The 144,179-nt window shown below is 36.8% G+C and overlaps 3 protein-coding genes across 6 annotated transcripts in view; 2 read left to right on the forward strand and 1 right to left on the reverse strand.

Moving 5' to 3' along the window:
- Window positions 1-50,647: 50,647 nt before the first annotated feature.
- MYOZ2 (myozenin 2) lies at window positions 50,648-90,461 on the forward strand. The gene is made up of 6 exons (XM_032401103.1): window positions 50,648-51,358; window positions 51,918-52,006; window positions 68,697-68,866; window positions 74,336-74,465; window positions 79,685-79,868; window positions 89,758-90,461. The coding sequence occupies exons 2-6, from the start codon at window positions 51,931-51,933 to the stop codon at window positions 89,990-89,992; spliced, it is 795 nt and encodes a 264-aa protein (XP_032256994.1). The 5' UTR covers window positions 50,648-51,358; window positions 51,918-51,930; the 3' UTR covers window positions 89,993-90,461.
- A 14,408-nt stretch (window positions 90,462-104,869) lies between these two features.
- Window positions 104,870-144,179, forward strand: part of USP53 (ubiquitin specific peptidase 53) — a 66,848-nt gene continuing 27,538 nt past the window's right edge. Inside the window, exons 1-8 of one of the 4 annotated variants that reach the window (XM_032401099.1) lie at window positions 105,312-105,790; window positions 107,886-107,959; window positions 120,281-120,947; window positions 132,676-132,768; window positions 137,015-137,149; window positions 140,434-140,547; window positions 140,706-140,788; window positions 143,455-143,560. In XM_032401099.1, coding sequence (XP_032256990.1) covers window positions 120,804-120,947; window positions 132,676-132,768; window positions 137,015-137,149; window positions 140,434-140,547; window positions 140,706-140,788; window positions 143,455-143,560 — 675 coding nt within the window. In that variant the 5' untranslated portion in view covers window positions 105,312-105,790; window positions 107,886-107,959; window positions 120,281-120,803. Of the gene's footprint in view, window positions 105,274-105,311; window positions 105,791-107,885; window positions 107,960-120,280; window positions 120,948-132,675; window positions 132,769-137,014; window positions 137,150-140,433; window positions 140,548-140,705; window positions 140,789-143,454; window positions 143,561-144,179 lie in introns of those variants that run through there. The other 3 variants (XM_032401100.1, XM_032401101.1, XM_032401098.1) reach the window with 3 other exon arrangements.
- Window positions 137,660-139,179, reverse strand: LOC116630259 (divergent paired-related homeobox-like). The gene has a single exon (XM_032401104.1). It carries the CDS (start codon window positions 138,598-138,600, stop codon window positions 138,043-138,045), a length of 558 nt encoding a protein of 185 aa, XP_032256995.1. The 5' UTR covers window positions 138,601-139,179; the 3' UTR covers window positions 137,660-138,042.

Genomic DNA, 144,179 nt, shown 5'->3' on the forward strand with positions numbered 1-144,179 from the left:
GAGAGAAATCTCCCTTTAGGGGAGATCACCCATTTTCCCTTAGTTATTATTATTTAAAGTTAACAATAACAACATTGGGGCTTTCATGAAGACATCAGAATTAAAGTCAGCAGGTAATGCTTGTTCTGATTTTTAATTTCTCTGACAAGGGAAAACATTAAATTTTATCAGCGTGAGCAGCCAGTAGGTTTAATTAACATTAAATGACATTTCTGTTCCTGCCTTGGACTTTTTTTCTTGGCACCATGAGTATATCTAGAATTGGATTTAAAGTGGCAGCAAACTCAAATCCTCTCCCCAAGTGGAGAGCTAATGTAAATAGGCTCAACACAGTCTATGGCTATAGACTCTTTGCAGTTTAAGAATAAAGTCCTAGAATGGAGACTGGTATGTCCCAATCGGTAGACCCTTAGTAATTCTTCTAGAATGTATTACTTTTGACGGGCATATAAAGCCCTTCTATTGGCAGCTCCAGAAACTACTGTTAAGGGGAGATGGATTCATTCATTTATCAAACAATCAGCAATCCTTTTTCCTTTATCACTGTGCCATACCCAATGTTTGATGTGGGATATATTAGTGAATAAAACGTGGCCTCTGTTGCCAAGGAGCTGATAGTTCTAAGAGGGTGGATAGTATAAGGAGACAAGAACAATGATAAGATTATACAGAGTATTATGAGAAGAGCAAAAATAATTCAACCTTAAGTGTGGGCGGGTCCTCACAGAAGGCTTTCTGGAAGAATTTATGGCAGAGTTGAATCTTAAGACTGAGTAGGAGTAACTGGTAGAGGTGAGTACAACCAAGAGCGAGGCCATTCCAGACACCGGGGTGTACTCCAGGCAGTTCTGTGTTATCCCTGGATAATAAGGTGAGAATCAGAAAGCAGTGGGTTTTATCCTACCAGGAAGGTTAAACTTTTTTTTTGGTAAAAGGCCACTTAGTAAATACTTTGGGCTTACAGAACCATATGACTTCAACTCAACTCTGCAAAAGCAGCTGTGGCTAATATGAAATGAATGAGGGTGGCTTAATAAAACGTTATTTATGGACATTGTCATTGGACGTTCCTATAATTTTCACAAGTCATGAAATAGTCTTCAAAATTTTTTTTCAAGTAGTTAAAAATGGAAAAACTATTTGTAATTCACTGTACAAAAATTGGTGTCAAGCCAAATTTACCCCTTGGCTGTAGTTTGCTGATTCCTGCCGTAGGGCAACAATGGGGCACTATTAAAGGATTTTAAACAAGGAATTGGCATGATCCAGCCTTCTTGGTAGGAAGTTTATTCTGGCAGCACTGGGGAAGATAGAGTTGAGAGGGCAGGACAAGGGGAAGGGAGGACACAGAGCTGTCTAATCTTCCCGTGTGAAAAGGCAGGCATGGTTCGCCTGCTAGAACACTCTGTAATAAATCATCAACCTTAAACTACTCCAAAGTGTCCCTTCCCTTCCTTATTACTACTTGCCCCTGTCTTTGTCACTGTGCCTCCTCCTCGCATCCCCATCCCAAGCACACACTGTGGCTGCCAGCTGGCCTCCTCCTTCAAATTCTCCCAACAGAACAGACAAGAGGGAACTGTGTCGAAAAAGTCACTCCCAGAGGCACCTGGGTGGCTCCGTCATTAAGCGTCTGCCTTAGGCTCAGGTCATGATCCCAGGGTTCTGGGATCAAGCTCCACATCGGGCTCCCTGCTCGGCGGGAAGCCTGCTTCTCCCTCTCCCACTCCCCCTGCTTGTATTCCTTCTCTCACTTTATCTCTTTCTGTCAAATAAATAAATAAAATCTTAACCAAAAAAAAAAAAAAGACAGAAAAGAAAAAGTCCCTCCCAGCAACTCACTTCCCTAATTTCTGGGAAGACGGTGAGGGCTGCGTGAGTGCTGGGATGAGCCAACCTCCCCGCAAGCCGCCAGTAGGTGTTACAGATGTGCTCACAGTCTTTGCAAAAGTTATTTTCTTGTTGACAAGAATAGCAGTCTTTTTTTTTTTTAACTTGCATTTGACAGATAAAGTGATGCCATCTCAGAAAACTGAAGTGATTAGCTTCTGTTCCTGTACCATAATTGAAGACTTTATCCTTTGCTAAATAATCTGAATTTCAAAGCATTTAAAATTAGACATGTCACAAAAAGACCTTGAAACAAAAAATTATTTTCAAGAGATTAAAAACTAAAATAGGAATATCTTAGGAAAGTTTTCAAAATTCACTGTTCTGTGAAAGGGGGGGATATGCCAAACAACCTCCAAAGGTCGAAAGAGCCATAGGATTGAAGAAAAAGGCTGGCAAATCCAGCTTGACAAGAAATGGTATATGAAGGCGATTTATGGACAGAAGTGTGTCTTCAGTGGCTGCAAGACCAGTAGATCTCCACAATCCCGGATCTCAACAAATCCACCTCCCATAAGACCCACTTTTATAGCCCTGGAGGCTGGGGAGTATGTGCTGGTAGACCACCTGGGAGGAGAGGTTTGAGAAGAGTTGTGTGTCACAGTCACATCTCCAGAGCACACTGAGCAGGTTATACCCCAAGGATGTACTTAAAGCTATGGTTAAACAAAAAGCACATGTGTGTGTTGGTGGGGGAGGAGGACTGTGCTCAAGGCTTCAGGTCATCAGGTAGTCATCATGGCAGATTTGTCCAACATGGCATCAGTCTGCTTCATACACTCACAGACTATTAAAATGGGAAGGGGACCTAGTGACCGTGTAATGAAATACAAGAGGGATTTATTTATTTATTTATTTTTAAAGATTTTATTTATTTATTTGAGACAGAGAGAATGAGAGAGAGAGAGAGAGCACATGAGAGGGGGAAGGGTCAGAGGGAGAAGCAGGCTCCCTGCCGAGCAGGGAGCCCGATGCAGGACTCGATCCAGGGACTCCAGGATCATGACCTGAGCTGAAGGCAGTCGCTTAACCAACTGAGCCACTCAGGCGCCCTACAAGAGGGATTTAAAAAAGCCAAAATGAGTACCAGGTTCTCTTTTCATTCAATGTTGTGTTCTTTCTTCAAAGAACTGTTTACAGAACTTTTTTTAACCCAACATCTGCTAGATTTAAGATGACAATATTATCCTACCTTTGGTACAATGCCATTTTCAAACATTACTGTTGTTGTATTATTAATTTCATTTTAAGCTCTTAAGGCACTTGATGTTTATAGACCTGAGCCAATGTCATGTTGTTCCAGACATGGCCCATGTCAACATCCCCCCCTCCCTTCCTGTCTTACAGACAGAGGTGATGTCACTGGCAATTGATGGGATAGTTTTATGTGGCACTATGTCATTATCTCCGTCCTGAAATCCTTCCAAAATGTAGAAACATAAAGTGAAGAAGAACATAGTAATGGAAGATGTATAATAATGTGTACTTCTAAAAGAGTAAAGCAGAAAAAGCCAAGTGGACTACAATAGTAACTCATTCTAACTAAAGCAGCTATGTAATCTGGAAATTGCCAGGCTATTATACCCACACAAATAGTTCAAGCTCAAGAATGATGTGAAAATCTTTTGACAGGATGATATGTGAAAAAATTATGACAAACAGAAATTTGTAAGAATTTAATGATTGTTGATTTTCAAAAACAGAAAAAATCTTAGTGTCATAAAAACCAACAATTCTAAAAAATAAAAACAAAAAAATAAAAAACCAGACCATTCTGCCACATAATCTTGTGACCTACTGTGACTTCATCATATATGTCTCTCTATATGAAGCTTCCTAAATCCATCAAGGTGGAGATTTGCACAGGAGACTTAATTGTTGCCAATCTACTTTCATAGAATTATCACAAATCTTATTTACACAATCAAGGAAAAACTTAAGTAGAGATTTATTTGAAATAATTTACCTGAATTGTTATTCTCATTTACTGCATTTATCCAATCACTCATCAGGAATGTATTATGAGCTTTTTAGGTGGTAAGCTTTCTACTAGTAGTAAGAACAGTGATGACGGTGATGAAGGTGGTGATGGTGGTGATGGTGGTGATGGTGGTGATGGTGGTGACAGCCACTCTTTATAGGCACTCACAACGTATCAAACCCATACTAAATACTTCATCTCTATTGTCTCATTTAATCTTCTCACCTTTTTGCAGTTGGTACTGTTATTATCCCCCATTTAACAGATGAAGAAACAGACATAGAAAGCATAACTGACAGTCACACCACTAGAAAGTAGTAGATCTGGGATGTGAATTTACTTGTTCTACAGTCCACTCTATATATACTTGTCTATATACACATGATAAAAAAGATGTAGATGGCATGGTATCTCCATGTTTGGGAAACTAGACAGATACATTTATAACAAAAGAAACATTCTAAGGCATATATGGGATCATCCTGCTGAAAGGGATCATAGAGATTATCTAGTCAAAACTCTCATTTTATAGAAAGGAAATTGAGACCTCGCTAGGACAACCTGGCCAAGGTCACCCAATGGAGTACAGAAGTACTTTGCTTCTGCCGCTCTCCAGGTCCAGGTCCTCATCACCTGTCACCTGAACCATTAAAATAGCGTCAGACCATGTTTCTCTGCCTCCAGTTCCATCTTTTTTCTATCCCAATTATATTTCTAAAACTCATGTCTGTTAATGTTGAATTAATTAAACACTTCAAAATGCTTTTCTCTTCTTTCTTCCTAAAGGCCCAGCTCTGCCTTATCAAGCACAGATCTACCCTTCCAGCTCCACCTCCCACCACCGCTCCAGCTGCTTAACAATTCATTCCCACAGTCCTGCTGGTCATGTGCCTTTCCTTATGTGTCTAGGCATGCTCTTCTCTTTGTCTAAAATACCCTTTTTCCTAGCCTATGAACCTGTTCATCTATCAAGAAGCAGCTCAGATATCACTCATTTAAGCATTTCATTCTCCAAATTACTAGTCACTCCCTCCTCTGCACATCCATAATCCTTCACGTATACTCAATATTAGGGACAATGATTTGCTCACCTTTTAACCTAACACCTAGTGCATTTAAAAATGGAGTAACATGGATTGAAGGTCAAGGATAAAAGCAGGAAGGCCAGTGAGCAAGCTCTTACAGAAGTCCAGGCAAACAGTGGTTAAAGTGGAGTCACTAGAGATGGAAAAAAAACACAGACAGATTCTAATTTGATTTGGGAGATAGGCTCAGCAGGTCTTGGAAACATCCTGAATGTGGGCAGTAAAAGAAAAGGAGCTGTTACAGTTTATTTTTAGATTTTATGGTTTGAACCATTGCATGGAGGGCATTATGTTTTACTGAGATGAAGAAGACTAAAGTGATAAATTTAGGCCGGAAAATTAAAAGTTCCATATTTGGACATATTGAATTGATATTAAGTCTGGACATTTTAAGCTTTCCTGTGGAAAACTGTTCTTAAAGTGAAAGAGCCACCAGATAACAATAATAATAGCTAAGAGTCATTGGGATTGCTCAACATGTCCCAGACTTGGTTTACATATTAAGTTATATAGTCTCCACAGTCACCTATAAGGAAGTTACTACTGTGACTTCCATTTTATAGATGACAAAAGTAAATGAGACAAAAGAATAGTCAAGTTACCTCCCCAAGATCTCACATTTGTAAATGGAAGATTCAGGATTTAAAACCAGGCAGTCTGACTTCAGAGCTTGGCCTTCTATTCTCTGCATCAAAAAACGAATGACCCGGTGCCAGGAAATCCTACTTATTTCTGAATGAGACCAACAGGAAGCAAACACAACTCTCCACATATTACATGAGAACTTTTATTAAACACTGATTTTAAGAAATGACAGCTCTGTTGTTGAAGCAAAATAACTTTTCTTATCATGGATGCCCTTATAGAAATGACATTACGTAGTAGGACCAAGTAGCGATCAGCAATGACTTCTCCCAAGGGAATTAACTGGATCCCCATCTAGCTCTCTTGCCTGGAGGCAATCACCTGCAGACACCCACTTACATCCACAGTTATCACTTGAGAAACTATTTACTGATCATCTGTAATGAGTTGGGTACTGGAGTAAGCATGGGACTACAACTCTCTGACTTCATAGAACTTCTGACCAGAGAGGGAGACAAAAATTAGTCAGTCAGTCCACCAATTAAAATAAACTGTGATATGGGCAGGAGCACCCAATCCTCTGGAGGAAATTATATTTGAGCGTAGACTTAAAAAGGGAGGTAAGATTAAACCAGGAAGCAGCTCAAAATTCCTTAGCCAGAGAAGAGAAGAAGCTGGTAGGGCACTTTGGAAATGGCGCAGGAGCATTTGTGCCATTGGACACAGGTAGCAGGTTTCCAAAACTTCCCACACAGCAAATAGGGAAATGGCCTTTGCCTGTTGTGAACGTCAGTGCTCCATCCCAGGCTGCCTGCTCTTCTCTCTCCCTGAAGGTCCGCTCCTGGCAATCCAATGGACAACCACCTAAATCATTACCACTTACACACGGGTGACAGATAATCCATATCCAAACCTGACTTGAATGATCTCTTTGGCTCCATCCCTGAGTCTATTTACTCATTAGTTAGATTTCACCGCTTGAGTGATTCGAGAACACCACTGATTCAACACTTGCAGAAGAGACTTCACTCCCTTCCTCCTCAGAGTCTGCTTCCTCTTCTCGCTTCCTGGTGCCACCACCCACCCATCCGACTGCTTAAGGCGGGACTGGCGTCACGCATTGCTCTCATTGTTTTCCCCACCTGAACCCTTATTCGACACATCGATCATCAAACTCTGTGAACCCCTCTTCATAGCGTTTCTCATTATCTGCCTGGCCCTACCTGCAGCCCGTCACAGCATCTGCTCAGGCCCTCCTGACCTTATACTTAGATGATTGCAGTAAGGTCCTACGGTCTTGCTGCCAACATCCTCCAACTGTTCTTCATTCAAGTGCCAAAATAATAGTACAAAAATGCACATTGTGTTACTGCTTTTAAAGCCATCATGGCCCCTCTGGTTCTCAGGCTAAAGTCCAAACTCCTGTGTATCCCTCTAATGTCCCTCTAGTATTTCCTATTTTCCTGCCTTTCAACCTTTCCTCTTCTTGCACTTCATACTCCCCCTCCCCCGCCCCAAACTACCAAAGGATCTACAGTTCCTTCTCCTTATGTGCTTTCAAACCTCCCTGCTTCTGCTCACACTGCTCTCTGCTTGAAATGCCTTTCAACACCATCCCCACACCTTTTCTCATCTTTCTAGTCTCAGTTCACAGACTGACCTATCTCTGAAGCTTTTTGTGATCACTGTGCCTCTGCCCCAAACAGAACTGACCTTTTCCTTCTTTCTGTTCCCACTGCTTCCAGGGCAGACCGTTTCCAGCGCTCTTTTGTTATGGTGACACCATCAGTCGGGCACAATGCCTGCCTGATTGTTTCCTCAACACAAACTTACTATCCACCATGAGTAATGCCGTGGCCAAATGTTGGAGAAGCGGAAAAGGCAAATAAAACAATCTTTGCCTTCATAATTTATTTATGATCATAAAATAAGACTTTTCAGTCCCAAAGCTCTCCCAAGATTTACCCTGCAGCTAATATAGTTTCAGCTAGTTTAATGTAGTTTAAGGGACCTGATTTATAGAGGCCTCTTTTAAAGTCCTGGGCTAATTTTATTTTTCTAATTTTAGGTCATTTTTTCTTAAAGGAAGTCCCCAGATTGTATGCAATTCAGGCCCCACACAATCTGCAGCCATCCCTGGTTCCAGGACTTGGACCATTATCTGTGGTCAGGAATTTTTGTAAACAAAGCTTAGAGAAAAGTCAATAGTGATTTGGGGAGGGCTGGAGTGTGGTGGCACAGGTCTCCTTCTGGGCTCGCCCCGACTGACTGTTGAGTGGGAGTGACTCAGACTCTCCCCTCAGAATCCCTTGGAGTGAAGCAGGATGGTGACCGGCCTCTGACTGAGTCTCCTACAGTGTCCCTCCTCTCCTACCACCCACAACCCGTAAAAGAGGAGTGAATTAGAAAACCAGGAAAGAAAACAAAGATAACAGGGCACCTGGGTGGCTCAGTCGGTTAAGCGGCTGAGGGCATGATCCCGGGGTCCTGGGATCGAGCCCCGCACCGGGATCCCTGCTCTGCGGGGAATCTGCTTCTCCCTCTCCCTCTGCCCCTCTCTCCCGCTCATGCTCTCTATCTCTCTTAACAGTAAATAAATAAAATCTTAAAAAAAAAAGAAAAGAAAAGATAAACACCTCAAGAACAACAGAAAACCACGGTTCTGAGCTACTAACAGAAAATGCATCCCTCTGGCTTACTCAATGTTATCATCGGGTTTACAGGGGTCCTGTGACGTGACTACAGTTTCAGAGTAAAACATGTTTGTTGTGGTTGGGAAGCGAGGGGAAGAGGGAAGTAGGAAGCAAGAGAAAAAGAGAGGAAGGACATGTGACAAAGGTGAAGAACATGACTAATGAGCCCCATTCTTCCTTGTGTCACTCGTGGCTTCCCTGAGCATGAAGAAAGGAATAATGGGCTGGGACCCGTCATACACATTCCTTCTCTCTACCCCACCCCTCGTTTAGCATTTCCTGCAGAAGCAAGTCAGGCCCTGGCACAATAGCTCCATGTGGCAATAGGCAGAAAGAGTAAGACGTGGACTGGTAGTTGGGGGTGGGGGATCTGAGTCCAGTTCCTGGTCTGGCTTGAGCAGGATTCCAATTTCAAGAAGACTATGGGGCCACCACTGCTCTCATTCTGTAACTCATATAACACTTTAATGTTTTTAAATGACACATAATTTACCCTTATGCTGAAATTACGGTAACTATTTTTCTAGATTTTGTGATCTTTACATTTTGGACATGCTGAGTACAGCCAGACTTTCTCCTTCGCTGATATGTGTTAGTTTTGTCTATTCTAACACCATCCTGGCCCGTACTGACGGTGTGACCTTGGGAGGGTCCCTCACCACTCTGGGTCTGGTTACTCTATCTATAAAGTTGGTATGTCATGTTCCTTTAATTCCTGAGTCTCTTAGAGCTCTCTTTAATCTTTCAAAACAAAACAATTTAAAATACTTCTGCTCTGGCTGTGTGTCCCAATGACTTGGACAGAGTAGAGAATTCCAGTCTGGATGAGAGAGGACATCCTGTGTATGCAGTGATACATCTGATTTTACTCATTCTACAAATATTTACTGGATACCTACCATTTAACAGCTGTTGAGTGTACAGTGATGAGCAAAGCAGATATACTCCTTGCCTTGTCCAGTTCACTTCCATGGTGGTGGAGCCTGGGATCAGCCCAGGTGTCTGGTTTCCAGAACCCCCCCTCTCAATCACAATCTAGTATGGTGGTGAAGAGCATGACTCCGCACGACCTGGGTTCAAATCCCAGTTCTGTCACTTCCTTGCTTGGGGACCTTGAGCAAGTTTCTTAAGCTCTCTGTCCTGCTATTTCCTATCTTTAAAACCAAGTCCACATGCCCACGGTGTATGTCCCGCCAAGCCTGGGTTATCGGTGTGACTGCTGTGATGGACCTTGTGCAGCTGCTCCGGAGCAGAGACAGTGGGCTCAGAGAGACTGCTGATGCTTGCTCCACAGCTCATGCCTAGACTTTGGCCCAAGAGGGAAGGAAGATTCTCTCCCCAGTTTGTGTCTTACACTGGCATCTGGATTAAGCCATACTACCCTAATGTCATTCTGAGTTTTTAGAGAAAACAGCCTTTTTAGTTTTTACTCCAGGCCCATTCTCTCTTCCTCACCCTCTCCTCTCTAGCTGAAAAAGTATCCTTGGGGGCTTAAATTAGGAGACCATGTGTAAATGTAACCCAGATTTCATCTGTTCCTGTGTCTTTCTCTTTGAGTTCCCCAACCTCCTCCACCACCAAAAAAATTAATGAATCCACCTCACAAAAAAACTTTGCTGAGAACTGAGGACTGTATACAAGATTTTATGGGGAAAAAAAGGAAGAGGAAAGTAATAGCACATACTCTACAGCTGACCGCTTGGAAACTCCTCATAGACATTTTTCCATCTCTCTTCTCCCGGTTCCCCTTTCTGGCCCGGTGACTAGCAAAGGTGCCCCTCCCCACAGGGCCCAGCCTCGCTGTGCCTCTCTTGCATTACCAGGACCCTTCCTCCTTAGAAGACAGTGGGCATTATAAACACCAACAAAAATTCCTATTACACAAATAACAGCTGTGACTTCATATTCAAAACACCCACTGGCCCATCACTACCAAAACTTTATCTTCGGGTGACATTTGTCTACCATCTGCTTCTACGTGGCAAAAGGGAGGAAGGACCAGTCCTTCAGAATCAATCCTGCACCAAAAGGCTTCTCAGCTTCTCACGAAATAGCTTCCAGACAAGCCAGCTCTCCTTCCACCAGATATGACTAGTGGGGACTAAGCTTTAACCCTCAGTGAGATCAAAATCCTGGATAACAGGTTATATTTTCTTCCCATCTTATCCCTCCAAAGCAACCTTACTGTTTACAACTCAAGGTTGTGCCAAGGCATTTAATTTTCACCATTGTCCTTCAGGTTTCAAACTTTTGTGATCATTCTTTCCTACCTCCTACCCTCAACAAAACTACCTGCTTCCTACATGTTTTTTTTACCACCCCAACTTGACTTTACCTATCACTCAACATATTTCACTTAAATTTCCTATTTTGCATGTCCTCTAGTAGAATATAAAGTTCTGTGAGAACAGGGATCCACGCTTTTGCATCCCCAGCACCCCACACAGTTCTTGACCCAGTTAGGAGCTCCATATATATTTGTTGAATTAAGGAATGAATGAACAACACAGGCTTTAGTATTGACTATCCTCCTTATAAAGTAATACATGTCATGGCCTTCGTGACCAATCTCAAATGTCAGCAAACTGGAATGCCAAATCTGTTAGTGCTAAGGATCCACTCACTGTGCTTTTATAGAGCTCATCCAGGTCGTGGTTAACTTCAGAATTCTCTTCTTCCCAGTGACTCTGCCAGGGACCCATACAAGATGCCACTATGAATCTATTTCCTCTTTCACTTACTCTCTTCTTTCTCTTGTCCCTTATAACCATAAAGCAAAACCCCCCTACATATAAGCTCTGGAGGCAAATGGACATGGATGTGAAACTCACTTCCACTACCTACTAGCTTTATGATCTTGAAAAATTAATGTCTTTCAGTTTCATTTTTCTTACTATAAGATGAGGATATCTATATCCACATCATCAGACTGTCAGAGAATTAAGTGGTAGAACTAAGCCCTCTTGGTTCATAGGAGAGCTTTGGTAAATATGAAACCTATTAAACTTCCCTACTCACCCCTTTCCCATAACTCACATTATTACTCTACCCTGGAAGTTCAAAAGCCTCAAACTGCTCACCACTTGATTTTTCTGTACCTTTTGCAATTTGCTATTTCTGATTCTCTGCTGCCCCATCCCTCACCCCAACATCCCCCATCCCCAGAGCTGCTATTAAGACTTTTTTTTTTTTTTTTAATCTTAGCATTTCACTGTGATACATTTAGGTATAGATATCATTTTATAGTTCCTGTTTGGGCTTCTTCAGTTTTCCTGATATCTCTTATCAGGTCTCAGTCATTATCTTTTCAGAAAATACTGCTGTCCCATTCTCTGTCTTCTCCTTCTGGAATGCTGACTAGATTTACTTTGGATTCAGCCTCCATTTCTCTCATCCTCACCTGTTTACCTTCCTTCTCATTTACTCACTGAACTGGCAATATCTTCAGGTCTAGAGTAGTAATTCTCTCATGAACTGTGTCCAACCCACTATCGAACCCATACATTTAGTTCTTCATTTCACTCATATGCTTTGTTTCTGTAGGCTCTGGTTGATTTGATTCTGTTTTAATTGTGCTTGCTCTTTACTTATAATTTAAAAACTCTTTTATTTCTTAAAATCTATAACTTATACTTCTTTTAGCACACGTATCTATTAACTGCAAAATGTTTTCAGACTTCTCTGTCTCTTGTCTGTCAGCTCTCACTCTTGGTATTTTGCTTCCTTGTGTGTTTTGTTTTGTTTTTTTAACGAGGTGCTCCTATCCCTTGGGCCTTTATCGGTGGGGACTCTTTAAGGTCTGAAAGAGACTCCTACTTGTTTCTACCATGTGCCTTAGCACTACCAGTCTTGGATCACTTGACACTAACTTGGCTTAAGATGTTTCAGACTAGGCGCCTGGGTGGCTCAGTCGTTAAGCGTCTGCCTTCAGTTCAGGTCATGATCCCAGAGTCCTGGATTGAGTCCCGCATCGGGCTCCCTGCTCGGCAGGAGCCTGTTTCTTCCTCTCCCACTCCCCTGCTTGTGTTCCTTCTCTCACTGTTTGTCTCTGTCAAATAAATAAATAAAATCTTAAAAAAAAAAAAAAAAAAGATGTTTCAGGCCACCACTGGTAGTGGGAGTTCTGTCTTCAAACACATATGAGGGTTAGTTTATGGTTAGAAATTCTCTGGAGATTTTTTAAAATTCTGCTTATCATCAAGGCTTAATACAGGCAGTTTTTCTCGAAATACCTAGGGAGGGGCAGTGTGTGTGGTACATGCAAGTTTATATCTGGTTCACCCTTTTAATTAGAGTACAGTCCTTTGGTATCCCAGTTTTATGGAGGAGGTGTGTCTCTTACTAAGCTTCCCATATTAGGCAGGCCCTGGGCTTCTTTTCCCATCCCCATAAAACTGCAAAGAACCAAAAATTAACCCTGAGGTCCATCTAGGTCAGGAAAAACCCTCAAATGATGTCCTTTGCTCACCTCTCTGGATTCATTCCCACCTTCATATAATTCACAGCCTGAGTATTCCAGCTTGTGAATACAATCAAGACTTTTTTTTTCAACCAACGTTGTGACTTATTTTTAGCAACAGACTCGGTCTGGGCACCCAGAACACCAGGTTGCCCTTCACAGTTTGTACAGTCTAATATTGAGTCAAGTTACCTGATCATCCTGCTTGGTGATCAGCCTAATACAGCATCACAGTGTTTCAATCATTATGCCGAGATTTATATTTCAATGAGTCAGGTGCATTGTCTTTTTCTACTCTTTTTGCCTTAAGCGATAAAACCTGGTTGTAGAAGAAACAGAGATGAAGAAGATACAGTTAGCAAAGAATCTGGATTTTGGACCCCTTAAAGGAGTCTAAGCCAGGACTTGGACTGTGTTCATTGCCTTGCTCTGTTTAAGATTCCGTGGAGTTGGCCTTCACATTAGGAAAGTTGATTGTTTACAAATGTTTGAACATTTTCTCACTGACTCCATGGTTGGGTGTGCCTTTGGAATAACAAAAGACGAATAAGTTAAATAAATTAAATTTTATCCTCATTTTGAAGGATATATTGAAAATAAGTAATCAAAAATGGAAGTAGGAATATATACCTGGATTCCAGCTTGTGAATTTTTTTCTCCACAGCACAAAGCCTTTCCAGAGGCCCTAAAATAGAGTGTGAGACTACAAATCTGGAAGGGAAGAGAGGATCACCTAATTCAACCCTCTCCCATTACTGATGAGGAAACCAAATCCCAGAGAAGTTATGTGACCTGTTTAACATCACACAATAGAAGCTATTCCAGGGTTGGGTCTCCTGATTCCTAGGAACTGATTCAACTCTACCGTGCTGTCATATACCATGTAGTTTCTGTTTCACCAGAAAATGAGAAACATGCACAATAAACTTGGTGGAATTTATAAATTTAGTTTATTTTGAGTACCTAATAACAGAGATTTATGAAAAACAATCTATTGGAACTCAAATACAAAATGAAAAACAACAGCTTAAAAAACCTTTCCATTGCATGGGATAGGCTAATCTTTTTATTTTCCAGTATCTTAGTTATCCTTACCAGTTCAGTATTTAGAAAACTAGAATACATCAAAGTTACTTAGAGTTGCCATTATTATTAAAGATAAAACTTTTATTATTTACATATGTTACATTTTGAAATAAACTTAGAAATTTGTTTAGATATTTAGAAATAAATATCTTTCGTCAGCTTTCTCTGCCATTATCACAATTTATAAGACACATATAAATTATAACCAAGAAACCAGAGCTACAGGTGAGATTCAATGTGAACTGGAGACCTGCCAGGAGTAAACCTCAGAACTCAATTAAATAAATGAGGTCAGAGGTTGACACAGAGAGAAGAATTAAGTATTGTCATCGCTACTCATGATAAGACAGCAGCAAATCACCTTGACTGAGGCACCACGAAAGTCTTCTTGGGTATTAGAACCAAATCACAGAAATGATCATGTCAGGACAGCTCTGATGCATCAGATTTTATGCATCCACTCATAACACATGAATAATTGCATATTGAGAGTCGCGTTTTTACCTTTATAAGATGCTTTGCAATTGTGAATTTCTCTCTAAGGGAACAATAATAACTTACACTTGAGATTATTTTTGGACACATTAGCGTTTTAACTTCCTATTTCAAAAACACAATCCAAGATTCTAATAGATAACCCATGCTCTTTGCTGCCAGTACATTCCTGTCTCCACAGGTTCATAGACTTTTTAGTCACCTAGGAGTAGTCAGATCCAGCAGAGATTTTTGTTTGTTTTCTTTTGTTTTAAGAATAGACATAGAAAGTTCATTTATTTAGTACTGGTTTTATTCCACATCTGCAAGAAATCAAAGTTAGTATGGAAAGTATCTCCGGCATGGATAAGTTGTGAAATCAAAAGAACTGCATGTGTCAGGAGTGTTTACTTTTTGGATAAAGTCTCATGAGCAAAAACCGAAGATAGGGTAAGCATAATATGCACTAATAATAACAAGTAGAGTGCTCAATCAACAAAATATGAAAGGGGATTACTCTACAGAAATTAAACTCCATAGAATATGGAGTAAATAAAATGGTAAAGAATGCCAACATTATTAGCAAAAAATGCCAACATTATTAACAAACATTACCAAGGGTATCAAGCAATATGGTAGGTAACTGTGAAGAATAACTAATAAAAGAAATATCATTTTTTTGCTGACAGAATTTCTGCTCCAAAACAAACACAATGATACAGATGTTGGCAAAGAAACAGTGGACACATTTTTACTCCTATTGCCAAAGAAAAAATTCCTTTAAGCTAACCTTTATTTCCAAAATTTGTTGAGCTATTTTTAGGACTTTTCCTCCAAATGGAAATTTGATGAATATGAAGAAAAAGATTAATGGAAGAAACAAATCAGAGGACAGAGTTTATGGAAAATGGAGGAAGGATAATAAAAACAGAAGACCGAATCAGAGAGAGTGAAGTTAAGATGGCGCCATAGAGGATCCGTCCATTCACTCTCTCTTCCACAAATATTTATTGAGCCTCTGTTAAGTGCCAGCTATTCTTCTAGGCACTGGGGTTAAGGCAGGGAACAAAACAAAATACTTTCCTTTGTGGGGGTTTATATTCCCATGCAAAGGTTGGCCAACATCTTCTGTAAAGTTCCAGATAATAAATATTTTAGGCTTTGTGGGCCTCACAGTCTCTGTCACAGCTACTCAACTCTGCCATCGAATGTGGGAAAGCTGTCACTGAAAGACATACAAGTGGCCATGGTTGTGTTCCAGTAAAATTTTTTTTTAAGATTTTATTTATTTGACAGAGAGAGAGAGAGAGACCACGAGAGAGGGAACACAAGCAGGGGGAGTGGGAGAGGGACAGGATGGGATCCAGTGCATGGGTGGAGGGCTTGATTCTAAATAGGAGTATGGACAAAGAATCTCTTATAATAGGAAAGAAGACAAAATATGACATTGCCGAAGCAAGAAGTTGGCATATATGGTTGGGGGGATATTGGTGTTTTCTCTGATCACGGATGGAAAGTGGTGAGTGGGGCCACACTTACCACACTTACCCTCCTCTTATTTCTGTTCTCTACTTGCTGAAGACAGTAAATTCAGTAAGTATTGTGGGCAAATAAGAAATCTACAAAAGGACATTTTATAGCATTTTTAAAGGAGCAGAAGTTAGGGAGGAGGGTAAGTACATTCTAAGGATGACTAGTGGATGGTGCAACAGCTCCGAGAAATACCATATAACCTGGATGCAGGAGTCAGAGGGAACATGTATTCTGGTGTGCAGTGAGGGTTACTACCTAAAGAAGGTAGGAAGCGATCAGACAAATTTTATTTTATTTTAAAGATTTATTCATTTATTTGAGAGAGAGAGAGAGTATGAGAGGGGGGAGGGTCAGAGGGAGAAGCAGACTCCTTGCTGAGCCAGGAGCCCAATGCAGGAATCGATCCTGGGACTCCAAGATCATGACCTGAGCCGAAGGCAGTCGTTTAACCAACTGAGCCATCCAGGTGCCCACAATCAGAAACATTCTTAAAAGTTTAAATTTTATTTCATCAGCAATATTCTCATTCCATGGAGACCCTGCAGGGTTCTGTGAAAGGGGAAGTAAAATGTAATACTTAAGGAAAGCGAAACTGTCTATCGATGTCTGTTGTACCAAGAGAAACCAACCTAGAGGCCTGCCCTTCCAGCTCGGTTGGTGTCATCTCTGGCTTGCCCCACGAAAGATATCAAAGTATAAGTCAACGAAGCCAATTGTATGTAATCAAAGCTCATGAGAAAAATTGTGATAAAGACAACTGCTCTGCAGGAAATGACATGATAATATAGAATTGGGAACAGACAGAGAAAAATAAACTGGATGATTAAGAATGATATGGACTCTGAGAAACAAACTGAGGGTTCTAGAGGGGAGGGTGTGGGAGGATGGGTTAGCCTGGTGATGGGTATTAAAGAGGGCATGTACTGAATGGAGCACTGGGTGTTATACACAAACAATGAATCGTGGAACACTACATCGAAAACTAATGATGTAATGTATGGTGATTAACATAACATAATAAAATAAAATTAAAAAAAAGAATGATCAGTACATATGCAGAACTCATTTCTAAGCTCTAAAGCACTATGAATAAACTCTCATTTCATGATAAATGAATTATAGAAATCACTCATGCCCAGAAAAGTGATACCTGTGTGAGTCAGAGCTAACAGTGCCCTTCCTGAAACATTACATCATACCAGATAGATACCCAGTGGGAGCAAACTATGGTTCAAAATAAGAGGGCAACAGGTCGTGCTGTCTCATTCCTTCTGCCTACTTACAGCTTGACTCAAGACTGCCTGAAGTTCAAAACCTTTGTTCTCCAGGAACAATCAACTCTTCAGGCAAAGTCTGTCCAAAGAAATTAGCAACTGACAAGGAACCTTCACTTTTAGATTTGACATCTCATAATAAAACCCTGAGGTTTATATGCCAACCATAGGAAATAAAGCCTAATTCAAGTTGATGTCATTTCAGAGAGCAGCAGTGGTGGTCAGACCCAAGAACAAGCCCATTTGCCCTGCGTGAAAAGCCCGTGGGTTTGAAGGGAGATCGCCCATTGGTGAAAAGGCAGATTGGGTTGCCAGCGTCTGGCACTTAAAACCAGGAAGTTTCTGATTCTTTTTGGCTGACTGTTGTAATCTTGAGTAAGTCACTTAAGTTCCAAACACTCAACTTCCTTCCATCTAGAAACAATGATCTAATACTAAGAAATCCTAAAACTATGAGACAAGACAATTTCTTATTTATAATTACCAGCAGCTAACAGTAGTAGGTGACTAAGGAAGAAAAAAAAAAAAGAAAATATCCATAAAGCAAAAGTAATTCATTCATTTTCAGAGTATTTCTACCACCACGTTACAAATATGGCCTCTAGAAATGTTCTTTTTGAGCTATTCCAACACAGGCACTGGAATAGTTAATTCGAGAGGTAAGGTTCAATGATGTCCACACAAACAGGTTTGCAAACTGTGGCTCTTTGTCTGGGTGGGAATAAGGGTGCAGGTGCCTGTTTTTGAATCATTACAGTATATTCATAAATTTATGTCCTAATCTGTTAGCTTAATTAAAGAACTGTCACCAAATATAACAAAAGTTTGGAGCTCTAGTTCAGGAAGAATGCCTTACTAAGATGCAGATTAGTGATGAGGAAGAATTAGGCCTCCAGGCAGGTCTCTTTTCCATAATATTTCAGAATGTAAATTTTTAAATTTGTTTTATTGTTATTTTTAATAAGCCCCCCAAAAAGGAAAGAGTATAACGTAGGGGTTAAGTATGTAGCCCTGGTTGTTTATTAGCTGCAGGTGAGGGGAAGCTACTTAATTGTGTAGTCCCAGACTTCACATTTGCAAAATGGGGATAGTTATGCCTAATCTGTGCATACTGCCGTGAAGTTTAAACAAGGAAAATGCATATATAAAAATTACATATACACATATATGTATAATATAAATATATGTAGCAATTAATGCAGTATCTGAGGCATAATTAAACTTGCTTTTTATAAGTGAAGAAAGTGGACCCATGTAATGTAGTAGTTGAGAGTAATTTTATTGTTGACTTTTCAGCTACCCAGAGCCTTAACAAATTCTTTAGGAAGAAGTGATTTCTTAAATTCTTCAAAAGCATCCACCAAATTTAGAGTAGGTATCACACCTAGTGTTTTTCTTCTCTTTGGGGAAAAACATAAATTCTATGCCAAATTCTATAGCTTATGTATGTATTATTTCAAATCCCCAAAATATTAAAATTTCCAGTTATTCTGGAGAGATTATTTGTGTATCAGACATCAAAATGTTGATCATTGTCTGGCAAATCATATCTTGGAATGTAGGAGTGTAGCAAAGTAGAACTGCTATAGAAAAATGGGAATTAAAAAAATAGAGAGACTAATCCTTACCTTCTTTAACCTCAGAGTCTAAACAATCAAGCCTTGTAATTACATGGCACGTTATACTTTGTACAGTAAAAATAAGACCAAAGGCACTTGTAACAAACACAGTTTTCTGCGAGCCAATGGCTCGCCTCCCTGCTCATCTCATTCCCTAAGCCAGGACTTGAGAAATCAGGTGACTTGGCAATGAAAAAGAAATTACATAGATATTCATGGAAAGCCCATAAACCAGGATGATGAGTAACTTGAAAACTCAAGCAAGGGTCTGCTTCCCTTTTATTGTTTTTGCCTCTGGCTTCTATTGCCTTTTATTGCCTCTACTGATGGCAGTAGAAGCTGTGAGCGTGGTAAGGAGAAAAGAGACAGCTAAAACTGACTTGGCACTGAATCCTGTCACACAGCATTGCAGGTCAGTGAGAACACAAGCAGAATTTGACTTGACCTTCTAAAACTCTTCACTGTAATCTTGGTCACTCTCTTAATTGAATTATGGATCTCAGGTTGGTTTTGTCTTTCATATTCTTCTTCGAATATTTTTATTGAATCAGTATTTGTTATTGTTACTGTTGTCGTTGCTATTATGCCAATTAGATCAATGAAAATGGCCCTATTCAAATGGCCAAGAACAAATAAGCAGAGCTGTTTTCTTGTCATAAATGATATATCCTATGAATATATTAATTTATGACTATAGAGAGCATGATGTAGTCCTTTTAAATGAATTTCTTCACCTCTAAGTTGAATTGAATTTAAAAAGACTTACCAATCACGGAGAGTTATTATGAAAAATATAAGAACTATGAGGCTTGAAAAAAATCATTAATTGAGTGTCCTACTTCTATGCCAAAAAAACCTTATAATTTGTTAAAGATAAAGTCTATATTAATTATATAATGCATGCATTATATGTATATAAAAGCACATGCTTTTTTAGTGTAAATCTATATTTATGTTATTTGAGAATACGAATCTGGGTCAAGGATTCCATGACATCCAAATAGCCAAGATTTTCCACTTTTTTGGCTTTTATTATTGAAAGAGGGAAAATGGGATCAGAGACCTAACAGCAAAGAGTTCCAGGCAGTTCTAAATGTGCAAAATCTGAACAACTTACCTCAGCCCAGGACTTTAGCTTCTCCTGAGTCCACCTGGCTGTTTAGCTTTTCTTACCAGAAATACCACTCTGGAGTGTTCAGGAAGCATAAATCATAAGAGCCAAGAGAGAAAACCAGAAACTTGCACCTGGCACAACTTCTCTAGTCTTGTCAGTATAAATGAATGTTAATTCCAGAAGGATCTGAGGCCCCAGAACAGAGGCATGATAGATATTGTAGTTTGGTAGAAATAGTGTGGAGACGGGAGAAAGAAAATCTTTTGAATTCTGGTTCTGCCTCTTCATAGTTGTGTGAGTCAGGACCATTGTGGGAAGCTGCAAAAACCCCACTAGAATTAGCTTAGTCAAAGGAAAAGGAGGTATTTATTGGGTCAGGAAACCAGACAGGCAGCAGGTTAAAAAACACAGTTGTCATGAGGGAAAACTGAATCAGGGTCATGAGTGCTGCCAGGTCAGCTTTCTTCTCTTGGACCAGCACTCTCCATGTGCCTACCACGACAACTTTCAGTGGCTTCTTCTGGCTCCCATAAGAACAGCTTCCTAGCCAGAAAAGAAGAATCTCTCTCCACATCTCCTCCCTCATTTTCCTCCATCCCTCTCTTCGTCTAGGTTAAAAAAATGTGAGGAAAGATTCTAATTGTCTAGGCTCCCTTCATGTATTCATGAGATGGGTCAGGAGGGTTATTATTACCAGTTTAGGTCAAATGACCACTCCAAGGTCAGTTAGTGTTGCTCAGCAGACTGAGGTCACAAGATGAGGCAGCTCCCAGGCAGAACACACATTGGAGGTAAGGGTAGAGAAGCACTTTTCCACAAGAAGGAGGCTAGCACAGATACCATCCCTGTGAGTGAGGCAGCCCATGTGACCTGACTCTACCCCAGTAACTCCTGGGTCTTAGGCCAAGCTCTTTAACCTCCTTACTCTCCCAAAGTATAAAATGGGTAAAATTATAATACTTAACTCACAGAATCATTGTGAGGAATAATTAAACTAATTTATGATAAAAAAATATCTTAAAAAACATAAAATAACTTACAAATAAATACATTTTCAGTTTTTTCCTCAGAACTAGTAGATTTCTGGAATCTGGTACAAACGAACAAAGGACTATCTTTCCCTCAGCCCCATTTTATGCATCAGATTCCTCGGAAAATATTCTAATAACTATCAGGTGATTTGTAGCATGAACACCACATCTAATATAAAAAAGACACATTAGCAAGAATTCGGTCCAATAATTTAAAACATAAGCCCGAGGGAGCAAAAATTTATTTTATTTCATCGGAAAAATACAGTTGGTTTGCTCTATAACCTAACACCTAATTATGGATTAATACAAAGAAATGTGTTTCCCTGTAAATGTAGCCAAAAATGTATCTTGAATAAGAAAATAAATTTTCTTAGTACTCTTTGCTCCAAGCATTCTGATTCCTTTTTTTGGTACTGATTAATATCACATGAGAGACAATACAAATTTCATGCTGCCTAAAAGGAAACTGAGGTAGGAATATTTAACAGCTCCCCTGCAATAGTTAGTAACATTACTCAAGTAATGACACCAAACGTAAAATCCTTGTCTTCCACCCCAAATTCAGGACTTTCACCATCTCTTCAATTCACTGTCCTTGATTTAGTGCAATTTGACTTTGGAATGTATATATACGGTACTTGGTAAATTATGTAAGGTGGGGAGGTGGCTCACAACGTGCATGAAGCTTCCCTGGACTAGAAGGTTTTGTTGGATTTTCCTGGCAACAACTTTTCTCTGGTGGGGAAGGTAAAGGAATTTAGGGAAAGAGGTGAATTTCTCCGTGTCAGTCCTGCCTACCTGAGCCCATGTGGACACATCCTTACAAAAAATAAAATGATTTTGCCCCATCTTTGACATGCTATAATCTCACTCCCTCTGGGAATATGTCTCTGACCTCTCAAGGCTAGATCAGATGGCCGTCCTTTGGGTCCTAGAGAACACTGTGCTTGTTTCTTGTATCTAGTATATCTCTTTCGGTCTCAAAACGCCAAAAAATATGAATCAAACCAGCTTATACAAGAAAAGACCATTTTCTTCAGCAATGTATATATCTTCAGTGGCTAGTAAAGAATGTGGCATTTATTCATTCAAATATTTATTAAGCATCCACAATATGCTAGGCTTTATTCTAGGAAGTGTGGAGCTAATGCTTGAAACATTAATGAGTCCCATCTGCAGTTGGGACTAAGGATCAATTCTGCACCATAAACCTGGGCCCTTCCGTGCCCATCAAGATACAATTGTTTCCCTTAACTATCACAGTTTTTGTCCAGCCATTTTAACTGGGCTTCTCCTTAGTTTTCTACTGGTTTCCCAAGTTCCTTGCCATGGCCAGAACTCTGCCCTGCACTCTAGTCCACTCAGGAGAAATGAGCCCCTGTTTATTTCCAGCACGAACTTTATGAGCTCTCTGAATCATGATGCACCTGTCCCTTTAGCTTCAAAAACAGCCACTGCCCATTCTTTACAGTGGCTATTTCAACTTCTATTATTCTTTTTTTTTTTTTTTTTTTTAAGATTTTATTTATTTGACAGAGAGAGATACAGCGAGAGAGGGAACACAAGCAGGGGGAGTGGGAGAGGGAGAAGCAGGCTTCCCGCTGAGCGGGGAGCCCGATGTGGGGCTCGATCCCAGGACCCTGGGATCATGACCTGAGCTGAAGGCAGATGCTTAACAACTGAGCCACCCAGGCGCCCCTCAACTTCTATTATTCTTAAACCTCCTAGGTTACCACTGCTACCTCTCTTTCTCCCAACAGATGATCTCACCTCTTATCTCAGAGTAAATAGGAGACATTTGATACAAACATCTGGAAATTTATATCTGCACATCTTCAAAATTATCTGCACCTTCGCCCATTGTTTCCTTCTTTCCTGCTTTCAATAGGGAAAAACCTCCCCTCTCCTGGAAAAAAACCAAACTCCTCAAGTTAGGGTCTGGTTCTCATTCTTGCCTTGTGTCTCTTTGACTTTGAAGCACAACTTTCTTTTGAATGTGTAAGTTCCCTTATAAATCAGACCTAATAACTTTTCCATACAGAGCCTAAAAATCCTCTAAAGTAGCTGAAAAGGTAGCAAAGCAATGTTCTCAATAGGAGTTTTAATAAACTAGATGTTTTTACCCTCAGCACTCTTGACATTTTGGATGGGATAACTGGGTGGGGGTGTCCTCTGGATTAGAGGATGATCAGCCACAGCTCTGGCCTCTATTCACTAAATGCCAGTAGCACCTCAAGTCCTGACAGTTAAATGTCTCCAGACATTGTCAAATGCCCCCTGGGGGACAAAATTACCCATTTGAAAACTAGTATTATATACAATCAGAAAACTAAATGTAGGATTTGAAAGCAAGATCAAGAGTTTTCTGTTTCTGGATTCAGATTCAATCTGAGTCATGTTTCAGTTTGAACACCATTAATGACAAAATTTTCAGGGTTAAAATATATCGCAGAGCTGACCCTTGAGCAACACAGGTTTGGACTGTGCAAGTCCACTTACATGCAGATTTTTTACAGTACAGTGGTATAAATGTATTTTCTTTTCCTTATGATTTTCTTAATAACACTTTCTTTTCTGTAGCTTACTTTATTTTAAGAATACAGCATATAATGCATATAACATACAAAATATGTATTGACTGTGTTATTGGTAAGGCTTCTGATCAACAGTAGGCTATTAACAGTTAAGCTCTGGGGTAGTCAAAAATTATACAGAGATTTTCAACAGCATGGGGGTTGGTGCCCCTAACTCCCATGTTATTCAAAGGTCAACTGTATAGTGATATTGTGGTAAAGAATTAAATAATTCAAAATTCAGCTAGGGTTCCAAGATAAAGTTATGAATGACAATGAAATAACAAGAATAGAATGATCTAAAAAATAATAAAATAAAGTAGAAAGATCTTCATTTTGAAAGATGTATAATAATGAAGAATTTGATCTTCTCTGTTTGTTCTTTCTGTAGGAAGCTTTGTTGAATGAAAAGGAAAGCTGCAAAAACCTTTGAAGTGGCTCAGTATTCACAAAATCCTCCTTGAGAATGCCTGTAAATGCCTCCAAAGAAGCCTTTCTGAATTGCATAGTTATAATAAAAACTATTATTTCCTCTTCTGATTTGTAGAAAATAAGGCATAGATTAAGAAGATAAGAATTCTTCCAAACAGTATAATGAAATAGTATACAATTATTGTAATTTAAAATGTTTCATTACTTAGTTGCCCTATTTAATTCACGTACATATACTGGTACTTGCTGTGCACACGAATCAATAGGTTAAATATATTCATAGTCACTTCTATTAAAAATTAGGTCAAGGGTCATTAAAAATACATAGGAAATAATGCCCTATACTAATTTTATTTCCATAAGAAGATTCAATTTGCCATTTGTCATTTTAATTCACTCTCTGTTTCCAGAAAGAAAAACTTGACAGGAACAGAATATGTTGTGGTTAAGTGTAAGGGCTAGAGGCAAACTGTGGGGGTTTGGATGCTAGGCTCCCTCACATGCTAATGTGTGATATTGAGATAATCACTTACCTTCTCTGTGCCTGCACTATAGAATTCGATGGAATAATGCATGTGGAAAGTACAGTGCCTAGTATGTCCATAGCTATCATCATCACCATCAGTAACCATCCCCATTCCCTAGCCACATCATAAAGGCTAATCAACATGCCAGTCAAGAAACAGGGCTTGCAGGACCTTACAAGAACAGGACCAGGACAAACCTTGCACCAAAAGTGATAATCAACTAATGATGACTTTTCTTCCTAATGTACATCTGGACTCACTGGTATCTGATTCTGGTATGATTCTAAAAATCTCTCAGGAGCTTGCTGCTGGTTGACTATTATCCTGATCATCAAGAAAGGAATGATCTAGGATTTAGCACATTCTTCAAATAACAAAATCTAATTTTGTCTCTTAAAAAGGTAAGATATAAGAATATATCTTATGCATTGCAAAAAAATAGAAGCAGAGAAAATGTATGGAAATAGTGATCTCATTTATTCATTGTACAATTATTAAATGTCTACTATGTACCAGGAGTAATTTTGCTGGGTGTTAGAGAACAACACAAAGATGAATATAATGTGATGGCTATTATCAAGCAGTAGAGACAAGTATAAAACATACATATTAGGGGCGCCTGGGTGGCTCAGTTGGTTAAGCGACTGCCTTCAGCTCAGGTTGTGATCCTGGAGTCCCGGGATCGAGTCCCGCATCGGGCTCCCTGCTCAGCGGGGAGCCTGCTTCTCCCTCTGACCCTCCCCCCTCTCGTGCTCTCTCTCTCTATCTCATTCTCTCTCTCAAATAAATAAATAAAATCTTTTAAAAAATATAAAACATACATATTAGATAGCAGATTCCATATCACAGGTATGAGTTAAATGCTGTAAGAACATAGAGGAGAAAGAAAAAATCAAATAAAATATAGGAAAACAGAGAATTTCCTTGGCTTTTAGGAAGACATATATAAGACTGTCTGTAGGAGGGCAGGGGCAAGGAAGGGTGGGTTTTCCATTACCCTAAGCTATACTATCTCACCTTCCCCATCTGTAACACCACAGCTTTGGTATGGGAGATATGGTAAATAGAAAAATAGCCATCAGAATAAGAAAGATTGCATGCTGAGAAGTATATGTGAAAAAAAGGATTGTCCCATTCATGATACAAAGTGAGGGAATTTATGGAGTGATTATATCCAGGGACACTACAGCACCAACTTAAAAATCCGCTGTCATGGGGCACCTGAGTGGCTCAGTGGGTTAAGTGTCCAACTCTTGACTTCGACTCAGGTCATGATCTCAGGGTCGTGAGATGGAACCCTCAGCACGAGTCTGCTTGTCCCTCTCCCACCCCTGTCACGTACCAGGCCCGCCTGTGTGCACACGCACTCGCTCTCGTATAAATAAATTAATTAATAAATTAATTAATTAAAAAAAAAAGCCACTGTTACCTTTTATTTCCATGTGCTGCAATGCCTATCGTTGTCTACATGACTGAATGTGGTTCCAAACTCAGGGCCCAAGGCTTTATTTCCTGTAAAGCCATTCTGGTTCTCAGTAAACTAGGAATAACTTTGGCATCATTAAAGCAAAAAATAAGTAGACCAACTTCATGTGACTTCAGTAACCAGCCTTTCCTTCATCATCTGATCTGCTTCACTGTAGACAAAATTTAACTCAAGGATGAAGAGCTGCAAATGTTTCCACCACATGGCTGCTAGCCAGAAGTCATGTTCTTAAATCCTCTGAGAGCATAGTGATTAGACTTTTTCTGCAGGAAGAGTAAACCAGCAAGAAAGAAGCTGTCCTAATTTTTTAGCTCTTGCTACCACCTCCCTCTCTACCCTCGTCCACTCCCTTAATTTATTTGTCTTTCTATATATCTCATTTATGAATTTTCTCCTATAGTTATTTCTCAGATTTGTAACAAGCTCAGGGCATTTCTATTGTTCTTGCTCTCAGAGTAAGTTCCAGAAAATCACTATGCCTGGAAGGAAACATGGTTTACTGAACTGAAGTAGGAACTTGGAAAGGATGGCTCTAGAATGTTCTAAACACTATGATTTTATTAATGCACAATGTGTAGCTGAGCAAAGTGATTAACTTCCAAAGGGTATTGTGAATTTTAAAAACAAACAAAAAATCAGAAGGGATGAAGTGTACTAATCTATGATACAATCACAATGAATTATTTCAAAACTATTTTCCATGAATAATAACATCGAGAGATTGGTTTTTAGAATGGCCTTAAATAAGATCAAGTAAAATTTTGAATCTTCTCATATTTCAATACTATTCTCAGTGAATAATAACATCGAGAGGTTGGTTTTTAGAATGGCCTTAAATAAGATCAAATAAAATTTTTGATTCTTCTCAGAAACTTTAAATTTATTTAAGAAAAAATATTTAAAAGAGCAACAGGCAATGAAAATAGTCTAATTTCCAAAATATTCATTTTGAAAAACTGTCATTTCTAAAACTGGATTTGTAAGACTGAATCTTGTAGCTCTGAGAGATAGATAGATAGATGATAGATAGATAGATAGATAGATAGATAGATAGATAGATAGATAGATAAATGAATAAAATGATTTAGCTGCTCTTCACTTGAAATTTAGATTTGGTATTAAATACTGTACCAATAGTAAATGTTTACCTTACTTTGCACTTTTCTGTGATTCAGCAAAACACCCATTTCAAAAAATGTCACATTTTACCCCATGCTTCCTCTACCCTGCAAAGGTGTCATGGGATTACTGTTTATGAAAGCAGGAAGATGGCTTGAAGGGGAGAACACTAGAGAAATCTAAATTCTTGTCCCAACTTTACTATTTGCCATGCAACCTTGGGTTAAGTCATTTAATCTTGTTGAACCTCATTTTCTCATTTGAAAATGGGGACAAAAGTATTGTTCTCTGCTTTACCCATATGATTGTTGTGAATATCAAATGACATGTAAAATACTTTTAAAAATTGTAATGATTTTGTACACCCTTTAGTAAAGATATGTAATGAGGCACCTATGATATTTTTATATATATTTTCAAACTCTTTAAAAATATACTTATAACTCAAGAAAATACATCTATAACCCTTATCATGATTTTTCATCAATTCTTTTAAAGTAACTAATATACACTAGAGCATCAGGATTAAGCTCATAAAGTTTTGAGTCAAACTGTCACTTACTAGGACAAATTGCTTAATCTATTTCTCAATTTCTTAATCCATAAAATGGTATATAACAATAGTATCTACCTCACCTTCAGAGCTGTTGTGCACATCATATTCATTCAAATATGCAAAGTACCTAGAACAATGACTCTTATACAATAGACACAAATACTAGTTCTCCTAAGAATAAGAATCTGAAAAGATATGTGAATCAGCTGGCAATTTTATCATTACCAGAGGTAGGTATTTAAATAATCAGACCAGGGACACCTGGGTGGCTCAGTCAGTTAAGGGTCTGCCTTTGGCTCAGGTCATAATCCCAAGGTCCTGGGATTGAGTAGGGAGCCTGCTTCTCCCTCTGCCTGCCATTCGCCCTGCTTGTGCTCTCTGTCTCTGACACATAAAATCTTTTTAAAAGGTAAATAAATAAATAAATACATACATAATCAAACCATATGATTCATTTATTCTTTCAGGAAAAAAAAAAAAACTCTTAAAAATTTATCCACCTGTCTCTCTTAAAATCCACTCATCTCTTCCATCTAAGAAGACAAGATCAAGAAAACCTTGAAAGCCTAACTGCTCATTTCTTTGCATTTTTTCTTAAGAAACAAAAAGATATAACCAATATGACTCATAGCAGTTGAGAGTTTATGGAAACAACGTCATATTCCAGGCTTCCACTTCCCTTTGGTGGCTCACTTCTGGGTCTGCAATACTTCACCATAAGAAAAAGGAAGCGATGATGGACTTAAATGAGAAGGAGATACAAAATAATCTACCATGCCCAGAAGAGAGCAAGAAAGCCTCATGGTCATGATGGACACAACAGAGCCCTGTCTTGAGAAACAACTACAAGTTTGTTCTTTGTCTTATCATCTTCTATTTCTGAACAACTGCAAACTGAATTTCAAAAACTTGACTGGATGGCAGTCTCACAACCATCCCCTCCAACTGCATATAATCAATCATCAAATCTTACTGATTTTTTACCTCTTTATCTCTTTCATGAGGTCTATATTCATATATACATCTGCCTACTAAAATTTTCCAGTTGGATATCCCACATGTACCTTAAACTCAGCCTAATTTCCCACCAATCTCTTAATCATATATTTCCTATTATGGTGAATAACACCATTATCCCCTCATCTGAGGGAAAAAAAAGTGATTTGATAGACCTCGTAAGTTCTTTCTGCTCCTTTGACCATCTACCCGCAAACCACATGTGTCATGCGCATGCGCACATGCACACAACCCCCCCCCCCACACACACACACTGTCCAACAAATCAAATCACTACTGCCTGTTAATTATCACCTAAACTATCACAGGTGTTTCTTTACTGATTTTCCTGGCTGCCTCTAATTTCATCCCAGGGTCCACGTCACCTTAACCTAACTTCTATACTGCTGCCAGAATGGCTTTCATGGGATGAACATTTGCATGTCTTTTTTCTGCTTGCATTTTAATAATGCGGTATAAGATCAATTCTGAACACTTCTGCAAAAAATACAAGACTCTTCAGAATCTGACACCTGCCTCTTCACTCAGATTAATCTTCCAATGCTATTCCCCTTATCTGGAGTATCTCTTCTCTGTAAGAAGATCTCACAGATCTTACAAGCTTCACTTGAAATGCTGCATCCTTCATGAAGATTCTCTGTCTCTTGATGGCACACTTAGATGCTAGTGCTCACATGCTTTCAGTAATTTGTCAACATCTCTCTATCATAACAATTACCTTAGAGCTATTAGTTGTTTGTTCACACATCTATCTTCTCACTACTATTCTGGGAGGCAACCCAATATATACATTTTTAAATTATAACACTTAAACAATGTGAAGCATTCTCATTGTAGACACCTTAGAAAATCCAATAATGTTTAATGAAAATGTAAAATTATTTATATTTCTTCTACAAAGAAAATACCATTATTTTAAAAATAGCTCTTCTATTCATATACATATACACACACATTCACATGCACACACCCACACTACCTATTTTTTATTTGTCTTAGAACATTTATAGTTTGGTTTGTTTGTTTGTTTGTTTTTCTAGCAGCTAGCACAGGCCCTACCACATAAATAGTCAACAAATATTTACTGAATAAATGAATAATCTCAAATCTATGCCCCATTTTTCTGTGTCCTTACCTACTGCCTTATAATCATTTGTCTGAACTACTCTAATAATCTGTAATTGGTCTCATTGCCACCAATTTCTTTTCCTTTGGATGCACCCTCCATATTGCTGCCATGATTATATTATCAAATGAAAATCTTGCTACATTATTGTCATGTTTATGAATCTTTTGGTGACTTTTATTGCCTATGAAATAATATGCAATTCCTTATCATTCAAGACTTTTCACAATTTAGTCCTAATATACTTTCCTGACCCATCTTCTGTCATTTCTATCTCTTATATCAGGGATCAGCCTTATATCTTATCTTATATCTTATCTTATTTCTATCTCATATATTGGGGATCATTCACAGTTCTCAAAGATATGCCATGGGGTCTCACTCTTGACTCATGCCACTCCTTCTGACCAAAATATCCTGCCCCAGTGTTCCTCATAAGGCAAATATTTGATATAGCCTTCAAGAACAAATATATATATATATATATATATATATATATATATATCTTCTACAAAGTCTTTTTAAACATTTCCTCCATTTTTCAGCCGAGTGATTCATTCTTTCAGCTGTTTCCAGAGAAGTCATCCCAAAAGCTAAAACTAATGTTTTGTAAAACTGCCTTCTCTGACCCCCACTAATGGAGGCTCAGATTTCGTAGGAGTGGAGTGGAGAGAGGAATCTGTTGTTTTAAAAACATGCTACATCCCAACATAAACAATGCCAGACTGAATGCAGTTCAGTTCCAGGCCAGACTGAACTCTGGGTTGCTGAGTGCTAAACATTCTTCTTAAAGCATGACTCGGGATCATGTTGGAAACAGCCAGAAGTAGAGCACGTTGGGACCCATGCTTTCAGGTATCAATAAAACCAATCATTGTTTTTCATAGGTTTTATGCGTATGAGTCTTTGGGAAGTGAAATCAGCTTCTGTTATTTCAAGCTGTTCAAAATACCAGGGAAATGGAGGGATTGAAAACAAAAAGTAAAACAAAGGCATCAACTATTTAAATATAGACCAAAAGGAAGAAAGAAAAGGACATGAAGTCATGTAAGCTGTCTCTATAATACTGTACTCATGGGGGAAATAAGTGAAGAGGAGAAGAAGCACAATGAAACTAGTTATAAAAAAATATGATTTGTGTCCAAGGAGCCATCAAGGGTCTTGGCTTGTTCAAATCAAATCAGCAGAACTATTATCCTAGATTGGCATTACTGGCTCTGAACAAGTCACTTAGCCCAAAATTCTTGGGATTTTCCTCATTCAAAAAAATATGCAACTCCTTTTGAAGATTTCAGTTCAAAGCAACTCTATATAAAACCCACCCTCCCTTCTCTTGCGTACAGTATGTTCATTCACTGAACAAGTGCCCAGAGAAGAAAAATGCATTAATAGTTAATCACTTCTAAAGTTAACTTTAGAATCAAGAGTTTTAGAGACAGAAAGACTGTTAGAAGATTTTCTAGACCATATTTTTTAACCTTTTCCTCAACAAAGTGCACAGAGAAAATGCTATTTGTGTGGCACACTGGGATAAAGAGATGAGACTGTCGGAGACTACAGATGACCGGCAATGGGGCTCCTGCTGCCAGTGGGTGGGTGTCAAAGAGCTCAGTATCTCCCAGAACCTCTGTAACCCATACCGCTCGAGAAGAGATCCTAGATAAACCAATGCCTCTTAGAGAGGAGACAACTCAAACCCCAAAAGGTGGATTGACACCAGAGAGGCTAACAAAGTCACTCAGTGGGAGAGCAAGCACTGCGTTTTCACATGCCTCATATGAGCTGTAGTTCCAATCTATATGCCATTCAGAATTCACCAATTCTGATCATTGGTGGAGGAGTCATTTCAAAGGACCCACAATTCACCAAGGCACCCCACATTGGCAATAGATTGCAAAAATTATGATCTCTCCCACAAATATCTGTACTGATTTCAACTGTATTTAAATGCTACTTAAAAAATAACAAAGACATTCATTCAGAATTCTCTTAATTCACTGAAAAAATGCTAGGTAAAATCCTAAAAGCACTTCGTATATAATGTATAAATGTATATATACATACTATACTTCGTATATATATATACTTTGTATACAATAAATGGAGGAGGCTTCCAGGAATTAAGCAGAAGTATGAGTTTAAGGAAGTAAGTGAGAAGCAGTTGTGTGCCCTGGGAGAATCTATATATCCAGGATGCCTAGAACTTTGCATCTTCCCAGAGCAGAAAACTCCATTAGTGACCCTCCAGCATGAAAGCCATGCTTAGGAAAAGCCAGGTATGCAGGAAAAGAGTTCACTGGAAATACTTGAATAAACAACCCTTCACAGAGGCAAGCAGCAAAGAAAATTGTCTAAAAGAGATTTAAATACAGGGCCAAAGCTCTCCTGAGAATTTGTAGCCCCTGGAAGTTTTAGCCATGCATTTAGGATCAAAATTTACACTGTTTACATGATATGGAAAATTGTAAGCTAAAAATTTTCATTTCTGGACCCATTTAAACTAGACCCAGGTCTGTAATGTCCTCATACGGGTGCCAGAAAGAAACACAGATCCTCCCTGGAGGAATGAATTAGAGTCCAAAAGATTGCGTTTTATTGTGAAGAAAAGTTTGCAATAAAAGAAAAATCACAAAACACATGAGAAAAAACTAATCCACCACGAACATTGTTATAGAAACTATAAACAATAGGAACTTGAATACTGGAAATGTACAAATACAGAGAATATATTAGAAAATATATTTATATGTTTAAAGAAGTTTTAAAAGGGGAAGGGGGAAGGTAAAAACCTCACTAATAAGCAAGAGATTAGGTAGATTTGGGAAAAGAGATCTAGAAATAAGAGTATAATAATTAAAAGTAAATATTCAATGCAGGGATTAAAAGCAGCAGATAGATACCATGGTGGATACAATTAATAACATGGAAAATTCTTATGCAAAAAGAGAAATTACACAGAATACAGCAATAGAGATAAAAAGATGGGAAATACTTTTAAAAAGAGTTGGATTTCCCTGATGCCGAGCGATGTTGAGAACTTTTTCATGTGTCTGTTGGCCATTTAGATGTCTTCTTTGGAACCACCTCACAGCAGTCAGAATGACTAACATAAACAAGTCAGGAAACGACAGATGTTGGCGAGGATGCAGAGAAAGGGGAACCCTCCTACACTGTTGGTGGGAATGCAAGCTGGTGCAGCCACTCTGGAAAACAGTATGGAAGGTCCTCAAAAAGTTGAAAATAGAGCTACCGTACGACCCAGCAATTGCACTACTGGGTATTTATCCCAAAGATACAAATGTAGTGATCCGAAGGAGTACATGCACCCCAATGTTTATAGCAGCCATGTCCACAATAGCCAAACTATGGAAAGAGCCAAGATGTCCATCAACAGATGAATGGATAAAGAAGATGTGGTATATATATACAATGGAATATTATGCAGCCATAAAAAACCCCGAAATCTTGCCATTTCCAACACCATAGATGGAACTAGAGGGTATTATGCTAAACGAAATAAGTCAATCAGAGAAAGACATGTATCATATGATCTCACTGATATGAGGAATTCTTAATCTCAGGAAACAAACTGAGGGTTGCTGGAGTGATGGGGGGGTGGGAGGGATGGGGTGGCTGAGTGATAGACAATGGGGAGGGTATGTGCTATGGTGAGCGCTGTGAATTGTGTAAGACTGACGAATCACAAACCTGTACCTCTGAAACAAATAATATATTATATGTTTAAAAAAAAAAAAGATAGTAGGAAGGGAAAAATGAAGGGGGGGAAATCGGAGGGGGAGACGAACGATGAAAGACGATGGACTCTGAGAAACAAACTGAGGATTCTAGAGGGGAGGGGGTGGGGGGATGGGTTAGTCTGGTGATGGGTATTAAAGAGGGCACGTATTGAATGGAGCACTGGGTGTTATATGCAAACAATGAATCATGGAACATTACATCAAAAAAGTGAAAGAAGAAAGAAAGAAAGAAAGAAAGAAAGAAAGAAAGACTGAGAGATGAGAAAGAAAGGATGAAAGAAAAAAAAGAAACTTAAATGTATATTCCTTATATTTCTGTATCATTTGAAGCTTTGACAATGATAATATATTCCATATTGCATAACAAAAAAAAAAAAAAAAGAGTTGAAGACATAAAGAAAACAGAGGAAGTCCAAAATACATCTAGTCAGAGTTTCAGGACAACCAGGCAAATTTAACCAAAAGAAAGTAATATAGCCATAATTAATGTCAGACAAAATTCTTTTTTTAAAAAGATTTTATTTAATAGAGAGAGAGCGAGCACAAACAGGGCGAGTGGCAGAGGGAGAAGCAGGCTCCCCGCTGGGCAGGGAGCTGGATGTGGGGCTCCATCCAAGGACCCTGCAATCATGACCTGAGTTGAAGGCAGACCATTAACCAACTGAGCCACCCAGGTGCCCCCAAAATTATTCTTTCAAGGAAAAAAATACTACTAGTAAAGAAGAAAACTCTATAAAAATAACAAGGTATAATCAAAAGAATATCACATTTATAGGTTTGTATTATTTGATATCGTAGCCTCAAAATAAATACCATATAAACAAAAAGAACTACAAAGAGAAATTGACAAATGCAAATATTTGTGGGAAATATCTAACACATATCTTTTAGTCATTAATACTTAGAGTAGATAAGGAGAGCCTGGGTGGCTCAGTTGTTAAGCGTCTGCCTTCGGCTCAGGTCATGATCCCAGGATCCTGGGATCGAGCCCCGCATCGGGCTCCCTGCTCAGCAGGAAGCCTGCTTCTCCCTCTCCCACTCCCCCTGCTCATGTTCCTGCTCTTGCTATCTCTTTCTGTTAAATAAATTAAAAAATCTTAAAAAAAAATACTTAGAGTAATAAAACCATCAAAGTTGCAACCAATAAAGAAGTTCTGGAGATCTATAAAGCACGGTGTACTGAATATACAAACAATACTGTATTATAATTGCCAAACTTGCTAAGAGACTAGATCTTAATTATTCCTACCACAAAAAAGAAATGATAATTATGTGACATGATAAAGATGTTAACTATCACTACAGTTGGGCAATCATATTATAACATAAATGTTATAAATCAACACATACACCTTAAATCTACACAACGTTGTATGTCAAATGTATTTCAATAAAAACCAAAATGGAGTTAATAAAAGAAAGAAAAACCAATATTGCAAATAATTTGAACAATAAAATTATCAAGTTTGATTTCATTGATATATATAGAAGTCTGCATCCAGCAATTGGAAAGAATTGGTATCATACAGAACACATTTTCTGACCATTAGAAATCGTGGCAAGAATTCTGATTTTCCTATCAGTCCTGGTCATAGAGTTAAACCCCAGTTTTAGAATCCTTTTTTTTTTTTTTTTTTTAAGATTTTATTTATTTATCTGAGAGAGAGAGAGTGAGAGAGAGAGAGAAAGAGACCACAAGAAGGGGGAGGGTCAGAGGGAGAAGCAGACTCTCCATTGAGCAGGGAGCCCGATGTGGGGCTCGATCCTGGGATTCCAGGATCATGACCTGAGCCAAAGGCAAGACGCTCAACCAACTGAGCCACCCAGGCACCCCTAGAATCCCTTTTATATTTAGAAGACTTAGCTCTGTCCTATGGAATGTAGGAAGAAGTGATGCATGTAATTTCAGTTCTGAACACAGAATATCCTGTGCAATCTTGTACACTCTTGCTTCCTTTTCATCTAAAACATAGAGAGCTGCACATTGAGAATGTTGGCAATTTAAAAAAGGGAAGAAGCATACTCTCTGTGTCATACATAGAAATAATCAGGATGGACTTTGAATGAACAAGAAATAAACTTGTACTGCGTTAAGCCCTTTGAAATTTGGAATTGTTTGTTGTAGCTGATAGCTTATCACAGAACACAGAAATTAAAAATAAAATGAGAGCTAAAAATAATTCTCTCTGTTTGCAAAGTTTTAACCACAATTATGGTAACTCAAGAGTTAAAGAGAAGAGTATAATAAACAAATTTTAAATACTGGAATTAAATAATAAATAAACCCAAAGAAAGCTGGAAGAGGAAAATCATATGGAAAAGAATGGAAATAGAAACAAGCATGTAATAGAAGAGAAACAAAATGAAATGTTGGTCTTTGGAGAGACTAATAAAATTAACAAACCCCAGCAAAGTTGATTCAAGCAAAAACGTAAAGTGAAAAATCAACAGTATGAGGAATGAAAAGGGGGCATACTGTAGCTGTAGCAGAAAGTTTAAAAATAAGAGAATACATGAAAAATTAAAAGATAAGAGACACTGTCTTTTGTTCTGGATTAACTTGTCAGGGATATTTTTATAGTGAATAGCCTTGGAAGATACAGTGTCTCCTTCTGGAACAAAAAGCAGTCAACATTTACTGCCAATTAAAAAAGATTCAAGTTCCCTAGGCTTAGGGTTTCTCTCCTAAAATGCAACCCAGTGCATATGCAGGCATCCATCTGAACCCATCCATGCTGCCCAATTGCACTTGGAAACAAGAACTGATGCAAACATGAAGCTCAGGCTGCTTGCTGTGCCTTAACTAAAGTCCTTTATCTCTGACACAGGAGTTCGTATCTTCTGCCAGTATCTATGAAACTGTAGTAAGATAACCTGTTGGCTTGCAAATATTGTAAAATCTCACTGCTCTTTCTTAACATATATTGCATTATTTGTTTCAGAGGTACAGATCTGAGATTCAACAGTCTTGCACAATTCACAGCGCTTACCAGAACACATACCCTCCCCAGTGTCCATCACCCAGTCACCCCATCCCTCCCACCCCACCCCCCACTCCAGCAACCCTCAGTTTGTTTCCTGAGATTAAGAATTCCTCATATCAGTGAGGTCATATGATACATGTCTTTCTCTGTTTGATCTGTACCTCTGAAACAAATAATGCAATATATGTTAAGAAAGAAAAAAAGAAGAAGAAGAATGTAGCAGGAGGGGAAGAATGAAGGGGGGGAAATCGGAGGGGGAGAAGAACCATGAGAGACGATGGACTCTGAAAAACAAACTGAGGGTTCTAGAGGGGAGGGGGTTGGGAGGATGGGTTAGCCTGGTGATGGGTATTGAGGAGGGCACGTTCTGCATGGAGCACTGGGTGTTATGCACAAACAATGAATCATGGAACACTATATCTAAAACTAATGATGTAATGTATGGGGATTAACATAACAATAAAAAAATTAAAAAAAAAAAAGAAAACCTGAAAGAAAAGAAATACACTTGAAGGGAGCCCCAAAATCCAAGTATAATCTTTCCTCAAATTCTTGATTGACCCCAGAACTGTTCATACTCCATAATGCTCAATGGGATTAGCAAATGGAAGGCTGAATAAACAGAACAGAGATTTCAACTGCCACCAACCACTGGAGGAATAAAGTATAGAATTGTAATTTAAAAAAAAAAAAAAAAAAAAAAATCTCACTGCTCTCACAGTTCTTGACCTGAACAAGATAATTTGAAAATGTATGTGGAAGATCCACAATGAGCCAAAATCTTCTTTTTTTTAAAGATTTTATTTATTTGTCAGAGAGAGAGCACACACAAGCAGGGGGAGCGGCAGGCAGAGGGAGAAGCAGGCTCCCCGCGAGGCAGGGAGCCCGATGAGGGAGGGGCTCGATCCCGGGAACTCGGGATCCTGACCTGAGCCGAAGGAGACGCTTAATTGACTGAGCCATCCAGGCGTCCCTGAGCCAAAATCTTCTTAAAGAAGAACAAGAAGAGAGTACTTGCATTGCCAAATATGGATTCATTATAAAGTTATAAAATTTAATAATGTGTAATATTGAAATGGAAAAACATTAATGGGCCAATGGAAAATAATAGCTGTCATAGAAACAGACCTAAACATATATAAAAACTTAATATATGACAAAGTTGAATTTCTAGATTAGCTAAAAAAGATGCACTATTCTACAATTAAAGCTAGGACAAGTGTTATCCATCTGAATAAAAAATAAAATTGGATCACTACCTCGTACCCCACAAAAAATTAATTTCAGATGGAATAAGACCTTAAATGTGAAAAAGCAAAACTTCGTAAATTTTAGAAGAAAATAGAATAGATTTATGACTACAGTTTAGAAAAGACAGAAAAAGCCCCAATCATAAACTAAAAGATTTGATGTCTTCAAATACATAAAAGGTTAAGCTTTGTTTAAAACAAAGCTATAAAAAAAAGATGTCAAAACATAGTCAAAAAAGGAAAACAGAAAGGTACTCACTTTACAAATAGCTAAGGAAGGATTAGTTACCAGACTACTTAACAATTCTTAAAAATCAAGATGAAAAATGCAAACAACTCAATAGAAAAAGAGACAAAGATAAGAACAGACATTTCTCAAAGAGAAATATGAATGAATGTCCAATAAACTTGGGAAGGCCACAACCTTACTTTAGTTATCAGGGAAATACAAATGAAACCACCTTTTGCAGCTATTTGATTGATGACAGGGTTAAAGTCTCACCTGCCAGGTGTTGTGGAGGATGCAAAATGTAGTAGAACTCTTAAAGGCTGCTAGTAGGAGGATAGATTGGTGTAATCATTACAAGCTCCAAATTTAACTCCTAGCTTTATTCTCCAGAAAAGCTCTTGCATAAGTGCCCCCCAAGAGACATGTACTAGTGTTTGTAGCAACACTGCTTCTAATGGAAAAAAAAAAAAAAAAACAAATATCTCTCAATAAGAGACTGAATTAGTAAAAGTGTGGTATATTCATACAATGAATACTAAACAGTAGTGAAAATCATTAACCTGCAGCTATAACATAACATGGATGAATCTTAGAAACTTTTTTCAGTGAAAAGGAAGTTGCTGAAGAATATAGATAATTTGTTAATATTTTACAAAGTTCAAAAATAACCCAAAGCAAACTACAAGTTTAGCAATATATACGTGCTCATTGGAAAAACCATGAAGATGACCTAGGAAATGACTTAAAAGTATTTATTATTATGAGTACTTCTGGGGAGGGACAGGGAAGCAGGGAAAAGATAGAAGGGACGGATATGTGCTTCAATAGCATTGATAGCATTCTATTTCTTAAGTTGAGCAATATATTCACAGGTATTCATTTTAAAATTGTGCTTCATAACTTACATATAATATATTAGTAATAAAATTGGGGAAAATAGACCATTAAAAGAAAAAATGTTTCTAAATACACAGACTCATACATACATAAATACATTAAGTAAATACGTATTTCCTTAAAAAAATCATCTATTTTTTTCCCTGCAATTGTTTAGTAAACAGGTAAAGAACAAATTCTTAAGTGAGATATTTTCCCACTGCGTGTTGCCTAAGAAAAATAAATTTGCCTGAGTCTTTCTTCACACAGAGACAGTTCACCTGCTGCAGTTTACTATGGGATGGGCCATTGAAATATACAGTTGACCCTTGAACAACATGGGGATTAGGGGCACCAACCCCCCCAATACCCCACAGTCAAAAATCTGCATATAATTTTGACTCCCCCAAAGCTTAACTACTAATAGCCTACTGTCGACCGGAAGCCTTACTGATAACATAAACAGTTGATTAACGTGTGCTTTGTATTTTATACATATTATAGAATGTAGTCTTACAATAAAGTAGGCTAGAGAAAAGAAAATGTTTTTAAGAAAAACATAAGGGAGAGAAAATGATGTACTTACAGTACTGCACTGTATTTATCAGAAAAAAATCTGTGTATAATTGGACCCATGCTGTTCAAGGCTCAACTATGTAAGGTAAGACTTAGTGGTGTTATCCACATTAAAAGTAGATCCAATTCATGGCTACTTTGTAAATTTTCTGCACACAGGAAACAGAATCTGTCCCAGAATCAGCTAAATTGGTTATTCAGGTCTCTCTCTCTGCTAACGGCTTTATTCCTAAAGCATCAAGTTTTTACAGCAACAGGTATACATAAGACAACAAGCATCTCACTAAGAGTAAAAGACATGTCTACCTTAAAGATTTTAAATTTAATGGGGTGATATGAATTGTGATGGTCTGGACCTTCATTACTATTAGAGACAGTGTAAAGAGCATCTATTGTGAAGCCAAACAACCTGGGTTTGAGTGTTTGCAACAATGCTTCTGAGCTAGGGCAGGTTACTTAGTCTTCTGCATTTCTGTTCTTTACCTGTAAAAAAGAGGCGATGATAACAGAACTTATCTAGGGGGTTGTGAAGATTAAATGAGTTAATTTATGTAAAACAACTAGAACAGTCTCTGATACACCATGAGGGGTATAGAAATGATAGTTGTTATAAATGGTGATGGTAGTGGTGGTGATGGTGGTGGTGGTAGCAATGCTTCCCTTTAGATATACATCACCTGGGAACTTCTGGTTATTGGCCCAGTACTCTCAGAGCCCTAGCATTCTAGTAAATTCAACTAAGTAAACACAATTTGGAAATTTTAAGAATAAATTGAGGAGATTTTTTTCATAACGTATCCTCACCCACCAATTGATCCTGTGATAATCCACTTGTGGGATACAGAAATCCCCCACTCAGAGATCCCTCAACAGGGAAGGTAGACAATTGTCTTTCTAGTCCTTGTTTGGACCAGTTCATCAATCACTCATCAATTATGAGTCCCTCCATAAAAAGATGGGGGGGGGAGGAATGGGAAAAATATTTAACATTAATGAAATTTTATGATTTTTTTGTGGTGCAAAATGATTTAACATAAAATTTCAGCCAAAAAAAAGGAGAAGGAAAGTAACAAAAGAGGAAAAAAGGGGAAAATATTCAAGACAGTAACTAATGAAAGTATAAATGCAGTGCTTCTTAGATAAAAAGGAACTTCCTATACACTTATAGATTCATAGATTCTGATTGTAAAAGTACCAGATGCAATAGTTCCCTTAACAAACATTCTCTTCTATGCTGATGGCATGGTTTAATAAAAAACTAAGAACAGCCCCTCATCTTCTTTGCTACTTGTAGTCAGAATGAACTGCTACATAGTGATTAGGCAAGACTGAAATTATCATTTTGAAACAAGACATTTTCTACACCAAATAGCAATGTTAAATGAATTAACTCAGCTTCTTAGAGGTATATTTGCAACCAAATCATTTGGGTGCTCTTACAAAGAAAAAATGGCCATAAAACTGAAATATTCTAGAGGAAAGAAAGGACAGTTCCTTTGCTTGACCCATAAATATCTAAAACTTTTCTTTATCCACTTGCTTCCTCCAATTCTTATGAAAGCCATTCCAAAATCTTTCTTTTCATTCCCCTCCATGCACCCTATTGCTAAAATCTCAGCCCATAATTATTGCTTGATCATATTCCATCCATCTTACTATCACCATTTAATTCCTTCACTTCCAATATGGCCTTCTTCTGCAGAAGAAAAAATTTCAAGCACTCCTCTTTCTCTTTAATGTAAATCAAGCAAGTTTCAAATTTGCTGCTCTCTGCTGCCATAGCTCAAAAATTATTTAGGAATTGCCACCCAAAGGGAAAGTTGTGAATATTTACATTAAAACTTTTTCTTTTTATGCAAGTCACATAGTGTACAACTTTCTCCCCAACTGGACTATGAAATCCTCAAAAACAAAAACCACACTTTACTCATTTTTATAAATGCCTGCCATAGGCATGACCTCAAGAAGCCCTCAGTATGACTCTTGAGCCCCAACCACATGTACTTTCTACTGTACCATCTATGGGCGTTTCAGCATTTTTTAGGAGGAGCCTAAGTGAGGGAATTTTGAGGGAAGAGCTTATAGGAGACGAGTTTGAAACCACATTTGCATAGCAAGCAGACTTTTTGCTTAGATTGTATGTTTATTGCATTCATTCATCCCATCCATCCATTTATTAAAGTATATTAAGTGCCAACAATGTGTCAGATACTATTCTTGGTGTTAGAAATACAGCAGAGAACAAAAAACAGATAATAGTTTGTGCCTTCGTGGCATTTACATAAATATGGTAGATAGTGATTAGTATTACGGAGAAAATTAAATCAGGGAGGTGGAGGAATTCTGGAGGGAAGAGGTATTGTATTTTTTAACAGGGTAGACAAGGAATGCTTCACTGAGAAGGTGGTATTGAGTAAAGACCTGAAGTGGTTTGGGACAGAGTCACACGGATATCTGGAAGAACGTGTTCCTGGCAGAAGGAACAGCCTAGAATGTTTGAGCAAAGCAAAGAAATTTGGAGGTCTAGAGCAGCAAGTGCAAGAGAGGGAATAGAAGATGTGGTCAGAGAGTTATCAGATGGTAAGAGTGTGGAGGATAATTTTAGGCTATTCTTAGGGCTGGATTTTACTCTAGGATATGAACCCATCAGAGCTTTTTTGAGCAGAGGAGTTAAATTTGATTTTTAAAAGGTTCTAGCTACCTTTTGAGAAGACGCTTAAGTGAGATGCAGAAATACATGTAGAAATAGAAGACCAACGTACCTCTGACCAATCTCCTGACTTCTTTCTCCCTTACTTTGCCCTAGTCACACTAGCCTCTTCACTTTTCTCAAATATGCCAGACATGTTAACACGTTGGGGTACTTGCTCCTTCTTCCTGGAATGTTCTTCTCCTAATACATCCATGTGGCTTCCTCTTGCCTTTCCTTTGGGTCTTTATTCGAATGTCACCTTTTCAATGAGGCCTTCTTTGGTCATTCTAAAATCACAATCACTCTCCCCAACAATGCTGCCTGCCTTCTCTACTTTATTGTTTTTCTTTATAATTATCATATCTAGCATATGGTATATTTTACCTGTTTATCTTGCACTATGCCTATCTCTCCCACTGGAATGTAAGCTCCATGAAGATAGGAATTTTTAAAGTTTGATTTACTACTTAGTGCCTAGAATAATACCTAATACATGTCACTTGCTCAATCAATATTTTTTGAATGAATAAACTAAGAAGAAACAGGAGGAAAACCAGGAGTATATGGTTTCCTGGAATCAAGAGACCAAGCTTCTCGTATTATAATTGCATTGTATGGTGACAAGTGGTAGTACACTGTGAGCACAGCATAATGTATAGAGCTGTCAAATCACTGTATTGAACACCTGAAACTAATGTAACATTATGTGTCAACTATACTTCAATAAAAAAAAGAAAACCTTTCTAATACTGAAGATGCATTTTTGACTGAAGATATATGTGTATATTCGAGATATATTGAGGTTGTGTTTGCATGGCATGCACACTATTTCGGCTTCAAGGGTTTTGACACAAAATAAGGGAGGTAAATTTCTCCTAAGCAGTATCACTTCTTGACCCACCACTGCATATCATGGAATCAAGAGGTAAGAATGGAGAATGAACGGTTAAGTTAACAGTGGTGAGAGAAACTAAAATCCATTATATTCCTGCCATATGCCATGCATTATACTATGCTATCCAACCAATATTTGCCACATGACTACGATATGCCATTACTCTCATAAGCACTGGGATTACAAAGTGACTTAATCTACTAGGGAATAAAACATTAGAGACTTGTCAGAACAAAGAGATTGAATACATAATAGATGTATTGTACATTTAAACACAATACAACGTAACCCAGAAGAGCAAGTGACCCAAGAGCAAGCACAAACTACTTGGGAATGTCAGAAAAGGTTACAGGAGGTGAAACTATTTGTAGATGGAAGCTATGGAAAAATCAATGGAAACTCACCAAGAGAGTTCATCAGGTAGAGGGGAAAACCTAATGTTAGCAAAACTTCAGGTTCCCAAACAATGAACATGAGTAGAGACCTGAGAGCCTAACAACCTCAAGCCCAAAGATAATTTTAATATAATCTTGTCAATCATATGAAATGAAAAACAGGAGAGAAGAGCAAGAAGGCTCGGACTGCAGTTGCCTTAGAGCCGTTGCTGCATGGTTGGAATAGAGAGCTAAAAATGGAACAAGGCCCACTTGTACGACCTACCAACACTGTGACTATAGTCACCACCCACCCTGGCCAGATTTGTGTCTTGAGAGACAACATACAAGTTATTATCTCCTCTCTTCCTTTGGGTGAGAGAAATGGGGTTGAGGTAGACTTCCATTCCCCAGACTAAAAGTGATTTTAAGTGCTTGATTAGATTGTAAGGGGAAAAGGAAAAGAGAAGATTCTATGATGATTCCTGGCTTGGTCTGCAGTGTAGGTAGTGATGTTTACATTCTCTATATGTGTATATGGGGAATTCAGGATGAGGAACTCATTTGAGAGGAAAGACGATGAGCCCAGTTTGGGATATGTTAATGTTATGCTGTTTGTAGGATGCCAAAATGGGAGTGCTAATTGCAATTTGGAAATACAGGTGAAAAGGCTGGGAGAGAGGTCAGGATCAGCCACTTATGACTGTCTTAAACGTAATTTCACGAACTGATGGGGCACAGCCTTACTAAGACTAATGCAGTTGGGAAGCTAGCATGTCTGGACCTGCTCAGAACCTGGTCCCTTGCAAATTTATCTTGGTGATGGCATGCTGGAGATCCTCCTGATGGCACCACCTGGCCCTGATACCAAATCTCACTGCACATTTCCTTTTAAACATTGCATGTCACATACTTCTTTCCTCCTACCAGGATTTCTCTCCAATGATCAACCATCATAGACCTACATCTACAATGATGTGTACCACTCCAAATCTCAAATTATCAAAATTCTTATTGCTTCACAGATGAGTATTTGTTTCTCTTTTATCTCCAAACATGTTCGAATTTCCTCTTCCAAAACATGCATGCACACACACTCACACACACTTGCAACTTGTTTTCCTTTTAGCTACTGAACTCTTTCTCCCCTTTAGTTCATGGCCAATCCTTTCAAATAAATAGTTTCCATTTGCAGCTTACACTCCCTAACCACTCATTATTGCCTTAAATCCTTTCTATTTGGGTTCTGTGACTACCACATTAAGACGATGTCTCTCTTCTGCCAAAGACTGACTTCTTGCCAAATCCAATGACCTTTTCTCATATGTCACTCTCTGTAGAAATTAACAGTGCCTGGAAATCCTCTTTTCTTTTGAACTTTGCTCTCCTGGTTCTTATCTAATTTCTTTAACTTTTTCTTATTCATTTTTTTACTCTCTTACTCACTCAACAAACATTTACGAGACACTGAATTTTTTACTTTTAAAATGTGTCATAGTTTAATGAAATAAAGTAGTAGGTGGGTTGGATTTAGGCAAACTCATGGGAAACGAGCAAATTAGTGGACATTTGGATGGTGAGCAGATTCAGAATATGGAGAGTTATTCTTTTTTTTTTTTTTTTTAAAGATTTTATTTATTTATTTGAGAGAGAGAGAATGAGAGACAGAGAGCATGAGAGGGAGGAGGGTCAGAGGGAGAAGCAGACTCCCTGCCGAGCAGGGAACCCGATGCGGGACTCGATCCCCGGACTCCAGGATCATGACCTGAGCTGAAGGCAGTTGCTTAACCAACTGAGCCACCCAGGCGCCCGAGAGTTATTCTTATTTATTTATTAATGCCATTAGGTTGTGATAACACTGACAAATCACTTTCACATAGGATATATACTTAACAAGTACACGAACCTTCACTGTTCGTTTCTGGATGCTTTATTTCTTAGCAATCCCTCTTCTGATCTACACATGCTTTATTTCTGTGTATTAATACCACAGCTCAGTCATATCCATCTTTCTTGGTTAAGGAGCCATTCTGTTTTTTCTATCTGTGTGACCTTTAGCATGTGATCTAACCTCTCTGTGTCTCATTGGCAAATGGGAATTAAGCTATTGTTATTTAAGGTGACTTCACATATTTTGCTTGTCATCCTTTCACATGTTTATGCTACAGTTAAACTTTTGATGGTAATAATAATGATGGTTAACTTTTATTACACACTTAATATGAGCCAGGCATTGTGATAAGCACCATGCCACAGAACTGCTCTAAGACATTGATGCTATGGTTGTCCTTATCTTAGAGTCGATGCTGCTGATACTCTAGCATGTGATACATAGCTGTGAAATCCAGAGACTTCGCAAAAAATTGTGGACTATACATTCTTTAAAAAACTTCATGTTTTCTTTAATGAACCTTTATTTAATTAGGTCATGCTATATTTGTATATAATAGCAGGGGTACATTTTCTTGCAGGTGAGAAAACTGTCAAAGAAAATGCTTCCATAGACTGTAGGAAAAATACAGGCTGGCTAGAATCATGAAAGGAAATGTGACAAAGTTCTGGATAAATGCTGGGATTATGCAAGCAAAGGAAAAAAAATGATTTGCGGGTTTGCTTTGGCAACTTGTTTCTTAATATTCCTGTATATGAAACTTTCTTTCTTTCCAAGTTCCCAACCCTATTCTGTGAGCCGTCCTTGACAAGCTGGTCATCGGGTTCTGTTTAACTCTCCTTTTCACCTCAGTTTACCTTAACGCTTAATTTAAGAGCCTAGAAGGAAATGCTTAAGCAAGAGAAATAAATTTGCAGAGGAAGGCAGGTAAAACCCTGGGTTTGCCTATAAATGGATTATTTTGATAGAGTTGGATTTGCTTCTTATTTTTGGCCCTGAAGGTAGTAAGTGTGTTTGTGTGTGTGGTACAGCAGACAGGAAAGGAAGGAGAGGTCTGCACAGCAAATGGCACATGTCTCCATTTGTTTATGTTCAGCACTTGAATAACTTTAGTATTTGCACAGCTGAAGGAAAGGAAAGCACCCTGAGAATAGACACCATGAGGAACTCTAGAAGCTTGCAAACGAGAAACACATGAAATGGAAAAGAGCCACAAATGTTATAAGTAAAAAGGACCCCAGCCAAAATAAACCACATGTTGGGATGCTCTCTTCTAAAGGGAATCGATAAGGAGCACATTGAAATAATTATTCTGACAGTTCTCAATGCTGCTTCTTTATTTTTGTTATGAAGATATCAATACAGAGAAATTCAGAGATTGGGAAGATAGACATTTCTGCACAGTATAGTGAAAATACAAGAGCCTCTGGATCAGACAAAACAAATGGTTAATTCCATCTCTATAATTTTCAAAGATGATGCGTGGGGGTTTTACTTAATCTCTCAGAATGTCAGTTTCCTCCTCTGTAATGCAAGAGTAAGGCTAAAAAAGTATGATGAAGTTAAAAGTTGTGTTTTTTTTTTTTTAAGAAAAAGCTCTTTGTCCACTTTAGACATCATATTTTCTCAGTTTCATCTGGTTTTAATTCTTCCTCTCTCTTCCACTTACTTTTTGATTGGGACCACAAGCACTGCATATATGTGTTTATGTGATGTTGTTTAGTACATATATACACACACACAATTTGGGGGACTTGATTTCTCCTTTCAGATTAAGGTGAAACATTTCACCCTCGCTTTATAGGCAGAGCAGGTTACAAAACTGTAGACCAATGCGTGACCAACTGCACTGCCTAACAAACATTAACTAAATGGCGGTTGTAACAGTTCCTCTTACCCCTGTAGGTGCCCTTAGGCCTTTGCTATAGTGAGACCAGTTGCAAACTCACCTATCTGTCTTGTACTGTCTCACTTTGGCCAGTGGGATGATCAGCACAGCACTGCTTATAACTATTTTGCCCTTGCTATGTCTGGGTAACGAGATTGATTGTAAGCTGGACCTTCCTCGATGTAGAAAAATAGAAACCATGGAAGATACAGCAAGCCAATTAGCCATAAGGAGAATGGATAGGCCTCTCACACAAACCAAAACCCATGCATCCTTAGCCTCATCGGCTATAAGTTTTTACAGCTTTGTTATCCTTTCTCTCCTCCCAGGGTTAGCACCATATATGACACCCTGAAGGCTGGTAAATAACTGATCATCCTATCAGATTTGTCATTTAACATTAGCCTGGCAGCTGCCCTGTTTGGGTTATGTGTGCATCCTTCCAGAACTGAGTCTCAATAATGGTGATATGTTGTCTGCCCATCTAGCAGACAGTCAGTTCCCACATCCTGGCCCCACCCCCACCCCCGGGATCCTGCCCTAATCTTTAACTGCCCACAGTCACCTAATATAGACTGAAAATGGGACAAGGAGAAACACAGAATTTAAAAACAACTGCTCAGTCAGAGGAAGATCAATGTAGACCTTGTTTACCACTTGGCTAAAGGGCTCATTGTTTACCACACTGGCTAAATAAGGTTGCCTTTCATGGTCTTCATGGTGTGGATTTTTGTTAGGTAGTATATTGGCAGTGAAATTCACCTTATTTAGTCTCTTTTTTTCTTGTAGCAAGTGGCAAAGGAGTTGGAAACACACTGTGGCAGCCCCAGCAATGGAAATAGTTTGGTTACAGAGACACTGACAAGTTCAGCCATAAACTTCCTCCACACTAGCCTCCCAAGGCACCGAGTTCTACCATTAGAATCCCATTATTTTGCCTACAAGAAAAGATCTCATCTTTTATTGTTAGCACCATTTAATTTAAAATACTTAGGGCCTTGAGGGAAACCTAAAGTACTACTCTGCTTATATTAGGGTTAGGAAGAAGCATCAAGGACAAGAATAATTAATAGGACAATTAATAGGGCAAGACAAGTGTAGGTACTGAGATCCTTTTTCTGATATAGAGTGTGTGTGTGTGGAGGGGCGGGGGGGAGGCATCCTGGGTCTTGGGGATGGGAGGGGGGCTGCTGAGGACAAAGGAAGATTGCAATTTGACAAATGTAAGGGAAATTTAACATACACCAGATCTCTGTGCAGATGAAATAGAAATATATTAACTGTGACTTGATTTAAAATTTAAATGCATTGGCTTTCAGAATGGATCATCTGAAAATGCTTTATAAAAACCATAGAGTTCTTTTCTAAAATTTAGCCTAGTCATGAAGCACATGGAGAGCATACACTGTCCGAAAGTTACAATACCAATGATTTGCTCTTTCTTCTTTTCAGAACAAATAATAACTCAGAAACCAGAAAGCGATCAAAGATATGTATGAATGAGCTTAAAAGTAAGGCAAACAATTTTAAGTATAACTGAAAAACAAAAACAAGTAAGGTGTTACATTCTTTAAAACTTCTGCAATTATTTAAAATATCTCCTTTCATTTTAGGGACTCCTGGGTGGCTAAGTTGGTTAAGCATCTGACTCTTGGTTTCGGCTCAGATCGTGATCTCATGGTCATGAGATCAAGCTCTGCATTGAACCTTGCATCAGGCTTCACCCTCAGTGTGGAGTCTGCATGGGTTTCTCTCTCTCTCTCCCCATAAATAAAGAAATAATTAATTTTTAAAAATCTCCTTTCAAAAAAAAATAAAAAATAATAAAAAATTAAAAAATCTCCTTTCATTTTAGAAATCAAAGGTAACATAACAATTATTATCTGCTGAGGACACCGGTTCAACCTGTAGAGCTATATAACACAAAATTGGAAACAGATGAAGTTGACTACATCGGAAAACTGGGGTTTTCTGAATATATTTTTATTTTTTACTGAATAATGCAGTCGATTGTTCTAATACTTTCATATTGCAGGAATAATAATAGTAAATGAAAAAATTAATATTCATTAAGCTTTTATTAAGTATCAGAAATTTCTAAAATTGTTATATGTAAAATGTCCATGACATGATGTGGTAGAAACTGTAATCTCCATTTTATAGGTAAGAAAACTAAGAGTTCAGGAGACCTAACTAATAGCTTACTACAGTAAATGCTAGAGCCAGGAATTTAAGGGCAATTAGAGAATCTTAGGAGGGAATTTAAATTCATTTGGCTTTGGCAAAATGGTTTCCCATTGGTACCTGATTAATATCTTCAAAGCAAACAATTGCTTAGAAGCAATTGTAATAGGTTAGCTTAAACCTACTACTACCTTGAACTGTGATCAGGCAGTCCTATGATCAGGCACTAAAAGTATAACCTATTTCAATCTCATTCAAAACAATTTCTCTCATAAGTCGCCACCATCTTCCCATATTCAAGTTACTCTTCATTTATTACAATCCTATTTCCCCCCAAGTGTTTAACATAACAGGAAGAGAATTCCAAAATCATGCCAAACCTTTAACGCATTCCACAATTAATCTCCAACCCACTCATTTATTAATTCGTTCAATGAATATTGAGTGCCCACCACATACTAGTCACAATTCTTGATGCCCAAGCCTTTATGGAGTTCCTTGTATTTTGGTAGGAAAAAGAGACACTAGATAGATAAAATAATGTCGATATGTTCTTGTGTCAAAATCTGGGAGTTGTCACACAGTAACCACTTATCTCCTTTCTCAGTAAGTTATCCTCTGAATTTTAGCTGGGCGCACAGCCACACAGAATAAAATCTGTATTTCCCAGCCTCTCTTGAGCTCTGTATGGCTACTCAACAAAGTTCTGGACAAAGGGATGTAAGCCAAAGAGATCTGAGCAATATCAGGACATGTTCTGAAGAAGAGACAGTGTGCCTTTCTCATTACTTTTTCCTTTTTCTGCTAACTAAAATATGAACATGCTGGCTAGAGCTGGAGCAGCCACTGAGGCCCAAGGGGACTGCATGTTAGGGATAATGGAGCAAAAAATTAGAAGGCAATTGAGGCCCTGATGATTATGTCAATCACACCAATCCTAGATTATTCACCTCTGGACTAAGTATATATGTGGGAAAAACAAACTTCTGTCTTTTTAAAATTTCTGTTTTGGGGGTTTTTCATCCACTTCCATTTGACTTTAATATTAATGAAAAATATAAAGAAAAATGAAGCAAAATTAGGAACCAGAGCGTGGCACCACGTGATATTTTAGACATGGTGACTGGGGAAGTGCTTTATAAGGAATCAGTAATTGAATGGAGTCCTGATTGCATGGGAGAGTGAGCCACATGGGTAGAAGAAGAGCATGTTCCATCAAGTGGGAAATAGTAAAAGCAAAGCCCAGAAATGAGAACATACTTCTTCTGTGCTCAAAGACCAGCAAGGAGGCCAATAAAGCCCACCTTCCAAACCTGTTATCCTCTCATTCTCCCAAACAGGAATCCTTCACTCCAGACCTTGCAAAGATTAGTCAACTTTGTAGGCTCTCTTCTTTATAGGTCTCTTCAAAAAGTATGACCCAGTTATGAGTCTCAGCTTTTACTCAAATAGCTTCATGGTTCAACCTTTAACACCATTGCCAAGTGTTCCGCCACTTTGCCATTCAAATATTACCCATTTTTCTGGACCTAGCATAATTCTCACTCCTGCTTAAGGAATGGTTCTACTGGTTCACCCAACATTGCTTTCTTCATTCTTGAAACTCCATAGATATTATTACCCATACTTTCATTGTAATGGTTAATGATCTATCATTCTGTTCTAATTCACGTACGTGTCTCTTGCCACCTCAAGAAGATGCAGCATAAGATCTACATCTTAACAAGTTTTAAAAATCCCTTTTGGCTACTATCTCCTCAAAGAGAAGGTGCTCCATAAAAACTTTCTGTATGTTCCTTCAACCATCTCACAAACTAGAAACATAATGGAGAGAACCTAATCTTTCTCTGTTCCTCCCTTTCGCCAGGAAGATATGAGTAGCTGAAGTATTTGGTGCTATATATAGTCAGTTGATGTCAGCTGGATGCCAGTCTCTTCAGAAAGGCTCAGTCCCCAGTTTGAGTCAGAGCTAGGGACCATGCCGTCCCAGGCTCAGGGATAAAAACCATCGGGCCCAAGTGCCATCCATATTCCATCTCCACTCTTTCCTCCACAAATTGGGACTCATCCCTGCTGCAAAGCACAGCCTAAGAGCAAGGTGAGTATATTGTTTCCTAAAATGTTTTATTAGTCAGTTGTCCAAGGAGGTTCAGAGTTATGACTCATAAATGGGCCTTCTTTGCTTTAAAGGGCAGCTGTTGATGCTAATATTAAAATGCTACCACCAAAGAGTTCTGGTTTAATCTAGTGTCCTTTCTTCATTCTTACAGTTTGCTGGAACTGATGTACCGTGATGCTGGTACAAATGAAGGCCAGTAAGGAAACGATGACAGATTAAAATAAACTGTGGAAAAGAAAGAGGGAGGGGAGAGGAGGCAGCTCTCTCATTGTTTCTCCTTGCCTGGGGACCATTGTACAAGTGTATAGATAAGACTGGGACTGAAACTCTGAGTATTATCTTCTGTTCACTGTGACATTGCCTGTCAATGAATAACATGCTCTGTCACAAGATAGATAAGGCATATTAAAGTCACTCAGTAGAAACAATAATAAATTCCTAACAAAGAACGAAGATGCTCTCTTTCAAAAGGATGATTATAAAATACTCCAGATGAGTTCTTCACATTGTCTCAATAACGTTCCTTTATTTTCCACAGGGAACAAAAGACCATGCTTTCACATAATACCATGGTGAAGCAGAGAAAACAGCAAGCATCAGCCATCATGAAGGAAATCCATGGAAATGGTATCAATGAAAATCCTTTTTTAGCATTACTCTAGCTCAGCATTAACAAAGATCCTTCCTGATGATATTTAATATTCTATAGTTTACTTCCTTTAAATTCTTGCTATTCTGTCATAACAAACCTGGAGCTCTAGCGGGTGTAGAAAAGCCTATGGTAACTAATCCTTTTGTAGTCATCCTTTCTCATCTGAAAGCTATTTTCAGATGAACAACTGCTCTAAAGGAATGAAGCAATCTGACAGCTGATGTACATTCTGCTTGGCTTGCCTTTCACATTTCACATTATAAGTTAATATCACTCTCAATTCCTTTTTTTGGACAGGTCTCATACTTGTCTTCATGGTCCAACCCACATGGCATATCTTGCTTTCTTTTACCTTATATATCACATAAAACATTAAAAATATATTCTATCATCTTTTTTGTACAAAAACTGTTAAGTTGGAATTCAGATTGTGAATTTCTTTAACCCCGAAACGAGTCTTCATATTTGGTAATTGGTTTACTAAGATATTTTCAATAGAAATCTACTTTTATTTATGATGTCTAGGGAAATATAAAGTTTATGTAGTCTCAAAGCATATGACTCAAAAAATTTAATATAAATTAGACGCAAGATGATATTCCATTCTCCTTTTCCTTAAGTTCTAGCAAATACCTCTAGAAAGCAATGCTTTACAAATTGCATTTGATTGTTATAAAGGAAACTTTATGAGCGAAGGATAGCATCAATTTTAAAAGTGAATGGGTAGAATATCCAGATGCTTTTAAGGGCTGATTTGAGCCATTCCGGATATATCTGTGGAGTTTTCAGAATGCCTCCTTATTTCCCCTCCATTGACAAGGAATGTAACCTTTCACCTGAACACTATTGAGACCTAGAGGCATGAGATCTGGTGGGGGCAGCCGGGAACAGGGGTAAGTATAGTGTTTTCATATTTCACCTTCCATAAAACACATTGCATAGAACCAGTCAAAGATTGTTTCAGATACTCTCCATACAATGTAGTCATATCTAAAGAGTCCTGTTTTTAAGTTTCATTTTCTATTTTCTGCAATATAAAATTAGCATACTGGATTCAACTTAGTTTCCATGTTTTACTATGATGTCAGACTAGCTTGGAATAAAGTGAGAATAATTCTGAATCAGATTCCAGAACTAAACTTGTACGGGTCCAAAGTTCAAAAATTCACACTTCTTTTAAATTTTTATGTTTCTTTATAGTTCCTGGTTCAGGTAGTTTACTTGAAATTGTTTTTATAGTTTTCCTGATCAACAAGGAAAAACTGGATGAACACTTGAGTTTGAGAATAAATTATTTACCTTAAAACTGGACTTGAGATAAGTTATTTTCTAATTGCATTCTAATCATTAATCAATTGATCCATTTAATGTATTGCCAGTTTAAATCATGTGTTGGATTCTACTCTATGTTAGTCCTGACATAGACCTACAAGGGTAAGAATATCTTTTTCTTTTTCTTATAACGTAAATTTTGTGTTTATGAAATTTAAAGAAAAAATACAATTCTATCTCAAGGGGAAAAAAACCCTCCAAACTATTATCTTACCACCAGTAGGTCCTGGCCATGTAAAGTCTGCTGAAGCCTCCCTCCCAAGTCATGGGTAGATTTCCAACCCCCTTAAGGGGAGTCACATGCTCTGCCTGTGTTTGGAGGTCAAGTATCCAGATAATGCAGGATGATCGCAGACTTTCTTAACTCATCTCAGATAAAATAGCTGTAGTACTTTATGAAACAGCTTAAATAATTTCCCTCTCTTATTTCCTCTGACATCTTATATGGAACTTTACTATTTGTGTATGACATGGTGTCTAGAGATCCAGAGCTAGGGAAGTGTCATGGATGCTGAGATGAGACAGACTGCAAAGAAACCTTTTCGGGAATAATCCTCCAAACTTTCAAATACTTCACAGCAGCAAAAATCTGGATAATTTAAGATAGAGCATGCAACTGTTTTGATCTTAATTATAACACTTAGTAAATCAAACTTGGGTTGGATTTTCCCTTATAAAACTGAACAGAGAAGGATGTTTTCAAAGCCCTCCTTCTCTCCTTGTGCATCAGGATTTTTTTTCTTTTGTACGTTGTAACTCCTTTATTTTTTATATCACTTTTCAAAAACATTTAGCCTGGAGAAGAATGAAACGTGACAATGAACTGACTAAATGGGTTGTTTTTTAACATGAACTGCAAGTTCACTCCAGTTCTTGTCGTTTGGGAGAGACACTATAGCTGGTGAACCTTTGAGATCAATCAGTAGGAAAATGTAAGAATCAAAAAAGGAGAGTGGTACATCAGAGCACTCATTCCATCTGAAGGAGAAATAACCTCCAAGAATTAATGAAAAATCCTACCCATCTGGACTAAAATACATAGAACTGGATAGAATGAGTAAAAATGTAGATAACTTCCAGCCTCTACTAACTACACCCAAATTGTTACTCATTACAGATCCATTATGTTTGTCATGTCAGATTATGTCCCAGCAGCAACTATACCACACTCCCAACAAATAATTAATAGAAAGTATCCCCTGACACTAAGGCTCTATACTGTCACATCATTACATCATTATATCATGATCATCATCATCATGATCATCATCAATATTAGAAGGAATAGAGCTGATGGTAGCAATTGTCTTGCGTTACTGCTGTGAAACAAAACTTCTGTGCTTTATACAGAAGTAAGAGAACCATGTTGCTACCATCTAACAAGTGCTATTCTAAGACAGGCAAAAATACAAAAATATTTTGCCATTATCTGTGCATGAATTAGTTGTGGGGGCAAGAACAGTTGGCTTATCAAAGTTTTATGTCCCCCAGCCCTGTGCCATTTACCCCTAATTCGTACATATTCTCCGGTATTAATCCTGTTCCTCTTCTCACTAAATCTTCCAGACTTGAATACTGGAGGAGGAGGGAGAGAGATAGGGAAGCATAAAATGATAGGGAGTGATAAGCTGACAGAAAGAGGAGGGAGAGTAAGAATAGAAGCAGGTGATGCTCTAGAGAGCCACTGGCGTCTGTCCCGACGTGGTGGGGAGAAGGAATTGGGATGAAAATGACCATAAGAAGAACTGGGCGTATGCTGACCCCCGGGTCTTACACACAGATGTAACTGACAGATTAGAAGAACTTCAGAAACAGGGAAGACCACAGTGCCTCGGAAGGCTGCTTCAGTCACCCTACAGTTTTTTCACTGGGGCTCTGTGAGGGCTTTTTTGGGATGTTTTTTGTTTATGTTTTTAATTTTTCCCTGCATGACTGGTGAGCAGCTTTTCCCAGCACACAGAAGAGGACTGAGCAGGCTGTTTTTGTGACTTCAGGAAAAGAGTTTAGCTTTGTGGTTTGAAAACAGGAAGCCCGGGTTCTAAATGGAGTGCTGTTGTTGGTATGGTACCAGGAGCCCTGGGTTCCAGACCAGACCTCAGATGCCTCATCTGAACATGAGGAGGTTGGATTTGCTGATCCATTTAATTCTAAAATTCCATGATTCTAATTTACTGAGTTGTGTGCTGCAGTCAAACATCAGCATATCTGAGTTTCTCCAATAACAAAGACAATGCTAATATCGACATAAATTGCAAGGGCACTTTGAAAAGTATAGAGTATAAAATCTAGAAATTCAGATGGAAGATTACGTGAAGACCCCTTTTGCTTTTCCTGCATCAGTATATCTTAAACTATAATGTTTTAATCAAGCCATCAATGTTAAAATTAGGACACCAAGAAGGCCTTAAATACCACAGATCAAATATGAAAAGTTTTTGGAGAAAAAGAACTTAACCTAATGCTTCAGTGTACAAGTTTATTAGTCTTCCTTGGTTTAAATTTTCACATCAGCACTCCATAACCCCAAGAAAAAAGTGTGCTTTTTTGGGAAATTAGTGAATTCGTAAGATTTTTTGAGCATGCCATAGGTTTCTAAACTTCTATAAAGGTCCTTCAGAAAAGTAGCACCAGAGAGCTAGAATAAATTCTAGTCACGACCCAAGCAGAAATCACAGTATTAAGTCCAACCATACTATTCTATCATCCTAGTTTCTTTGTTGTCTTTTTCACTCTAATATGCTGTACATGTACATTTCATAAACAGTACTAGATGATTGTGAAATTCCAAACTGTGTAATTCAATATATTGGTAATCTCATTTCTTAAATGTTTAAAAAATTACAGTTACTAAATGATAATATTTTATAGTAAGTTTTTGAAAACTTTATAAAATAGCTATCGAACTCAAATCAAAGCAAAGAGATATAAAATAGGAAATTAAAGAATCTCAGATGGATTTCAAAATCAACTTTTTAATGTAAAGAAAATTATTAATGGCCTTATTATCAACTGTAGTCTTTTCAGGCATTATTCAAAATGACAGTCCGGACTATTATCTTTCATGTAATATGTATATGTGTATGTTACATTTTGAAATAAAGCATATTTTATGGACTATTATTCAATCCACTTAGGCCAACTATCTGTATACAAGCAGAAGAGACTTGTGCAAGTACAAAGAAAATTGTTGGCCTCAGGCTTCTAAGTAAATCAATAGGACCACCGTAGAGCAAGTCAGTTTCGTTAACTCCCCTCCATTGGTTTTGCCCATTCTACCAGAATTGCAACTGCCAGGGAATCATGGGAAAAGGGTTTTTTTTAATTAAGACCTTTTGTCTTACTACAATTATGTGTAAATGAGTATCTTTACAAACCATGAATTAGATTCACTGATCTAACTAAATATGTAACTTTTGTTAGGATCAAAATTTCACATTAAATGTGTAGAACTACCTGTGCACACATAAATCATTTGATCAAGTTTCAGAACGTTAATGTATGAAATAAATGTGAAAAAAAGAATGTTTCCTTTTGGAGGAACTTAAGTCCAGTGTTTGTTCATAAGACTATGCATTAATGCAAGGTTTGAAAAAGGAACTGATCACATTTTCAAAGATCACATATTGTCTCAATAAAATGCAATTTTCCATTTGGTTTCTAATACTCATTACAATGGGGCTCTACAGTATGAAAGGTAGAAGGAAAGTATACTCAAAAAAAATATTTGAACTTTTTAATGTAAGATTTTAAACCTTAGTTTAACTACAAAAGTATTGAACGTTTGAGGACACTGCTGAGGAAGAATATTTCTAGTAGATTAAAAATTGTGGGTTTTTTGTGGAAATTAATTTGATTATGGCCAAGACCCTTAGATTATATGTCTGTATCAATTTATAATTAGATATTCAACTGTTCATAAATAATCATTGATTCTTGAAATAGTAGCCAAATACAATATATCAAGAAAATCTTTAAAGAACAAAGGGAAAATTCTGGATCACTATAAATGACATCAATAGGAAAGTATGCCTAGCAATATTATTTTCAATAGATGATCTAATGCCACAAAGACAACCTTCTAATCCATCAAGGCAAGGATATGTATCCTGAATAAGTTATATCATTTATCAGGCATCCAGATTAAAAACACTGTTAAGACCCTGCAGAGGGGTTTGCACTAAAGGGCAGGGAACAGCTGGACTTGGATTCTATGTGCTCAGTTGACAGTGTTCTTCACTCTGTAAGTTTAAGTAATGAAAGTGTTCATACATTAGATTCCCCTCACAGATGGTTTGGAACTACTGCTCCAGTTATAAATTTAACTATTGGAAGGGAAGGGAAGAAAACCCTAGAGAATTTAGATATGTCTTTTGCTGTTTGTTTGTTTATGCAAAATATGTTGACTTAACATATTCCTGTGTCTAGTACCTTGCTAGTAAATACTTAACAACTGGTTCTTTGGGGCGGGGGGAAATGCCTTGGTTTCCAGAGTTTGCCAATTTCTATGGTATAAATACACCCACCACGGCTGATTTCAAGCTACCATCAAGAAGGCACTGAATGGAGATTTAGGAAAATATGTTCAGTAATACGTTATACAGTATTTCCACCATACACATACAAACAGATAGAAATAACATTAGAAGCATAGGTAATAGCAAAATGCAGTAAAAAGACTTAAAAAGTGATACGTTTTGAGTATTTATTGCTTTGTCTTTAAATACTTTTTCTAATTATTAAATTTATATAATTTAAGTTAAATTAGGGCTGTGTTTACTGAAGTTAACTACTGGCTCACAGAATTCTTGAAAATTTATCAGTCAACTCTTGTGAGCCAGTAGAAGTTTGCTCTAGTGCTGACTTATCATCTAGTATTTCTGGCCCCAGAGGTCCTTACTACTTTCAGAGGGCCACTCAAAGCCAGTTAACTCACTGTCTATCACAGAGTAGGAGGGAGAAAATGTAGGCTTAGAGGAAGTGGAATGGAGTGTGACGAATAAGAAAAGAGGTTGAGTGTCCATTATTTTATGCACCTTCTCCTTTTTCCTTTTTGTCTCTTATTTCTCCTCTCTTATGATAAAATTTACTAGTAATAACAGATTGTGCCAGCTGATTAGTAGGTAAGTTCCTCATGGCTCTTACTGAACATCTGTTCCTTGTAGCAGCTTGAGTGATGGGTCTAGTGCTTTGCTAAAAAGGAGTGAATGTATCTTATGAAACCAGATGAGTCCGTGACCAGCGGTCTATCCATTTTTGTTATAGCTCTGCTCTCTGCTCTCTTTCCTCTTTGAGGCCCCTACTTCTGGGCTTTTAGGCTGGTCTTCCTCACTCTTCCTTATGACTCCCATCTTAATATAGTTTTTGGACCTACATCAGTGAGATGAAGATCTGGAGAGAATAACTATATCTGCATGGTTTTAGTTGAAAATAAGAGAAAGTCCGACGCCAACTAGCTTAAACAATAAAGGGAATTTATGGCTCATATATCTGAAAAGTTCAGAGGTGATCTTGTAGGGCTTCATCTAGCCACTCAAGTATGCTGCCAAGGATTCTCTGGTTTCGCTGTCTCTGTTTTGATTTCCTTGGGGTAAGCTTCATCCCAAGCCTGGCTCTATCATTCTACCAAGTACTTGCCAATAGTTCCCTGGGCAATATACTTCCGTGCTTACATGCAGCAGGATAAAGAAAGCATCTTTGGCACAACATGCACAGAGAAAAGTCCTGATATTCACTCTCATTGACCTGGGTCAGGTCTTGTACTTGTTTCTGAATCAATCACCAAGCTGATCAACTCTGGTCAAACACACCCCAGAAGATTATTGTAAATCACAGGGACCAGCAGGATGGAATCTACTTAAGTCATGTGGTTATTTCAGAAACATTGGTGGAATCAGTTAATATCGGAGGGCCTTTAAAAGAAGTAAATGAGATAAAAGCATTTTCTCAAATTTCTCTCTGGAGTCACAGAATTAAACTTATGCTATAGCTTAGAATTTAGAAGATATAGAAATTAATATAATAATATGCTATTCCTTTTTCTAACACCTCTATTTTCATTTAACTGTTTGTAATGACAAAACAGTAACAGAAATGGGGAGGAAGAAAAAAGTTGCATTTCTGTTTTGGTTTCTTTATGGAAAATCTTTGTAGCCTTCATTGTAAGGAGAAAGATTCTATAACTATGAAGATTGTCATCTCCACGTTTTTTAGTGGCTGCCTGCTTTGGGGCATTTTTCATTTCCTGAAAATGTCTCATTAGAAAGGTTTTTCAGGAAAAACCTAAATGTGTTTAAAAACATTATTTGTAATATATTACATTATATAGAATATGTATTTCTAGAAAAGTTTGATGGAAAACAATCTGTAGATTTTGACTTTTTGTGTTACTATTTCATTCTCTCTCTCTCATTGCTAATTGAATTGTTTTGAGAAACATTTAAAGGAGATTCCCCCTTCCCATAACTGCACTAAGTATAAGCAATACTGTTTCTTCTATCCTTTGTATCTAAAGGGAACTTGCTATTTTGATTATAGAATCAAAAAGTTGGGCACCTGGGTGGCCCAGTTGGTTAAGCATCTGCCTTTGGCTCAGGTCATGATCCCAGGACCCTGGGATGGAGCCCCATGTGGGGCTCCCTGCTCGGTGGGGAGTCTGCTTCTCCCTCTCCCTCTGCCCTTCCCCAGCTTGTGCTCTCTCTCTCTCTTTCTCTCCTTCTCTCTCTCAAATAAACAAATAAAATCTTTAAAAAAAGGATCAAAAAGTTGAAAGAGCCCACCCTGTCACTCTCTTTAGAATATGGAGGTATATATTCATAGATATGTTGAAAAATAACCTAGCTTCTCCTTCCATGTTCCAAGCACACAGTAACAAAGATTCCAAACACTCGCAAATAGATGAAAGCAAATATTCCCTGTAGAACTCAATAGGTTTGGCAAGCAAATCCCAGGCAACTGTTATAAAACACCCTCATTTATTTTGCTCTCTTCCTCCTATTCCTTTTTCGTAGGCAATCCCTGCCATCCCTGGGGATTGTAAAGCATAGCTTTTTTTTTTTTTTTTTTTCATACTGGAGAGCAGACAAAGCTACTCCACTTGCATTAGGAGGGGCTATGAATTTTTTTATTTAATTTTTTTTAATAATACACTATTTTTAGAGCAGTTTTAGGTTTACAGAAAAACTAAGCAGAAAGTAGAGTGTTCCCATATAACCCTTCTCTTCCCAATACATAGTTTCCTCTATTACTGACATCTTGCCTTAGTGTGATGTATTGGTTATGGCTGATGAACCAATATTGATACACTATTAAACACTAAAGTCCAGGGACACCTGAGTGGCTCAGTTGGTTAAGCATCCAACTCTTGGTTTCGGCTGGTGTCATGAACTTGGGGTCCTGGGATCAAGTCCTGAGCTGGCTCTGCACTCAGTGTGGAGTCTGCTGGAGATTGTCTCCCTCTCCCTCGCTCTCTCTGTACCTCCCCTGCTCACGCACATGCACTCTCTCTGTCTTTCTCTAAATTAAGTAAATAAAATCTTTAAAAAAAAAAAAAAAAAACAACTAAAGTCCATAGTTTACGTTAGAGGTCACTCTTTGTGTTGTAGTGTTTTATAGGCTTTCACGAATGCATAATGTCATATATCTGCCATTATAGTATCATAGGGAATAGTCTCACTGCCCTAGAAATCCCTTGTACTCTACCTGTTTATCCCTACTACCTCCCCCCAAGCCCTTGGCAACCGCTGATTCTTTTACCGTCTTCCAGAGTTTTGCCTTTTCCAGAATGCCACGTAGTTGGAACCATACAGTGTGTAGCCTTTACAGACTAGTTTCTTTCACTTAGCAATTTACACTTAAGGATTATTCATATCTTTTTATGGCTTTGTAGCTTTTTTTTTTTTTTTGAGATAATTGTAGTTCATATGCAATTGTAAGAAATAATACAGAGCTATCCCATCATGTACCCTTTCCTAATTTCCCCCAAGGTAACATCTTGCAAAGCTATAGTATACTATCACAACCAGAATATTGTTATTAATAGTCAAGAGACTCCTGCCAATTACAACTCTGCTCTTTATTTCTCTCTCTCTATTTTTTCATTTCAAGAATGCTATATAAATGATACACACACACACACACACACACACACACACATAGTGTATAACCTTTGGGGGTTGGCTTTTTTCCACTCAGTGTAATTCTCTGGAGATAGGTCCAGGAGATGTATATTTCAATAGATTTTTCCTTGTTATTGCTGAGTACCATGGTATGGATGGACCACAGTGTTTTTAACCATTTACCCATTGAAGTACATCTGGATTATTTCTGTTTTGTTTTTAATTAAGAATAAAGCTGCTATGAATATTTATACATAGCTTTTTGCATGAACATGAGCTTTCACTTTACTGGAATAAATGCCCAGTATTACTGTTAGTTCTACGGTAGGTTTTTAACAGAAACTACTAAGTTACTTTCTAGAGTGGCCGTACCATTCTACATTTCCAACGGCAATATGTAAGTGATCCAGTTTCTCCACACCCTCCCCAGCATTAGGAGCTATCACTATTTTTCATTTTAGCCATTCTATTTTTTTTTTAAGATTTTATTTATTTATTTATTTGACAGAGAGAGACACAGCCAGAGAAGGAACACAAGCAGGGGGAGAGGGAGAGGGAGAAGCAGGCTTCCAGCGGAGCAGGGAGCCTGACTCGGGGCTTGATCCCAGGACCCTGGGATCATGACCCGAGCCAAAGGCAGACGCTTAACAACTGAGCCACCCAGGCGCCCCATTTTAGCCATTCTAATAGTGACATCGCATTATGGTCTTAATTTGCATTTCCTTAATTTGAATTGACTGATGATGTTGAACATTTTTGTATGCTTATTTGCCATCTGTATTTCTTCTTTGGTGAAATGTCTCTTCATGTCTTTGGCCCATGTTCTAATTGGATTGTTTGCATTTTTACTGGCGAGTTTTGAGAGCTCTTTATATATTCTAGCTTGTTGTCAAATACGGTTTCCCACTCTGTAGCTTGTCTTTTCATCCTTGTAAAAGTCTTTCTCAGAGCAAAAGTTTTTAATTTTGATGAAGTCCTATTTATCAGTTTTTCCTCTAATGAATTGTGGTGTCAAGTTCAATAGTGTTTTGCCCAGCCCTCAATCCCAAAGGTATAATCATGCAGTTTTTCTTCTCTAGCCTATTAATATTGTGGAATATATTGATTTTTGAATATTGAACCAGTCAGTATCCCTGGGATAAACCCCACTTACTCATGGTATAGAATAATTTGTATATATTGTTGAATTCTAATTACTAATATTTTGTTAAGGATTTTTGCTTCTATATGCATGGAGAATATTGGTCTGTAGCTTTCTTTTTTGTGTGTTGTCTTTAGTTTTGGTATCAGGGTAATATTAGCTTAATAAATAAATTGGGAACAGTTCTCTCATCTTCTATTTTCAGGCAGAGATTATGAATTGGGTGTTAATTTTTGAAATGTTTGGTAGAATTCTCCAGTGAAATTATCTAGCTCTAAAGATTTCTTTTTGGGGAGATTTTAAAATTATAAATTTGATTGCTTTATATTTATAGGATTAATCAACTTCTCTACTTCATATTGGTGAGATATGATACTTCGTGCTTTTCAAAAATTGGTGAATTTTTTTTTAAGTTTTCAAATTTATGTGAATTTATGTATACAATTGTTCATAGTATTCTCTTACTATCCATTTGTTATCTACAGTGTGTGTAGTTCCTGTAGTTCCTTCTTTTGTTACTAACATTGGTAATTTGTGTCTTTTATATTTTTGTCTGTGTCAGTCTAGTTAGAGATTTGTCAATTCTATTTATCTTTCAAAACTCAACTCCATGCTTAACTGGTTTTTTATTTCAGCTGTTATCTTTGTTATTTCCTTCCTTCTGCCTGCTTTGGGTTTATTTTGCTCTTCTTTTTCTAGGGTTTTGTTTTTTGTTTTTGTTTTTTCTTTTGAGAAAGAGAGATAACACATGCATACATGTGTGCAAGCCAGCAAGTGGGTGATGAAGGGCAGAGGAAGAGGGAGAGAGAGAATCTTAAGCAGGCTCCATGCTCAAGGCAGAGTCCCCCTCAGGGCTTGATCTAGGGTCATGATCTGTGATGAAACCAAGAGTCTGACACTTAACTGACTGAGCTACCCAGGTGCCCCCTTTTTCTAGGTTTTTAAGGTAGAAGCTTAGATTATTCATTTAAGACTTTTTATTTTTTTAATGTATGCATTTAGTGCTATAAATGTCCCTCTCAGCACTGCATTAACTGTGTCCCATAAATTTTGACATGCTTTATTTTCATTTTCATTCCTAGATCAATGATTTTTTTTATTTCCCTTGAGATTTCCTCTTTGACCTATGGATTATTTAGAAGTATGTTGTTTAGTTTCCAAATATTTAGAGATTTTCCTATTATCTTTCTGTTACTGATTTCTAATGTGATTCCATTGTAAACAGAAATCATATTCTGTACAATTTTAGCTCTTTTAAATTTGTTAAGGTTTATTTTATGGCCCAGGATATGGTCTACCTTGGTATATGTTCCATGAGCACTTGAAAAGAATGTGCATTCTATTGTTGTTCAGTAGAATCTAATTCTATAAATGTCAATTAGATCTTCCTGGTTAATGGTATTATTGAGTCCTTTTATATCTTGCTGATTTTCTGTTTGTTGTTCTATCCTTTGTTTAGAGAGGGATGTTGAGGTCTCCAACTATAACTGTGGATTTGTCTATTTCTCCTTTCTGTTCTTTAATTCTTTTTGTTGTTGCTGTTGTGGTTTGGTGCATACACATTTAGAATTTCTAGGTCTTCTTGGTGGATTGATATTTTAATCATTATATAATGTTTTTTCTGTCTCTGGTAATTGTCTTTGCTCTGAAATCCACTTTATTTGATATTAATATGACCACTCCTGATCTTTGATTAATATTTCCTTGATATATCTTTTTCCATCCTGTTAGTTTCTTTCTTTTTTTTAAGATTTATTTATTTGAGAGAGAGAGAGAGAGAGTGCATGTGTGCAAGTGGGGGGAGGGGCAGAGGGAGAAGGCAAGAGAGAATCTCAAGCAGACTCTCCGCTGAGCACAGAGCCTGACACAGGGCCCAATCTCATGACCCTGAGATCATGACCTGAGCCAAAATCAAGAGTCAGATGCTTAACCGACTGAGCCACCTAGGTGGCCATCCATCCTGTTACTTTCAACTTGCCTCTATTGTTCAACTCACAGCATACAGCTGGATCATGTTTTTTAATCCAATCTGCAATCTTTGTCTTTTAATTGATATATTTAGAGCACTCATATTTAATGTGATTATTGATGTTTTAGGGCTTAACTCTATCATTTTATTTTTTTTGTTTTCTGTTTGTTGCCTCTGTTTTTTATTTCTGTTTTCTTTTTCCTATTTTTCTATGGTTTACTTGAACATTTTTAAGATTTCCATTTCTATTTATCTATAGTGATTTCAAATCCATCTGTAATAGCTTTTTTGGGAGTTGCTCTAAGAATTACATTACATATGTGGGACGCCTGGGTGGCTCAGTCGTTGGGCTCTGCCTTTGGCTCAGGTCATGATCCCAGGGTCCTGGGATCAAGCCCTGCATAGGGCTCCCTGCTCTGCGAGAGGCCTGCCTCTCCCTCTCCCACTCCCCCAGCTTGTGTTCCCGCTCTCGCTGTCTCTCTCTCTCTGTCAAATAAATAAATAAAATCTTAAAAAAAAAAAGAATTACATTACATAGGCATAACTTATCAAAGTCTACGGATGTCATCACTTTATCAATTCAAGTGAAGTATAGAAAACTTATCTACCTTCATGTCCCTTTATCCTCCTCTGTTTGCAATATAATTGTCTTAACTATTTCTTCTACACACATTTATAATTATATCAGAGAGTGTTATAGTTTTTGCTTCTAACATCAAACATAATTTAGAAAACTCAAGAGGAAAAGGGAAGCTTATTGTATTTACCCACACTGTTGCTCACTGTATTCTTTCTTTGCTCCATATTTTATTGTTTCCCTCTTGTTTAAAGGACTTCCCTTAGCTTTTTGCTATGGTCTGATTGTTTGTGTCCCCACCAAATTCATATACTGAAATCCTAATGCCCCTGTGATGGTATTAAGAGATGGAATCTTTGGAGATGATTAGGTCATGACAGTGGAGTCCTCATGAAAGAGATTAATGCCCTTATGAAAGAGGTCCAAGAGAGCTATCTTGTCCCTTCCACCATGTGAGGCCACAGCAAGAAATCTGCAATCTGCAACCCAGAAGGCTTTCACCAGAACCCCAACCATGCTGGCACCTAGATCTCAGACTTCCAGCCTCCATAGCTGTGAGAAATAAATTTCTGTTGTTTAGAAGCCACTGGTCTTTGGTATTTTGTTATAGCTGCCCAAACCATTGTTTTAGGATAGGTCTCTAGGAAACAAATTCTCCTAGTTTCCCTTCATCTGAAGATGTCTCAAATTCTCCTTCATTTCTAAAGGATATTTTCACTGGGTATCAGATTATGGGTTGACAGTTTTTTTCTTTCAGTAACTTTGTGCCACTTTCTCCTGGTTTTCATGGTTTCTGGTGATAAATTCACTGTCATTCTCATTTTTTTTTTCCCTACCTATAGGTAAGTTGTCATTTTTTTCTGGCTGCTTTCAAGGTTTTTCATCTTTAATTTTTAGAAGTTTATAATATATCTTGTGAAGTTCTATAGATTTATCTTGTATAAGACACTCTTAGTTTCTTGACTCTGTAGATTTATCTTTCTTGCCTAATTCGGGGAGTTTTTAAGCATTATTATTATTTTTTAAAGATTTTATTTATTTATTTGAGAGTGAGAGAGAGAGAGAATGAGAGAGGGGAGGGTCAGAAGGAGAAACAGACTCCCCGCCAAGCAGGTAGCCTGATGCAGGGCTCAATCCTGGGACTCCAGGATCATGGCCTGAGCCGAAGGCAGATGCTTAACAACTGCTTCACTGACTGAGCCACCCAGGCGCCCCAACCATTATTTCTTTGAGTACTTTTCCAGCCCCACTTCCTTCTCCTCTCCTGGGACTTAAGTGACACAAATACTCTATCTTTTGTTCTAGTCCCATTAATCCCTAAGGCTTTCTTCATCTTTTTTTCAGTTTATTTTTTCCTCAGTTTTTCTTATTGGGTGATTTCTATTATTCTGTCTCCCAGTTCACAGATTTTTTCCCCATTCTCCCCTCTATTCTGCTGTCTCTATCCATTGAGCAGCCATTTTTATCGTGGCTGCTTTGAAATCTTGGTTGTGTAATTTTAATATCTCAGTCATCTCATGTTGACATCTGTCTTTTTTTTCACTGGGTTTGAGATCTTCCTGTTTCCTGGTATGAAAAGATTTTTTATTTGAGCATGGAAATGTTCCGATTATGTTCCAAGACTCTTGCTCTTATTTAAGCCTTCTTTTTCATCTATATTGGTCTGACACTGCTTCAGCCGGGGGAGAATAGTGCTACCTCATCACTGTCAGGTAGAAGTAGAAATGCAGGCAATTTTTATGATTAGTGGAGCTTCTCTCCATGTAACATCAAAATATGTAGACTAATTGATTTTTTTCCAAAACAAAATAAGGAGAAAATTCAAGTAATTCTGTTATTTCATCCCTAACACTTCCAAAAGCTTAATTATTAGGGTTAATTTGTCACATCATCAAAGAATGTTGCCCTAGTCAATCAGAATAATTAATTATTTATTTTACTAATGGCCCAATTTTTCTTTCTGTGATTTACTAGCAGTTTACAATGGCAAGAGAATTCTGTGGGTTACACAGAAATATATTCCTGACTAATGGAGAAAATAGAAGAGTTTCATCTCTTTTCAACTTTAAAAAAGTCCTTCAGGGGCACCTGGGTGGCTCAGTCATTAAGTGTCTGCCTTCGGCTTGGGTCATGATCCCAGGGTCCTGGGTCGAGCCACACATCAGGCTCCCTGCTCAGCGGGAAGCCTGCTTCTCCCTCTCCCACTCCCCCTGCTTGTGTTCCTGCTCTCACTATCTCTCTCTGTCAAATCAATAAATAAAATCTTAAAAAAAAAAAAGTCCTTCAGTACTAAAAATAGAAAATAACAGTCATTTACTGGACATCTTCTCTATTTAAGGCATGGGGGACACAAAGACTAAAACATAAAAAAAAATACAAACCATCAACTAAGTAAAATGTAATCAAGTAATTGTGGTTCAGTGCTATGGAGATATGAAAAAGGCATGAATAGGGGCACCTGGGTAGCTCAGTTGATTAAGCAACTGCCTTCAGCTCAGGTCATGATCCCAGGGTCCTGGGATCGAGTCCCTCATCAGGCTCCCTGCTTAGCAGGGAGCCTGCTTCTCCCTCTTTCACTCCCCCTGCTTGTGTTCTCTTTCTCTCTCTCGCTCTGTCAAATAAATAAATAAAATCTTAAAAAAAAAAAGAAAGAAAAAGGCATGAATAATTATGAATAGAGATTTAGTGAAGGGATTCACAGAAATAGCATTAAGCTGAATTGGGAAGGATTTGTTCATTCAGTACTTAACCACCTGCCTACTTTATACTAGACTCCTGGTGGTGGCTGCAGAATGAATGGTATTTTGACAGAGATAAGGAAATGGAGTGGCATGGATGGAAGGGTAGGCACTCAAGCAACAGGGATAGCTGGAACACACATAAAAATGTGGGATGCCAAACAGAACTTATTAAAATAACTATAAGCAGTGCTGTTTGAAAACTCATTAAATTTGGAAACACTAAATTATACTAATAGTGTTATTAGCTAACTTTCATTCACTCTTTCTTTTTTTTTTTAAAGATTTTATTTATTTATTTGACAGAGAGAGACACAGCGAGAGAGGGAACACAAGCAGGGGGAGTGGGAGAGGGAGAGGGAGAAGCAGGCTCCCCGCGGAGCAGGGAGCCCAATGCAGGGCTCGATCCCAGAACCCTGGGATCATGACCTGAGCCGAAGGCAGACTCTCAATGACTGAGCCACCCAGGTGCCCCTCATTCACTCTTTCTGTGTGCCAGGTACCATAGCTAAGTGATTTATATGAAGCATTTTATTTAATCCTCATATCAAGCATATTCAGTAGGTATTATCTGAACTTTAGAGATGAGGAGCCTCAGGCTTAGAAAAACAAGTAACATATCTATAATCAAGAGTTAGAAAGTAAGGGCACTAGTATTCAAGCCAAAGTCTGAGTAAGTTGTCTCTGTCTTACCCACTACACTAGCATATAGCAGGCAATAAATTAGGGAATTTAGCAAAGCATTTAAAAATGCTTACCTTGGGGTTTTCATGCACATGAATGTTGTTTTACAGATGTAGATGGCATGCACCTGGGCAAAAAAGTCAGCATCCCCAGAGACATCATGTTGGAAGAATTATCCCATCTCAGTAACCGTGGCGCCAGACTATTTAAGATGCGACAAAGAAGATCTGATAAATACACATTTGAAAATTTCCAGTATGAAACTAAAGCACAAATAAATGTAGGTATGACTTGGTTATGTGGTATCTAAATAAACAGGTAGCATTTCTAAGTGTATATGTATCACTAGATTCCCAAACAAGTATTCTACATATTTATTCAACATATTTTTTTCTGTTGATTCTGTTAGATTTTTTTTAATGATAATAAATAGCTTAGATGAATAAACAAAGGAAGTATTATATATGTTATGAGTATCTTTTTAGTTCTGTAGAGACATTGCAACCCCGTAAATTTGGCACTGAAAAGTTGGTGTGCTCTGCTAAGAGGAGGGAGAGGGAGTGGAGATTGGTGGAACTAAAAGTTTCCATGGTTTTATCTCTACTAGCTAAATGTTTGGGATGGAAACACTTCCAAAGCACACAGCACTCCACAAACTGAGTGTACGCATTTTATTGGCTGAATACATCCTGGCACTGAAACGTGCCTGAGAACTACAGACAGAGTTGAGCTTCTCTCACTCAAAGCATTTATGCCACGTCATGTAGGGAAGTCTGATTCCTATTAACAACAAAACCAAGGTGGACAAAACTCTTTACACAAAAGTTTTCCTCAGCTGAAAGTTAATAAACAAATGAACAAATTAATCACATCATATTTTACATATTGCATTAATACTATGTTCTTTTAAACTGTCGTATAGAGAGATTGTCGAGGAAAAAGTTCATAATAGAAAACAGCTAGCTTTGGGGGATTGGCTTTAAAAATAAAATACCGGGCATGAAGAATCAAAAAGGAACAAAGCACTGGTTCTAAATTTGAAGAGGTGGTGGAGACTACAATAAATTTCAGTTTTATTTACTCAGGGTTTCTTCCTACAGCTATGGGAAGTCTGTAAGTTTACTTGTGAATTTGAACCCAAACATTTGCCAGCTTCCATCACTAATAAGTTGTTTTGAATGGACATCTCACTTCTTTACAACAAACAGACTAGTTTCACTAAGCTCTTTTATCATAATTACTAAAAATAGAACGGACAACCACACCTACAAACACAAAAATGTTAGTCATTCAAAATATCTGTTTCTCTGGTTAACAATAAATATGAGGGGACAACTTAAATGAAATAATTTTTTTCACATTAGTAAGCCTCCTTCAACATCCATAGATAAAGTTTAGTTATAACTATGAATTCAGTTAGACATTGTGAAGGATGATTTTTCGCTTGAAGTCATGGATAGATATAATGTTATGGTACTCTATAATTATGTCTAATATCTAGTTATTTAAAAATGTCTGTAGCTAATACAATGTGAGCCTAAAATAATCCCTATCCCAGCTGATGAAATCTAATTACATAATCATATTCTTTTAATAATAACAACAGCTTTAAGGAGTAGTATAAAATAAGATGGCTTAAGGAAATTCTTTGAGAAGTCATCTACAAGTCTAGACATCTGAATAGATGAATAAATCCAGTTTTCATAACTTATACTTAATATCTCTAAGTCTATGCTTTAACTACAGTTCTGGTGGAAGGGACAATGAGTTTTTAAATGTCCTTATGAACACGACATATTCCCTCATCACCAGTATCTCAGATTATTGTCACTAACCTGTGGCCAAATGTTCTGATTATACATAAAATGTAAGAATATGCCTTGATAGTTTTTCAATATTCCTAGAAAGTTGAACACTAAATAAATAAAATAGTCCAAAACAGGCATATTGAAATAAATAATTAAATGTTGATAAGTAACTTACAGCAATAAACAATAATAATGTATTCAGTGAACTAGTATGTCATTGAGTTACATAACATACTGTGAAGTCTGATGAAATCTATTCTCTCTTTAGAAATGAGGAAAGTAGTGTTCAAGGAAGTATATTAATTTGTCTTAAGTAACACTATAATAAGGAAGATTGAAACCCAGCTCTCAGAATTCTAGAATTCTTGGTACTGACACTTATCATGGTGTAATCAAAGGAAACTGGGCTGGAAACCAGAAGACCAGGGTTCCGTCCCAGCTGTTCCACAAGCCATGCAATTTGGAGTCAATTTAAAAGTTTCTTTGCTTTCCTGGACCTGTTTTCTCATTTAGAAAATAAGAAAATGGACTCAAACGTTCTTTAAAGTGCCTTCTTTAATGACCTGTGTTTAATTCTAAAAATGACCTGTATAATAAATCATGGAGGAAAATAGTGAGCCACATTATATAATGATATATTTGCTTTATCAAGGCACTAGATTGCAACATGGAGCAAGCCTTGTTAATATGATAGGAATTTTTAAAACAATATTAGGTTCAGATCTATTTCCACTCATTTATTTATACTTTTGGCAAATATTTATTGAATGCCTACTGTGTTCTAGATACGATGCTGGGAGCTCAAAGATAAATAAATATAGCTTTTGTGTAGTGAAGTGGAAACAAAATAACATTGAAAGATAGAAAACAACTATTACTTATAGTCTACTTCTTGAATCATCTTTATATGATTTATATCACATTTTCCTAATTTATTGACTACATTTTCTGAAATGAACTTTTATTGCTTCCCTCAAGCTATATTGTCAAAATAATTATTTAACTCTATATACATGTCTTATTTTATTATAATGTTTAGGACATCATTAGATGAAACTATAAACCAATTCCCTGGTAATTTAATGCCATTTGTCCAAATATTAAGTATCATTCTAAAAATTAAAAAATTAAGGGCAGTTTTGGTCTTATTCCACTGCTGAGAAACTGGCAAATTCAAGCCGCACAAACGTTATGACATAAATAATAACAGGAAATGTACTTTCTTAACAAGAAATGAAGATACACAGCTTGCTACACAAGCCAATTTTGAAGCCCTAGTTCATGAATTGACCAAATTCTTTTTTTTAATCTTTTTTTTTTTTTTTTTTAAGTAGGCTCCATGCCCAGTGTGGAGCTTAATGCAGGGCTTGACTCATGATCCTGAGAGCAAGACCTGGGCTGAGATCAAGAGTTGGACACTTAACTGACTGAGCCACACAGGTGTCCCTAACTGATGAAATTCTTACACTAATAGGCAAAAAATCAAATGGATGAAGAAAATGAGCATAAGGAAAAATAAAATAAACGAATGATTCATGATAATTAAAATTATCTTCTATAAATAACTATAAAATGATATTAAGGAAAATAATCCACATTTTATAGTAAAGACTACATATGTATTTAGTAACTATGGACTTTTTGAAATCCTTTGAAATCTTAAATAATAGTGGGGAAAAGGGAAGTATACTATAAAAAGTAATGCAGAAATAAGACTAAACTAAATATACTGAGATTCTCAAAATATATTTATTTTGTGCCAAAAATAACTTCTATGTTTTTGGCACAAATTATAGTACAGGTTTTTAAACAAACCCTTTTATTTCTATTGATATTTCAACAGAAATCATATAATAGACATTATCCATGTGTTTATAACTTCTATGTTTATAACCTATAAGATGCTGCTTTAGTTTTATTTTGTTTAGGGTCAACTTAACTGAAATAAAAAGAAACACATTTTCATTTATCTTTTCAACTTTTCGTGAAGGGAATCACATATGACGGAACTCTGTAATTTAAGGCTTATGTCATAACTAAAGTAAGTTGCTACCCAACTATTATTAGGCTTTGTTTGTACACTTAACAATGACAATAGAGATACTGGGTGTCTCCTGATAATTAGTGACTAGCTAGAAACAGTTGATTGTCCTGTTCACTAATCCCCAGGAAAAAGTCTCCAAAGAAAGTCAGTATTATAATTCTTAAATTACCGTAGATAGAATGATTTGTAAGTTTAGGTGAAATGCATTTCATGGACACATTTCAGGAACTCAGAAAAAGAATTCTAAATGCATGATATTCCTATATTTATCTCAACTGGCTTTTTATTTATAATTAATGTTTTAAGAGGTGGTGTAGGTTCAGAGTGAGAAAAGATATTAATCTAGTCAAAGAAGTCTAATACTTAAGATAATAGTTATATTCCAAACGCTAAATACTAATGTTTCTGAGTACAGCATTACACCAGTCTTTAGAAATTGTTCCTTATTGCCTATGGAATAAAATGTAAACTCTTCTGCCCAGTAATCAAACCGTGCGCTCACCTAACAAACATTACCTCTCATGCCTTTTTGCACCTTTCCACAAGCCAGCTCACCATTGCTAACATGTGTCCTATTCATTTCCACAGCAGCTTTACCCATGGTGCTGCAGAGAATAAAGTGAATTTTGTAAAAAGCACCTGGAGAGTGGCTGTGGGTGGGTAAAGCCTGAAAATGAGGATAAACTTTATTTAAATATTAAATGCAAAATTATTTTTCACCATATCATTGTATAAATAAATGCAGAAGTGAAAAAGCATCTAAAAATATTTTCTGCTTATGTCACACAGAGAAAAGTCAAAATTGGTTTTTATTTGCTGTGCTCTTCACTAAATTTTTCTTTTTAAAGTTAAAAAAGGTTGACTTTATGTACTTCTTAGATAGATTGGTTTCTTTCTAAAACACACATATTTTGGGGCGCCTGGGTGGCTCAGTCGGTTAAGCATCTGCCTTCAGCTCAGGTCATGATCCCAGGGTCCTGGGATTGAGCCCCACATCAGGCTCCCTGCTCAGTGGGGAGTCTGCTTCTCCCTCTCCCTCTGCCTGCTGCTTCCCCTGCTTGTGCTCTCTCTCTCTCTTTCTCTGTGTCAAATAAATAAATAAAATCTTTAAAAAAATAAAATAAAACACACATATTTCTCAGATATAATTAAAACAATTCTTTATTATAGAGATAAGGCCTAGCCATGCTTCTAAGGACATCACCTATTACAATGTCTTTTCTCTCTGTTAAAATGCAAATTTTTAAAAGTGCCATATTAATGTCATAGAATAAATCTTAAATTATAATAGTAAAACAAATTCACCTAAAACTTAAAAGACAAACATCTCTTTTAAGCATTTTATTTCCTAGAAATCCCAAATTCTTCCTTTTACAAATCTATGCAGCTTCAAATATTAATATTTTTTAATATACGGCTGGTATTCAAATTTCAGATTAAATTTTAAAACAAGACAAATTAAAGAATATAATAAATATAAACACTATAAACAAAAACAGTAATATAACAATGACTAAGCCAAATGTTTGGCCAGTATGCTCTATAATATTAGATTAGTAAAGACTTAAAAATTAAATAGATTCACCTTTATAGGGACTTTGTGAATAGTACATTAAATAATTGATACAAAGCCCTAGACACTGCCTGGCACATAGTAAGCTTCAATTAATTATTAACTGGAGTGTTATCATAAAACATATCTTAGGTTAATATCAGTAAAAGTTCTCATTCAATAGCTGAACCAATTGCATATAAATTATTGAGGCCCCAAGAAACAAGGAAGTGGCACTGTACTTAAATTTTAAATATACAAATGGAGTTTTGCACATATGGTATCTCCATTAGTGTGTCTAGAATTTTTGAGTTTTCAGCAGAATTTACTTTTGATCACATACAGCACAACATTGCCATGCAGAATGAGAAACTGGATGGAAGCAACTTGGAAGGTGGCTCACAGCAAGCCCCATTTACCCCTCCCAACACTCCGGATCCACGAAGTCCCCCAAATCCAGAAAACATTGCACCAGGTAACTATTCCCTTAGAAACAAGAAATAAACAATAAGTAAAATAAGTAGAATGGAACTGCTGTGCCCTTAAATATATGACTCAGGTCATTTGGATGCTTTAGTAAATGGTATCTAAATGACATGGCTTTACTCATTATATATCTATTTTGTGGTTAAGTTCAAGATAAATATAAAGATTCAGATCTAAGGAGTCAGGTAAAACATTTACTACGTTCTTTCAGATGGTTCATTGTATTTGTTGGCAATCATCTGTTATATTAAAAATTGAGTCACTTGTAATTACATTGAAATTCTGTTTGTATAGGACTACGATTTATGAAGTGCTATGATACATCTTGTCTTCTTTAATTTCAAAATAACTCTGATACATTTATTATAATCCTCATTTTACAAATTAAGAAACTGAGGTCATAAATGGCTATAAATTCGTATTGATTGATCAAGAATTCAATCCAGATACCAAATTTACAGATGCCTCATGAAAGTGACCTTGTGGAGATTACTATCATTATTCTCTGCTTCCTTAAAGGACTTTAAATGCAATTCTTCAAGATTACATATTTGTTTATTATCTTAAAAGAGAAACAGATCCTTATCTAGTCAGTATATGTTATTCATAAATATTGTTAGATTTTGAAATATTAAATCTGTCACAAGAATTATCTATTTAGACAATACCTTTTCAAAATAACTGACAGCAAGTGTCTTCAAGTATTTCCTCAAGAGTAATGTACAAAGTAGATTTTTTAAAGGTCCAAATACTTTTATCTTGAAATTAGCAATATCTATGTCATATTTTTGCAAAATAAAAAGTAAATTTAGCAAAAGCAATTCTAGAATTCTTCTCAAACAGCAACAGTTTTCGAAAATATGTAAATAAAGCAACTGTATCATATTAAATCTTACTTAAAAATAAATAAACTGTCAGTCATTGAGGGGCTTAGATTTATTAGGACATTCTTATTGAAAATAATGAAAAAAAAGTATTGTTAGACATAATAAAATAGTGCTGAAGGAGACCAAGTACACACTTAAAATGCATAGAACTCTGAAGTGAAGCATCATAATAAAGTTCTCAAATAGCTTTCAAGTAGCCTTTTTTGTGGGGGAAAAGCAGAAAAGCAGGTAATCAGACCAACCTGGGTTCAACCTTCTGGCTCCTTCCATCCCTGCCCATTTTACTACTTTGTTGGGAAAGAAAGTAACTCTCTTTGAGTCTCAGTTCCTTTCATCAGTAAAATAAGGAAAACAAATCTCACTGCCCAGGGTTGTGAGAATTAAGTGTGATAGGTATAATCCCAAACATATAATAAAGTACAGTAGTCCTCCTTATCCACAGGGGACACACCCAAGACCCCAGTGGCTTCCTGAAACTGCAGGTAGTATCGAATCCTATATATACAACACTTTTTCCCATACATACGTACTTACGATAAAGTTGAATTTATAAACTAGGAACAGTAAGAGATTAACAACAATAATAAAATAGAACAATTATAACAATATTCTGTAATAAAACTTATGTGAATGTGGTCTCTCTCTCTTTCTTTCAAAATATCCTATTGTGTGGTACTTACCTTCCTTCTTGTGATGATGCAAGATGTTGAAATGCCGGCGTGGTGAGATGAAACGAGGCGAGGGATGTAGGCACTGTGATGTAGCATTAGGCTACTATTGACTCTGACCATGTGTCAGAAGGAGGAGCATCTCCTTCGGGACAGGCTCAGACTAGGATAACTGCCTTTAACTGAAACCACAGAAAGCGAAACCAAGGATAAAGGGGATACTACTGTACTTAGCTAAAGTTAATTCTTCCCTTATCAACTTTATATCCAAAACAGAATAGAATACATACATATTCTTTTAGCTCCAACCACTATTTCACAACTTCTTACTTTCTAATGTTTGGAGTGTTTTTTCTTTGTTTTTTTAAATAGTGAAGAGAAGACATATGGAAAAGTTTATGTTGATCAGTCTGGTACTCTCAACACTATGTTAGAACTTTTATTATATGGTCAGCATTGTAAACTATGTCATTGCAAAAGGAATAAAAAAAATTCATCTCTACCCTCAAGGAATTCATACATAAGGAGACAGTACAAAAGTTCATGTTACATTTGTTGTCTCACTTTCTCTCTGCGTACATAATTTAATATCATATATTTTATTTACTGTCATAAATATATATATACACATATGCATAAATATTTATATATATAAAGAGAATGTTTAAAAGTATAAACTCATACAGTTCTTTAAATCTAAATATCCAATTATTAAATATTAGGAAATGTCTATGTAATATAGACTAAGAAAAGGGGGAGTTTGGAGGTTATCAGGTAGTTTGTCCTGAAACAAGACTAATGGATCCTTCCTTCTTGGTTGATAAGTTGAAAAATATAGCAAATTGAAGAAGCAAACTTCAGCTTATCCTAATTTAGCAAAAATTTTTATTGGTTAACATGCTATGTATCCAAAAGCTAACTTTTTTCAAAATGGATCAATAAGAGTATTATGATGCCATAATATTGCAGGAATTAAGTTCCTTTGAATTAAAATCAGTTATGTTAAGGACGTTATTTTGAAATCAAACAAGAAATGTTACCGTGTAGCATTGTCGAAATGTATTATATCTGAGAGCTTAAACATATGTACATTCTTTCCTGTACATAATTCAGCATATCAGAAAAGAGTTATTAATTATATCTATAAAAAGAAATTGGAAAACCAGGAATATTAAAAAAAATGTGAAAAGATTAGGCCCTTTATCATATTTTAATGTAGTAGGTTATTATGAAACTCTTATTAAAGTGATCATAAACATGACGTAGAAACATTGAAAAGTATTCCAAGCGAAGTTGGTTAGGAATAAAATATACTAGAATGTATACTAGAATTACAGTTATGTGATCATTATGTTTATGGGTGAAAAAAACTGAGAAAAAATACACCAAGGTAAAATAATTGTATTAGGGTAGTGGGATTTCAAGGAATTTTTAAAAATATAAAATTCTAAAATTTCCAGTTTCTAGATGGCTGACATCTGATCACTTTTAGGAAAGGAATGGGAAATAAAATGTGCTAGTTATGATAATGGAGTTATATATACTATACAAATGGAAAGAGCAAGAAAAGTAACTCTGCTTCCTGGGGGAGACAGGAAAGCCTAAATAGAAGAGGTAACCTCAATCTAAGGCTTAAAATAAGAATTTCCAGGTAACAAGAATTAGAAAGAGCATTCTAGGCACAGGGAACTAATGGAGCAAGTAGAGAAGCATAAGGGGACACAACAAGTGTCAAGTAGCTCCAAGTTCTGAGGCATAAAAATGTGAGAGGAGAATGGTAGGAAATGAGGCTGGATGAGGGTAGGGCCATGTGTGCTGTGCTGAGTAATCTAGGTTTTTGTCATGGGGAGCCATTATAGCAACCTAGGAAAGGGAGGTCAATGACATGATCCAGTTTAGAAAGGTCACTCAGGCAGCAGTGTGGAGGGTCCAGGGGAGAGATTGGGGGCTAAAGGATGAGTATGAAGGCTATTCTGAAAGTCCAGGCAAGAGGTGGTCAAGGCCTGAAACAAGGCAGTAGTAACGGAAATGATGAAGAAAGAGGGAATTTTCCAGAGCAAGTTTTCCCAATGTTCTGTTAGCAAATCCCTTGCCTAAGATTTGCAAGCCGTACTTGAGACTTACTGAAGCCAAATCTCTGGAGGGAAGAACACATTTGGCCCAAAGTGACTCAGAAACAAAGTTTGAGAGCCACTATTTTAGCAATCCTTAAGAAGTACAGCTGGTAATACTTAGTGATTTGCTGTGGGAAGGAGAGGAAGTTTAGGATAATGCTTCTGTCTTGGGCATCTGAGAGTAGTGTTGGCATTCACTAAGATAACCAATATGAAAGAAGAAGCAAGTAAAGAATGGCTACATATAGGTTTAGACAGATTATTAAGGGTGCCAGGGGATAATCATTTGGACAAATATAATGGGTGGTGGAACAGAAGGGCCTGGAGATTAAAAAAGAGAGAGAGAATGATCAATATTTAGGTCATGATTAAAACCATGAATACAAATGGAACTTTTTAGGTAGAATGTATAGTATAAGAAAAGAGCTTTGAGTAACTAAGTGGCAAGCAGAAAAAAGAAGTCTATCAGAAGAGACTACCATGAGATACTGGAGGCAATCAAAAGAAAATTAAATTACTGCAAACAAATAACTGCCTAGAGGTAGCATTATCAGCAAGATATTTTGGAGGAGATAAACTCTTTAGTGTAAAGAAAGGATAGGCATGATTGGACAGGAGAAAATAGAAAACATTTTAGAGACGAGAAAGAGCATCAGAAAAACCTAAAAGTAAGAGTGATCAAATGGTAAAGGGTTTTGACATCGTGGAAAAGAGAATTATGCAAAAGACACAATGAGGTAGTACAATGGTGTAGATGGAGAGTACACAGCTGCTTTTGAATACTTGAAGAATGTCACTTGATGCATGTGAAAACAGTTTAAAGTTGATGCCAGAAATTTGTGTGATTTTTAAATGGCACTTACAAAAACTTTCCAGTTCCCAGAAGAAGTTGAGGTGAGACTAGAAGCAGAAAAGTTAGGTAAGAAATCTTCAGGAACAAAGTAAACATGGGATATCGGCACATCAGGGAATAAGACTGGGGCCTGATTAAGGCAATGGAAACAAGTTACTTCACCATTTTGAAGTTTTAATGGTTTGCAGATCACTCAGCAATTTAAGATAGACAAGACCTAAATATTACCTCTACTGAATCAGCCCCCAGAAGAGGGAGATTTTGTCTTCACTGCTCCTTCCCCAGCACCTAGACCACAGTAGACACTCAATATATATTTTTAACTTAATTCATTCACTATGGTATCTAAAGCCTACTATAAATTAACATAAGGGAAACAATTTTTCGAAATTAAATGAATAGTTTCACTGAACAAACACATACTAAGATAATCAAGGAAGAAATAACTGTATGATTTGGTATAACTAAACATTGAGAAAAGTGGTTTCTTTGGAAAATTCTGTAAGTGTAAAGGGGTTAAAAATGTCTTACAGTTTCAGACTACTCTTTTCTGAGAGATCATAGAAAGGATGCATTCTTCATAAATTCACCCCCACTTGGAAAATTAAACATGGTAAAATGTTAGGTGGAGTTCAGTAACTCCTAGGCACTCTGTATTTATTTATTCTTGCTATATTTTTCCAAAGGATATTCTGGACCACTTAAGGAAATTCCTCCTGAGAAGTTCAACACCACGGCTGTCCCTAAGTACTATCAGTCGCCCTGGGAACAGGCCATTAGCGATGATCCGGAGCTTTTAGAGGCTTTATACCCTAAATTTTTCAAGCCTGAAGGAAAGGTAGAACTGCCTGATTACAGGAGCTTTAACAGGTAATCCAATTATCCTGGGTGACACTGTTGGCATGTAATACCGAGGATTTTATATTGTGGTATGGAGAACTGAATTCTCTGGTAGAAAAAGACATTTTCTTTTAAGAATAGACTCAAAATAGCCATATAGGATAACTCCTAAGCCTAGGCAAGGACTGATTTTTGCAATATTACTAATATGGCAAGCCTTGTTTTTTTTAGTACAAAAATGAAGGAAATGATTCAGGAACTATCACAACATCAAGATTATCTGCCACATTATTAAATGTTTTAAAAAATATTTTGATTAAAAAATTTTATTAAAAATTTTTTTTAATTAGTAATGATTTCTCATTCAAAAGTTGATATTAGTTTTTATGTGTTGATTCGAATGACAGCGCTATTCAAGAATTTCAGAAATAATTTACATATATGACTATGAGAATTACTGTGTAACTCCAGGCTCCAATTTACATTTTTTAAACCAGATTAAAGGTAATTTAAGGATTTGTGGCCCAAGACTCCAGCATATGTATAAACCAAAACGTATGCTACTAAAAATATTGCCAAATAATATCTGCATGATAATACTCACAATAGATATCTATTTCTCCCTGTTACCCAATTTTAATAAATTCCATGGATATTTTAGATATATTTTTAATGGTCTCATAATCCATTCTTTGATCGTTTAATTTTCATTTTAGAGTAAAGTATTTTTAGTATGGGGCGCCTGGATGACTGAGGCAGTTGAATGCTCAACTCTTGAGTTCGGCTCAGGTCATGATCTCAGGATAAGGAGATCCAGCCCCGTGTCAGGCTTGTGCTGAGCATGGGGCCTGCTTAAGATTCTCTCTCTCTCTCCCTCTGCCCTCCCCGCCCCCCCACCCCCCATCCCCCCCGCTCACACACACATTCTCTAAAATAAATAAATAAATAATTAAGTATCTCCAGTATGCTGTTTGGCACCACAGAAAAGTATTCCTAATTTATAGGCTGCTTAATGACTATTCATTTGAAAATTAATAAATTAAGGAGTAAGTCTTTGACTTACAAAAGAATACCACAAAGCCTGGATTTAAATAGTGATCTTCTTTAGTACTTTTAAAATTATTATACTATTGGAATGTTAGTTTTCACACACTACTATAGTGGGAATATTAATATGTCTATTATTAGTAATAGATCTACTAGGATTTCACCTAATACTATTACTAATTAGTAATGCTAATAGTATTAGTATTACATCTATTGAATAAATGAGGTATACCATAGAATTTAAGGAGAGATTGAGGAATGTCTGGGAAAGGGGATTGGAGGGCCATTCTAATAACTTTTTTCCAAAACGACCATGTAGAAAATTATAAAAAGTTAAACACTAAGGGAAAATGGAAAATAATGGAATACTTGAGGCTTGTTTTTGAGATTAGTGCTTTAGAGATGCTATGTGACTTCTTGTGTATCTTGTGGCTTTCCTACCCCATGCCTGCTGAGCGGCTTGCTTCCAGTTTTACAATACACTCGTATGTTTGGGTTGGCTATCAAGAGATGCCTATTGTTTGAATAAATACCAAGTCAGTGCTATTTCAGTGAGAGAGAGAAAAAGAGAAGTTAACCTGTTAATACTTCTCCTTTACTTGAGAAAATTTTATTTCTTTTTATATACACATCGATATATAAATAAAAACTTCAGAGCTTAATGTTAATCAATATTACAGATTCTTAGATTCTTTTTTATGAACATAGTTTGGTATAAGTCAATGTACATTTCATTATTATTTCAGTGGGTACAAATGTCATTTCATACAGATATGCCAATATTTTAGTCATTGCGCTGATTTTATGAGACAGTAAATAAGCACTGATCAATTTTTAAAGAAAATTTGAGTATGGTTGACACAAGATGTTACATGAGTTCCGGGTGTACAACATAGTGCTTCAGCCTCTCTGTACATTATGCTGTGCTCACAAGTGTAGCTACCATCTGTCACCATACAGCGCTATTATAATACTATTGACTATATTCCTATGCTGTACTTTTATTCACATGACATTCATTCTATAACTAGAAACGTGTATCTCCTGCTCTCCTTCACCCATTTTGCCCATGCTCCCAATTCCCCTCCCCACTGGCAACCATCAGTTTGTTCTCTGTATTTGTAAGTTTGATTCTGCTTTTTGTTTATTTGTTCATTCGTTTTGTTTTTTTAGATTCCACATATAAGCGAAATCATATGATATTTTTCTCTGACTGATTTCACTTGGCATAAGTGAAATTAACTTTAGGTCCACCCATGTTGTCAAAAGATCTCATCCTTTTTTTATGGCTGAGTAGTATTATATTGTGTATATTCCAGTGGAATATATACCACATCTTCTTTATCCATTCACCTACTGAGGGACACTTGGGCTGCTTCCGTATCTTGGCTATTGTAAATAATGCTGCAATATTCTTAGATTCTTTATCATTGTTAAATAACAGATGAAACAAAATATAATGATACGTAGGCAATCCCAAACAGGGAGCTTTAAGAGTCTTTTTGCCCTTAAAGTATATGTACCTGGCTACACAAAATTTGAGGCCTTGTCTCTTGCATACAATGCTCTAAAAGCTTACTTAACAAACAATTAAACAGTGTAACCATATCTTTGCCTTGAATGCTTGCTAAATAAAGGAGTCTATAAAAAGTTACATAGGTAGGAAATGGAAATCCATTTCCAGCTACTAGTTTATATTAGAATAATTTCACAAAAATAACTAGAAAAGCTAGTTATTATAAAGTGTTTGAAAAGCTATCAAGGAAATAAGGACTTAAGGGCCAAGCTAGACATGAGGTAAATTTAGAGATGTAAACACAACATTTCGTACCACTTTTCCCTGTTAAGGCATTTTGCTGATTTATTGGCAACAACTAATAAGCAGAGAAAGTGAGTGAACTTTTCAACAATCTTGAATCTGGGAAGGCCAAAAATAGGAACATAGGGTCTGCTAGGAGGAGAGGCCCAAATATTCTAAGCTTTTAGTTGGGATTCTTACAGGCTATACCCCTGGAATAAAGGTGAACAAGTAATAGACCAGCTTTCATGAAAATAAATGCTGGTCCTACTCAACGATTTCCTAGGTTGGATAAAAATTACCTCTTTTATGTCAAACTGCCTGCCATGGCCAAAAGTAAATCAACTCCGAAAGAAAGAGAACACCATTCAGAGACTCAAATTATTTCTACAATTTTGCTCATCAGTCAATTAAAAATTATGAAGCATACTATGAGACAAGACCAAATGACTAAAAATAAAGAGAAAAATAAAAAACAAAAGAAACAGACACACAAAAGATCAAATTATTGGAACCTTGGCTACTCTAAAATAATTGTGAGAAATATGTTCAGGAAAATAGATAACAAGATGAAGAATTTCAGCAGATTGGAAATATTTTTAAAGAAAGAATCAAATGGAGGGGCACCTGGGTGGCTCAGTCAGTTAAGTGTCTGCCTTCAGCACAGGTCATGATCTCAGGGTCCTGGGATCAAGCCCCATGTCAGGCTCCCTACTTAGTGGGGAATCTGCTTCTCCCTCTCCCTCTGCCCCTTCCCCCTGCTCATGCTCTCTCTCTCAAATAAATAAATAAAATCTTTTTTTTAAAAAAAGAATCAAATGGAAATTGTACAAAAATGAAAAATATACAGATATAACTTGGAGATATCATAAGTTCAGTTCTAGACCACCACAATAAAGTGAGTCAAATGAAGTTTTTGGTTTCCCAATGCATATAAAAGTTATATTTACACTATACTGTAGAATATTAAGCATGCAATAGCGTTACGCCTAAAACAACATGTACTACCTTAATTAAAATATACTTTATTGATAAAAAATGCTAACCATCATCCGAGCTTTCAGAAAGTCATAATCACTGGTCATAGATAACAAGTTTAATAATTATGAAAAGTTTGTAATATTGTGAGAATTATGAAAACGTGATAGAGAAACATGAAATGAACAAATGCTGTTGGAAAAATGGGGCCAATATACTTTCTCAACACAGGGTTGCCACAAACCTTCAATTTATAAAAAATGCAACATCTGCAAAGATCAGTAAAATGAAGCACAATAAAATGAGGTATGCATGTAATAACGAAATTAAGAAGTCAAAAGATTAAGTGGTTGGATCCATATAAAATTTATAGAAAATACAAAGAACAGAGAAACATGTTAAAAATACCAAGGGAATGTGATCAGTAAAATTCAGTCTGTGGGAAACTCTATAGGACAAATGATCCAGTATTTTCGATAAATAAATGCAAGGAAGAGATTAAAGGAAAACTCCATAATGTAAAAATGTTTTAAAAGATATTTTAAAAAGACAGGCAAAACTAAACCATAGTATTTGGAGATACAGAATTGGGTTATTAACATATAATGAAAGGTTTTTTTATATTTTATAAATTGGTATTACCTTAAAAGTCAAAATATTGACTACAGCTAGGGTCAGGAGATGGCTGGGATTAAGCAGGGACATATTTAGGGCTTCTGGAGGAACTCTTTTTTTTTTTTTTTAAAGATCTTATTTATTTATTTGACAGAGAAAGAGACAGCTAGAGAAGGAACACAAGCAGGGGGAGTGTGAGAGGGAGAAGGAGGCTTCCCGCTGAGCAGGGAGCCCGATGCGGGGCTCGATCAGGGCTTGATCAAGGCTCGATCAGGGCTCAGTCCCAGGACCCTGGGATCATGACCTGAGCTGAAGGCAGATGCTTAACAACTGAGCCACTCAGGCAGCCTTTCTGGAGGAACTCTTAACATGTGTAGTAGTTACGAGGTTGTTCACTTTATAATAAGCTATTGTCCATTTTTATCAGGTTTTCTGTACTTCTGTTGTATTTAATGATAAAAATGTTTTTAAAAATTAAATAAATAGATTTCATGGCAGATTAAACACAGCTGAAGAGAGGATTCATAAACTGATATGGAAAATGATCAAACTGTAGCAGAAAAAAGGATTCAAAATGCAGTAAAATGGCAAAAGATGCACCTGGGACAGTAATAAAAAATGCCAATATACATGTGTGATTAGAGTCTCATTAGGGAATAAGAGAGAAAATTAGCCAGAAGCAATATTTGAGGAGTTAACAGCTAAGAATTTCTCAAAACTGACAAAAGATATCAAGGTTCAGGTTTAAGAAGTCCTACACAGCCCAGGAAGGGTAATGTAAAGTAGACCATGCAAAGGCACATGACTGGAAATCTGCTGAAAACCAAAGACAATAAGAAAATCTTAAAACGGGGCATCTGGGTGGGTCAGTTGTTAAGCGACTGCCTTCGGCTCAGGTCATGATCCTGGAGTCCCTGGATCAAGTCCCGCATCGGGCTCCCTGCTCGGCGGGGAGTCTGCTTCTCCCTCTGACCCTCGCCCCTCTCATGTTCTCTCTCTCATTCTCTCTCTCTCAAATAAATAAATAAAATCTTAAAAAAAGAAAAAGAAAATCTTAAAACCAGGGGAAAAAAGGTAACTATCTTAAAAGGGTAAAAATAAGACAACCGGAATTTATAGAAGACAATGGAATAACACCTTTAAAAATGAAATAAATAACTGCCAGCCTTTAATTCTATATCCAGTGAAAATATTCTTTAAAGGTAAAAGTTAAAATGAAAACATACTTACACATTTTCAGACAAAGAAGTTGTTTTTTGACCCCTGCTAGACAATGAAACAATAATAAACAGAAAGAGAAGGAAAGGAAAAATAAAATTATCCTTATTCACAAATGGCAGGATTATGTCCACATGAAATTCAAAAGCAGCAGGTTAGTAATTAGAATTAGTAAATAAATTTAGTGCAATCACAGAGTACAAGGTCAACATAAATATTAATGACATTTTATTGTCTTGGACATCTTGGACATCCAAGATAAGTTTTACTTACGTACTGAATCAACTTTGAGTCATAAAGACTCTTCAATTCACTAAGTCAAACGACAAAATGTGGGACATTGAATCAGCTCTTTGCATCATGAATGGGGCAGCAACCTGGTTTGACATCCCTTAGACACAGCCCAGGTAGGCTGACATTCCTAAACACACTGCTCTACTTAGAAAGTGATCTTATAAGGCCCCATATTCCCCAAGAATTATCTCGTGGGGGTGTGGTATAGAGTAGTGACTAGAAAAACAGGCCTCCCATGAGTCAGGCTGACTGGGTTTAAATCCTGGTTCTTCTACAACTTAATAGCTGGGTGACTTTGGGCAAGTCATTCAACTTAGCTCTGTCCCTATTTCATCTATTAAATAGGGATATAAGGAGAACCAGTTTATAAGGTTGTGAGGATTTAATGAAAAAAATCATATAAAGCCTTTGTATACAAAGTATGATCCACAGACCAGTAGTACTGGCATTACCTGGGAACTGGTTAGAAATGTGGAATCTCAGGACACACACTAGACTGACTGAATTAGTGTTTGCTCTTTAACAAGACCCCCATGTGACTCCTCTACCAATAGTTTGAGAAGCATGTAAAAAAGGGGTCTGTTATATTAGTACCTAGTCAATAAACAATAGCTTTAATCATTACTATGCCTTCTGAAGTTTAATAATCATAAAGGACCTGAAATGAGAATCTAAGTTCTTCAATTTCTTTTCTAAACTGATCTCTTTTACCTCCAGAGTAATGGTTTTAGGCCCTGGATGTGAAAGTCTTTACTGATACGATTGCTAAGTACTACCTTGGACTGAGGTTACTGCACCAATCAGTGACTTGTTATTATCCATATCTTCCACAGCAATTTGGGGGAAATATCATCAGGTCAGTTATCCTGAAAACAGATGCAATAGAAAATAAAACATACTGCTCTTCAGAGAGGAGCAAATTAGAGGAAGACAAGAAGACTATGGGAAACAAGACAGAGATTCTATACCATGTGACACCATGTACCATCTGTTCAGCCATTGTTGAGATCTTCCATCTACTCTGTGGATGTTCCCTTCACTGAGGATTTTAGTGTCTGGCTCCCTGTCTTCCTCCCCAGGACGATTCCTGTCATACTTCTTGGTAGCTTCACTATCCACATATGATTTAATGAACTCATCACCCTTTCAAGTCTTTGACTGTCTCATTTTAAGGACTGCTTTCTCAATCCCACCTCAGCCACTCTTGGCTTTTTTTTTTTTCTTTTTTCTTTTTTTATTATGTTATGTTAGTCACCATACAGTACATCATTAGTTTTTGATGTAGTGTTCCATGATTCATTGTTTGCATATAACACCCAGTGCTCCATGCAATACATGCACTCTTGGCTTTTCTTAAAGTTTGTCATTACCAATACCTGTGTTGCCTTCAAAAATCTCAATTTCAAGCACCCCCCCATCACATTGTATCTTTACCTTTCAACTTTTATTCAATAATACTTCAGCTCCACATGTCAAAGCCATCCCATATTTCAGAGTCCATCAATCACTGTCTCCTTACTTAATCAGACTCCATGGTCTCTCACTATTGTCACACAAAAATTAAGATATTCATGAAAGATCACAGAGTGACTGAGCTACAAAGAAAATCAGATCTCTTCCTGGCTTTAAAATAATCTCCACTATATTGGACAGTCCCTATAGTCTTCCCAGTTCCATTGTCCAAATGTGTATGAGGATCTTCTAGGTACAATGCATTATACAAGTATATTGTGATGAGTTACAAAGATATGTCACAGAGAATTCCAGTCCTCTTGGAGTACAGTTGGGCAAAAAATAAATTAATTAATTAAAAATAAGGCAGATATATCAATGGATGTAATGGAAGATAGGAAATGGGATTACAGGGGAGGTAAAAATAGAGTCCATGGAAACTTAGATGAGAAAGATTTACTTCTGGCTGTGGGAGATTAGGGAAATCTTCAAGAAGAAAGCTACATATGTTACTTAAATAACATACTTAGAACTTAAATAACTTAAAGGTGATTTGGAAGTGCAAATTAGAACTTAAAGTTATAACGTAAAGGAGACTTAGAAATGTAGTAGTAAGTGTCAGAGTACTCCAACAGAGAAAAAAGAGTATGACTAAAGGTAGGAGAGCATAAAGGAGAAGAGTAAGCCGTGCATTCAATTTGGCTGGAATGAAGGAGGCATAAAAAAAGAACAGGGCAAACAAATGATTGACCTGTCTACTGGGATGTCAAAATTGTTTTCCACCCACACACCAAACCTGTTCCTCTCTGTCTTCCACCAGCCAGTTGCTAAAACTCTAAATGTACAACTAATCCTTGATTTCTATATTTCTTTGACAGTTTTTATCCATTTTACCAGAAAATCCTGTTGACTCTACTCCCAAAACCCATCCTGAAACCACCTACTTCTTTCCATCTTCATGGAAAACACCTGAAATCCAAGCCACCATCATTTCTCACTTGAATTGCCACAATATCTTCTCTCCTTCCACTCTTGTCCTCTTACAATCTATTCCCAGAGTAACAGCAGCCAGAGTAACCTTTCCAAAAATTTAATCAGATTACATTACTCCCCTGCTGAACATTTTACAGTGTTGCCCTTCACACTTAGAATGAAATTCATATTCCTTACTTGGACAAAGTCCCATACAATCCACCTCTCTGTCCTCTCTTCTATCAACCTTTACCTACATGTCTACCAACATAAGCCTTCTTTCTTTTCCTGAACACATCGACAATACCTCTGCCTTAGATTCTTTGCATCACCTACTCTCTGTGCCTGAAATGCTGATGTGTTTCAGCTGTACTGCCCATGGCTAACTTCTCACCATCAGATGATTGTTTAAATGTCACCTCTTCAGAGAAGTCTTCCCCAACTAGCTAGTCATTCATCTATGCCCTAGTGGATTATACTATTTTAATTTTCTGCATAGTTCTCATTACTATCAGATGTTTTGTCTATATGTTTATTTTTTTATTGTCTGTCTTCATTGGAGTATAAGAGCGTGGGGCGCCTGGGTGGCTCAGTTGGCTAGGCATCTGACTGTTGATTTCAGCTCACGTCATGATCTGAGGGTTGTGAGATCCAGCCCCACATCAGTGTAGAGTCTGCTTATTCTCTCCCTCTCCTTCTGCCCTTCCCCCCACCCCATGCATGCATGCTTTATCACTCTTAAAAAAAAAAAGAATATAAGAGCTCAAACTTTGACTGCACTGTTCCCTGTTCCATCCCTAACACTTAGAAATGTCTGGTGCTGAATGAATAAATAAATTAATGGCTAAATCAAAGAAAGCTGGAATGTTATGTGGGGACTTGAATGCCAAGATAAGAAGTTGGACTTTATTCAAAAGAAAAATAGAATTTTGAGGTCTTTGAAGTGGAGATAGAAAGATGCAAAAGACACACTTCTTGCCTTCAAAGACTTTATGATTCACAAATTATACCAAACCATATTACGAAAAAACAAACTCAGACCAAATCATATTATAAAAAAAAGCCAAGTGTCATATCATAAGCACCAAATGACTGACATAAAACAATGCATGCTATAGGAATTTGGCTAAACTACAGCACGCAAGCTGGGATAATTGAGAGGAAGTTGGAACTTAAAGGCCACAAGACATACACAGGTGGAAGGAAGGAAGGGAGGAAATATCTAAGCGGGGAAAACATGTTAGCAAAGACACAAAGGCAAGAAATGTTTTCAATGAGCTCAGGGTATAGAATAGATTAGTTTAGTCCCAAACTAAGAGTACATACAAAGGGACTTCATACCAATGAATTAACAAATATCTGTTTTATCATAAAAGCATGGTCCTTAAATAAAAATGCTTGCCTCAAAGATCAAAAACTGAAAATTGTACTAAGAATATAATATAACAACATGCCCATAGAATCACGAATTAAATTGTTTTCTATTTTCTGGCAAGTAAATTTGAAAATTAACTAACATATTCTTTTTCTTTTCACTTCCCACAGAGTTGCCACCCCATTTGGAGGTTTTGAAAAAGCATCAAAAATGGTTAAATTCAAGGTTCCAGATTTTGAGCTACTACTTCTAACAGATCCCAGGTTTATGGTTTTTGCCAATCCTCTTTCTGGCAGACGGTCCTTTAATAGGACTCCAAAGGGATGGATATCGGAGAATATTCCTATAGTGATAACAACTGAGCCTACAGAGGATACCACTGTCCCAGAAACAGAAGACCTATGAAAAGAAAGTTGTATTTGCCACAAAACCCTCTAAACATAAATGTTGCTGTTTTATTATTCTACTTACTGGCAAAGCCACTTACACTCTTCATTAGTAGCAATAATTTAATAGCAATTTAGCAATTTTCCTTTTATCACATTTAAATTCAATCTCAGATCAAACACTAATAAACAATTCGAAATCTTGTTTTAAAAACTTTCAACTCACTTGTCTTTATTCATAATTTTGTTTTCACCTGATCTAAACAATCCAGCCTTTTCGCTGAGAAAGTCCAGAAGAGTAACTGGCACCAAAAGCTTTTATCTTCTTTTCCTTTAATATGAGCTATTTTTGAATAAGTTTTTCAAGTGGAATCTAGAATTAAAATGCAGTGCAAGATATTTAGACTCATTTGGAGTTTTCTTTAAGGGATGAAAGCTATGGAAGCTGATATACAAACAAAATTGATGGAGAAAAGGGTTGGAAAGGGTTCCTTTCTGGTGACCGGGATAAAACAGCATGTCTGGATAAAGACTTTTCATTAGTCATTCTTAGAATCTAAACTGCTTGTATTTTTTGACCAGCTTTGAATCACTAGGTAACTATTCCAATGACATTCTCCAAAGTTCAGTTGGGTTACTATATTCATTTAGCATTAAGTCAAGCAGACAGAGGGACAATGACTCAACGAACATCATACTTGTCTTAATGGCCAGGGTGTACTTGGAATTCAAGCTCCATAAATCCCAAAGCTGTGTGTTGATTAGGTTTGACTTTATGTATGCATTTTAGAGGAGTAATAACAAATAAAATACATGCTTATATACATCTAAATCTAAATATATATACATGAGAGAGAGATGTATGATTTGAATTAGCAGCACTTTTTTTTTTTTTTTTTTTTTGCTGAAACTTTAAAGTCTACTTAGTCCATAAATACTTGGGAGTATATGTTATAAAATGCAAACAAAAACAAGAAATGAAAGAGTACAAAAGCATCTGAAAGCAACGTAGCACACATCAATCATGAGATATGTGAACATATTCATATACAAGGCTCAAACTAATATAAAGTTATAGATCTGTCTTAAAATATGGAGGGAGTAGATAGCATAGAGCTGGTAAGAAGTAAGTATCAATTTTTTCCATTTTAATTCAGTTGAGAGTTCTGTGATAGATGTTTATGCCAGAGAAGGAATGCCTCAGTCACAGAAAACTATGCACCAGACTAAGTTTAGGAAGGAGAATGGATCATAAAGAAAATGCCACATAACAACATTACATATTTACAAAAGAATCTGTGTATTCAGTGTTGGAATTGGTGGTTGTTCTAATCATCCTCTAGTCTTGTAAGCAGAGAAATTTTTTTAAAAACTGCTAATGAAAAAATGCAATCTCTAGAAAGCAGCAATATCAAAGTATTGTATTAATACATACTGAAATTATAGAGAATTTGTATAATTTAAAATATATCTTTAAGATAACTTAGTTTTATTTAAGTTTTGGTGTTTATCTGTTTTAAAATAATAACATTGGCATCTGTGATAAACTAGATATAAGGCTCCCATCATGCCATTTTTTGGTCCATTTTTAATGTTTTAAAAATAAAAATTAGTCATATTCTATTATGTATTATGAAGAAATCATTTAGTTTTTATTAGCAGTTTGAAATGAGTTATCATTTCTCATTAAATTGAAATTTTATTGCCTGATTTCAACCATCTCCAAGTAATTAAACTGTATGCTCAATGTCACCATTCTGTCAACCACCGAAAGGGGGCCCAGCGATTAAATATGCTAGCTAAAGAACAATACTCCCAGCTCTGCAACTCCCATAAAGGAGTATTTAAAAAGGGAAAATCTTAAGTTTTTTGTTTTTTTTTTTTAAGATTGGATAGAAAATGATGGAATAACTCTCTGTTCACTATTGTATTTCTTCCTTTCCTGGAAGTGTGTATTAATTTTAGCTCAGCTGTCTGACACCTTTAGAAATGCCAAAATGTCATACTCTGGTTGCTACACAATCGAGAATTTGAAAGGAATTTTGAATAGGTTTCCATTGCCCTGAAAAACAGCTAAATTTTTCCAAGTCTGAAGAAATATGAGAGTCTATTTAGAACAGCAGAAAATCTGTGATATCTTTTCCAGTCATATTTGTATACATGAAAAATGGAATAAAGGAGAAAGAAAATTAAAAGAAAAAGTAAAAGAATAAAAATAACTTTCATTGATGGACTATTAAATGCCAGGCACTGTACTCATGGTTTTATAAAGGCTTCTTAACATATATTTGTAATATTTTATTTGCATAATTATCCTGTGAGGAATGTATTAGAAATAATCTCAATATTATATAAGAAAATTGAGCCTTAGAGAACTAAGGTGATTTGCTTAATTCTAGGAGAACTTGGTAAGTCTGGCTCTAAAATATATGCTTGGCATTGTTTATCTTCTCTTTCAGAATAAAATTCAGCCTTAAGCTATTTTTTTACATTAGACAAAATAAGAATAAATCTCCATTATCTTAGTTTGAGGCAAATACAGCTATAAACTGGACAAATTCAGAGACCCCCTCCAAAGTCACTCAGGCACTCATGATCAGAGAAGCCTGCTCTATCAGGCTATATTGAATGTGAACTCAATAAAACAAGCAACATGCATGTTTAATTTTGAAATTTGAGAACCACAAAAGCGAACTCTGATTAAATTTGCTCATTTCTCCTCAGCATCGTGCATCTTCCTTTTCTTTCCCCTGCAGAGGCAAAGGAGGAAAGAAGAGGAAAGAAAGGAAAGGAGTGCATGACACTTAGGTACTGTAAGGTTGAAAGAAATCATCTAGTGTGATAATACACCAAAGCCATTCCTTTAAAGGAAAATATTTTCTACTTTACAAAACTAGACAGAACTCTCTCAATTTCCATTATACTGTTCAACAGACTTCCGGATCATGAAATTATATCTCCTATTTTATGTAAGCCAATTTCCTGATGATCAGCTGGCCAATTGTTCTCTAGATAATAACTAGAGCCACATTAATAACTAGAGCTATGGTTAAAAAGACCATTCTCGGTTTTTAACTCTACTCCCTTCAATCATTTCTCAAAGTTAGGATTTTCCATTTCTTAACTCACTATTCAAAGGCACTTGATAATTAAAAATAACTAATTACAGGTCATTACAGAATCAAGGCAAATATAAACAATAATTTTGAGTCTAAGTGACCATTTATTGAATCCATTTAAACTTTTACATTTTCTAAATAGATCCATTTATAAATGTTTTAGCAGCTTGGAAATGGAGGGAGCCAATTATTCTTGCAAAGGCTAATGTGGAGCAAAATGTCCAGTCGTGAGTATGAAAAGAACATCCTGAACTTTCCAACTCAGGGCACAGCTGTACCAGCAGACTTATTAATTCTGGAATTTCCTCACTCTGCTGCTTAGGCAAGATAAAACTTACATGACATCATTGCAGTTTCTCAGCCACAACTGCTTTTTATTAAGCTTAGGGAAGTATTGCTTTGAATGCTTCTTTTCTTATGAAAAATACTTTCGACCTCCACATGCTCTATTCTGTAGGAAGAAGAGTGGTTTGCTTTCTATGAAAGGTGGAAGAGTGACAGCTTCTGCTCAGAGAACAAGCAAGGGGAATCTACTGATCAAAGCACTTCACCAATGTATCAACAAGTCTTTGGAAAATTATAATACTTTAAAAAGTTCAACTTTCCAGAGCCAAGAAAAAAAATAAGTAAAATTGTGTAAAGATTTCCAGGGCTGAAGCTGGAGTGTTATCAGATAAAGAACAGGGTGTGTCTCTATTTGAATTCCTTAGATAGAAGGGCTGGATTTCAATCCAGGAATAGAAACTTTTTCTGCTTTCTCAATATAATGTGACATCAATAGGAATATTTGGTCCATATGGGCAGACGGGGGGAAAATGCTAATTTTAAGAGGTTATGGTTCAGTTCCAAAAAGAATGTGCTTATTTTTCTGTACTGTGTTATATTTTACTGTGTTATATTTTGAAACACATTTCAGTGACAGCTTAGGCACTATAGGGGATGGAGATGTTTCAGGAAACAGGACCGGAAAAAGTCAGAAGGAAAAAAGATAAATTCAGTGTCATACCCTATTTTAAAACTGCTGATTGAAGAACTAGTATAGAAGCTGCAGCACTAGCAAAATAAATATAAATGAAAGGGGCAAAAAAGGAATGCCAGAATGGAGCAGGCTGAAAGGAAGTACACGCTAGCCTGGGCAGGAATTAATTGTGTCATTTAGTGCTTTCTGCAGGTTTCTCCTCATACCTTTTGAAGTACTTCTAATTCTACATGTACACAACTGTCTGATGTGAATTGCCCCCCAAACAGATACTCTCAGTACATCTTCTGTATCATCACGTACTTACAGATGATAACATAAAAGCGGTCATTTTGAAGGTGCCAGCTGGGGGCTGATCTACCACAAATCAGCGATGTACTCTCAAGCAATTCACTTCACTCTGTAAATCCGTTTTCTCCAATTCTTTATGTGACTCAAGTGCTACCTCTGCCTGAGACCTTCCCTGACCATCCTTAATCCAAAGCATATATTTCTAACACCTTATTGTGCTTTTTTTTTAAGGATTTTATTTATTTATTTGAGAAAGAGAGAGCGTGCGCACAAGCGGGGGGTGAGGGGGAGAATCCCATGCAGATGAGGGGCTTGATCTTGCGACCCTGAGATCATGACCCGAGCCGAAATCAAGAGTCGGACACTTAACCGAATGAGCCACCCAGGTGTCCATTATTGTGCTTTTTTAAAATAGCACTTGTTACTCCCTAACATAATATGTTAGTCTGGGTCCTCTGAGAAGCAGATGTCAAGATGGGGTTAAATCTGAAAAAATTGTATTAGGAAAAATGCCCTCAAAGTGAAAAGGGGGAAGGAGTCCAGAGGGCTGGGAGAGCCAAGAGACTTCACGGAGTCTCTTGTTCCTGACTGTTCCGCACTGACTTGTTCCACACTAGCATGCAGTCGAGGGAAGATGCAGTGCAGCTGTTGGAGGATCCTTGAGCCAAAGTCACCTGCAGGAGAGGCCCTGTGTTTCCCTGAAGCGGTTCTGCCTTAGTGTCCCTGTCACAGTCAGTCATCGGCTGGGAACAGACTGGAAGGCAGCCTAGGCCCGAATGAAGTGATGGAGGTCACAGTGCACCAGAACTGGGGCCCTTGGTCAATAATGTTGTTGGACATCTGCAAGGAACATTCTTACGACCCACCAAAATAATATACGTATTTGTTCCTTCCATGTTCATCTCGCCCACCAGAATGAATGTTCTCTCAGGGCAGAAACTTTGCCTTTTTTATTAATTGCTCTATCCTCTGTGCCTGGTACATAGTAAAGAACAATAAAAATGTGTTAAATGAATAAATGTATCTGAATTATGGGGATAATATTAGTTGCTATTTTAAAAATAAATGCATTATAAAGTATACTACCCCACACATGGTAAGTCCCTCAATAAATGTTAGCTATTGTTATGAATATAATAAAAATATATCAACATCATACAGTAAGAAATCAAAGGCACTGAGAACTAAGCTAGATTAGAGGTTACATTGAAAATTCTTTGGGATAAATATACTTGGCTCTGATTTGGAATTACTATATGTTGGAGCAAGGAATTTATTAAATACAGACATAGAAACACTAAACTGACTACATTTTTTGGATAAGCATTAGCATTAGCTCCATTCTCCAGACTCAAAATTGCAGTTAAGATAGCCTTTTTAGGATCTTGATAGAATAGTCTTCCTTCCTGTGAGCTTTTCCATATTTTGTATGTCATTTAAGAATTTTTTTTTCTTAGTACTTGGACTCTATTTAATGTCACACCCGGAACAAGAGCCAGCTTGGGAACCCACAGTCAGGACAGAGTCACATGGCCCATGGCTCACCAGGACCCACATTCTCCCAGCCCAGCCTGTGCCGACATAAGCGAAGGAGCCTGCATAATGAAGGTGTGGGACTTAGAGGTTTTCACAGATCACTTGCAGCTTTTTATTTTTATTTTTTTTAAAGATCTTATTTATTTATTTGAGAGAGAGAGAGAGAGACAGAACATGAGATGGGGGAGGGTCAGAGGGAGAAACAGACTCCCCACTGAGCAGGGACCCGGAGGCAGGGCTCGATCCCAGGACCCCAGGATCATGACCTGAGCCAAAGGCAGACGCTTAACCAACTGAGCCACCCAGGTGCCCCCACTTACAGCTTTTTAGAGCCCTCATAAAATGAGCTCCCAAACCAGCCACTTTTCGTAGAAACTCAGACACCAGGTGGGTGGGTCAGGTGCGCTCTGGTCTTCTTTTGTTTCAATCTAAGTTTGTTCCAAATCCTCTCCAGGGCCATTCTCCCCATGAAGAAGGCGATGGCAAAATTAGGCCGTGCCAGTCTCTGTTATAAAACATGTGTTTCTGAAAATTTTTACTTAAAAATTCCTTGTAAAAGTCAGCCATTTCTTCCACATTCAATGTCGCTTTTTGACCTGATTCCGCTTCAGTTCCCAGGCCTTTAGCTTTTAGTCTTGAGTGAATAAATTCTTCTTTCTTATGAAAAGTCAAATTCTATTTTGCACAGAATTGTTGGTTACATCCTTCTGTATTTTGTCTTAACTCTCTTAGCTTTTGTTCCAATGGTGATTCAACTTTCAGGGATGTCAAAGTGAACAAATCAAAGGTTTGCATTTTTATCTGGGATTCCTATCCAATCATGGCAAGATGTTCTTGGCAGAATCTTGAGACCCTGCTGTGCACCATGCTTGTGCTTGGGGGTGGGGGGTAAGCTGATGGCTGGGACCAGTGAAGTTGTTAAAGAAAGGAGAGAGAAAAGTCCTCTTGGGGGCAGCAAGACTGCCATGTCCCAGGCAGCCTGTCACTTAAAGAGTTTTTAAAAATCAATATGGCGGATACTTTCCTTGATCAGTGTACCCTACCTCTTCAGAAAACACATCACACAATCAGAATGGAGTTCCTATGGAATTGATGGCTACATAACCCTTTTTTTTTTTTTCAACTAAAATGATTTTTCCTTTAAATTCCCGTTTGGAATGTTTCAAATCACAGAGCATGTTGCCCCTGGGGCGCCTGGCTGGTTCAGTCAGTGGAATCATTGACTCTTGATCTCGGGGTTGTGAGTTTGAGCCCCCACGGTGGTGTAGAGATTACTTAAATTAAAAAAATTTTAATTAAAAAAAAGCCATATTGCCCCTAGATTCTAATGTTTTGGCACAATTATCTCTACAGTATAGTGAATAAAAACAATCACTCCCATTCCCTTTCAGGGGTGGGCAAGGGGTAGAGAGGGTCCTACCTTGCTTAAAGAAAGTAGGCATCTGGAATTCATAACCAGGGGAAGGAGTTGATTCCTCTATGAGCTGATGCTAAAATAATGAAAAATTCACCTAAATGCAATCTACCTGAAATAACCTTTTCTTCTTTTCCACCTTACCTCGTAAAGGGAGGCAGGAATACTTTCCAATTACCACTCTCAAGCTTAATTTTAAAACTCACTTTCTAATATCCATTTTACCTTAATTCTACCTATGTGAAATATTGGGGCTAATGAAGATTCTACAACATAGCTGATTTGCCTTAGGTCCCAGGCCTCCTGCACAAGGCTCTGTTCTGGGCCATGCAACACTCCAGGCTCAGCACCTATTTTGGAACATAAAGTCAAATGTGAACATGGGCCACACTTATTTAAGAAAAATATTCTTTTCTTCTGATACATAGAGATGTGAACATAGTATATGATTACAGTTTTCTCACAAACTCATCAAAATAATAAAAACACATTAAACTTATCATAAACTTACCAAACTTTTTTAGGTATAGACTGAATGTATGTGTCTCTTCTAAAATTCATATGCTGATATCCTAACCCTCAATGTGATGGTATTAGCAGGTGGAGCCTCTGGGAGGTGATTTGACCATGACGGTGTAGCCCTCATGAATGGGATTGGTGCACTTATAAAAGAGACATCAAAGGGCTCCCTCACCTCTTCCCCCACATAAGTACACAGTGAGATAGCCATCTATGAATCAGGAAGTGGGCTCTCACTAGACACTGAATCTGCTGGCACCTTGATCTTGGGCTTCCCTGCTTCCAGAACTGTGAGAAGTAAATTTCTGTTGTTTATAAACTACCTAGTCCCATTATATTCTGTTATAGTAGTCCAAACAGACTAAGACACATAGCAACACAGAAAAATCATCATATTTTCAGATGCATATATGTATAAATATATCAGTTATGGTTAATGATCATACTTATCAAAATTATTAGACTATGCCATTTGTACAATTCCATACCCTGATGTTTACTTAAGTGTTCTCTTGTTAGCATAGCAAAGGACATTAATGTTTTAGATATAATAAGAATAAGCAAAGATAAGTTATTATTTTTCAAATGTCATCCACTAGAACTATGTTAATAGCGTGATAAAACACTCTCTTTGGTTTAAATGAACAACCATCAAAGAATCAAAGAACTTTATATACTATCTTGAAATTTTCTAGATCAATTCCCTCATTTGCAGAATGGAAACTTAGAGAAGTTAAGAAACTAGCCCACTCTCACACTGCACATCTAAAATTAGGGCACAAGAATTCTGCTTCTGATCTCACATTCCTTCCACTATCTTATTCTCTCTCTCCTATCTCAATTGAGAACATAGTCATCCACAAAGACATAAGCTGCACATCTTCTGGTGGCATACTGTAAATGATTTCATATTTATCTATAACTACATGGATATAGCCTTATATAATTTGTACATCTCGTTTATTAACCATAGAGGATTAAAACTGTGAATAAGGGTAATGTTAGCAAAATGTGGAGCCAAAGAGCAACGGCCTTTTTATAATGTTAGGAAGTTTTTAACGGGTGAAAAATTGTTAATGTGATAATATCAAACCAAAATGAATATTTTTTTCTAACCGGAGGGAGTAAATTTCCACACTATATTAAAAGGGGAACTGCTTCTTCTGTTAAAAACCTCTTGCTCACATCTTTCAAACTATAGTTTTGTTCTGTTAGGGGGTCTAGAAATCAATTTCATTGGTTATGATCAGAAGATTTTCAAATGAAATAGAAATGAATAAAATATCAGAGTGTATCACTCAGTCATAATATTGTTTTAAGAAACTATTGATTTTGTTTTATACATGTCCATGTGAACTGAACTGGATCATAGTGTAAAATATATACTGCTTTCTCTAGGTTACAGTCTACAGTGTTTGAAAGCTACTCTTCTACCTACTGCTAGCTGCTGTTTGAAATTGAAAGGTCAGCACAGTTTTTAGCAACTGAGATGGCTTTTCTTCATCACATTAAAACTATTATAACTAATTCCATAAGGAGAGTTATTCAGAATAAAAAGAATTTGAAACAGTAACAAGACAAAACTTGTAGAAAACAATTTAATCAAAAAACTTTGATTTTAAAATGTACAAAGTCTAGGGCACCTGGGTGGCTCAGTCTGTTGAGCGGTTGAGTGTCTGACTTCGGCTCAGGTCATGATTCTGGGGTCCTGGGACTGACCCCTGAGTCTGGCTCCCTGCTCAGCGGGGAGTCTGCTTCTCCCTCTCCCACTCCCCCTGCTCATGCTCTCTCTCTCAAATAAATAAATAAAATCTTTGAAAAAAAATAAAATGTACAAAGTCTTTAACATACGTTCCTGGGATATTATTTGCCAAGAGTTAGATTGTTTTCCCCCAGCACAATTTCAGTTTTACAGATAAGAGAATGAAAGACTCAAGAACACTAATAGTTGAGAATTAGAAATAAATTCAGTCTTTTTGAATTTCTGCTTTATATATACCTATAATTCTTTGAAGTATTTCTATCACTGAATATCTTTCAACAATTTTATTACTCTATTAAAAAGTATTGTATTTCCCTTTTCCCTTTTGACTGTGAAGTGAATTTCAATAAGGAAGTTCAACTTGAAAACACTGGTGCCCTGAATATTTTCGTCATCTTTACAAAGAAAAGTGCTCTCCAGGGCAACTTCCTTTGGGCTCAGTGCTTCAGCCAATACGCTATGAGCAAAAGATATGGTGTTATTCTACTATTGTATTTCTTAAAGAACTACTTTAAAAACAAGTCAGTCTAAGATGTAAAGTTGTGTGTGTGTGTGTGTGTGTGTGTGTGCGCGCGTGGCTTAGAACTGTTAGGTTCCCAGGGGTGAGAAAACAAGTTTGGTAAATTTCCAAACTGCTTAGTATTTTTCATGAAGTCAAAGTACTACCATAGATATCACAATTCAGAAAAATCTTTACTTGTGAAATGCTCTCGACTTATGTTCCCCTTCCCTTGTCTTTCAAAAGGGTACAAAGATGCCAAGTATGTTTATCACCAATACTTGAATATAGAAGAAATTTCATTGTACTTTAAGAGACAAAAGAATACTATCTCTTATGAAACCTCAGAATATTTCAGGGAAAATATTTCACACAGGCCAATTCCAAGTGTTTCAGAATTGGGTTTCAGTTCTGGTTCTACTTAGCGTCCAGCACAAGCTTGGGTAACTTTACTTCCCTGAACTTAAGTTTTCTCATCTGTACAATGAGAGACTTTAACAAGCTAATCTCTAAGATCCTTTCCATCTCTAAGATTCTAAAGAACCTTATATGTAAAACATGTTATAAAACTTGTTTTATAAAAAATTAAAGGGAAAGAATATTTATGCACAAACCATAATTGGGCTAGTTGAAAAAATCTGTTCTTATTTTTCGGTGTCACATTTTTTCAGAAGTTGACAGCAAAAGTGCATCCTGAGCTCAGTTTCATGGATGGTACATGAAGCCTGTTACTGCATTTTCCAGGGACATGTCGATGAGTCTATTGTCAGTGAACATAGATAAGAGCCCCCTTAGATGAAGGCCCACATGGGGGAAAACAATTTTAGGTGATGACAGAAAAATGTTTTCCTGTTACCGATAACTTAAATATCATATCCACTTTTGATTTTAGATCAGAGCCAAACAAGTTTAAGCTACAGGTTTGTGCATATTTTTGTTCTTTTGCTCTCATTCTTTATATTCTACTTGTATTTTAACTTCTCATAGCTCTGATTTGTCTTCTTATTTATATTTCACCACTACATTATATGTTTGAATTCATTTTATTATTATTATTTAGAATTCACTTTAAATATTTCATAAGGTGATGTGAAATATTATGAATGAATGAATTGATTGATTAGCTTAATATTAATTAGGCCTTCAAAAAATTGAGAGAGAACTGAGTATTTTTAGTTTGAAAAAACAGAAGTATTTTCACACTTAAATAGTGTCTTATGGAAAAGTGAACAGATTTCTGTTGTTACAAAGAACAGAAATAAGACCAGTATGTGGAAATTACTGATAGAATTCAATTCATTGTGATGAAAATTTCTTAACAGTTAGTATTTTTTTTTAAGATTTTATTTATTTATTTGACACACAGAGAGAGAGCGAGCGAGACAGGGAACACAAGCAGGGGGAGTGGGAGAGGGAGAAGCAAGCTTCCCGTGGAGCAGGGAGCCCGATGAGGGGCTCGATCCCAGGACCCTGGGATCATGACCTGAGTTGAAGGTAGACTCTTAACGACTGAGCCACCCAGGTGCCCCTAAACAGTTAATCTTAAAAAGGAATAGGGTGTACCACAAAGCATCAAGTTTTCTATCATGTGACTGTATTTGAACAGAACCTGGACAACCACTGGTGGTAATAATCCTTCAGTGAATGGGAGGCTGGCCCAGATGTAATCTAAAGCCTTCCACATCTTTGAGATTGTAATAAAATACATAGTACAGCAAGAAAAACAATATATAGGTTCTTATAGCATCACATTATCATTGATGACAACAGTATTGGTAATCATAATAATAGCACTAATGGCTGTAATAATACAGTATAGGACTTTACTTGCTTTTATCTGGGTCAGTATCAAAAGACATCATATGTAAGTATTATTTCTCATCACAGTTTTACAGATAAGAAAATTAGAATGTTTCAAAGTGAAATAACATACAAGGGTAATGAAATAGCCTAAGCTGACAATAACTCAGCAAAAATTAAGGAGGCCACTGGCTAACCACTAGCTGTGGTTAACTAACAAATGCTGACTCTGGTATAGCAGAGCCTTTTAGAAGGATTGGGATGTATGGCTAGTGAAGTTTTGACTAAGGAAGAGCTGGCTAAGATGCTAAGGATATTGAATTTGACCTGATATTTAACAAAATGTCATGCTGCAGAGCTTTCAGGAGTCTGGTAAGCACTCAACTCCTGAATTTCCTATTTTATAAGAGGATGGAGGACTTTAAGGGATTCTCTTCTCTCTCATATTTCCTCCCATACCTGCATTATTCTTTCAGACCAGCTACTCTAAATGGCAACATGCATTGCCACAAGCAGCTCTGAGCTCCCATCTTTACAGCTTTACGACCAGAGAAAACATCCAATTTGAAACTGCTCTGAAAGGATGCTGATTAGCCTAAATCACCCATACACCAATCACTGGGCCAGTAAAGGGTGAAATACCCCACTTGGAGTTATGCCCACCCTGTGGTTGAGTTTTTATTAAAACCTGTGGGTGTGTTATTATTAAAAGCAGGAAAAGACATTCCTACCTACAAAGTTTTCTGGGTGGGATATGTAGTACAATGTCAATTTTCCTTTTTCCCATCTGTTTGCTTCAGACTGCCTTTTTGATGCTTAACTTGTGACCTATTACAAGCCTATGATTTAAAACTCAGTACTTAGATATGCCAAGAACTGGCAGAAAGTTTGAACTTAGAGGATTAAAAAAGTGTTCAGTCAGGGTTTCATCAAAATCTCAAGCAGGGTGAACTAAAGGGCATTCTTCTGTAACCTTTAAATGAGGAGAGGAGATAGTATGAGTCTTTATTATCCACAGTTCAAATTATTTTTCAAGAGTGGAGATAGGGGTTGACTTGTCAGTTACATTTGCAAATAATTACAGTACAATATAATTGTTATAACAGAAATAAGTCCAAAAGGGTGAAGGAAAGGCAAGTCCGTCTTGGAAAATTATGAAAGGTTCCATAAAGGAGGTAAGTTTTCAATTCAACTGAGACCCAAAGGATCCTGAAAGAACGTGGCAGGATCACAGAAAAGCAAGTTCAGTATGGCTAGTGTGGAGTAAATGGGCAAGAATGGCAGATGATAGCAGTCTGAAGCAAGATCATGAAAGGCCCTACTGGTGATGGGAAGCCCCTGAAAAAAATCTTTGCAGACGAATATTGTGATCATATTTTCATGTTAGAAAAATTATTAATAGAATATAGGTTGGAGTGGAGTGGGAAATAACAAGAGGCTATTGCAATTGTCCAAGGGAGATGAGTCAGGAGAGGTGTTAATTACTTGATGGACTGACAGTGAGAGTGAAGACTGAAGAAGAGTGGATTTGAGGGATACTTAAGGAGATGAGTCAATAGAATTTGATATTAGGATAGAGGAAGTGAAGGAAATGTAATATAGGGGTACTCCTGGATTTCTGTCTTGGGTAATTGGGTGCCATTATCTGAAATGGGGAATGAAAATGGGCTAGTTTCCAGATGGGTGGGGAGAGTCTCAGGAATAAGGAATGCTAAAGATACCAACATCAATTTAGGACCTATTTAAGGTATCTGTGTGATATCCAAATGAAGATGTTGCTTAAAAGTCTAACCTGAAGATATACATCTTGGAGTCCTTGGTGCACTGGGACACCTGGTAAAAGAGATTGTTCAAGGACATGAGAGGAGTAAGGTCAGACAAGAAAAGAAAAGAAAATGGAGAGCTTGAGAACACAGAGGGCCTTAAGAAAAATATTTAAAGTGTGTCAGAGATGTAGTTGCACAACCAAGAAATAGTGGTACTAGGGAAACCAAAAGGAGAGTTAATAGTGTTACTATTTTTTAATGAAGTTTTTTTTCCCTCCTCCTCCAGAAGTTTTAAATTTCTGGAAGGCAGGAACTATGTCTTAACTTCCACTATATTTCCTTTAGTGCTTAATTCAGTGAAGGAAATATAGTAAATTCTCAATAAATTCACATTCATTCAGTCTCAAGCAAAATGCACCTATATCAATGTAAAATGTTTCTTCATTCTAATTTTTCAAATAAACTTTTAGTTACCTATGAGTTTACTTAAATCAATTTTTATAACCTGTATGTTCTACCTGCATCAGCTTTGAAATGAGTTTCAAAATTTTGTTTATTACTTATTGAGAGGGATCTTTGATACTAAAGATAGCAGTGGGTTTTTTTTAAACTTCTATAAAAAAAAATTACAAAACAAAGTTTAGCCCAATTCCGAAGCAGTAGCTTAAAACTTCTAACTTAAAACTTGTTCTAACGCAGAGTAAGGAGGCAGCCAAATTTTTCTTACCACAATTAACTATTAAGTCAACATGTTTATTAAAGCTTTCATTTTATTAATAGTCACGAAACAACCAGTTGGGGAATATACCTTCAAGCCAATGGAAGCTATTTCACTGTAAACAAATCGTAATGATTCACAGAAAGCTAAAAGGAATTGCATACCCACATGCGGTTTTGAAGCCAGGCAGTACGGATTGTTTTCTCTCAGGTAACAATACTTAACCCAGTCCTTCGTGGGTTCGCGTTCCTGAGCTTAGAAAATACCGAATATGTTGACCAAGAGCGCGGGAATAATCACCTCCGCTTGAGGAGAACTAACTCCTTCTTCCTTCTACACCACACAGCCAACCTGCACGCACCTTCTCCAACAGCTAAGCCCTAATAACGCTCCACTCTTGCCTTAGGGGAAACGTTCAAGTTCCTGCTCTCGCGGGATCTCGCGCCTTGGAGTAAGTCAACTGGATCGCGCGCCCAGTCGAACCCCCGCGGGAATACAGTTCGCCAGGTCCGGAAAGCCGGGAAATCGAGTGCGGGGCGGGGTTAGCTCGAGGAGCGTGAAGGCGGGGCCTTTCCCGAGGAGGCGGGGCCGGCACGAGGCGGAGAGTGGGGCGGGTCTCCCGGGACCTGTTGATCGCAGGTGTCACTGCCCTTTCTGGCCCTTGGTGTTGGGGCGTGTGCGCATGCTCCATGCGCAGGGTCGGGCTCTGGGCGGCGAGACCAGACGCCTCTGCTTCAGTTCCCGGTGAACCTCGGCTAAGGTGGCAGCTGTTAGTGTCAGACGGGTGTTGGCGTGAGGCGGAGCAGGGCCAGCGGGAGGTAGTCCTGTGGAAGTGGAAGGCCCGTATTTCTTTACCTGGACCGCACTTTCCCTCTCGTTAGGAGGGCAGAGCTCAAGGTAAGTCTCCGAAACTAGTCCCTGGATAGAGATCCAACGACCTGCGACCCCCGCCCCAGGCCTGAGTGGGAGACCCTCGTTCCAACGTCAGACCTTGCTTCTGCCCTAGCAGCCCTGCGACATCCTTCGCCCCCGTTCCGCGGACTCTTTGCCCGGGTTCAGGCATCCGAGGTCACGCAGCCTTCCCTCCTCCTTCCCGCCCGGTCCCGGCCCTGGAGGAGATGTGTCTGGCCAGGCTGGAGGCGCGCGGGAGGAGGTGCTGTATTTACTGGGTCGTGGTTGTTCATTGCTGCTGTGCTTGAGGGCGGACACGAGGCAGAACCTGGAGTCCAGCTGGGTCGCTTAGTGCGTTCGGATTATGAATATTACGCTTACTTGGCCCCTGCCCCTCACTTGCGGAGCAGCCACTGCCTCACCCGAGCAGCCCCTTTTTAAAGGGGTCCTGATGGTTATGTTGCGCTCCTTGGAGAAGAGAGATGACTGGATTCGTGAGAATCTTTGGGCTGGTGGTTTCTGGGTGGTAGTAGTAATTTATAAAGTTAATGTTTAGCTTCTAAACGGCGACTTACGGGGCGTTTATCAAACTACTTTTAAACATCGTTGGAGAACAGGAAGTACTTGTACAGGTGTACTAGGGAGGCTGTCTAAAGCCTGCAATCTGAGCGTGTTCTGAGGTTTTGTTATCCTGCTACAGGGTTTTCTGTATCAGTGCGAGGTCTGATTAATGCTTGCAAAATGTACTGCAAGGCTTTATTTGTTAGACAGCAGAGTATGCCAAAATGTTTCCTTATCTGGAAAAATATATGTATTTTTGCAAGGGATTTTCAAGGCTATTTGTGAGGGGTGTTTAAACTTAGGAAGTTCTTTGTGATTAGGGTCTGATTCCCTTTTAATTCTGTTCTTTAAAGAAAAACATTGCTAATTCTGTGTTTAAAAGGAGTAGCAAGTGCTAACAAAATTCTAATTGAATGTACTTTTGGCCAAATTGATACTTTCTTGTTAGTTTAATTTTCTATTTTCAGTTTCCTGATGATGGCCTAGGCAAAGCTCCTTCATCCTGTGAAAGAGAAATTCAAACAAACAAACAAACAAACAAACAAACTTATTTTGCAAAAGTGATTTAGGATTTATCTACCATTGTGGTAGGAATTCCAAATAGACACACTCACTGTAGGTAAGAGTTAATTATAGGCTGGAAAAAACACAGTTTTTGTTTTTGTTTTACATTTTAGAGGCTCTTAAAATGAGCTTTTTGGACAGTTTGCCTAGGTTCATGATTAGTGGTGATAAATCATGAAAGTGATTTATTTAAATTTGTTCATAAATTAAACTCATTGGTAGTTATGTGTATTTTTTCCTGTAGTGTAAAAATAAGTGACCAAGAACAGGTCTTTTTGTCTCTATTAATTTAAAAACTTTTTATAAATGCATAGTGTTCATGGAACACTAATAGTCACTCCATTAATATTATTTTCTCTAGAAGATACAAAAAGTAGTTTTTTAAAAGATAGCTATTTTAATGTGAGAGGGATACCCTTTTCCACCTAGTTTGTTTTTTTCCTTAAAAAAGAAAATCTCTTTTCAAAAACTCTTATAATTTTAGTATGCACTGTGATTCAAGAACTTCTGTATTATTTAGTGTCAAATGTTTCTTTTAGTCTCAAATATAATTTTGGAATTATAGTTTAGAAGCCAATTTTAACAAAACAGTTAAAAAATGAAAATTTTGATTTAAGGTGATGTACACATTAAAAAGTCAAAAATCAGGGTTATTTTTCCTGTTGAAACTGTTTGGAATTCACTCACCTACCATGCTAGGGAGGATGTTGCTTTACCCTACAATTTTCCAAAAGTATGTTTGAAATCTATAAAGTGGTAGATTAGGCTATCCTACAAAGACATTTACTTATTACAATACTTAGCAGATCTTGTAATTTGACAGCTTTAACTATAAGGTGTTTCTTAATTATAGACCCCAAAGACAACCTACAACAAGGTTGTTTATGTAGTGCGTCTGAAAGTATTTTGAATACAGAGTGTGCTAGGTGTGCTAGGGCCCCCCAAATTGTCAAGCCTACTGGTTCTCATGAGCTCTTGGATTAAGGAAAGATGTGTACTAATTTATGTCATCTTTGGAAAACTAGAAATTCCTGATGATACAAATGTAGCATTAGTATATTATTATTAATTTTGTACAGATGTAATGATTTTAGAAAATTTTGCAATACAAACGATGCACATAGTAGGAACAATAAATGGATGCAACCTATTCTACCACAGATAAAATCTTCAAAGGTTATTTAAACTTTAAATAACTTTATATAATATCCTAATCTTGGCAAGTTATTATGAGTTTCTTTTAAGATAATAGGAACATTATATTTTTATATCTATGTATCTATCTATAGACTATTTAGGTAAGAAGTATCTACTCTTTGCTCTTCCAAGTTAACACATATACCAGGAGTTCTTAAAGTAGGGTCCATGATTAGAACTGTGGTCTGTGGTTAGAACTCAATTTTAATATAATTGGTTTTCTTTGTGATATGATTTTTTTCTTTCTTTCAATCCTATGAATTTTATTTTATGCATTTACAAACAAACTTCATTAGGCCACCAAAAGTGTCTCTGACATTCACAAAAGTGCTACAAACCATTTCATCTGGTTGAAGAATTTTTGTTTTAGGTAAGTCACTTCAGAAAAGTTGCTGTATATGTTCATATTTGTAATTCATCAGAAAATAAAATATAATGCAACGTAAATCGTATTTCAGTATCTTAGCTGTCATTTCAGTCATCTGAGTTGTGGCATTTTTGAATCTGTTTGGTATTTTTAAATACATTTTGTAAATGTAACTTCTATTTACTTCTATTTTGTAAATATTGACCTGCAAAAAGCAGTTTGAAGAAATACTGGTCCTTTGGAATTTGGAAACTTTTTTACTTTTTGTGATTTTCTGATTTAGCAAATTTACTTAATGAACATTTATTGACCTATTGTTATGCTAGACACCAGAGATTCAAAAATTAATAAGACAACATTAAAGTAGTCAAAAATTTGAGTTCTTCCTTTTCAGAGCCTTATCTCTGGCTGTTCCCAGTCCTCCCCCAACTGAACTGAGTTTCCAAAGATAAAATAAGTCTTTTTTTCTTATACCCTTGCCTTTGCAAGATGCTGCTTCTCCTCTTCCCATTCCCCTTTCAACTTCCCAAAATACCACACCTATGAAGTATTTTCTAATCCATCAAAAGACAATAGATTATCACTTCATTTTTGTGTTACCACTGTATTTTGATCTATATCGTACAGAGATCTATACTCTGTTGCTGTAGAGGGAAGACAGAATAAGGGAATCTGGAGATGATGTTATGTGTACTCTCATCTTAAGTGTAAAGAGAGAACCATATGGACAGCACAAAGAATGGTAGGCAGGCAGAGGAGCTTTCTAGGGGACCCAGAGACAGGATGAGAGCAATGTCCACGTATGGTTTGGGTGCTCTAGTAATTTTCTGTGGCTGGGTGGATCATGTTATTTATGAATCAAAATTGTCGTTGAGGAGGTTTGTAGTTATTTTTCTGAAAAATGGCACATAGTTTGAATTTTTCTAAATTAAATCTCTGTTGTTTATTATTTCAGAGTTGCTTACCATTGATTTCTAATGTTTTACCTCAGTTTCTCCTTCTCTAGTCCAAAAGTTTGTAGGCAAATGCTTAAAATAATACTGTGATGAATCCACTTGTAAAGTGAAGCATTCTCAAACATTTTCTTGTAAATTAGAATTTTTCATGTTAAATTTTCTTAAAGTAGGATATCTCTGTAAATGAAATCGCTTATTTTTTTTTACTAAGAATGACTTATTAACAGATATTACAATTTAGAAATTGATACTTTATTGTACAGTATATCTGATCTAACTAAGGTTATAATCAAGATTGATAAAATCAGTTTAAGGAAATGGAGAAAGATAGCAAAATGAGATATAAAATATACAGCTTTTACTTTCTATTTAAATGTTTATATTATTAAAAATAATTTTACTTCAAAGATAGTGTTGTCGGGGCGCCTGTGTGGCTCAGTCGGTTAAGCGTCTGCCTTCGGCTCAGGTCATGATCTCAGAGTCCTGGGATCGAGCCCCGCATCGGGCTCTCTGCTCTGCGGAGAGCCTGTTTCTCCCTCTCCCCCTGCTCTTCTCTCTCTCTCTCTTTCTCTGTCAAATAAATAAATCTTTAAAAAAAAAAAAAAGTGTTGTTGCTATCATTATAATTAGCTTACATTTACTGAATGCCTGCTATATTTTGGGCATATGTTAGGTATTTTATACATGGTTTATGATACTTATAACTATGACCTTTTTATGTAATTATGATTATAGATTATGTAACATACAATTTTAATGATTGAATAGTTGAGGAATGTTCTGTGCTACTGAAAACTTTATAAGAGGTGGAAGAAATAATTGTGGGGCACATGAGGTCAGTATCAGACCATAGATAGACCATAGATTCCGTCCTTGTCAAGAACCTATCAGGGCAAGGGCGCCTGGGTGGCTCAGTCGTTAAGCCTCTGCCTTCGGCTCAGGTCATGGTCCCAGGGTCCTGGGATCGAGCCCTGCATCGGGCTCCTTGCTCTGTGGGAAGCCTGCTCTCCCTCTCCCGCTCCCCCTGCCTGTGTTCCTCCTCTCGCTGTATCTTTCTCTGTCAAATAAATAAATTTAAAAAAAAAAAAAAAAAAAAAAAGAACCTATCAGGGCATTCTTTGTCCACCAGGTGCTTTATGCTTTGGCATCTTTGAAACTTCTTAGCCTGCATAATAAACTCTTGCCCCTCTCATGGTGACCTTCCCTGTTTTTAGGCAAGCAGGCTGTTTGAACCCTAAAAGATTTTTCCTTCTATAATGTATGCTGTATAGGCCTGAAATAATCCTACCTCCTTGACCTAGCTGCCAGATGGTAGGAAGTTGTCCTGAACTTTGATTGCCTAGGTCATCTTTGTTAGGAACACTGATTTGTTCATTAAGGTTTCATTTTATTTCCTGAGCTTCCTACAATAACTATTTAATGAGTACTTACCATGTATTTGGTACTGGTTTACATGCCTGGGATTCACTTTACATTCTAAGATGATTGGGAGGAGAAACAGTAATAATCCTAATAAGTCAATTATATTGCATATAAGGTGGTGATGAATGCCAAGGAGAAAAGAAAAGGTAGAGCATGGTAAGGGGGATTGGGAGTGTGGAGTGGAGGTTGTGATGGGTTGCAATTTTTTTTTTTTTAAGATTTTATTTATTTATTTGACAGAGAGACACAGCGAGAGAGAGAACACAAGCAGGGGGAGTGGGAGAGGGAGAAGCAGGCTTCCTGCGGAGCAGGGAGCCCGATGCAGGGCTCCATCCCAGCACCCTGGGATCATGACCTGAGCCGAAGGCAGACGCTTAATGACTGAGCCACCCAGGCACCCCGGGTTGCAATTTTAAATCCATATAGGCCTCATTTAGAAGGTGATTTTTGAGGAAAGCAATCATGAAGGGTGCCAGGGAGAAGCCATGTGTGTGTCAAGGGGAAGTGTATTGCGGTCAGAAGAATAGCCAGAGTAAGGGCTTTAAAGCAGGTGTTTGCAGGGTGTATTTGGAAATCAGAGGGAGGCTGATACAATGGCAATAGAGAAAGTGAAGGGAAAGTAGTCAGAGATGAAGGTGAGGGGTGGGAAGGTGTGACATAATAAGAAATTTGGTCTCTGGCCCCATTTCCTGACATACAGCTCCTAAAACCCTTGGAGCATCTCTGGAAGTGATTTTTTTTTTCATGCATGCTAATGAAATGACTGCTGGTTGGGGGCTCCTGGATAACCTTAGATTGGGGACTGGTTGCCAGGGGAACCAACTCTGTGATTAGAGGAATTGAACTTTCAGCTTGCCTACCTTCCTCCACCTCCAGGGAGAGGAGTGTAGTGGAGGTTGAGCTAATCACTAATGGCCAGTGATTTAATCAGTTGTGCCTATGTAATGAAGCCTCCATAAAAAATCCTAACTGGGGCGCCTGGGTGGCTCAGTCGGTTGAGCATCTGCCTTTGGCCCAAGTCATGACCCCAGGGTCCTGGGATCTAGCGCCATGTCTGACTGTCTGCACAGCGGGGAGCCTGCTTCTCCCTCTCCCTCTCCCTCTGCCTGCAGCTCCCGCTGCTTGTGCGCGCTCTCTCTCTCTCCCTGTCAAATAAATAAATACAGTCTTTTAAAAAAAATCCTAACTGAAGGGGTTTGGAGAGCTTTTGGGTTGGTGAACACGTGGAGGTGCTGAGAGGCTGGTATGTCTGGAGAGGGCATGGACACTCCATGCCCCTTCCCACATACCTTGCCCTATGCATCTCTTCCATGTGGCTGTTTCTGAGTATCTTTTTATAATAAACCCAAAGTCTAGTCAGTAAGCTGAGTTCTGAGAGCTGTGCTAGCAAATTAATCAAATTAATCATCCGTGGAAAAGGTTGTGGGAACCCCCAAATTATAGGCGATTGACCAGAAGTACAAGTGACAACCTGGGTCACGTGATCAGTGTATGAAGTGGGACAGTCTTGTGGGACTGAGCCCTTGACTTGAGATCTGACACTAACTTCAGGTAGATAGTGTCAAAATTGAGTTCAATTGTAGGCCACCCTGTTGGTGTCCACTGAGAATTGAAGAATGGCTTGTGGAAAAACACATCTGGTCTCAAGTGCTGTGAGAGTATAGAAGAAAATGGTTTTTACTTTAGCAGGTAGTACAGGGCCTTGCAGGCCATTGTAAAGACGTTTTGGGTTTTAATCTGAATGTAATAAAGATCCATTGGAAGGTTGTAAGAAGAGGGATGACATTATGATTTTATTTTAGAAGGATCTTTCTGTCTGTCCTTGAGGATAGATTTTGAAGGGTAAAGACAGAAGCTAGGAGACAATTAGGAGGCTATTCTAGCAATCCAGGCAAGATTTGAAGATGGGTAAGATGAGGATAGTAGAAGTGGAGGTGTGGTGAGAATTGGTCACATTCTAACAGAGGTATGTGGGAAAGAAGAGTCAAAGACCATTCCAATATATTTGTTTTGAGCAACTGGAAAGACTAAGTTACCATAAACTGAGATGGGGAAGGAAGGTATACATAAAATAGGAGTTCAGTTTTGGGCTTTGTCAAGGAGAAGAAAAGTTAGGTTATGCCTGCTTTGGTATAATTCTCTTCTGGAGATGTTATCCTAAAGCAGATTGCTATCATCTGTTGTCTTTAATGTTCATACTCTATATTCTGGATACATATGAACTCATGTCTTTCTCTAGTTAGCTACCAGTGGGAACTAGTGAGTAGGTAAAAGCCATAAGAGATAAACGTAGTTCTTTTTTGGACAAAAAGAAGTAGAGCAAAAAAGTGCAGAACATTGAAAATTATTTAAAATTTGCTGTTTTTGTTGGTGGCGGTACAGTATTTTCCTATTACTTTAATTTCATTTTCTGTCTTTGTTTTATGAATTTTCTAGTACACTCTTCTCCAGTACCTCCATTTGTACAGTAACAGTGGTTTTGTACATCAAAGGACATTTATTCTTCAATTATATCTTCTTTAATCCTTCAACCTATAAAAGTGAAGATACTTCTATAATGAATTAGATTTTTAATGGCTTCAACTGCTATGCATCTTTACCTTGTTATCTAGTTATCGAAAATGAAACCTTAAACACTTTTACTAGTTAGATGAATTGTTGTAGTATATCTGGTAAAAAGTCTTCAGTGTATCCTTGCGTTTCTGTATTTCTTACTGGTGAAAAGATGTTAAAGTGAAATTTTACTTTACAGTTTGATGACTAGGCCAGAATATATTTCCATAGCTTTATTAGCAGCAGTCCTATACTTCTGTAGGATTATGGGTATTTCTAATTTTCTTTATGTAGTACTTCTATGTTGTTTTAAAAATCTAATAATATTTTATTTTACAACCAAAACAAAACCCAATAAATGTAAAAGAACAAAGTCTCATAGCTTTATCAGCCATTATATTAGTTTTCTAGGGCTGCTATAACGAAGTACAACCAACTGGATGGCATAAAACAATAGAAATTTATTCTCTCAGAGCTCTGCAGGCTTAGAAGTCCACAATCAAGGTTTGGCAGAGTTGGTTTCTTTCAAGGGCTCTGAGCAGAAGCCTTCCTTTCCCCTTTCTAGCTCATGGTGGTGGCTGTCAATCCTTGGTGTTCCCTGACTTGTAGCTGTATCACTCCAACCCCTGTCTGTCATTAAACAGTATTCTCTCTGTGTGTTTCTGTCTCTTCTTCTAATGATAACTGCTAGTCTTATTGGATTAGGGCCCACCCTAATGACCTCATCTTAACCTAATTACATCTGTAAAAGCCCTATTTCCAAATGTTCACAGGCACTAGAGGTTAGGACTCTAATACACCATTTGGTGAACATAATTCAACTTGTTTTATAGCTTAATATTCACTTTTAAATTGAAGAGAAGGGAACACTTCCAAATTCATTTTATGAGGCCAGCTTTACCCTGATACCAAAGATAAATAAGGACACTACAAGAAAAGAAAACATAGGCCAATATCCCTGATGAGTATAGATGGAAAAGTTCTCAACAAAATATTAGCAAACCAAATTCAGTAGCACACTGAAAGGATCATATACCATGATCAAGTGGGATTTATCCCTGGCGTTGCAAGGATGGTTCAACATTTGCAAATCAATAAATGTCATATACAACATTAAGAGAAGGAAAGATTAGATGCAGAAGAAGCATTTGACAAAATTCAATATCCTTTCAATGTAAAAATTCTCAACAAAGTGGGTATAGAGGGAATGTGTCTCAATATAATAAAAGTCATATATGACAAGCCCACAGCTAACATCATTCTCAGCTGTGAAAAGTCAAAAGCTTTTCCTCTAGTATCAGAAACAAAATGGGTGCCAACTCTCACCACACCTATTCGATATAGCACTGGAAGTCCTAGACAGTGCAATTAGTCAAGAAAAATAAATGGTATCCAAATAGGAAATGAAGAAGTAAAATTATCACTGTTTGCAGATGACATTATATTATATGTGGAAAACCCAAAGACTCTACCAAAACCTCTTAGAACTAATACTCGAGGGGCGCCTGGGTGGCTCAGTCATTAAGTGTCTGCCTTCAGCTCAGGTCATGATCTAAGGGTCCTGGGATCGAGCCCCTCATCAGGCTCTCTGCTCTGCAGGAAGCCTGCTTCTCCCTCTCCCACTCCCCCTGCTTGTGTTCCCTCTCTCGCTGTGTCTCTCTGTCAAATAAATAAATAAAATCTTTAAAAAAAAAAAAAAAAAGAACTAATACTCGATTTCAGTAAAGTTGCAGGATACAAAATCAACATATGGAGATCATTTGCATTTTTATTCAATTTTATCTGACCCTAAAATTGCTACATCAAATTTCTTTTGGTTTATACTTTTCTGGTATATCATTTTAATTTTATATTTGTGTGTATATACACGTATATAACTTATATAATGCATAAATGTAACTAATATACATACTGTAGTCTTTTTTAGTACAGGCTTTTTTTTTTTTTTTCACTTTTATTTTCAAGCTTGGTGGTCCATCCCCATTTTAACAAGACATATACATACTTCTCTTTGTTCAGATGTTCATATAAAGCATATGGATTTTTTCACATTATTTTACCAAAATACGATTATATTACATTTCTTTTTTTTTTTTTTTAAGATTCTATTTATTTATTTGACAGAGAGAGACACAGTGAGAGAGGGAACACAAGCAGGGGGAGTGGGAGAGGGAGAAGCAGGCTTCCCACGGAGCAGGGAGGCCGACGTGGGGCTCGATTCCAGGACCCTGGGATCATGACCTGAGCCAAAGGCTGACGCTTAACAACTGAGCCACCCAGGTGCCCCAGGATTATATTACATTTCTGCATTTTGCCTTTGTCATTCAAAAACACCCTGTTATATAATTATGTCCCTATTTATGGACATTCATTTTGTTTCTTTCCTTTTTTATTGCACCTATCAACTATATCTCAATAAGGTAGTAGTTTTGGGGGGAGGCATAGATTCTCAGTATTGGGGTTTTTAGATTGAAGTGTGTTTTTAATTTTAACAGTTGTTGCCAGGTTGATATAATATTGCTACAAGGGTATTATAGTATAATTACATTTTTTTATTAGTCAACAATAAGGGAAAGTACCTCTTTCCCTTTAGCTCCACCAACAGTGTTTCTTTTAAGTTTTTGCCAGCTGATGGAAAGAAACAAACTACCTCTTAATTACTTTCATAATGCTTCTGTGTTGAGGTCTCCAAGATTCCTGACATTCCTAGGTTTGGTGATTTTGTAGAATTTTGAGCACTCAGCATATAGTTGTACTTATTGCTATGCTTTTTTAATTATAGCAAAAGGAAATAAAGCAAAATCAGCAAATAAAAAAGGATCATGGGGTGAATTCTGGTGGAAATCAGACACAAGTTTCTCCTAGTTTTCTTCCAATGTAGTCACATGAAACACACAAATTCCTCCAGCAACAAATTGTGACATATGTAAAATGCAGTCTACCAGAAAGCGGTTTAGAGACTCAGTCGGTAGAATTTTTTATTGGGAAGGGGGTCACATGGTTATCCTCTACCTCAAATGTTACCAGAATTCCAGACTTCCAGAAGGAAAGCAGGTGTTCAGGATAAACCACATTGTTTGCACAGTTTAGATACAGTGACCAACTCTCACTAGTTACTGTGGTGGAATACTCCCAAAAATTTAAATTCTAAAAGCCTAAAACCTTGCAAGCAGGTTTTCTAAGGATAGCAATCTCTGGTCTGCTATGTTGTTCTTTCTTTTTTCTTGTCATACAATTCACTCATTGAAAGAGTACAATTCAGTGGTTTTTAGTGTATTTACAGGAAGGTAAACCTATCACCACAATTTTAGAACATTTTCATCACCTCGAAAAGAATCCTTGTACCCTTTAGTTCTCACTCTTCCCTTCTCATCTCTACAGCGCCACTTCTCCAGTCCAAGCAACCACTAATCTCCTGGCTGTCTCTGTAGATTTCTCTGTTCTGGACATTTTGTATGAATGGAATCAATCATAACATGTGGTCCTTCCTGACTGCTTTCACTTAGAATGTTTTCAATGTTCATCCATATTGTAGCATGTAAAAGTACTTCATTTCTTTTTATGGCTGAATAATATTCCATTTTATGAATATGTATACACACATACTCATACCGTATGTTGTTTATCCATTCATTAGTTGATAAACATTTGGCTTGTTTCCACCTTTCAGCTGTTACAAACATTGCTGTGTTAGCTCTTTTCTCCATAACCTCCCAAGTATTTATTGAAAGAATTAATATAGAATCACATTTGCATTCCTAGAATAAACCCTCCTTGATTATTATTCTTTTAAAAAGTGTACATTATTCTTTTGACACATTGATAGATTATGTTTGCTAGTCCTTTATTTACAAGTTTTGTATCCAAGTCACATTAGTCTGAGGTTTATCATGTTTTGATAATAAGGTTATGTTAGCTTCATGAAATGATTTGGGATACTTTGTATATTATTTTCCCTCTGGTCTGTAGTAATATGTTAGAATTAACAGTTCTTTAATGTTTAGGTAAAATTGAATTTTGAATCCATCTGATCCAGGTGGCTTTTTCAGTGGGAGAACTTTTATTTCCATATTATTCTAGATTTTAAAAATGTTTTCTACTTTTTCTTGGGTTAATTTTGTTAATTTGTATTTTGCTGGGAAATTACCTATTCCTTTAGATTTTAAAAGTTATTGCCCTAAGACTTAAGTCATACTCTTACAGTCTTTTGGTTGCTTATGTATCTGTGGTCATTTCTTATTTATCAATCTCTTTGGTGTTTACATACCTCTTTTCCTTTCTTCAATCAGGCTTGTGAAGATTTTATGTTACATTAGTTTTTACAAAAGTTTACTTTTGGATTTATTTTTTCTTTCTATTGTTTGCCTATGAATGGGCTTGAAAATCTCTTTTTCTCTCTCTCTTTTCAGCTTAAGCCTTCGTAATTTTCATCCTACTTTCTTCCCCACATCATGTTTGGATTTTTTGAGTTATCATTTTCTATATCTCTCTGAGATTTTTGGTCTTTAATCCTGGAAAAATCTTAGTCATTTCTAAAAGTATTTACTCAATTTACTTTATCCTCTTTCTGGGAATCCTTTTAGATAGTATTGATTTCATCCATGCCTCTTAGTTTTTTCAAAATGTTTATATTTTCCACTTCTTTATTCCTTTTTTAGTGCTTTGTAGGAAAATTTCCTGACCTGAACTTACTGCTCATTGATATGGTTTTTGCTTCTATTCATTTTGCTAGTTAACTCATTCTTTTTTTTTAAGATTTTATTTTATTTATTTGACAGAGAGAGAACATGAGAGGGAACACAAGCAGGGGGAGTGGGAGAGGGAGAAGCAGGCTTCCCGCCAAGCAGGGAGCCCAATGCCGGGCTCCATCCCAGGGCCTTGGGATCATGACCTGAGCTGAAGGAAGGCGCTCAACGATTGAGCCACCCAGGCGCCCCTAGTTAACTCATTCTTTTACAAAATTTTAGTAGTTTTTTAAAAAATTGCCATATTCAATTGGTGGATATTTATTTAGTTTATTTTAAATTTGTGTTCCCTTTGGTCTGTTCACTCTGTTTTCTGTTATAGAATGTTCAGCTTTTGTTTCATAGTGCTGGTCCCCCTCAAGTGTCTGTTTCTCTTTTTCTTGGAGTACCAAGTTACAAACTAATGATATTTACATGAAAAGGGTGAAAGCACTCCCTCTCATTTGTGTTTCTTCAGATGATTTCAGTGAGTAGAGGTGGGATGTGAGTAGAGGGGCTTGATTTGGAGTGATGCAGCTTGAGCGTTGGTTCCAAAAAGAACTTTCTGTTTCTGTGCCTAGCAGCATGATCTTCCCCAGATCCTACTGTCCTCTGTTCTATTTGAGAAGTAGGGGTGAGGGCAGAACACCCAGGGTCTTTGCACGTACTTGTTACCGTTCCCAAACTGCCTGTGATCTAGTGCTTTTCTGCTGTTATAATCTCCCGTACCCTCCAGATGGCAGTAGGGTGGTAGCTGAACTTCCCGTTTCGTTGCATTGTGTGAGGTGGGAATTCTCTGCCCAGAGAAATGTGAGGAATGGAAAAGGTCTTAACTAGAAAGATCTTTTCTAGTATGTGACACTTGGCCCTCTCTTTATCTTAGCTACTGTTTCCCTCCCACTTTAGAAGCCAGTTACTTTTGGTATCCTTAAGGTTTCCTTCCTGTAATCTCCAGACGTGGGCTGGAGGTAGGGAACCAGAGAAGCATATACTAGTTCGACGTCTTGCACAAGAATGGAAGCCACAGTATTTTTAAGTTATCTGTTCATGTCTTTGCCTCTCACCAAACTAAGCTCAGTAAAGGTAGGGATTATTTCGTATACCTTAGGACAGTTCATGGTGCAAACATGGTGCCTAGTAAATGATGAAAGAATATTATTTCAAAAGGATTCTTTCATTAAAAATACAAATTTACTACCAACATAGAGCTCCCTTAATGTGGTAAAATTACGCATTTATTAAAAACTTAATTTGTATGAAAGGTTTGGGAATCATTTAGATCACTTTAGAGAAGGTTGCAACCCACGGAGTTAAAATAAAAAGAAAACAACTAACATAGTATAGTGTTTTAGAATTCCTGAAACATTTAACCTATGTTAATCAGGGCTATTATTGCTGTCCCCATTTTATAGATGAAGACACTATAAATCAGAGAGGACAAGGATTTATCTAAGACTAAACAGCTAGTAAGTGATGAGCTAATATGTGGGGCTGGAAACAAGCCCTGACTTTAATTCTTTAGATAAGATGCTTCTTTATTCCTCGGTGCTTTCCTGTTTTTGTGGGTATTTGACCAATGGTATTGAACTGATCCGTGCCATTCTGTCTTATCTTTCCGTGCTGTGAAAATGAAGCTCATGACTTTAAGAGAGTTTAAAGGTGAAATCCTTACAGAGGGCTTTTAGTACCCCCACATGATCTGTTTCCCATCCTTCCTTTTCATCTTTTCCTCTTTGTTTAAATTTCTCATGCCACATTGAGCTGCTTACTATTTTTCCAACATGTCAAGCATGCTATTCATTCTGCTAGAAACGCCTTCTCTCAGGTGACATTTTCACCTACTTCAAATATTTGTGCAAAGATAACCTGCTCAATTAGACTTTCCATGACTATCCTATTTAAAAGTGCAAGCTCCCTCACATTATATGCATTTCCCATCCTCTTTCCTTGCATTGTTTTTGTTAGCACTCAGCACGTAACTCTTCTAGTACAGTTACAATTTGTTATTTATTAATGTATGCCTTTCCTCATTATTAAATTAGTCCACTGCCTGGCACAGTACTTGACTCAGTAAATGTTTGTTGAGTGAATGAACATAGGAAGGAAATTTAATTAGTTAAACAAGACTTTGTTAGTAATACTTGTTTTTAATGAAGTTTAAAGTCCTTTTACTCAGGAGCATGCTAAGTTCACTAAGATTTGTTTATCAATTTAAGGCTTCTGAGTTTTAATGTATACCAATTTATGTAAAATCTACAGAGTTTCTTGGAAAAATAATATTCTGTTCAAGACAGGTAACAACATAGAGTATCTGTACGTGTATTTGTTTTAATAAACAAAGCAATTTAGTGTTGACAACAAAGTTAGTACTTTTGAAAATACTACCTGAGATCTAATTTAATTACAGTGTTCTCTAGACTATTTTCCTTATGAAATCAATGACCACTGAAATCTTCAAATAGGTAGTGATTGATGTCACATTGATATTTTTAAAAAATTTTAATGAAGAATAATGTCTTCTTTTTTGTATTTTAGAACACTGTTAGTTATAATCCTTTTATGATTATATATTCAGTATTTGTGTTCAAATAGTAAAGTAGGAATTTTCTTGTTTAGCCATTCTTGATTAGCTTTTGCTTTTATTTAAACATTTATTTTCTTTCTTGTAGATTTGCTTTGAGGTCACATTGATGAGAAATATGGAACCACCTTTGATAACTTCACCTGTGAAAGAGAGAGTCTTCTTTCTTACTAAAAAAACATAAGGAAAACAAATGACCAAAGGAATCATGCCAGATGGGAACTCAACATCTTTCTGTATCATCTGTTTTTTAAACCATCAAGACCAATGGCTTGTGCTTTAAAGAAAATTATTTGTTCATCGACATTGTTTTTAGCAGTTTAAAAAAAATATTTTTTACTTTAACTGTACAACTCTCTTATAAAATTTAATGCATATCAAAATCTTTAAGATTTCTTTTTTAGAACTCCAGTGTTTATGTACCCTACTTTTGCTTGACAAAGTCATCAAAAATTTACAGCATCAGGAAAGATATGGACTTGGAAACTTACGTTACTGTAATTGACTACAGTGAATTTAAGTGGACAGTTCAAGACATCATCCCATTTATCATCAGAAATATCACATAAATATATAATTCTTAGCTTTAATGTACACAAATTTTCTTGAAAATGGCATGGGTAAAATTCTTACGGAAACCTGGCGGCAATCTTGGAAAAGTTTATCAGCCTGGGAGTATGCTATCCCTAGCCCCTACCAAAGGCTTGTTAAATGAACCAGGACAAAACAGCTGCTTTCTTAATAGTGCTGTGCAGGTGAGGCCATAATTTCTTATTAAATTTATAAAAGTGCTTGTCAGGAAATCCTTTGTTTAATGTTTCTTCTAGTGTAAGAATAAAGTTATTATTGCCTAGAATGACTTTTTAATATCACTTTTAATGGTATCAAAAATATTTTGGCTTGGAATTTTGTTTTTTTATTATAAACAGAAATAGATATTATTTATTTAAGATAATTGGGAATGGTTTTTGCAATAGAATAATGTATTACTATGATATAAAATATTTTGACTTAAGGGCGCCTGGGTGGCTCAGTCGTTAAGCGTCTGCCTTCGGCTCAGGTCATGATCCCAGGGTCCTGGGATCGAGTCCCACATCGGGCTCCCTGCTCCGCGGGAGGCCTGCTTCTCCCTCTCCCACTCCCCCTGCTTGTGTTCCCTCTCTCGCTCTCTCTCTGTCAAATAAATAAATAAAATCTTTAAAAAAAAAAAAAAAAAAAAATATTTTGACTTAAAATGTTTACTTAGTAAATTAAAATGATGTTTCTAAAATACATAAAATAATTTCTTTGAACCAGCTAACCTACCTCCCTTTACCCCCCCCCCCCCTTTTTTTTTTAAAGGAATCCAGTAGAATCCCCATAGATAGCTTGGGTTGAAATGAGAATGCAGTTTTAATTCTCAGGACTCAAACTCCTTTCAGCCTCCACTGTGGCCTTAAATCGCTTCTCTGGAATCATATTTGGACACCACTGTTTTAGTGGAATTGAAGATTAATCCATTTTGCTCCAGTCCTTGTTGAAATTCTTTTAATTAACAAGCATGTGCTAACCTGCTTTTCTTCTTTAGATAAATATCCTTTCTTATGTAAGATGTAGTTTTTATTCAGTAGTTCCAGATTTTGCAGGATTCTATGTCCTTCTGACCATTGACTGTGTAGTACTAAAGATGAGGAAGATTTAGAATATTGGAATGTTACTCTCTTGACTATAGAATATACCTTAAAAGAATTTATTTAAAATAAATTACTTCTTACATATTTTCCATTGCTTTTTTTCCCCTCCTGAAAACAGAGTAGAAAGAGAAATATTGGTTAATTAACTCATGATAAATGAACATCTCTAGAATGTGTCACGTGCTCAGACATCTGACTCAGACTTGTTTTCTCAATTGTCCTCTGCCTGAGACAGATGTCAAACTTGAAAGTTCTGTAATTCACCCAGGGAAAGAAATCTAATTGGCATTCTAATATACATTGCGACCCTTAAATGGCAGTCACTGTTCTGCCATGGCCAAAAGATCCTACTGGCATTAAGTGCTATGAGAAGTGCAAGAAAACATTTATTGAACAGCCCTGGATATAGGGAAATACTGTATACCAAAAGACTTGGAATTAAATGCTTTTGTTTAAATCAGGCTGTGAGAAAGGGCTTCTGTCACTTTAAATCTTTTTCTGTTGACCCTTTTCCAGTTCTTTTTTTATGTTTATATATTTCCCTCTATTTCTGTCCTTTTCCTTGACTCCCAAAATCTTTGTGTAGTTAGTGAGACGAAAAGCATGTTATAACAGAAAATTCTGAGTAAGGACACTTATATGGTAAAGAAAATGGAGAAGTATTCCAATGATGATCTATATCTATATCTATATCTATCTATATGTTTTAATGAACATTCCATTGATCTTTACCATGAAGGTTATTTATTAACATTTCTGCTGCTCATCACTCCTTTATGGTAGAGTCAGCATTCCATCTGGTATCACTTATTCTTCTTGAAGGACCTCTTTTAACATTTCTTGTAGGTCAGGTCTGTTGTTGGTGAGTTCTTTCAACTTTTGTGTTTCTGGAAAAAATTCTGTTTTACTTTTGTTTTTGAAAGATATTTTTACTCATTAAAGAAGTCTAAGTTGGCAGTTTTTCCCTTTCAGTACTTTAAAGATTTTGGTCCTTTGACTTGTAGCTTGCATTATTTCTAGTGAAAACTATTGTCATTCTTTGTCTTCTGTATGTAATGTGTCCTTTTCCTCTCTCCGTTTAAGATTTCTCTTTTTTCACTACTTTAAAGCAGTTCGATATTGATGTGCCTTGACATAGTTTTCTTCATGTTTCTTGTGTTTATTGAGCATCTTAGATCTGTGGATTTATAATTTTAATCAAATTTGGAAAGTCTTTGACCATTATTTCTTTAAATTTTTCTGTCTCCTCCTTTGAAGGACTGCAATTATATATAGTTGGTTGTCTGAGGTTGTCCCGCAGCTCTGAGGTTGTCCTGATGCTCTCTTAACTTTCATTCTCAGTCTTTTTTTCTTTCTCTCTGTTTCATTTTTTATGCTTTCTATTACCATGTTTTCAAGTTCATTAATCTTCTCCTTTACAGTGTTTAATCTGTTATTAATCCAAGTATATTTTAATTTCAGACATTGTAATTTTAACCTCTGGAAGTTTGATCTGGGTCTTTTAAAAATCTCTTTCAAGTCTATACTTAACATGTTCAGTCTCTTCTATAGCATCTTGAACATATGAAATACAGTTATAATAATTTTTTTAATGTACTTGTCTACTAATTCTGTCATTCTACACATTCTGGGTTTCAACTGATTTTTTTTCCTCCTCATTTGGGAATATATTTTCTTGTTTATTTTAATGCCTGGTAATTTTTGATTGGGTGTCAGACCTTTTGAGTTTTATCTTATTGGGTGATAGATATTTTTATATTCTTAGAAATACTCTTGAACTTTGTTCTGGGATAGGGTTGCTTTATTTGGAAACAGTTTGATCATTTTACTTTTAAGCTTTGTTAGGCAGTCCCAGAGTTGTGTTTATTTCAGGATTAATTTGTCTACTCCTGGGTAAGACCCTTCCTTCTTTAGCCAATGCTCTGTGGATTATGAAGCATTCTACATTGGCTCTTAGGAGCAGGCACTAGGCAGGTATGAGCTCTGGGCACTAGTCTCTCTAATTTTGGGGGGTATTTCTTTCCTCAGCCTCAGGTAGTTTCCTCACAGTATTTGCCTGAATACTCAAGGGGGACCCTCTGTAGAGCTGTGGTATTCAATCTGTGTGCAGCTCTCTCCTCTGCAGCACTCTGCCTTGCCAACTCTAGCTACTTTAGAGTCCCTGAACTTACACCTCTATCTTTTCAACTCAGGAGATCTTTTGGCCCAGATGTTAAGATGTCTGCCATCTAAACTAATTTGCAAAGCCAATCTTCACTAACAAAACAGGTATTCAGATATAAATTTTCTGTTAGAAAAAGCCTGACTTCATTTTTTAAAATGCAGACTGTAAATATTATTATATCTCAGCAGTTTGATGAATAGTTTTTAAAACTGCTGAGAAATAAATTGTGGAATATGTCCTGTAAGAAATTATTAAAAGTGGACATTATTAAAATGTACTGTTTTCAGTAGTGGCTGCGCTAATTTACATTCCCACCAACAGTGCCTGAGGGTTCCCCTTTCTCCATATCCTCACCAACACTTATTATTTCTTTTCTTTTTTGACAATAGCCAATCTGATAGGTGTGAAGTGATATCTTATTGTGGTTTTGATTTGCATTTCCCCGTTGAACATATTTTCAGGTGTCTGTTGGCTCTCTGTATGTCGTCTTCTTTGGAAAAATGTCTATTCAAGTCCTCTGCCCATTTTTTAATCAGGTTGTTGTTGATGATGTAGTTGATATTAAGTTCTATAAGTTCTTTATATATTTTGGATAACAACCCCTTATTGTGTGTATGAGTTGCAAATATCTTCTCCCAGTAAGTAGGTCGCCTTTTTGTTTTGTTGATGGTTTCCTTTGCTGTCCAAAAGCTTTTAGTTTAATGTAATGCCATTTGTTCATTTTAGCTTTTTTGCCCTTAGCCGAAGAGACTGGTCAAAATATGTGTATGTATGTGTATATATATATATATATATATATATATATATATATATATATATTACTAAGACTGAAGTCAGAGAGCTTACTGTGTTTCTTTTCTTCTAGGAATTTTATGGTTTCAGGTTTTACATTCAAGTCTCTAATCCATTTTGAAGTTATTTTTATATGTCATGTAAATGTGGTTCAGTTTCATTCACATGTAGCTGTCCAGTTTTCCCAACACCATTTATTGAAGAGACTCCAGTATTTTCTCCATTGTATAATCTCGGCTTCCTTTGTTATACATTAATTGACCATATAAGCGTGGGTTTATTTCTGGGCTCTCTATTCTGTTCCATTGACTTATGTGTCTCTTTTCCTGCCAGTACCATACCATTTTGATTACTATAGCTTTGTAGTATAGTTCGAGATCAGGAGGCATGATGCCTCCAGCTGTGTTCTTCCTTCTCAAGATTACTTTAGCTATTTAGGGTCTTTTGTGATTCCATACAAATTTTGGGATCATTTTTTCTACTTCTGTGAAAGATGTCATTGCTATTTTGATGAGCATTGCATTGAATCTATAGATTGCTTTGGGTAGTATGGATATTTTAACATATTAATTCTTCCAATCCATGAACATGGAATATCTTTCCATTTGTGTCAGTTTTGATTTCTTTCAACAATGTCTTATAGTTTTCAGAGTATAGCCAGACCTTGTTTTATTGTGTTTCACCTTATTACACTTTGCAGATACTGCATTTTTTACCAATTAAAGGTTTGTGGCAACCCTACATCAAACATGTCAGTGGATACCATTTTTCCAATAGCAACTGTTCACTTTGTGTGGCTTTGTTATATTTTTGTAATTCTTGCAGTATTTCAAACTCTTTTATTGTTATTATATTTGTTATGGTGATCTGTGATCACTGATCTTGATGTTACTATTGTAATTGTTTCGGGGCACCACAAACTACCCCTGTATAAGATGGTAAACTTAATTGATAAATGTTGTGTGTTCTGACCAGCTGTTCCCTCATCTCTCTCTTTCTCCTTGGGCCTCCCTATTCCCTGAGACACAACAACATTGAAATTAGGCCAGTTAATAACCCTATAGTGCCCTTTAAGTGTTCAAGTGAAAGAAAGAGTTCATGTCCTCTTACTTTATTTATATTTTTTAAAAGATTTTATTTATTTATTTATTATTTATTATTTATTTATTTATTATTTGAGAGAGAGCGAGCACAAGTCGGGGGGAGGGGCAGAGGGAGAGGAAGAAGGTGAGAATCTCAAGCGGACTCTGAGCTGAGCATGGAGCCTAACGTGGGGCTTGATCTCACACAACTCTGAGACCATGGACTGAGCTGGAATCGAGTCGGATGCCAACTAACTCAGCCAACCAGGCACCCCTATACTCTCACTGTAAAGCAAAAGCTAGAAATGATTAAGCCTAGTGAGGAAAGCATATCGAAAGTCGAGATAGGCTGAAAGTGAGGCCTCTTGTGCCAGTCAGTTAGCCAAATAGTGAATACAAAGAGAAAGTTCTTGAAGGAAATGAAAAGTGCTAGTCCAGTGAAAACACCAATGATAAGAAAGTGAAACAGCCTTCTTGCTGATATGGAAAAAGTTTTAGTGGTCTGGATAGAAGATCAAACCAGCCACAACATTCCCTTAAGTCAAAGCCTAATCCAGAGCAAGGCCCTCACTCTTTAATTCTATGAGGACTGAGAAAGGTGAGGAAGCTGCAGAAGAGAGATTCAAAGCTAGCAGAGGTTGGTTCATGAGATTTAAGGAAAGAAGCCATCTCTGTAGCAGAAAGTGCAAGGCGAAGCAGGAAGTACTGATATAAAAGCTGCAGCATGCCATCCAGAAGATCTAAGATAATTCATGAAGGTGGCTACACTAAACAACAGATTTTCAATGTAGACAAAACAGCCTTCTATTGAAAGAAGATACCATCTGGGACTTTCATAGCTAGAGAGGAGAAGTCAATGCCTGGCTTCAAAGCTTCAAAGGACAGGCTGGCTCTCTTGTTATGGACTAATATAGGTGGTGACTTTAAATTGAAGCCAGTACTTATTTGCCATTTCGAAATTTCTAGGGCCCTTAAAAATTATGCTAAATCTACTCTGCCTGTGCTCTATAAATGTAACAACAAAGCCTGGATGATAGCACATTGTTTACAACATGGTTTACTGAATCATCCTGCTGATGAGACTTACTGTTCAGAAAAAAAGAATCCTCTCAAAATATTACTGCTTATTGACAATGTACCTGGTCACCCAAGAGCTCTGATGGAGATGGACAATGAGAGTAATGTTTTTATGCCTGCTAACACAATATCCATTCTGCAGCTCATGGATCAAGGAGTAATTTTCACTTTCAAGTCTTGTTATTTAAGAAATTTCATTAAGCTATAGTTTTCATAAGGCTTAGCTTCCATAAGTAGTGATTCCTCTGATGGATCTGGACAAAGTAAATTGAAAACGTTCTTCAAGACTATGAATCTAGATGTTACTAGAAACATTCATGATTCATGGGAAGAGGTCAAAATACCAACATTGATAGGAGTTTGGAAGAAGTCAATTCCAACCTTCGTGGATGACTTTGAGGGGTTTAAGATTTCAGTAGAGGAAGTAACTGCAGATGTGATGGAAAAAGTATGAGAACTAGAATTAGAAGTAGAGCCTGAAGATGTGACTGAATTGCTGCAATCTCATGATGAAACTTTAATGGGTAAGAACATCTTGTGGATGAGCCAAGAAAGTAGTTTCTTGAGATGGAATCTACCCTTGTGAAGATGCTGTATACATTGTTGAAATGACAACAAAGGATTTAGAATATTACATAAACTTAGTTGATAAAGCAGCTGCAGAGTTTGAGAGGATTGAGTCCAATTTTGAAAGTTCTGTGGGTAAAATTCTATCAAACAACATTGCATGCTATAGAAAAATAGTTGGTGAAAGGAAGAATGAATTGATGTGGCAAACTTCATTATTGTCTTATTTTAAGAAATTATGACAGCCACCCCAGCTTTCCACAACCGCCACCCTGATCAGCCAGCAGCCATCAGTATCAAGGCAGGACCCTCTACCAACAAAATGATTATAACTCTCTGAAAGCTCAGGTGATGGTTAACATTTTTAGCAATAAAATATTTTTAAGTTAAGGTATGTACATTATTTTCTAGTCATAATGCTATTGCACAGTTAATAGACAACAGTATAGTGTAAACATAACTTTATATGCACTGGAAAACTAAAAAGTTTATTTGACTGACTTATTGCAATATTAGCTTTATTGTGATGGCCTAAAATTGAACCTGCAATATCTCAGAGGTACGACTGTACAGGTCTTTCACCTCCTTTGTTAAATTTATTCCTAGGTATTTTATTCTTTTTGATGTAACTGTAAATGGGATTGTTTTCTTAATTTCTCTTTCTGATAGCTCATTATTAGTATATAGAAACACAACTTATTTCTGTATGTTAATTTTGTATTCTATGACTTTACTGAATTCATTCTAATAGTTTTTTGGTGGAGTCTTTAGGGTTTTCTATATATAGTATGTTATCGGCAAATAATGACACTTCTTTTCAATTTGGATGCCTTTTATTTCTTTTTCTTGCCTAATTGCTGTGGCTAGGACTTCTTGAATAACAGTGATGAGAGTGAGTACTTTTGTCTTGTTTCTGATTTTAGAGGAGAAACTTTCAGCCTTTCACTGTTGAGTATGATAGTAGCTAGGGGTTTGTCATATATGACCTTTATTATGTTGAGGTATGTTTCTTTTATACTCACTTTGTTGAGAGTTTTTATCATAAATGTTGATATTTTTGTCAAATGCTGTTTCTGTATAAAGATCATTATATGATTTTTGTTCTTTGTTTTGTTAATGTGGTGTAATAGTTGATTGATTTACAGATGTTGAACCACCCTTGCATCCGTGGAACAAATCTCACTTGATAATGGCATCTGATCCTCTTCATGTACTGTTGAATTTCATTTGCTAATATTTTGTTGAGGATTTTTGTATCTGTGTTCATTGGGGATATTGGCCTGTTATAGTCTCTCTCTCTCCTTTTCTCTTCCTTCCTTCCTTCCTTTCTTTCTTTCTTTCCTTTGTCTGGTTTTGATATCAGGGTAATGTTGGCCCTGTAAAATGAGTTTGGAAGTGTTTCTTCCTCTTTAATTTTTTGGAATAATTTGAGAAGGATAATTACCAACTCTTTATTTTTTTTTAATTATTATTTTTTAATTAATTTTATTTTACTATGTTAGTCACCATACATTACATCATTAGTTTTTGATGTAGTGTTGCATGATTCATTGTTTGTGTATAACACACAGTGTTCCATGCAGCACGTGCCCTACTTAATACCCATCACCGGGCTAACCCATCCCCCACCCCACTCCCCTCTAAAACCCTCAGTTTGTTTCTCAGAGTCTATAGTCTCTCATGGTTCATCTCCCCCTCCAGTTTCCCCCCCTTCATATTTCCCTTCCTACTATCTTCTTTTTTTTTTTTTTTTTTTTAACATATAATGTATTATTTGTTTCAGAGGTACAGGTCTGTGATTCATCAGTCTTACATAATTCACAGCGCTCACCATAACACATACCTTCCCCAATGTCTATCACCCAGCCCCCCCATCCTCCCACCCCACACCACTCCAGCAACTCTCAGTTTGTTTCCTGAGATTAAGAGTCTCTTGTGGTTTGTCTCCCTCTCTGGTTTCATCTTGTTTCATTTTTTCCTCCCTTCCTCTATGATCCTCTGTCTTGTTTCTCAAATTCCTCATATCAGTGAGGTCATATGATACTTGTCTTTCTTTATTGACTTATTTCGCTTAGCATAATACCCTCTAGTTCCATCCATGTTGTTGCAAATGGCAAGATTTCTTTTTTCTTCTTTTTTGATGGCTGCATAATATTCTATTGTATATATATACACCACATCTTTATCCATTCATCTGTTGATGGACATCTTGGCTCTTTCCATAGTTTGGCTATTGTGGACATTGCTGCTATAAACATTGGGGTGCACATACACGTTCGGATCACTACATTTGTATCTTTGGATTACCAACTCTTTAAATGATTAGTAGAATTCACCTGTGAAACTGTCTGATCCTGGACTTTTGTTTGGGGGAAATATTTAAATTACTGATTCAGTTTCATTACTTGTAATCATTCTGTTCAGATTTCCCATTTCTTTGTGGTTTGATCTTAGAAAGTTGTGTTTTTTTCTAGGAATTTATCCATTTCTTCTAGGTTTTTCAGTTTGTTGGCTTATTATTATTTGTAGTAGTCTCATATCCTTTGTATTTCTGTGGTGTCAGTTGTAACTTCTGCATTTCTGATTTTATCTGGGTTGTCTCTTTTTTTCCTGATGAGTCTGGTGAGAGGTTTATTGATTTTATCTTTTCAAAAAACCAGCTTTTAGTTTCACTGTTCTTTTCTAATTTTCTTTTTTTAAGTCTCTCATTTATTTCTACTTTGGTCTTTATTATTTCCTTCCTTCTACTGACTTTGGGCTTTGTTCTTCTTTTTCTAGAGTCTTTACATGTAAAGTTAGTTTGTTTATTTGGGCTTTTCTTATTTCTTGAAGTAGTCCTGTATTGCCATGAACTTCCTTCTTAGAACTGCTTTTGCTGCATCCTATAGATTTTGGAAAGTTGTATTTCCATTTTCATTTATCCCAAGGGTTCCCCTCCCCCTTCACATTTCTAAGCACTTTTTCCCCCCTGTCTTTTTATTATTCAAGTGCATAACATGTAGTGTTATATTAGTTTCAGGTGTATAGTGTAGTGATTCAACAGTTCTGTACATTTCTCAGTATTCATCAAGGTAAGTGTACTCTTCCCCTTTATCGAACCCATCCCCCAGACTACTTAAGAGTCTTTTTTTTTTTAGTTTGGCTCTTTTTTTTCTTGTTTGTTCATTTGTTTCCTAAATTCCACATATGAATGAAATCATATGATACTTGTCTTCCTTTGACTTATTTCACTCAGCATTATGCCCTCTAGTTCCATCCCTGTTGGTGCAAATGGCAAGATTATACTTAAATTTTTTTCTTCGATTTCTTTGTCTACCTATTGGTTGTTTATAATCAACATTTTAAAATGAAGTAGGATAAGGATTAACAATTAGAATAACTTTTGATATGGATTTGTTAAAAGAGGGGATAAACTGTTATACTGAATAATGTGTAGAGAAGTCGCATAAAATATTTTTTCTGTAGTTTGGATCCAGTATAACTTAAACATTTTGCTCATCTAGAAAACATTCCAGTTACATTTGAAGAGTCACTTCACTGGCCTTAGAAACAGATTATGGAGGGTATTCGCTTTTGACTGAATATTTTAGAATTTTATCCGACATAACTATAAGTAGTTACGACATATGGTGTGGTTTTAAATTTTCTAAGTTAAAAGCAAAGTTATTTAATAGCTAGCATTTATTGTGTTCTTACTTATGTTGGTAATTACCTGAACACTATATGTTCTCTCTCATCTAATTCTTACAACAATCCTAAGAGGTAAGTACTGCTTTAATCTTCATTTTACTGATGAGAAAATTGAGTTTCAGAAAAAATTTTGCTCAAGCCAACCCAAGAGCTGGCAAGCAATAAATCCAGAATTAATACCTAGGCAGTCTGCCTTCAAACATTTATTACTAAGCACAGTGCTAAGCTACTTCCCAAGGTTGTGCTGTCCTGTTCTTCATCTTGACAGATGAATGAATTCCAATGCCATGTATTTTATGGTGTGATCAGATATGTATGATATGCAAGAAAATTATTAGACATTTTCAAGTGCTTTGCAAAAGCACTGCATTATTTGTGATACTTAAATGGATCCTATTTTCTTTAAGAAAAAGCAACTGTCAAAGGGAAATTCTGAAATGGCCTTTAGTTATTAAGTAATTAAAAATAATAGGATATTTATTAAAATGATTTATTTTTCTTAATCTTTGTTTCTAATTGGGAGAAATGAGAGATCATGAATGGATTTTCTAAGTTACATTATTTGAGGAAATGACTGAACAATATAGGGAAACTTGGAGATCTGTTTGTTGTAATAGTAATTACAGCAACAAATAGGAGCTGGTGTTCATTGCATTCCAGTTATGTACTGGGCGCTCCTCTAAGCACTTTATATGTTAATACATACTGTTTAATCCTTACAAGAATGCCAGGAGGCAGGCAAAATTATCCCCACTTTTTAGTTTTTAGATTTTTTTAGAATGATTTTAAATAATGGACTGATTTTATTTTTAAACAATTAGTGTTTTTTGTTTTTTTCTTTTAGTAGCAAATGATGAATGGATAATTGCAGCAAATATATTCGTATTATTCCTTAACTGATGCTTTTTACCATACTGTCCCCCTGTTACCACACAGCTGGCTGCTTTGTCATTCAGTATACCAGGCCACAGGCCTCATCAGCTCACCTTTTTTTCTGGCTGTTGCATACTGACCCTTATTTGATACACCCTGGCTTTCAACTCCAATTATATTTCCTTCCTAAAGTTCAGTCTGTTCCAAGTATTATAATCACTTCCTCTTTCATGTCACTGCCAAGTCCTCCGTTCAGTGTCCCATGTTTCCTGTTCATATAAAATCCTTAACTGAGGAATTAGTTTTTTCTTAACTCTCTGCCTGTCAGTTTTTACATGTGAATCAATAGGAATATCTTCTAAATCCCTCTTTTATATATTCACTACATGTATATAGCAGTTTCATCCTTGCTGTTAGTTTCAGTGCTTATATATGTCTGATTGTGCACAAGAGATTAAAAGAAGTTATTAGCCTTCTGCAATTTAAATCAAATCTGTCTTTTATCATAGGGAGAAAAATTTTACTGTATTTCTTTCTTCAGTGTTTCTTTCTTACAATTTTTTAGGTCTTATGGCAATTGGATATATTCCGAAGAAGCTTGCGGATTCTAACTGGACATGTTTGTCAGGGAGATGCCTGCATATTTTGTGCATTGAAGGTAACCTTTTAATAGTACTGAAAAATTACTGTTAATGGTTTTGCCAAAAATTTAATTTTGATAGTTTGTTTGATCAGTTTACTTGAAGTTGAAATTCATTGTCAAGTGACTTAGAGCTTTGAGATGAATTTTTAAAGTATGATTTATTCAAGTTTATGGATTTTTTCCCACTTTTATGTAAGGACAGTTAAAATTAATATTCTAAATAGTGTAGAAACATTAGGAACATTACATTTTTCATTATTTTGGAAAAATTCTTTATTCATTTTATGAAATGGATTTTGAACTACTCCTGGATTTTGTGCACGGCTGTAGTTACTGATGATACAGCAGTGAACAAGGTGATAGAACCTCTGTTCTCATGGAGCTTACATTCTTGTAGGGGAGGAGAAAGTAAGTAAACAACATATAAACTATGTTAGATGGTAATAACTACAAAGGGGGAAAATAAATCAGGGAAAGGGAATAGAGAGTGTTGAATAGTCAGGAAAGCCTCACTGGGAAAGTTTAAACCATTACCTGGAAAAGGTAATAGAGTGAAGCTTTCCAGACAAGCAGGGAAATAGTAACTGCAAAGGCCCTGAGGTGAGTGTGAGTGATTCAAGGAAACCTGGGTGTCAGAAGCTTTGTGAGCAAGGGGGAGAGTGATAAGAGGTGAGCTCAGAAGTAAGGTGAGTTGTGGTGATTTTAAAACATGTCTGCAGGGGTGTCTGGGTGACTCAGTTGGTTAAGCGTCAGACTCTTGATTTTGGCTGGGGTCATGATCTCAGTGTCATGACATCGAGGAGCCTCACCTTGGGCTCCATGCTCAGCAGGGAGCTGCTTGAGATTCTCTCTCTGCTCTCCCTCCCCCCACTCCTGTGACTCTCTCTCTCTAAATAAATAGATAAAATCTTTAAAAATAAAATAAAACATGTCTGCAAATTCTTGTTTTTTTTTTTTTTCTTTTTTAGAAAGAGAGCATGAGCAGGGGAGGGGCAGAGAGAGAGAGAGGGAGAGAGAGAATCCTGGGCAAGCTCTCATGCCCAGGGCGGAGTCCAACATGGGGCTTGATCTCACAGCCCTGAGCTCATGACCTGAGCTGAAACCTAGAGCCAGACACGTGCCCCTCTTCTGCACTCTTCCTATCAAAAGGTGGAGTCTAGTTCTTTGAATATGGACTGGCCTTAATGATTCATTCCCACCAAATAGAATGGTAGAAATGACACTGCAGACATCTGAGGTTAGGTTAGATTAGAAAAGGTGATAAAATTTCTATCTGGCTCTGTCTGTTGGGCTGTCATTCTTGGGAGTGAGCCGTCATAGGGTGAGGAAGCCAAGTTGGCCACAGCTAAAGCAGAAGTCTAAGCGGACAGGCAGCACCAACAACCAGCATCAACTGCTCAATGTAAGTGAGCAACCTTCAGATGGTTCTAGGTCCCAGCATTCAAACTGTCCCAGATAACTCCCAGTGGAGCAGAGTCGAGCTGTCCTTACCAAATTAATGATTTGTAATCATAATGTTATTTTTAGCAAATAAGTTTTGCGGTCGTTTGTTATGGAGCAATAAATAACTGGAACAGGAGTCCATATTGTGTAGATCCTTCTGTGAGGACCTTGGCTTTTTCTCTTGAGTGATTTAGGAAGTCTCTGGATTGTTTCGAGTGGAAGAGTGATATAATCTGTTTTAACTAGATGGAACGTTTGGACTAGATCTCTTTGGCTACTTGGATGAGAATAAATAGAAGAGAGAAAAAGGCAGAAACAGGGAGTCGCAATGAGTTAGCATCTCATTTATATCATTGAAATTTGCCCAAGAATTTAAGGTTTTATTAACATATTTCAGAGATAAACATTTCATTCTTTTACATTCTTGAATATTCTTACACACACACACACATACATGCAAGAAAATGAAGAGCCATTTTCCTGCTTTATTTTGATTTATATTCCTGAATATAAATCACCAAAGAAGGCAATTTTATATTCTCTTTTTTAGAACATGGCAAAATAGGGTTATTGTTAGGGGATAAAGAATGAACTTAGATCAAATTACAGTATCACATTTTATTTACACCACAGTCAATTTTGGATATTTTGTCCAATTGTAAAACGAGTATAGTTAAGATTTCTAGCCTGAATCTTTCATAGCCTTACACAATCACCTGCCTGCCTCCCCACCGGCTACCCAAAACACTCTCTTCTTTCTCACTCTCTCTCTCTCCCTATCTGTCTCAGGTACTGCACTTTAGCCAGACTGGCTACCTCTTGCAATTTCCAGAGCTGGCTTCCGTCTCTGACTCTCTTCATTGTTATTCCTTTTGTCTAGAATGCTTTTCTTCTAGATGTTTTTGTGGCTAACACCCTGTTTCCTTTATGCCAATCCTCAAATGAGGACATCAGTAAGACCTTCCCTGACTACCCGAGGTAATAGTTAACCTCCTTTCTACTCTCAGTATCTCTACTTCTATTTATAATACTTTATTTTTCTGTCTTGTATTTTATTTCTTTGTTTTTCTCTATTGTGTTTACGACCTTCTGATACACTATATGATTACTTACTTGCTTTCTCCTGACTATAACTAGAATGTGTGCCCCATGAGGGCAGGGTTTTTATTTATTTTCTAGTGAAGATGCCTCACATATACTAAGCAGTCAAAAAAACAGATAACAAATGATTGAAACTCAGGTGTAGGATTAATATCTTAAACATTATCTTGAAAAGTTAATTAAGTAAGAAATGACATGAAAATATTTTCTATTTTTTCATATTTGTAATTACAGCTAAAAGATTATACTTCTGGATATCTAATATCATTTGGCATCTTTATTCTTCAATTTTTAAATTTATTTATAAATTAGATTTTCTTGCAGTAGTGGAACAGATTTTTGAAATATTTTCCTAGCCTACCATGTATTGATCTGAAAAAAAAATGTTTTTGAGATGACATACCCCTTGAGCTAATTAAGAGTTTAATATGGCCAATCCTTATTTGGTGGGTTGTCACTGAAAACTTTCTTTTTCCCCCCACTTTCTCCCACCTAAGATGATTGTCATAAAACTGGAACTTATTAAAAAGTTTTTCTTATTTAAATTCAATAAGGAAAATGGAAAACCAGATTAACACCTATAATCACTTGTTCTTGAATGTTGCCACTATTTCTTCAGCTTAGGTTAGAAATAATGCTCTAGGGGCACCTGGGTGGCTCAGTCATTAAGCGTCTGCCTTCAGCTCAGGTCATGATCCCAGGGTCCTGGGATCGAGCCCCGCATTGGGCTCCCTGCTCCGCGGGAGGCTGGCTTCTCCTTCTCCCACTCCCCCTGCTTGTGTTCCCTCTCTCGCTGTCTCTCTGTCAAATAAATAAATAAAATCTTAAAAAAAAAAATAGAAATAATACTCTAAGTGAGGAAAACTGATAATTTGAAAAAAAATTTTCTTTAAAAATTAAAAGTCATCATCTCTTCAGAGTTCATGCAAATTGTACAGTGTCAGTTTTTCAAGGCAAATTTAAATAGCAGAAAATTTTCATTGCATTGAAGTTATTTAATTTTTACTTTTAAACGAGAGTTTGTCATTTTCTGAGGTTTATTTAGGAAGAAACAAAAAAATTGTAAAAGTTCATTTAAGCTACTTTTTTTTTTTTTTAAGATTTTATTTATTTATTTGAGAGAGAGAGAGAGAGAGAGAGAGAAGCCAGGGGAGGGGCAGTGGGAGAGGGAGAAGCTGACTCCCTGCAGAGCAAGGAGCCTGATGCCGGGCTCGATCCCAGGACCATGAGATCATGACCTGAGCTAAACCAGCTGAGCCACCCAGGTGTGCCCCAAGCTACTTTTTTAAAAGACTAGTGAGTTCCTACTAATTTTTGTGTGATTATATATTTATTTTCGGTTAACACAATTTTAATTCCTATAGTATACTTTTAGATTTATAGCAATTTATCTCAGAACTCTTCCTTAAACAATTTGGATCAGAATTAGCTGGGGAACAGTTTAAAAATTGCCCTCACTTCAGCATACTCAATTAGAATCCCTGAAGATGGGAACTGAGCACTTACTTAATTCTGTGCACACTAACGTTTGATTTCGAGGCTGGGGCAACCATTTCTATACATTACTGATACAAATAATCTTTATGTGGAATTTTGGAGCAAAAGACTATTAGTTTCTGGGTATAGTGTTATGAGTTTCACTCTTTTATAATGAAATTACTGACATGTTTCTTTAGTCGTTGGCTTTAAACTTACTGATGTACTTGTTGATCCCCAGACAATATTTGCACAGTTTCAACACAGTCGAGAAAAAGCACTTCCCTCGGATAACATAAGGCATGCTCTAGCAGAGAGCTTCAAAGATGAGCAGCGATTTCAGTTGGGCCTTATGGATGATGCTGCAGAGTGCTTTGTAAGTATTTTTGATAATCCTTAAATCAGAATACTAGCTTGTTTTCCTTAAATGATACGAATTTCGAGACGAATGAAACATAAATTTCTAGCAATGGAAACAAATCATAACTACTCATTGGATCCATGCCTTACCTGCCCTTCAGAGCTCAGTTTAAGTCCATCTGTGTCTCATGACTTGATTTTGGTTATTGTGCTGCTATCATTTTTATTGGGTATTAGAGTACTGGAATATTTTAAAATTTATTTATTGGAGAAAACATTTATTAAATATAAATTATGTCACTTAAGTCAGTGTTCTGCCTCCACAGGGTTTATATGTGCAATACATTCCCAGCAGTAGTATTTCTCATTACATGCAATGATTCTCTTTGGGAGAGAAGAGGTTCTTGGTGGGCAGCTATCAGGGGCAGCAGTTCTTTTTTTTTTTTTTTTTTTTTTCAGTAGTCTCATTGTATATATTTATTGAGATATAATTTAAAAATTGTCTCCAGCTTTACTGAGATATAAGTGTAAGGTGTATGATGTGTTGATTTGATACATTTATATGTTGCAAAATGGTTACTGCCGTGGCATTAGCTGACGTTTCCGTCCTGTCACGTGATTGTTTTTTGTGGTGTATGTTATACAATATTACAGTTCTGTGTCTTTGGACGAATTTATACGTGCAGGTTCCTGCCATCCGAATTACAACATGAAACATGCCCATTGCAATAGTTTGTTGAGCGACTCTTGCCACTCAATTCCACCCCACCGGCACTTGTGGGTCTTCTTTTGTTTTCACAAAGCCCGTTTCTGAAATGCCTCCATGTTGCGTAGATCCCGACTCTGTCTCTCGTCTGGAATCATTGCGAATCGTTATAGTAGGTGACCTTTTGTGTCTGGCTTTGCTCACTAAGTTCTTTGTGGAGATGAAGAACCCAAAGAATTAGCAGTGAAGCTTGTGGAAAGAATTTGGGATTCCGTAATGGGACATAGGGAGTAGATGTTAGGATCTCGGCAGCAGCCGAAATGGACTATTTTGTGGCCAAAAGAATGGTCTGGGAGAGCCTTAAAATTGGAGCATATGCTGAGTTGGAAGGAAGGTATGGGGTGATCTGTATAAACTAGGGAAGCAGGGTAGGCACCATTGGGGGCTCCTGGAGCGGCATCCGTGTGTCTCTTGGAAGAGCTGGTCTTGACTTCCACCCCAGCTAATTGCTGTTGTTTGGCTTTCTTGACTTTTGCTCTGTGGTTCTTGAACCAAACCTGCAGTATGATGGGATGTATCTCCAGTTTCGAGGCCATTTCTTTCTGAAGGCTGGGAGTGGGGTATGGGTTCTTGCTGAACAAGAATTCTAAATCTGCCAGTTGTTTCTCAGTGAACATGGCTCGTTTCCTTTGTGAATGTTTCTGATCCTTTCCTTTAGGAAGGTCCCCTGCGCCTGCCATCCCATCTAGCGGGGTCCCCATGCTCTGGTCCTGTGTCAAGAGTGGGGGGCAGCAGTTCTGATACACCTCTCACTCTGGGTTGAGAATCATCACTGGGGTTGATGTTCTGTGTTACTACAATATTGATAAGTAGAGCATTCCTTTGAATAGTAACTAAACCTTACATACCTTCTAAAATATGTGTGTTGATTATTGAATGTGTCAGTCTTCTAGATGTTACCTATATTTAAAGAGGTAGCCATTTTTTTTCATAGTCTTATATCTATTTAGCAAATTCTATACATTTTTTCATCAGAAAACCTTTTAAGGTTTTCCTTGACACATTATTTTTCTGAAACCACTTCTTACTAGTTCAGGCCCCTACTCTCAGCATTATTTAAGCCTCCTTACTTGTATCCTTTCAGCCTATCCCCTTACAGTGTTTTTTAATGGCCAACAGATTAATAAAATTTTCTTCAGATTAATCTTTGCCCTTCAAATATTCTTGTGATTCAAATCTGGACTCTCTCCTGACATTTAAGGCCATTTACAGTTAAACTGCAGTTTACCTCTTTATTTCCTCCTGGAATTTTCCCTCCTATGAGGTGGTTCTATTCCTCAAGTATGTCTTCTAAATTCACTGGATTTCTGTAGAATTTACTATCTATAGAATTTATTTGGCATTTATATGTTATTATCATTTTTTTAAAGATTTATTTATTTGAGAGAGAGAATGCGTGCACGTGCACTTGCACGCGTGTGCACGCGTGCACACACACACAAGTGGGGGGAGAGGCTGAGGCAGGGGGAGAGAGAGGATCCACAAGCAGACTCCCCGCTGAGTGTGGAGCCCAATGCAGGGATTGATGCCAGGACCCTGAGGTCACGACCTGAGTTGATACCAAGAGTCAGCCACTTACCTGACTGAGCCACTCAGGTGCCCCTGTTATTTCCTTAATGAGCATCTTTACTGTTTCCTTGGACAGATGGAAAGCTCTTTGACTAGTGCACTGCATAGCATACTTTCCATGTTGATCAAAATGTGTCAAAAACAACACACATAGTCATAAAATATGCTTTTAATATTTCTCATGTTCCTAATTGATCCATTACTTAAAATATAAATATATTTTGTACAATGCCAAACTTTATAGTTTATTTTCACTTAAATGAAATGTACTAATACGAGATAGGATAATTCATAGAATACCTAGAAATTTAGGTTTAAATAATTGAATGCTTTTAAACTTCCTAGGGCAGAGGAGAGAGGTAAGTTAGCTAATTAAAAGAATCCATTGGATAAGCTTTGCTAAAAAGAAGTCTTATTTGTTAAAGAAATAAATACTCCTGATTGATCTGTATTACAAATTTGAAATTTGTTTGCAGGGCAGATTCCTTGCATTAGGATGTTAGTGTAGGTATTGTAAACCTTTATCATTGCTATTTTAATGTGAGTTATAGAGACTATAAAAATGTTCCAAGTAGGATTTTTGAAAGATTAACTGCTTTTCCCTAATGTGAGAATGCTGGAAATATAGGAAACTTATGTTTTCTAATATTAAATTCTAGATGTTAGCCACCATGAATTGATTTTTTAAAGGATTTTTAAAATATTTATTAAAATCATATGTTACATTATAATGTTTCTTTCATTAAATTTTTTTTTTTAAAAGCTAATACTACAAAGGGTGAATAATTGAACAGCATTTGAAGGGTTGATTAAAGAGGAAAGCTGGAAAGCTGACAGTATATATGGCACTGTTCAAATTGGAAAATCTTAAAAAGATTTTTAAAATTTGTAAAGTTAAAAAGTTATATTGTATAGTGTCATCTGTAAGATTCACAACTCGTTTGTCTTTTAATCTTTTAAATTAGGAAAATATATTGGAGAGGATTCATTTTCATATAGTGCCAAGCAGAGATGCAGACATGTGTACCTCCAAGTCTTGTATCACTCACCAGAAGTTCGCTATGACTCTGTATGAACAGGTGAGATGGCTTAACCACTTCATTAGTTATTCTCTTTGTTATTATTACATTTGTTTGCATACATTTATACATATATATTACATATTTAAATATATGTAACATATGTATTATATTTATGTTTTATGGTTGATAAATTAAACATATGTTTTTACCTGTAGTGTGTGTGTCGCAGCTGTGGAGCATCATCAGATCCTCTACCTTTTACAGAATTTGTGCGGTACATTTCTACAACAGCCCTATGGTAAGAACCTACTAAAGCATGTTTACTGAAGATGTTAATAACGCATTTAAGCACATTGAGCATTTATTTTATAAAACCATAACATATGTGAGTATCTATTCTCTGTCTTAGACCTGAAAATATGCAACCATCAGAGGTACTAAGTGATGTCTGTCTCAGCTGGCTGTTTCTGATTTGGCCAGAAACCGTACACTTGATGAAATTTCCAAATATTAGTCAAAATTTGTATCTTTTTATATTTATAGCAAGTTTTGGGAATTGTAAAGGAGACCTTAAAATGACAAGTTCAATGGTAAATGGAGCTGCACGTGATTTCTTCATTTTTCCTAAGGTGTTATCTTTGTAGTAACAGTGTTTCCCGTCAGCTCCATGTCCCTTCATGGTGATGGAAGCCAGGGTAAGAAGAGAAGAAAGAAAAAGGTGAAATTAATTCTCCGTTAGATTTATTTCATTTAAGGCCTCAACATTCACCTGAAATAAAAATTTGCCATGCTTGCCTGTCCCCTCCCTCCCTGCCCATGAAACATTAGCGAGTTAGGGATCCAAAATGATCCCTAGACTTTACATAATAAGAGTAGTTTAAACACTTTCTCACAGGTATTAGAAAATATAAATATTTGATATATGATAAACATTGAATAAAATCATAAATATTTACAGGTATTTTGATACAAAAAACAAAACATGGATCAATAATTATCAATCAATACATTAGTACAAAAATTAGTTACTAAATGCTACCAATATTTTTATCATTGTGCAAAATGAAATTCAGGTGCTTATCTGTTTCATTATATTATTAAACTTCCTGGCTATTTTGCATATGACACAATATTTCTTGAAGATTATTGAATAATAGCAATTTGATTATTTGAGTGTGTTTAGTGTCTTAATATATACAGAGTTGGGAAGCATTGTTTTGGGAAGCGTTCCCTAAACTTCAGTCAGTTATAGATTCATTTTTTTTTTTTTTACTTTGTATGAAAAGTAGGATGGTGTTTGAACAAGGATAGGCCACACATTAAAAACCGTAAAACTTTAAGCCTACTCGGAAACTCTTATATAAAATGACAGTGCTCTGATTCAGTATCTTATGTAACAAGAGTTGGAGCTCCATTAGTCTGTCCCTGGTCCACACCACCAATTGCAAGAAACCAGACTTTGAACTCTAATCATGGTTGATCCTTCAAATAACACAGGTTTGAACTGCACAGGTCCCCTTAGATGCAGATTTTTTTTTATGTACAGTACTGTAAATATATTGTCTCTTCTTTAGATTTTTTTTTTTTTAAGATTTGTTATTAGAGAGAGAGAGCGTGCACGCACAAGCAGAGGGAGGGGCAGAGAGAGAGAGGGAGAGAGAGAATCTCAGGCAGACTCCCTGCTGTTTGTGGAGCCCAACCCAGGGCTCAATCTCATAACCCTGAGATCAAGACCTGTGCCGAGATCAAGAGTCTCACACTCAACCAACTGAGCCACCCAGGTGCCCCCTTTATGATTTTCTTAATAACATTTCCTTTTCTCCAGTTTTTTGGAAGAATATAGTATATGATACATATAACACAAAGTGTGTGTTAATTGACTGACTATTATTGGTAAAGCTTCTGGTTAATAGTAGGCTATGAGTAGTTAACTTTGAGGGGGGTGTCAAAAGGTATATGCTAATTTTGGATTGTGTGAGGGTTGGCGCCCCTTACCCCATGTTGTTTAAGTGTCAACTATAATCACCTTCTTTGTATTGGTAATAAGTATTGGATACCAATTACAGAATTCCAGGCTTTACATAAATCATCACTTTTAATGTTAACAAAAACACTATTTTGAATGTACAATTTGAATGAGCTTATCAGATTTAGTGCTTTCTCATATACTTGTGAAGGGCTTTAGAAGAATAGGTGCTTTTAGTTGTTATTGAATATTGTATATTAAACCGTGGAACTGTAAAATATATCCAGCTCTAGGATAGTTAATAGTACCACTAAGCAGAACCAGAGCATCTAGAATGGAAAGTAGTAAGGATATTTGAGCTTTTATTACATTTCTTTTTGGAAATGTTTAAATGGTTATTTAAAGATAATACCTTGATATATAAAAATTTGATTCTAAAGTAGACTAAACAAAAAGTGGCACAGATATCCTGCCTAGGCTCTAATGAAATGGTTAGCACTCATAAGGCACAAGCCTGGCCTAAATAGTTTTGGTTTTGACTTCTGCATTAATCAGCAAAGGACCCCTCTGTTAGCTGAAAATGATACCTTTGTTTCTGAGAACTTTAGGCCAGAGAGGAAGCCTTTCCAATAATTTGTTGTTCTTGTTAGGCCGAAGTTGAAACTCAAGTCCCTACTTGTTAAGTAATAATAGAAACATTTGACTTAGAACTACCTCCAGATGGATCATCTTATCACCTCGTTCATGTAGTTCCAAACAATGGTAAAATTTAGTGTTATTCTATTCTTGACCTAATTTTTTTCATCATACACCTGCCAAATTTCATAATTTTTCACTGTATGGAAATTTATTTTATCGTTAATTTTTCAAACAGAACCTGTTTTAAGACAGAAAAAGCAACCATACCCATATTGATAACTTGGTATTATTCATGCATAATTTGTTAGATCTTTTTAAAGTTCATAGGACACATTTGAAACTGCTGCTTTCTTTTGTAGCAATGAGGTAGAAAGAATGATGGAAAGGCATGAACGTTTTAAGCCTGAAATGTTTGCAGAATTGCTGCAAGCAGCAAATACGACTGATGACTATAGGAAATGTCCTGTAAGTATAATTTGGAGAATATTAGTGTGCTTCTATGTTTGTAAATTTGAAAATAGATACTCAGAAATTACCATGTAAGTACTAATTATACATGGAGTTGATTTTAAGAATTTATTTTTTTCAGTGTTATTTTAGGCAACTCTTTATACCATGTGAGCTCTTTATTTGAGCACTATTTCTTTAAAAACTCTTTGTGAAGGATTTAAGTTAGTGTATGCTGATTAATTTTTTTTTTTTTGAGAGAGAGAGAGCGAGCAAGCATGCAAGCAGTGATGGAGGGGAGGGGCAGAGGGAGAGGAGAGAGAGAATCTTAAGCAGACTCCTTGCTGAGCATGGAGCCCTAGGTGAGGCTTGATCTCACAACCCTGAGATCATGACGTGAGCTGAAATCAAGTGTCGGGTGCTTAAGTGACTGAGTCACCCAGGTGCCCCCTGATTAATTTTTTTAAGTTCTGAAATCTATCGTTTGACTAAAGAGAAAGTTTATTTATTTTCATTTAAACATTACAAATGGTACCATTCTTTTCTAATGTAATATTATTAATGACTTCAGTGTTCTATTTCTCATTTTTTTAGATAGACTTCTTGTTTTAACAGATTTAAAAAATGCCAAAGAAAA

This window comes from Phoca vitulina, unplaced genomic scaffold (assembly GCF_004348235.1).
Source record: "Phoca vitulina isolate PV1807 unplaced genomic scaffold, GSC_HSeal_1.0 scaffold3, whole genome shotgun sequence".
Lineage (NCBI taxonomy): Eukaryota > Metazoa > Chordata > Mammalia > Carnivora > Phocidae > Phoca > Phoca vitulina.

Bases quoted from the DNA above. Each gene is read 5' to 3' on its own strand.
- MYOZ2 (XM_032401103.1), top strand. From the start codon at position 51,931: ATGCTTTCACATAATACCATGGTGAAGCAGAGAAAACAGCAAGCATCA. The intron at 74,466-79,684 runs GTAACTATTCCC...ATTTTTCCAAAG, and splicing joins TCCAGAAAACATTGCACCAG to GATATTCTGGACCACTTAAG. The intron at 79,869-89,757 runs GTAATCCAATTA...CACTTCCCACAG, and splicing joins GATTACAGGAGCTTTAACAG to AGTTGCCACCCCATTTGGAG.
- LOC116630259 (XM_032401104.1), bottom strand. From the start codon at position 138,600: ATGGGGACCCCGCTAGATGGGATGGCAGGCGCAGGGGACCTTCCTAAA.